Raw genomic sequence first — 121896 nt, forward strand, 5'->3', positions numbered from 1 at the left:
CTCCTACGTAAGACTTACTATCTCCTACGTAGGACTTAGTATGGCCTAGAATAACAATCTCCTACGTAGGACTTAGTATCTCCTACGTAGGACTTACTATCTCCTACGTAGGACTTACTATCTCCTACGTAGGACTTACTATCTCCTACGTAGGATTACGTAGAACTTACTATTTTACCTATCGTAGGAGATACTAAGTCCTACGTAGGAGATACTTAGACAATAAAAAAATCACCGTGGCCCTACTATGCTTCCGTGCTGTAGCGTTGACGACATAGGATTAGATGATATTCATAATCAAGACCCTAAAAGCGCCGTCTCAGGTAACGTACATAACTCCATAACTCCGAAATACCTGTTTCGGGACCAGCCCAATCGCCCTTGTCACAATCTGAAAAATCTAAACAGACAGTATTAATTACATACTAAAGCCGACCTTCAACGGAGATCAGTGATTGTTCAGCCCATCGGAGGACCATCCGCTCATCAACTAGAAACACGGGGTATAATTTTTTGTAAGAACCTATTCTAACTCTACACTCCAGTCATTACCACCTTGTTGTCACAGACTTCGTCCCTCTGTCATCAATAATTTGCCAATATGTTTTGTCGTAATATGTATGCATATGTTACCTTATTTATATGTCCTTCCCTTTTTATCACTTGCTGAATAACGGTTCTAGCAGCAGTTCCGAAACGTTGTATTGAAAGTTATGTGTCTACCCTGTCTTCATTGGCACAACATTTTCCAAATATCACTTAAAGATACCGGCTAGATTAGTCTGGACTCTTCAATCTCCTTGGGGTCAACATGGCGTATTGCCTAACCTCCTTAATACGTCGGACAGGAATAGACTGAGAGTTATTAGTATTTCATGATTTCACTGTATACGAATGCCGATCATCGTCTTATATACTCTAAAAATGTGGGGGATACTCGAGATCGGAAATAACTTAAAATTTCCAAAATTGTTAGAGATATAGAGAATCTCATCCGAGTGTCTTTTGATATCAAATATATCAACGACTGTTGGTATATTTGATATCAAAAGACCCGAGGGTGAGAACTTATTTATCATCCAACATCATTCTTCCATTTTTTTCAGTTTGTAGGCAGTAATAAGCACTGTCTTAAGTGTAAAAAGTACCGCTAACAGCTTCGTCGCGGTCGGGTAGCCTAGTGGTTAAAGCGTTCGCTCGTCACGCCGAACACCCGGGTTTGATTCCCAACGTGGGTACAATGTGTGAAGCCTATTTCTGGTGTCCCAGCCGTGATATTGCTGGAATATTTCTAAAAGCGGCCTAAAACCATATTCACTCACTCGCTAACAGCTTCAGTAGCAGAGCCATTAGTGATGTCATTTGATTGTGATGTGATGGTAACCAATGACGTCACAATGTTCTGTAAAGCATTGTGATGCAATTTCATCTACAATGTAGATATCGCTTGATCTCACATAAGTTATATCTCCTGAGGGAGCCAGTTTTGGATGATAAATTTATTTCTAGTTGTATGATAATAATGAACGAATCGGGAACACATTACAAACGGTTGTGAAGTTTGATAGTATATGTTGTGACCGCCAACGATCTTGAAGGACGCTAGGGGTAAGATTGGAAATTTCAAAGGGGACGGGTTTTTTTTATCAGTAGTGGGCAATACCGCCACGATTTGTCAAACATTCATTCACTCGACGAGACATACTGCGTGTACGTCCAAGGGTGATTTGAGGGAGTCTGTCTCACTCTTCTTGCAGCGCCAGAGTGCGTTTGTGTAATGTGATGTGCACGTCCACTAGTGACTCCTCCCAATGCTGCCCGAGATAACTTATATGTGAGTCAAGCTTCAAATGAACTAACTGTCCTTATCGCATTCACGTTGTCACAAATAGCTCACACAAAGAATCTTGAAGCTAGCTACGAATATTTATTGTATAGCAGTGACAAACTTCCTTCTTAAAAAAACCACTTCTTATATTACAAGTGCATCGATGCGTCGTGTTGTGTTGAAACAGTGTAAGTATGCTGGCATTCTCTGGTACATAAATAGCAGATAAGATTGTATAGAAGGACATAGTTTTAGAAACCTACTGCGCTTCTCCCATGTTGCTGATAGTGTAGGCACATGTTGGGATTGAAAGCGAAAATCAGTTGTATCGACTGAAGCAAAGTCACCCTAGAGCAAGGAACGACAAACCACTGATGTTTATGATTAAACACATAGAACATGCATAATCACCATACCCATGAGGATCCGGGTATAAATAGGTCTTCAGCAACCAATTCTTGTCCTAATAGGCGACATTGCTTGTCGTAAGAGGCGACTAACGGGATTAGGTGGTCAGGCTCGTTTTCTTGGTTGATACATGTCATCGTATCCCAAATGCCCAGATCGATGCTCATGATGTCAATCACTTGAGTGTCTGGTCGCTTATTTACAGACCTCCGTCGTATAGCTGGAATATTAGTGAGTGCGGCGTTAAACAACAACCAACCATCCTGCACAAAACAAGGAGTAAATGATCTAGACACTTGCACCACCCGATATACAAACAGGTACCGCCTCTCTGCCAACAGTACAACACATAGTTGCGCCCTGACTGACCCTGGGCCGACGTAATCTGACAACTGAACCCCCCGCAAATATAGGCGGTAACTGTGGCACTTCATTTATGCAACAATATACAAAAAGTATTAACACGCGTCTTCCATGTTAAATCAGCGAATTTTATTATGGATAACAACTTCTTTATTCTTTGTAACGACCTTTCAGGGCCACTTCTAGCCGCTCCATCAGGTGAATACTGAGTAAGTGTATTGAGTTATATATACATGCTGATGTTAACTTTACACAAGGTAGGGACGTCGATACAAAGAATAAAGAAGTTGTTATCCATCATAAAATTCGCTGATTTAACATGGAACAGCTCGGGGATTACATTTAATATGTTCTTGATCGGGCAGTCGATCTAGTATGTAGCTTTTGAATAGCCACAGTTAAAGCCAGGGTGATTGTAAGTAGCACTACCAGTCAGGCCGCAATGTGTGTTGCATACTGTTGGCATAGAGACCGCAACTGGCCGCATATTGGCTGCTTGCTCTTACTTCAACCGCCCCAAACAAGACGTCACGAGTATGAACAATTCCTGATTTGTCAGATTTTTTATGTTGCATCTTTTTTGTTTGGTCTCTCTTGTCTTTCTTGTATGACAAAGATAAGAGTATGACTGTCCCAAAAGCATTGTCCATATTTACCGACACTGTCAGGCAAGTGCCATTGTGACAACTGCAATACCAATGCTTTCTCTGGCTACACATTTACCATCCAACGTTGCCAGTGTCTGTGACTACCATACATTCCACTTGACCTGTGCCAAGCGGCATCGATAGTGGGCTAATGATGACATGGTGGTGACGTTGGAGGTACAATCGCGGGTGAAGTGTTTACTTCTCTCGTCACAACTAAAAACAAGGTTTCGATTCCAAACATGGAAACAATGCGTGAAAACCATTGCATATTTTCTCCGCCGTGGTTATATAGGAATATTAATCATGCTTAATAACCATACTTAATCAGTCAGTCCCTTAAACCGCGCAGTTCACTGGCAACATTATGGCTTTGGTGGTATCCTGACTTTTTGTCGCCTTTCTGTCCTTTCCTTAAGGTATGACTTAGGATTATGACAGTAATGAAGTGGCCAATATTGCCTGTACATGTAAAACCCTGAAGTCATAGTCTTTACTTCTTGTTTGTAATGATGATTGTATTGTGGAGACAAACCATTAATTATTGATTTCTACTTCATCTTACAAAACCCAATAATCATGTTGAAATATTGTCTCTATATATCAGACATTTATAACCCGAAAACTTTCATTGATTTTTCGATTTTAGTTGGAATTAATATTTTTACAATTATGATCATATGGTATGCATGAGAAACCCTTTCTGAAAACTTCTGGATCGTGATGACACTGTTTTAGAATTGAATCTGCACATACCAAGGTAATGAAAAATAAGCCAACATGTGGCCGTAACATGATGTTTGCCATGAGATACCGACAAACCATATATGGTACTGAGGGAACATGTCCACTGTTCTTCACGATATACCCTATGTTGCTTCTCGTTTCGTCGTGCAGATGCAAAAAATAGCAGGCCATTTGTAAACTCGAAATTGATTTTCACTTGAAATCTCAAATTGCATCTAACATCTCCTGATGTCTTAAAGTAGACTTGATTAAGAAAGTCGAGACATAGCCAGGAACATATTCATGTTACGTGATATATTCATAATGACCGTATTTGGCAGTTATAAATGTAAGTTATGTATAAGTATATACATTTCGCTTCATTTATAACACTTTCCTTAAAACCGAGATTACGTATCGATCATGTCTTATTTATTTGACATTAGTCATTTATAAATGCAACCTAAACGATGTGGTGAAAACCTATATAACATGCGGAGAATTCATTGACAAATAGGGGCGGTCGGGTAGTTGCTCTTCACGCCGAAGACCCGGGTACGATTCCCGACATGGGTACAATGTGTGAAGCCTATTTCTGGTGTCCCCCGCCGTGATATTGCTGGATTATTGTTAAAAGTGGAGTAAAATCTCACTTACTCACTCACTGATTGACAAATACCTTTGGAGTAATGTAAGACATGTACCTTAACACAGACGCTGTCATCTTACGAGGTGATCGATCTGCTCTGACTGCAATACCTATACTGTATGACTGTTCTCTTGCCAGGATAAACTGAGTGAGTTGGATTTAACGTCGCCTTAAACAGTATTATATGTCAGTTTAATGTGGGAGGAAAGCCCGAAGTGATGCAGGTCTCAGACGTGTATCACTTTGGTTAAACCCACGAGCACCGGTATGGTCCTCACCAAACTGGAAATATAATCGGGGCCAACAGGGATTCGAACCCACGACCATAGGTTTCTTGCGTGTCCAAGGGAAGAAACTCAGTAAAGCGAATTGCGGCGCCTTAGAAGCCTCAATTAACCCACATATTATGGGAAATAAACTATTTTCATCACCAATTCCAAGTTAAACTAGCATCTGTTGGTATAAAAATTGACAGACAGTGTGCCTTATGTAAGAAATATGTACAAATATGTGCCAACAATTAAACTGTGGAACACACAAGGCAGGGACAGTGTGGGGCACTCGCGCCAATCCTGTCAGACTTTGGTCCAGAGTGATGAGAAGATCATGAACTTTATATTTAGTGGAGAACAGAATTAACGCAGTCACTTGGACTTAAATTAAATAATTAAATACTTTATGTGGTATGCATTTGGCATGCCGAAAGACAGGCTTATTTTAAATTTGGGATTGAATAAAAAGATACGTTTGAATATTTTATACAACCACCAAGATCTGCAACGAGGTGCTTTCCTGGAACGTCGCTTATTAACCAGAATGTTTCACCAACAACCATACATTTAACAGTGGACACTTCGTCAAGATTCTTTATCTGAAATTAGGATGAAGTGAACATGACACTAAAGGCTGATCACAAAGGCTTAGTAACTTACTGTGGCATGTCGTATAATGGTATTATTACTGTACATTCGTGTTTTAATAGCGCCGATTCATGTTTCAGTGTCTGCGTCGTATGACACATATGGATGTGTTTTTAAAATGTATCCAACTAGTCGCAGACATTACCTTAACGTATCAGTACAGAAGATGGAGTATAATCAACGTCGATGTGAAAAGCGGAAATATTTTTGTCCAATCGATTTTTTGCCCATCGTCAATGACCACATATCGCGGAGCTCATTTTTACCAAACATCTTCCGCTTTGGGAAGTCATTACTTATCGCGTAGTGCAATGTATTGGTTTAACAATGTCCTTCAAACTCTATTATCACGGGGATTGGGATACAAAATAACATGGTTTGCAGGACGTAGACAGAAATGGAGGATGAGGGGGTCACAATGGGTTCTGAAAATAGTTATTGCTTGTCTAGGTATTCGCTAACATGAAATCCCAGCTGTGATCCAACTGATTAGTTGTCATAATCAATCAACATGTAACTTATTAAAACATGTGAAGTCGGGTTTAAGGTCACTTTGAACTGTAGTTTCCTTACCTGTATATCCCCGCATGTCAGCGTGTGTGAGAGTGACGGGGGATTAAACTTGTAGATATGAACTTTGATGAAATCCATTATTATCGGTATGGTGTGACAAACCAAGGAACATAATCGGGGCAAATACAGGACTGATCCTGCAACCAGCAGACCATCAACGCACCAATTGACATCGAATTAAAGCGCTGTATACCACTTTGTCACTCGTTCCCTCTATTTTTTAGTATATAACATCATTTCCTGGAATACACCCCCATTATCTCGAGCATCCTCATCTCAAATTTCTGTGAGTGTCAATAATCCAATATCGAAGAATATTGACAGACAGACAGACATGAGGCCAATAGTATAATGACATTTTGTTGTAGGAAAATTCGTCGTGGAGCAGCACTTTTATACTGATCAGATTATAGCTGAATAGATGTACACAGTTTCATAAATATTCAATGTATAATCCTTCTTTCAAATATCTTATAAACAAAAAAAACTGCAAGTCTGAGAAGAATGTGGCAATTTTTGCTGTTCATTAACTGTACAAATTTACTTTGTGATTGATACGTATGATAATAGTAAGGCACGTATTTTATTCTTATATCTTTATATACTGGACATATTAATAAAACATGGTATTCATCTTATTGGTAACATTTGCAGTAAGGACACATCGATGTTGAAACATCATTATCTTTGGAATGTCTACATAATTGTATACTGAGGGTATGTATACCACACCTGAACTTCGTTAAACATCTGCGTGAAGATAAAGATCGAATAGTTGTTAAATACATTTCTGTTATTATTTCCATCTTAAACATTGAATAGGCATGTAGCGATTTTGTGTGTCAATGATGTCCTGTATAAGATACTCCTAGCCATAATGTAAAAGTATTGTCAAGAATTTACTGAATAATAAGAAAAATATGTTTTTGCTTGTAAATACAAAAATAAGAAATTGTTTTAAAGCTTATATGTATGTATACTAGCCAAAAGAATTAACTGTGCTTCATATAAAGTTATGGAAATGTTATTTTATTGAAAATAAGAACATAGTATTTGGTCATTCGTCTGATCAATGGTTTTTTTTAAAAACAAAATTCATTGACAAACCCATACCTGGTAACAGGAGGCAGAACGACACGACGGATGGTGTAACAACTCTATTTACAATGTCAATATCGGGTGTGACCACATAATAGCGGCCTGAGTGTAAATAAAAAAAAATGTTGTTCCAAATGATCTAACTGAGCTAGCGTAAGAGGCTGGTTTTGGTCCTGACGTAGGCGTCGATCTATTCTCTTCCCAAATATGTTCTATGGGAAGAGGTCTTAAGAAACAGCCGGGAAAGGCAATACAGCAAAGTTATGCTCTCTCTAAAAGGTGCGTGCAATATCCTGGTGCAGCGTGTCGTTACGTCTCTATATCTGCACAAAGGGTAGGTCGATGGGTCCGCTGTAGCGTACGTCAAATTGCCATTAACAATGAGGAGTATTTTATGAGCTTTGATGCCACCACATACCCCAGATTGACGACGTTGATTAACGCAAGCGTCGCAAAAACGTTCCCGTTGAAGACCATCACTGCTGTCCAGTTAAAATCTCATCTCATCTGTGATCAGTATACTGTCCCAGTCTTGTCTTCTGAGCCTCAGATGCTGTGGCGGTGGCGGTGACGAGGAAGCAGCATTGGGCGTATCGCTGGACGTCACAGCCAGATGTTGTGCTCCCTCAACAGTATGCGTACGGCTCTGGCACTAACTGACCTAAACCCAGGAATTGTCCGAGTTGTTAAATGGTTAGTGTGATATCGATTCTTTAGATGCACCAACCGAATAGGGTTGTCTTGTTGACGTGGCGTCACACGCGGAAGGCCGGACTGTGGCAAGTCACAAGTGTAGATAATATTGTGTTTCGATAAACATTAAAATGTGAGTAAACTTTTGTTTGCACCATACCCACGGCGCGTAGATGTTGACTTCCAGCAAAATGTGGCATTGCGTAAGCATTATTTACGGTTAAACAAAAGTGTTTCTATGGGCTCCTGGTAGCTAAACAGTCATTTTTTGCTGTTCATATTCACATGCAAATTCTGATTCAAGACCTTAAAGAAGAAGGAACGTCTTCATGGATATGTACTGAAAGAGGCATTATTTCATTTCAGAATAAATTTCTTTGTATTGAACGTTACATAAAGCATAGATGCTTTTGTTCTGATAGTATACACAAATACACAATCCATCGTGATCTGGTGATATCAGACAAGAAATCAAAACGGCGATGTGAGAAAGGGCAAATGCGAAAATGAACATGCAGTCTTCAGATGATTGGTGCAGGGAAAGAGGTAGAAATCACACACACTGGGTTTCAACTGATGCTTCACCATCGATGAATTGGCGAATTGGCGATGAAACCTACGTTTGAAGCTCAAAGTATTTGCTTCTCATAGGTAGAGGTAGGTGAGGTAACGGTGTGAACATAATCTCTTCGGACTTACGGTTCATGTATGGCCAAAGGGTCTTTCCTCTCAAGGTACTGTAATATCATCATATACTTACTGTAGCAGTAGGTACACATACCTGACCATACCCTGTATAGATGGGGGCACGGGTGGCCCAGTCGTCTAAGGCGCCGCCATTCGCTGTGCAGAGTTGCGTCCCTTAGGCACGCCAAAAACATATGATTGTGGGTTCGATTCCCGGTTCGCCCCGATTATGTTTCTAGGTTTGTCAGCACCATACCCGTGCTCGTGTCTTTAATCAAAGTGGTAAACGTCTGAGACCTGCATCACTTCGGACTTTCCTTCCACATTAAGCTGACACGCCGCGATATAGCTGGAATACTGTGAAAAGCGGCGTTTAACCCAACTTACTCACTCACCTGTATAGATGTTCAATATATCGATGAATTCATCCGGATAAGCAAAGTCATTAGAAAACAATACTTGTAATAATGTTAGATGTTCTTATTAACATTATTTTTACTATCAGGATTCAACAGCCACTGCGTTATATGTTTGGAAACACCCCCAACAATTTTATAGAAAGATTATCACTAGATCAACAGTAAAATCATTAGAGAAGCATAATAGTATCGGAAAGTCCCGGAAACATTAATTTCACCATCAGCAATAAACATGTTTTCGAATTTGTTCGAATTTCCAAATCAGCATTCAACAAAGTATGTCAATAAATCTGATAGGTTTAAAAATGTGTATCCTTAATGGGTTTCTCAATGATACTTTTTTATGTTACTGAAATGCGGTAAACAAAAAAAGTATCGAAAACAACTTAAAAACAAATGTTATTGAGATTTTAGTATGTGTTAAGCTATCATGAAATGCCCAGAAAAATGGTCATTATACGCCAGGAAACCATTATAGTTTTAAACAATATAAGCCTTCTTTACGAATAATGCTTTGAGGATTGGTGGGCTGTCGGGTAGCCTAGTGGTTAAAGCGTTCGCTCGTCACGCCGAAGACCCGGGTTCGATTCCCGACATGGGTACAATGTGTGAAGCCCATTTGTGGTGTTCCTCGCAATGATATTGCTGGAATATTGCAGAAAGCGGCGTAAAACCATACTCACTCACTCAATTTGAGGATTGGTATGGCGCTCTCGTGTTAGTACAAGACCGGGGTTCGAATAAGCCCCAGTTTCCATCTCCTAACGATTGGTCCGCCTTGTGTGCAGAGAATAGGTTACTGGTAGTATGTTACGTCTGGGTTATGTAGGGAATTGCTTTATGTTTTTATGTCAGTAAGGGTTTTGTCGCTGTTATTTTCATGTCAAAAGGTTTCAATAGGTAATATTTGGAAGACTAGTACGAGTTATATGAAATATGTATGATACTATTAAGTTAACGTTTGGAGATAATATATCTGTTTTCTTTAGATGTGAAAAAGACATCCCTGAAAGCGAAAATTTGTCTATAATATTATTTTATTAACGGTCTTAAGTCTTATCTAGATACTGGCCTATGTTAGAGGGTGCATTTAGATATAAATTTAGGCCATGTAACATTGTTTATTTTGTTCTCATGTTCGGCGATGATGTTGTGTTACAAGCTGAAAGCAGTTACAGCATACAACCAAATGGTCTTCTGAAGTGGAAAGTTGAAATTAAAGTAAACAAAAGATCATATTTAGATCTGGAGTTGCCACACATAAAATCAGATCTGGTAAGACAATGATAGATATTGTTGATAATTATACTTATTTTAGTATCAATTTCCACAAAATTGATATTTCTATCATTGTATAACTATAAGAGTCATACTTCATGTAAATCAAGGTTTAAAGGTAATGTATTAGTCGTTAACTAAAGCAAGATAGTTGCACTTTCCAACTGACTGTTTATTCAAGGCCTTTGATCAAATGGTTGTTCCGAATAATGTTCTACAGATATGTGATTTGTGGGAGCGCAAATACTTGTATTTATTAAATTTATGTCTCAGCTATGTAAAGGCCCATCAGCGGTATCCTCTACGATAACTCTCTTTGGACATTAAGGTGAAGACATGGATACAATGTGTGAAGCCCATTTCTGGTGTCCCCCGCTGTGATATTGCTCGAATAGTGCTAAAAGCGGCGTAAAACCATACTCACTCACTCACTCACACATTAAGGTGAAGAAACAAGTCTTATATTATTGGTGTAAACTTGGAAAATCAAACTTGTTGTTCATAAAAAATGGTATGTAAATTCGTTGGTAATAGATGAAAATCACCTTGCCCAGTTTATGTTTAAAGTACTTTGGATGACTGTTGTTTGTCATTTATCTGGAATAAACAGATTATTCTTCATAAAAGCTGGTTGTCAGCGATATACCCGTGCTCGTGGGTTTCACCAAAGTGCAAAACGTCTTAGACGTTTGAAATACTGTAATACTGTTCAAAGCGGAGTCAAACCGTACTCACTCACTCACTCACTCACTCACACACTCACTCACACACTCACAACATGGTTTGAACAAACGTCAGTTGTTTGATTCAAATGATACTGATGACTTTATTTTCAAAGGGAATGATCTATAATTACATAAAGTCGATATCTGTGCCTGATGTGTATTTAAGAATTAGATGGCACATGCTGCCGATAGAAGTAGGCCTTTGGCATGAAGATTCACTCACTGAACGACTCTGCCCCATCTGTAAATGTGGAGCAGTTGGTGATGAATGTGTTGGTGTTTATCATTGGAAAGAATTATATTACAAGCATATAAATATTGTCACAGTCGTCCCAATTATTATAAGCTCAATAATATGTTTACAACCAGTAATAGTACGGTGTTAAGTCACCTGAACATTCAATAAATACGTATGTGATGAGTTATGATTATTACATTATGTTACGACCCTGGAAATAACCTTCATTCAGTATAAATACTTATTTACACATAATTATTAATGTTTTGATGTTTACGTTTAAAATGTTTTATAAGGGAAGTTACACTGATGCAACACACATTAATAGACACTGAAGTTAAACAGAATTACCCACAAAGTTGCATATCATAAATATATGCGACAAAACCATTTCCATAGCCAAAGAAAATCTCTGGTAAAAGCAAAATCCAGTGTGAGATTCCGACTTTGTCATACGAGGGGTGTTCATTAAAGATTTCCCCTTAACCACATAGGGTTATCATATTTGGTTGAAATTTTACATGTGTAATGATACATGTATCTATGGGTTATGTCTGAACTTGCAGCACCGAACTATTAATCTTACCACTTTTACAGGTTGTTATGATCGAGTAGGGTGTGACAATGGAGCCAGTAGAATACCGCGCAGTGATTAGGTTTTTATATTTGAAAGGTCGCACACCAAAAGAAACTTTCGATGAAATGAAAGCAACTTATGGGGAAGATGCCCCATCATATGACATTGTTAAACACTGGCATCGCCAGTTCAAGTGTGTTCGGACATCTGTGGAAACAGCTGCCATTCCTGGTCGCCCCCATTCAGCCATTGATGAGGACACTATCCATCAAGTGGAGACCGCCATTTTGACAGACCGACGTATAACTGTTCGCCAGTTAGCACAAGATGTCAAGATCAGTGTAGGGTCTGTGGAAAAATCATCCATGACAATTTGAACATGCATAAGGTGTCTGCACGATGGATTCCCAGGTTGCTCACACCTTTCCAAAAGCAGGAACGAGTCAATTGCTCAAAGGATCTTTTGGACATGTGCCAAAAAAAACAGGCAAACCTTTTTGACAGACTTGTCACATAGGATGAAACATGGGTCGATCACTATGATCCTGAGACTAAAGTTCAGTCGATGCAATGGAAGCATGTGGAGTCACCAACCCCAAAGAAGGCACGTGTCCAACCCTCTGCAGGCAAGGTCATACTCACGGTGTTTTGGGACTAGAACGGAGTAGTGATGATTGATTTCTTGGCAAAGGGTACCACAATTATAGGAGCTTATTATGCTTCACTGCTGCGGAAATTGCGGGACGCTATCAAGCTTAAGAGGCGTGGCATGCTGACCAAGGGTGTCCGTCTCCTGCAAGACAATGCTCCAGTTCACAACTCTCATGTTGCCCAGATAGAAGCGCGGTCCTGTGGCCATGAAATCCTTCCACATCCTCCTTACTCTCCTGACCTTGCACCATCTGACTTCCACCTCTTTTCAACCATGAAGTCATTTTTGAAGGGAAAACGTTTCACAGATGATAAAACACTGATTTCTGAAGTCAAGTCCTGGTTTGAGACGCAAAATGAGGGCTTTTACAAGCGAGGTCTCCATAGTTGCATAAAACGATGAGAGAAGTGTGTTACTCTTGGTGGTTCCTATGTGGAGAAAGACTAATACCTATGCCAAGTTTCATTCCACTAGGTCCATCGGAAGTGGGTCAGGGGAAATCTTTAATGAACACCCCTCGTATGTCCCTATCAAATAGCAATGATGCCAGGTGTTCGCGAAAAGGGGAGCGTATCCTGTACGACTGGTGGTACCCGTCACAAACACATGCAAACGCAAGTCAATTGTTCACCTAAACACACACAACAGCACATACCACATGTCATAAATGAATTGCATCGAACATCATTGCGTCAAATTAAGAAATTTCTTTGAAATCTTGGCAGAAAGAGTAAGTTCGATTGTACTTCAAAGATTGTGAAATGTAGACACCGAAGGCTGGAACTGCTGGAATATTGCTCAACACAAAGTTTGTTAACTTTGTTTGTTTGTTTGTTTGTTGTTTAACGCCGCACTCAACAATATTCCAGCTATATGACGGCGGTCTGTAAAATAATCGAGTCTGGACCAGACAATCCAGTGATATTGACATCATGAGCATCGATCCACGCAATTGGGATCGATGACATGCATCAACCAAGTCAGCAAGCCTAACCACCCGATCCCGTTGGTCGCCCTTTACGACAAGCATAATCACCTTTTACGGCAAGCATGGGTTGCTGAAGACCTATTCTACCCCAGAATCTTCACGGGTCTCTCGACACAAAGAGCAAGTAGACAATTGAAAAGTTGAGGTCCTCCATTTTGTCATACAGCCTTGTGGAATGTTGACACCTGTGTCGCCTAAATGAAGCTAGAATGTTATAATAATCAGGGATTTAATAACTTATGACACATCTTGAATTGCTGTACTGATAAGCGTTATTTAACATATTATACAAGGGGCATACAATGTAGGGCCGATAATGTTTTTGGGTGCAACTACAGGAAAATTAGGATGAGAATTTATGGATGTGAACTTCTTTATCATGAGGAGCACTTGTACTGAAGGCACGAAGAAGTGATATACACAAGGAAGCGAATTTGTGGATGTCAACAAGAAAAAACACCAATATCTGGCACAGAAAGTAACTGATTTATGTGGCAAGAACATTTCCGAAGAAATTAAGCTCTCACTCAGACGCTGTGACAGTCATAAAGAACGTGACCTCGGACACACGTACAAGGGGTGGTGTGCTAGATTTACCATTGTTACTCAGACTGCATTTGTATTCTTGTAACCAAACGCTCAAAAGCACTTTATTAAACACGTTTAATCATTAAGGAAGCATGATCATTGGTTATGCGACGTTTGCAACGTGTTGAACGCTTACGTGTAATAGGCATGTTGCAGGTAGGCATACGTCAGAATACCCTTTCAGAAAAGCTGCATGCTTTTAAATTTGTCATCAGCAGATTGTGGTCCTGATACTGACAAACACATAACGTCGATATACGACGCCGCTCTGGACGTCCAGGGGCAACAACTACAAGACAAATTAGAAATCGCCTGCACAGACGGCATTTTCGTGCACGACGTCCATGTGTCATCCCACAACATACTGCACGTCAAATCAGAGGCGTCAGTGGTGTAGGGAACATCTGCACGGGGATAATCGATGACGAATCGAGTTTCACTCTCGACTTCCATGATCGAAGGAATCGAGTTTGGAGACGTCCTAATGAACGTTTTATGAAAGTAAACATCATACAGCATGATCGTTTTAGGGGTGGGTCCATTATGGTATGGGGTGGAATTACAATGACTAGCCGAAGGTCAATAGTATGGGGACAGTTCTATCGGGACACCATCAATGCACCACTCGTGGTGCCATTTGCACAACGTGTTGGGCAACGTTTTATCTTTCAAAGAGATAATGCACGTATTCATCGTACCAGGATTGTGACCCAATTCCTCCAACAGCATAACATCCATTGCATGGCATGGCCAGCACTCAGTCCTGACCTTTCCCCCAATGAACACGTCTGGGACGTCAAAACGTCAAAATCCACCCACCACTCTGAATGAACTCGGTCTTGTACTCATTGATGAGTGGAACAACATGAATCAAGCTGACATTGGTCGACCAATCGGAAGCATGTCTCAACGAATTAGATTTGATAGCCTTGTCCATAGCAGATATGATCATATCATTTTCATTTAGAAATAGGGGGCACGGGTGGCCCTGTCGTCTAAGGCGCCGCCATTCGCCGTGCAGAGTTGCGTCCCTTAGGCACGCCAGAAACCTATGATTGTGGGTTCGAATCCCGGTTCGCCCCGATTATGTTTCTAGGTTTGTCAGCACTATAACCGTGCTCTTGGGTTTCACCGAAGTGGTAAACGTCTGAGACCTGCATTACTCCGGGCGTTCCTCCCCCATTAAGCTGACACGCCGTGATAATACTGTTAAAAGCGGCGTTAAACCCAACTCACTCATTTGCTAATACCATATAGATCAGATATATTGAAGATTCCAACTATTCCCTACTCTTTTGGCATGAAATTGTATACTTCGCCTTATGTGAGGTATACATGTATGTAACAATAGATATCCCTCGTAGTGAACAAAAGGGTTCTGATAACAGAAAATGTTTTATGAGAAATGAGTCGGATTTTCTTCCTTCAGTTTTTCATATCCGATTGATTTACTAAGATAACAAACATGACACCTGTTTACCACATGCTCAAGACGTTTATGTTGTTTCTAAAACAAAGTGAAAAGTCATTTCATGTGCTTAGTTTGGTTTCGCGGTACATAACACTGTAAAGTAATTTTCTCTTTCAATACACTTTCCTCAACGTATACCTATACTCGAAATCACTGATGTTTAAACAACAAAAACAGTTAAAATAAAATGTTCGTTTTGATCATTTTTACATAATATGATCTTCCTAGCATTAACTGTTAACAAGTATATATCTTTCTTATGAGGTGCCGCGGGATATTTTTCATTTAACAGATAAATATATTCAGTCAAGGACGCAGAGAAATTAAAACTACATGTAGTTTTCCACCAGCCTTGAGAGATAGCGTTGTGACCTTCACCTTACGTATTTGCACTCTTTATACCCTTTGTAATTATCGGTTTCCATGCAAACTTAAGATGCATTTCTGTAATCATTGACCAATTAGTTAAAGTGATTGATACATTTTTAACGAATGCGACGTGACGCCGAGAGGATGGATCTGTATAACGCCATGGCACAGACAGTGATCTGTGGCCAGGCGGTGTCAAACAGTAAGCGATACAGTCTGCGAGCATGACAATGACAACTTGTAAAATTACTTGTTCAGTTAATGCTGCAAGCTAGGCAACACACTGCGATCAATAAAGATACCACTCATGTCACAGCAGAGAGATACTTAAGCATTAAGTTTGCTGCGTTGGTAAACGTTTGATGATGATGCGATACCCATTGCCATCAATGTAATGGTTCAAAATGACATTTTAACTGTAGCCAAATTTGCGTTTATTAACTATCGGTATTACAGTCAAGGATTGTGCGTGTTCTAACAACCGCTACGTTCTATTGCTTCTTGTAATTGCGTATACATGGTGTTGTCATGTGACATTCGATAAATGTTAGCTTCACTGTATATAGCTGTTGCGGGTAAGCTCTACGCTGTCTTGCTGTTATTTAAGAAAAGTAAACTTGTTTGATTGGCATTTCTTAGAAGCTGACGGATGATAAAGAACGGTATAATAATGAACACGTCCATAAATTGTATCTACGTTATAGTAACGTATTATATTACCCGTAGGGACGCGGATATTGCTGAAAATATTATTAATTTTGCTTCATGCTCATAGGCTAGTTCGTTCCAATAACGCCGTCTATTGTTCATGGCGTCAATCATGATTTCGTGTGACGTCGTTCCAACAATAGATTAACTTAGCCACAGCCTTCACTTGAGATCAAGAACGTTTTCTGATATAAAATAAATACATTCGAAACTGATAGTCCGCTACTTTTCGTTTTGTATTTTCTGAATGGCACAGGCACGCTAATGTATTGAACATATCTAGAATCCATTTCAAACGGAACAGGTAAGTGTTTGAGTTCGGAGTTAACGTCTTGCCCACAGTGTTAGTCATATCGGTGTAGAAACTTGAAAATCGTTGAAATCCATGTACTGCATGGGCAGGTGTTAGACTAAGTAAAGATAAGAATGTTTGGATGAACAACTTCTTTATAACAATTAAGAGCGACGTTTCGGTGTAGATTCTAACACCGTTATAAAGCAAGTGAGTTGAGATTACCACGTCTCCATGAAGACGACTAGTAACTTCTTTGATAGGCATTTAGAAGTTGGAGTACAAAGTAAGGATAAGAATTTATGGATGAACAACTTCTTTATTACAATCAAGCCTAACCACCCAGGATCACCCAAACCCATATTGATGCATTTTCTATTTTAATCTGTATATAATAATAATACGTAAAGGTCCATTGGCTATGCGTGAGATTCTATTTACCAGGCGAATGCTCATATGGCTGGTTCATCATGACCTGTGTCTATCTCTCGGTGAACATAGGCATGTGTCGAACAAAGCATGCAACCCGTGCATACGCGTGAGGACTGACCGAAACCCCACAAACTCTCAGAAGTCAAGCTCTCAAACACGGTCACCCATCCATTTACATTTCGCCAGATTTGAGACCAATGTGCAATACACGGGACAACGCGACACCACATGGCGAATAAAGGATGTTTCATGACTAGAAAGCCACATGGGACGTCAATCAGTACATTATATCCTCTTAAGAGATTGCTAGTTCTACGATCACGTTACTTGCATAGTTTCTTTGAAAGTGAACCCAAAGAAAGATTTGTAACACACTATAAGCTCCGATATCTATTTCAATATAGCCGTCTACGAGATTAATCAAATGATATACTATCAGTGTTTTCCTTGTATGTTGTCTGTTTCCGTGATATTATACAAGTAACATAAGCTATGAGATTTGAATTGTGATATAATTAGTGTGTAGCAGTTACACGATTGAGGCCATCAAAGTAGGTCAGGTGTTTACCGGTTACTCAGGACATGCTTACCCTTTTCGCGAACACCTTGTGTCATTGTCATCAATGTTTTGCCTTTTGCGCCCTGTGGATTCTGTTTCGGAAGATAATCGAGACTGATTGTTGTCTGGCGTAGACGTTTGGAATCATACGCCAATCTTACGTCAGTACTTAAAACGCACCATGACATCAAAATCAAATCAAAATAAATCAAATACACTTATAAACACTACTTATATAGCGTCAGACAGATTACAGATGGATATGCTCATATGACATAGCATTATTACCCTGTCAGCGGATCAGCGTGCACTCCAATTGCTTTCTCAGCTCCCATGGAAGTATACAATCTGCTCGTTGCTTCCAGTTGTTTGTTATTGCTTTTAGAACTCGGTTCTTTTTGACCGTCGATTGATGGATTACTAAGAATCTTGGAATGACAATGTGCTTTTACTACCCCATTCTACTCAGCATCCTGTCTGGGACCTTTTTAAATGTTTCTATTACAGATGTTGACAATGCAAAAGAGTGACTGTTATCGTTAGATCGCGATATTTGGCTTACTGCTCTGTGGGATGATTACAGGCATCCGAATGGTAATAAAGTGCGTACCAATAGTTCGTTTAAAACAAAGTATCTGCTGAAAGCTATGTTAGTGTTATTCTTGATAAATGGCAACATAACATATTAGTAAGGTTCGATGAGGTACTTAAGCATTCGAAAGTAAATTGAGTACTCGGCCTTGAACGAATTTGACAATTCTGTAATTGTAATGTTGTCGAAGAGGAAATTCATTTTCTTACTTCTTGTACATTGTATTCAGATCTTCGATATGATTCGTGAAAACATGTAGCTTCCTCAGATCCCCCTCCCTCTTTCATTTAGTTAACACCAGTTGAACAGCTCGTATAAATAATGTCAAGTCCTGCTCAACTCCTCGCCGCACTTCTACCTCAAATGTGTAAGGGTGTAGGTCTCACCTACCATAGCAGGTATTTACAGTACATATGCACAAGATTGTCATAATAAGCACCCTCCGTGATGTACGTTTGTTTCTTGTGTGAGTTACCTTGTATGTGAGTGTGTAAATACTTGTTTCAGTCACTATATGTGATAGATTTTATAATGGCCTATGTGTCTAGTAGCCCTACGTTCCGCCGCATGTTGGTTTTTAGCAATCTCATGAGTATTGTTCGTCATACAACATATGACATACTAATAAATACAAAACTTCCTCGTCTTCTTCCTTCTTCTACAGTACTAAACATATATTCAGAGCAGCGAGAGAACAAATGGAGACTGTCGGATTAACGCTTGTTCAGTTACAAGCATCTTTCAATACGGCACAGTTTGAGTCTAAACGCATCATTCGGCCTACAACAGATATTGAGCGTCTGCAGAGACGGGGGTTATCGTCTTAGAAGTGTTCTGGCCGTCTTGTTGTCTCCCTGCGGTTACAATAGAATGAAATGGCTTCATTTAGCCCCAGTTATAGACGTTGTGACACAGCCTCTACAAGCAAACCAAGCAGTAGGTCACGGTTGTGGCGTATAAATAGAGTGAGTGAGTGAGTGAGTGAGTTGGGTTTTACGCCGCTTTTAACAGTATTCCAGTTATATCGCGGCGTGTCAGCTTAATGTGGGAGGACAGCCCGAAGTGATGCAGGTTTCAGACGTTTACCACTTTGATTAAACCCACGAGCACGGGTATGGTGCTGACAAACCTAGAAACATAATCGGGGCGAACCGGGATTCGAACCCACAATCATAGGTTTCTGGCGTGCCCAAGGGACGCAACTCTGCACAGCGAATCGCGGTGCCTTAGACGACTGGGCCCCCCGTGCCCCCCGTATAAATAGAGACATCAGTAATGTGGGATGATGAAGGTGAGCAAACTGAACCAGAGAGAGTTATTCAAGGATGAACCTGGTGTCGTTTGTTTTATTTATTTTATTGAGAACATGTTAAATTATCTTATATCACGACACCCCTGACGATCCGGGTTAGAATAGGTCTTCTGCAACCAATGCTTGCCGTAAAAGGCTACAAACGGGATCGGGTGGCCATGCTCACTGACTTTGTTGATGCATGTCACCGTATCCCGATTGCATAGATCGATGCTCATGATGCCAATCACTGTTCCAGACTCAATTATTTAGACCGTCATCTGATAACTGGAATATTGCCGAGTGCGGCGTTAAACAAACAAAAAAAGACAAAAATCTTTTATTTGCGAAATGCCCAAAGGGAAGCAACTAGCTGGACGTGTACCACTTGGGTAAAACCCATGAGTATGGATACGATGCCGACAAATCAAGCATCATAATCAGGGAGAATTTGGTTATTCAAACCCTTCGCTGGCACTCAGGCGTTTGGTCCACCCGTGCCCACATATCATTTTTAAAAAAACAATTAACAGATCAAACATTCCTATTTTAATCACATAGACCTATGTTTTATTAATGAATGTCAACAATATCAGTAATCATCGGCTTTGTTCAGCTAAACGATGGACAGATACATACCTTCGGGAATACTTGGTGTAATGGTGGCAATTTTATCGTGATTCATGAATGTTTGTCGCCTTCACTGGTTTTTTGTTTCTACAGATAAGTGCATCACATGAATATGACATTTACAGTTCTTTGTGTATAATTCACCAGATGTATTGTTTGAAAACTACATTTACAGATTTATCTCATCATAACAGAAACAGGAGGCACAATTGGCCGGGTCCTTTAAGGCCCAATTCGCTGCGCAGAGCAGCGACCCTTAGGCGTGCAGAAACATGTGATTGTCGGTTCGAATCCCGACACGTCCTGGTTATGTCACTAGGTTTGTCAGCACCATATCAGTGCTCGTCTGTTTCACCAAAATGGTAAACGTATAAAAACTGCGTCACTTTGCTTTCCTCTCACATCACGTTGACACGCCCGATAGAACTAAAATATTGTCCAAAGCGGCGTTAAACCAAACCTCATTTACTCATAAGAGAAACAGATGTGACAGTTATATCGTTCTTATTCGGGGCTAGGACATTTAGGCAAGAAGAAGGCATCCCCATTGGCACCAATTGTGCTACCCTTCTTGCGTATCTGTTTATTGTGCCCATGCATCGGAATTTCTGCTTGGAATGGCAAAGTTAAAACACGGTAATTTGGCCAAAAAGTTGAACTTCAGTTTCAGTCGTATCGACATCGTTCAAGTGAGACCGACTCATCTGTTTCATATTTAGGTCTATGCATATGGATTTAGAGTGACAAAACAACTTTCCAATCGTCAACCTTCCCTTCTTGTAGAGCAATATTCCAGCAGCTACAACCTAATTTGTCTACATTTTACAACTTTTGAAATACAATAGAGCATGCCCTTTCTACCAACATTTTAAAGCACGTCATGCGACTCTTGCTCAGAAGTTGTTTGATCAGGGTTAAGGCCTCAGTAACGCTTTCAATAAGATTTATGGTTGACATGTAGATGACATTTCCAAATTTGACACATCACTGACAAAAATGATGTCCGATGCAATTCCCTATTTTGACGTGTGCCATATGTTCCCGTGGTTTTTTCCAGGTTAACACTTGACTTGCCTTTGCATGTGTTTGTAACTGGTGCCAACGGTGGGGAAGGATACGCTCACCTTTTCGCGAACACCTGGTGTTATCACTATTTAAATTTGGTAGTGATTCATAAACACATGCTCATGATTCGTAATATCGATTCTGCTTTATGCAGAGATTGCTACCGGATATTGAAAGGGTTTTGTCGCTTTATTTATAAAAAAATATGCAATGTTTGTTCAGAATAGTGAGTTAACCAGCGGTTTATATGACCGACAGGGTTGGGGCTACTGTGGACTGTGAACTGGAAAACCACCCACTTTTGTGAACTATATATGTCAAAGGTATTTCCCTTTAATACAAGTACATCAATTACAGAGCGTAATAGTACTAGATGACTTATCATGTCAAGCACATTACGCATCTCTCTACTAGATGACGAGCCACCACTGGTCCAACATTGGAGATATATTCTTACAAGAATCGGCGTGAAGTTATCAAAGACTGCTTCACATGTATCATATCGTTTCGTAAGGTAGCTTGAGCATTTGGAGAATATCATAGACCGATCTCCAGCCGAAGATGCAAAGGGCTTGAACAAACGCCCTAAGGACTTCGCCCTCTTTGGTTTAGCATATAAATGACTGAGGAGAGAGAACGAGCGGAACGATAGCGTGTTATTCCAACGTCCTTGGTGTTCAAGAGCCGGAGAGGAAGCACTGATCGAAGTATGGTAAATGGCACATTCACTTGCCAATGTTTGATTGTGCTAGCGTTTGGTTATAAAGAACAACAATGGTTGCCCTGCTCCTATCTAAATTACCAGCATCGAGTGTTGACTTGACCTCGGTAGGGAGAAGCAGCTGAACGGTTACAGGACATGTTGGTATAGAAGTGTGTTTGCTAATCCCAGCAGGAACAAGCCGTGATCAGTGATTGTTGGTTCCGTCTTCAGCGAGAAGAGGATCAGGGGCAAAGGGTGGACTTTAATATGAATTGAATGTAGTCTAGGCTCAAAGTTTGATCGAATTAAATTGTGTATGATTATTATTATTTTTTAAAATTTACAGTGAAAACCTATTGTCATCAGTTAACCAAACTTAAATTCAACATCATGTGTTTGTGACGGGTGCCACCGTTGGATCAGGATGCGATTACCTTTTCGGGAACACCTGGTATCATAACTATTTCATAGATATTCATAAACACATTCCTTTGATATAGCCGGAATCGAACAATAAACTCTGCTTTTATGATTATGGGGGGCACGGGTTGCCCAGTCGTCTAAAGCGCCGCGATTCGCTGTGCAGAGTTGCGTCCCTTAGGCACGCCAGAAACCTATGATTGTGGGTTCGAGTCCCGGTTCGCCCCGATTATGTTTCTAGGTTTGTCAGCACCATACCCGTGCTCGTGGGTTTAATCAAAGTGGTAAACGTCTGAGACCTGCATCACTTCGGGCTTTCCTCCCACATTAAGCTGACACGCCGCGATATAACTGGAATAATGTTAAAAGCGGCGTTAAACTAAACTCACTCTTATGATTATGGAAATGTTTTTAATTACATATGATTATTTGATGTCGATTGTGAACAAATATATTTAAACTACTTAAAGTGCCGAAAAACAATTATGATATTAAACAAAATGTCTAAGTTATGAAAAAGGCATGTCGCTGACCGACAAACACAAACCATAAGGACACACCAATAAAAATGAGTGAATATTTGTTTACGCCGCATCATCAACAAATATAATAATATTTTTTTAAATTCTTCTTGATGCGTGTACATGTATAGTACGCATAGTATGCATACACGACGTGACTTGGAAGATAAAATACATATTAAATAAAAAAAAGTCAATATCTCGAACAGATAGAGTATGCTTTTTTAAGACTAGAATGTACGACTGAAGGCAATCCACGTGAAATATTCATCTTTAAGTTCGAATAAAAATGAAAATAATTACATTTATCATTTGACTGCATAAGAAATAAATGGCACATATATCTAAAATCAGATTATCAAGTCAAGTAAATATAATTATACAAAATCACAAAGTGTACACAGACATGGCATGGAACGTGTTACCAGTGATCTCCCTGTTATCAGACTGAACACGTACAATGTATGTTCAATCTAAACTATCTTTGTTTAACTCCCAGAAAACCAAATAAGCATAAAAGGACAGTTGTCGCAAATGCTGTGTCCAACATTTAACAAGTACCAAAATTAATTATCGTATTCTCAGCTGGTCTATTCTTGAGGTGAAGGGAAATGTGTTAAACGTTCTGGTGCTAGACAGGCTGCGGAGGTTCTTCCCTCTTGACATTTGTTGATACAACCACAGAAGTAAGACTTGACCGACTGTGGTATTGATGCTTTAGGGAGCTAAATTCGTTCCCAGCTGAAGCCAGATACAAGGGTACAGAGAACGTGATTAAATGGTGGAGAGAGAATTCATATTTCTGACTTAAACGCAGACATATTTTTTCTCTACGTATGTATGTCAAGAAAAGTGGTTGTGTTTACTGCCAATTTACATGTTTGGCATAGGACACTAAACACGTAGCTTAGTAAATATAACTCGGCTATGTCCGGGTTCTATTTATTGATGCTTTGGTTTAATTGTCTAATATTGTAATTATACTAACGCTTTAGATTTACGATCAAAGAAGAATGTCGATGGTTCGTTGAGATGAATATGATGAAATCAACATGCATAGTATGTGAAAGGTTTGCCCTTTACGCTGATTTAATCATATGCATTTTATAAATAGAGTTATACGTGGCTCTTCCAAATAAAAATTATGTATTCATTAGAACTTTAATAAGTGCGGATTTGTATGAAGTTATTCAAAAATCACCGGGTTAGGACGAAGGGAATGAATGATCAGTGACAAAGTGCGTGATTTTACAGTTCGTTAGTCATTTTCCACGGGATTGGATGTTTTAAGATCAGGTTTCATAATCGAGTGAATTTCGAACCAACTATTAGTGGTTCGTGATAAATCAAAAGTGGAATAATGAAGGTATTCGTACCACTATTCATGATAACAATGACAACACATTGCTAGCGAAGTTGTTGAGAATGTTCTGCACTCGCGGTAGCACCCACCTTCATGTGTGAAGTCACTGTCGTCGTTCAGTTGTGTAGTGGTCATAGAAAATCTTCACAGCAATCAATGTCAAAACTAGTTCCAGTCAAGGAGACTTCGATAACCAGCCATGGCATCCTCTGATGCGTGCCTATAGTTGATAGACAGCGATATCCTTCAGAAGTATGTGATCAAATGTTTCATATCTCACGTCGATTCTTCGATATCAAAATGTCAACGAGATTTTGGTCTATCTAACCAAGGAGAATGCTACCAAAGAATTACATTTCAAACTCGTTTATGAAGACACTTTGATCTTACGTTTGGCTATATGCGACCAAATTCACGTTTACATGGAATCCTTTTATGAGAATATTGCATATAATCTTTAACAAAGTCCACAGTTTAATCTTATTAGATTAACAAGGGTAAACAGGTTAATACAGCATCGACCGATCAAACATCCATCATTCGTATTAAACGGTCAATGATGAAACACATAATTCTGTGTCCCAACTTCATTCATTAAATCAATACTCTGAATAATGCATATGTATAATTCATAAGGATGGTATGTATAATCATTGCATTGCACATGGTAACCGAAAATGTAAACATTAATTGACATTGTCAACATTATGTGCTTGATACGGCCACAGAAAAGATAGTTTCTAACCTCGCTTGAAAATATGATATATATACGTCTACAAATATACGCGGTGTTGCTGACCACCATGACAAAGTGAAAATGAAAACTATACTGATGGTCAACATGGCTATTGATTCTGAACCTGAAAATCCTTAAAAATACATACAAGCGGTGAAAAGTTACATCATTATACATTCATTACTAGAGCAAGGACAAACATGCTTCAGTTCTTTTATACTTAACGCTATTCAACTTTCTCCAACAATGCCTCTTTTAAGTATAACATTTCTTTAAATTTTAGTGATACTTTTGTCGACTGCATTGTGAAAAACCTAACATATTCTGGATTCAATGCTTCACGATAATCAACTGGATTTTATCTGTTAAGTGACATTTCTCCAGCTGATAATCTGAAACACAGTTGCTAGCTGGCAGTCCGCCTTCATCAAGCAGGGTAGGGTGCCTGTGAAAGTATAAGCCTCGGTGGGTCATAACAGTTCATGTTCTCCCGTAACGATCTGTGAAAGGAGGGGGCCAATGCTGTTCTAGGTTTCATATTGCACTGACGCAAATCAGTCTTCCTTCGCCCACAAATGCTAGCCGATTATTTGATACGCATATTTTCTGAGAGAAATGCTGGAAACATTCTATCGTAATTTTCGATTGAAGCACTTAATCAGACTGGATGTTTTTCTTGGACCAGAGGCAACTGTTTGGAAGTAGAGAGGCTCAGCAATTCTGGATAAGTTTCCACCATGTCTTTAAACGAGGTAAGAGTGGCTTATTGTTCTATAGTAATTATGTTTGATTTATAAAGCAATTTGTACCTTTGATAATGTACCTGAAACATATTTGTTGTATTGAACCACTGGACAGTCATGCGTGTGAGAAGCTTGTATGAAACACGTCAATACATAAGGGTAATTCATTCATATTTATGTAGGTTTAGCCGTGTGATTACGGCTTTCACCTATCACGCCTTTACGTGGGTCTGTTATCAATATCTTTACAATGTTTCAAGGGTATTCTTCGTGTCGCATTATTGCTTAAAGCGGCGTAAACCAACATTTTTTAATCACAAAGCTGTCGTATTATGAGTTAATAGCATCAATATTGAAGCTGATGAATATGCACACACAATAATACACTAATTCAAATGATGACACCAAGTGCAGTAAAATGTCTTTCATTTCATAAGGTGTAACAACCATACTAAACCGCTTCTGAGATAACGCGGACAGACAGTAAACCCATGCCAATTTTAAGATGACCCCACCCTAGATCACCCAACTTAATCAGTCCTGTATTTCTACCGTTTAACAACGATACAAGATTTTCTCTTCAATTATGCGTGCCATAATCATTTGAACATCATGAATATACATGTTTTGCTCCCTAAGAATGGATAATTCTATAACGTCGGCGTTAAAAACTGTCTTTGGCGCAACAGAAATTCCTGACCACAGAGCAATCTCACACCGTAGAGCTTAAGACTGTTCGCTGTGAATTTATTTGCGACATTTTAGGAACAATATGGATAAATGAAGGGATAAGAAAACATACACTATTATAAGCATATTATTGATTATTATCAAAAGACAAACCTGCTGCCGATAACTACTGGGTTAGCGAAAAAAAGAATCCCGCGAGTCAGTCATTTATATTACCAATTTAAAAATATTTTTCAAATTTCCGCGTCATATGAATCATACTTTGTTATTCATTAAATAAAATGCTTACTAACTGTATTAAAGGGCCGAATTCAATGTGTACCTTGTTATGTTTGATGGTATTCTTGGTAGAAAATCGAAATTATTTATCCTCTCGCATCACTGTTTAATTTCAATGAAAAATAATCATGTCAAATAATCACACATAAGAAATGTGTGAAACTTGTGATATATATATTCGGCCTCAACTCTAGTTCTTAAGTTAAAACATCATTTATGGAATTGATGCTTTCACCTTTTCGCGACCACATGTACGACTACAACGTTATAGTGATTTATACTCATATACTTTTAGCAGATATTTCCTGTGAGTACCTAAAGGCCTTTGGCGCTATTATCTAGAGATTATTTCGCTGTTTCTTTGTGTTTAGTTGTATTGTGTTTCAAGAACCATTAGATGTTGTTATGCTACATGTGTTTGAAAATACATAGGCCTGCACTAAGCCGTACAAAACTGGCGCAGCACATGTGCAGCAATTAGCAAGTGCAAAGCGAGTTTATCCAGGATCCCTTGACGTCTTTTCTTATTCCAGTATGCTATTCAGATAAATCTTGTTGCGTCTTCGTGTGGCCTAATTAGAAAATATTAAATCCGTATGAAAGAATGGACGAATTAATTGTCCATGTGTCTAGCTCTATGTTGTATTCACTGTTGTGCATTTATGTGCTCTTGTGACTCCGTTACGTCTAGTGTTGTGGATGGACATGGAGGTCGTTGTATAACCATTGTATAACAAGAACGAGGTCACAGAACGATACTTTGGATACGTTGTTTAGGTTTCAACATTCATGGACATGTGGAGAACATTTCCAAATTTGACTCATCGATGACAAACATTATGTGCATTTAGACAGTTAGTGTATCTCTCTCTCTTTCGTCTCTTAGGCGGGACAGAAACCTAAGATCGTTGGTTCAGTTCCTGATTCGCAATGATCATGTTTCTAGATTTATCAGCTGCATAGCCATGCCCGGGTTTAAACTGGTAAATGGCCAAGACCTGCTTTCCTCCCACATGAGTGAGTGAGTGATTTGTGTTTAACGCCACTTTTAACAGTATTCCAGTTATATCGCGGCGTGTCAGCTTAATGTTGGAGGAAAGACCGAAGTGCTGCATGTCTGAGACGTTTACCACTTCGGTGAAACCCACGAGCACGGCTATGGTGCTGAAACATAACCGGGGGGAACCGGGTTTCGAAAGCACAATCATAGGTTTCTGGCGTGCCCAAGGGACGCAACTCTGCACAGCGAATCGCGGGGCCTTAGACGACTGGGCCAACCGTGCACGCCATGTAAGTGAAAACTGTTAAAACTGGGTTAAACCACTCCCTCCAACACTTGTTTCCACCACTGCATATACGTTACTGTTGAAACACGTCAAACGCAATACGTTAGACAGAATGCTTTACATGTATTTTATACCACCGACAAATCACAACGGAACTGATGAAATAACACTCAGTGAAGGTGATAATATGATAAATGTTTGTAAAATTAAATTCGGGCGTGTCGATCAATATCTGGTGTGTCCATCATGTTTGGCGATACACGCACGACACCATTATGGCATACTGCTGATTGCCTTTTGTGTTGCCCGCCATTCCCCCTGAAGAGCTACCCCAAGCTGGGCCACGTTGGTGGTCCTGGGTCTCTGGCGTACACTCTCCGCCCGAGAACATCCCACATATGCTCTTCTCGGGACATGTCAGAGACTTGGCGGGCCAGTCCAATGTCCATACCCAATAACCAAATCCGTTAGCCTGTCATGAATGACATTACCGCGGCATTCTCCATACGATCATGATCAAGAATTGTTGCCCTTGGTGGCGTAGTACAAAGTGATTTTAGTAGTAAGAAGATCGTAACTCCCATACCTTAACATAGACTTACGACAGTCGTAGCGCTAAGGTTGTTTTGTACAACAGCACACTGGCAAGCTTCTCGCCACTACGTCGCCAACACCGTTTTCTGTCATAATCGGAGGTACAACCTTGATTCGTATAAAAACATGTTCATGATGGCGTAACGCCATTTGTGCATATCCCATCCCAATTGTTGCCTGGCCCACACCAATCTTTATCGCCTATGGTAAGCCGTTAGTGTAACACCCTTTACAAGACGCCTTGCTTTCGGGGGGGGGGGGGGGGCTGCAGAGAGCCGGTTTTGAACGGTAGATGTTTAAAAGCAACTCCCTCTTATTCAAAAAAAATCTCTGTTGATAACAGTAGCATATCTGAATCTATTGCATAGTGCAGCTAATGTACTGATACGATCTTGTTTAAAGTGACGTTAAAGTGAAGTCACATAGCAACCCCACCTGTTTGACAGTACTTGTCCCACAGTCTGAAAAGTACACTTTGCGATTTGCCAAACTAGGGATATTGACGTCACCCCTCTATCGTACATGTACCAACACTTCGCCATTTTGTCTGTTCATTGATATCTTATTATGAAGTCATTTTTCAGCGTGTGCATAGCGAAATTTCATTGTGATTATATGTTGCGTTCAGATGCAACGCCGCAGTTTTGTAAATGTACACCTCAACGATAACCTACATTCGAATCATTAGATCCCTTAGTTTTTGTAACAATTACTCGACTTTTATATAATACTTTACCTTATGTTATCTTATCTATCAAACTTCACATTGTTTTGACAAGAAAAACATTATGTACTTTTAATGATATCAAATAGTTTAGATAACGATTTTCTCCCAAAGCCCTGCCTTGAACGTAACTCGCCTGATGTGTCTAGAAGTAAAAATACTTTAAATGAACAATGCATTTGGAACTAGCCTAAGGAAATCTAAGGAAAACGTGATTAATGCCGTAAGTTTATCTTTAGAAACAACCCAATCAATTAGAAAATGGATAAATATAGGTAAGGTAATTTACAGTATATAATGCCGACAGAAAAAATCCTTAGGTTCTATCATTTTCTGTTACAGAATACGCTCCGGGGAAAGGAAACGATTTGGAACCGATATGTTGGCCAAAAAGTCAATAATGTGCTGTCTAGTTATTAAAACTATCATCACAATTTAGACAAAATGACAGCGCTCACGTGAAATGGCTTTCGAGACATTGAAATTAACATGTAGTGTCAGTGTCGGAATATATCTGATGGGGTGAACCAGGTCCGTGAACATCCAAACAAATTGTCATCTGTTCGATCCACGTGATACATTGGTTAACAGTGGGTAATCTATATCTGCAGCCCAAATTGTCACCATCTCGACCTTAGGTCGAGGCCATTGTATCAGTGGCGATTACCAGTCCTGTTTGCTACACTCGCGTGTATTTGGGAAGAGGTCCCAAATGTACCTGCCAATCACTGTGTTCGCTATGCTCTTGACAGTTCAAATGAGCTTGTTCTGATTAGAAGCTGTGATATTGATTTGTATTTACGAACATGTTCCGATGTTAACTGGCCCCTGTTCCACTTAATGAATGTTATCTTCTCCTAACCCTGGCCTTCACTTCAAGAAGGAGTTTACTATTTTTCAGCGATGCAATATTTTTGCAGCAACAAGGAGGCATTTGTAGTTGATGCATTCCTTTAATGTTGATGTGGAGTACAATATATATCTGATCAATTGCGCATGGTTGTATGTCAAAAGGATATAAAAGCGCCTTGCCTGAGAAAGATGATAAATCATTTTGTCAACTAAGTGGTTGAAATCATAAATGTCATTGGGAGAGTTAGTTCTTGCGTGTAACAAGCATTTCTTGCCATACTGCAAACATAATGTTGTATAACAAAGGTAAACTTATATGTGATCGATGACTGTTGCCTAGCATGGCCTATAGTATTCACATTGGTCGGAAATCGTTATGAAATGACATCGGTCATGACAAGTTGAATGCTGGTCTAGAGTTGATCGCAATGATTGCCTGGAAATATCAGGAGCTATTTGCAAAAGGCGATCTTCTGCCTTTGACTACATTCATTGTGCACGTGGTATTTTGTTTCAAAAAGAGTATCTGTTCCTGGAAATGCTGGAATAAATACGTTTTTTCCTCACGTTTTACCAAAAAATGTTTCTAAAACTTAACTGGATATTCTGGAAGTTAAATATAATACGATAATGGGTATGACTACATATACCGCTAAATCAATCCACTGAAACATTTTAAAAATGCTGCATATTATTACCACGGTCAATGGATCAGTGTAAATCCAAATTTCATTCTCAACTCCTTGAGGCTTATACAGCGGTTACCCAAGCTGCCATTACGAGTTTAAGATGACAACAAAGTTTCTTCGTTTTGTCTTTCATGTACAGAACTAAGATGTGATGTGTACAGATGTGATGTGACGGTTTGCATGTATGAAGTACAATATATGTTCCATGCTTACGGGTTGTATTAGACCCAAATACATAATCAGGCAGAATATTTCTGCAGGCATCAAGGTGACTACATTAAGATATTCTCTGATGGTGGGCGCATGGTCTCAAAGATGATCCAAGATCAGGAAGACCTCCAACTGCCGCCACGAAGGAATTGTTGAGAAGATACAGGATATGATTTTGGTTATCGACGACTCACACGTTACATTGACAATACAGTAGGCATCTCCCATTAGAGAGTTACGAGGAAATCCTGAGGAAATAACTGGACATGAAAAATGTTTCAGAATGCTTGGTTCCAAGGCATCTGACTCCTGATCATGTCATTTCTCGTGAAGTTCTGATGCAGTCCCAGTTGATTTTGTTCAGCGATTGAGTCTTGTGTCTCAGCCAGAGACTAAACAACAACCGAAGCAGTGGAAACATCTAACGTCTCCTCGTCCAAAGCAGGCCATTGTCTTATCCACCAGCTGGTAATGTTGTGATAGCTTCGGTTTCCCGGGATTCCAAAGGAATCCTACTGGTTGGTTGGTTGGTTTAACGCTGCACCGCTATATGGCGGCGGTCTGTATATAATAGAGTCTGGACCAGTTAATCAAGTGATTAATATCATGAGCATCGATCCACACAATTGGGATCAATGACATTTATCAACCAAGTCAGCGAGCCTGAACACCCGATCGTCGCCTCTTACGACGAGCATAGTCACCTTTTACGGCAAGCATGGGTTGCTGAAGACCTATTCTACCCCGGATCTTCACCATTAATAGTCAATATTATGCTGAAATGTCTCTCACGCATTATACTTCTATATATACTTATATTTCTACTGTGGGGTATTTTTTACACTGCCAGGGGGTAACCTTTTACACCAGTGGGATCCAGAACTCCAGCATCGTTGGGAGTGAGGGGAGTATGTTGAATTATAATAAGCAACCAACTCTGAACAGAACTGTTGATTTCTGATATCTGATTTGTTTTTACTGAAACAAGAATGTCTCTAAGGAATACGTATGTGCCATTTAGTTTGAGGGGAATATCATCTTCAAATTAAATCCAAACTAAATGTGATAGTTTATTAAAGTTATGCAGATATAATGATCTGGAAATTCAGGACAAAACCTGAAGACAGATGCCAAACCAAGATATCTGATCGATAATCTTTCTAGAGCAAAGTAGGCCGTGTTAATTTGATGCACATAAATGTCCTGATACATTGTCTCCGCTCAATAAAAAAATAACTCACTGAGAGGAGATTAATCTCAAACTTATCTGGAGACACCAGAACTCAAATGAGGATTTATACAGCTCTCAATTTAGACAAATCTTAGGTTCCGTTACTGGTTATATTGTGATTCATATCATGTTCCATCGACACTGGGAAAATCAATGAAAAAGGGACGGCATCTAATATTCTGACTTGAGATAACGGTTTGTTTTAAACAGATTAACAGATTTGGAAGCTTCGATGTTAACAGTGTAACCGACTGCAATCATTAATGACTCAAAATGCAAGAAGATGCAAAGCAATCAGAGTGAGGGAGTTCAGTGGTTTTACGGCGCTTTTACCAATATTCCAGTGATATATCTCCTACAGAAATCAAGAATGGGCCAATAAAGGAAATAGAACCTGCGTCTTCGAAAGCTCCAACTACAAGGCTATCCATTGCTCCTTATACTGTCCCCTGGCATACCTAATGTTAGATAGATTATATATATAAACTTTTAGTTTTCATGAGAAGGAATATCTATTACATATTTTACTTTGGGATTCAAAAATTCCTCCATGAACATTGAATGCTTCTAAATGACTAAACATTTAACGATTTTTACATGGTTACGCTGAGGTGGCAGAATTATTGAAGGTGATAAGAAATTTATGCGAACTGCTCACGAATGCTTAGAGTTACTAACACTGCACAACTAAAGTTATGCTTTCTGTATTGTACGGTACATGTGCTCCACCTGGATACCGTGTACGTAGGACTGTATGGCGGGTATCATACGGTGTTTAAGACACGAGTGCCTAGATTCTGGTATTTCCCGAACGTAAAACCAATTTACTCACTGTACTGGTACATGTGGTACTTGTCAATGTTTAGGGCATCAACAGGATGCTTTAAGACGTCGGCGTTATAGTTTCTGCAACACTGTGGATAAGAACAAAATCTCACATTATTACTGCATGGCTTCTACGAGTTCTGGTGATGTTGGTGCGTGATTGCAATCTTTTTCTCTTTGATATCCATGGCTTTTGAGGAAATGTTTATTTTATGGCTTTGTCCAAAATAAAACTCATCCCTCCTGCATTCCCCATAAGCATTAGAAATATGTGTAGCTGATGGATGTGGAATTGCTCCATGATAAGTCTTCCAAAAACTATTCATTTTTTTCTCACCCGTCCCATGCGAAACGAACAGAGAGGTTTCACTGATCTGATCCGAGATATGAGATAACTCGTGTTAAAGGAAGACTGTATCTATAAATCAACAAGAAATCAACATTGTCTACAGGCACTCACGTTGGCAAACTGCCCAAATGAGCTTTGATTTATGTGGGAATCACCTTTGCACGAGGACCAATTGAGACTTTGTGGACATACTCACAGTAATGTAATTTCGGTCGTGTAATATCCCATTTCAGAAGATAAGTGTTCATCGATCATGTTTGCATCCTGCTTACTGGTGATAGTTTTTGTTTTTGTAATCTGTGAATATCTTTGTGCAGCTTGTGTGATTTGTGTGAGTTTTTATTAAGCATTGACTAGTGTGCATTGTTTGGTTTGTAGTGCACGAGTTACACATCAACCGCTACGCCAATGTGTTTGGTAGGAGAATTATCATTTAGATATCCAGTGTCTCATCATTTGTCGTCATCAACAAAATACCACTCTCTGAATGTGTACAGATGTAGGGTTTATTGGGCTGATTTCTGAATTACTTGAAAGAACAATTTCTTGACTTAGCGGTGGTTAAGTTCGTCTAGGGTTAGTGATTGAGTATATTTTTACGCCGTTTTTAGCAATATTCCAGCAACATCACGGCGGGGAACACCAGAGGTGGTCTTCATACAGTGTACCCTAGCAGTTAAATCGAACCCAGGGCTTCGGCATTACGAGCGAAGGCTTTAACCACAATGCTGCCGTTGTACAAAACGATCTCAGCGCTAAGATGATCGTAACAACGGCACCCAGGGTACCCCATCGTCCCTATCTGGGGTTAGTAGTAAATGACTTCGACATTCACCCATGACAGATGCTACTGGCAGGTCAGGAAATGCTCAGACATGTGCTGATATCTGCTGTAATTTTTATGTTTAACAATAATTCGTGACCATACCTTACATATTGTTGGGACTATCATTCTCCTCATGTGACAGATATATGAACCTAAATCCAACTGTGTATTGACGTTTTTATTTCGAAAGTTTCAAATGTTTGTCGTACACAAAGTGGGCGTACCTTTGCACAACATTTAGCCATGTGGATATTCTTCCATCATCTATATTCCCTTCCATCATATCCTTTGGATTTCATGTGAAGGTGTTTTCTTTTATAATGGATGAATTGCAACCTACATGATTTTATTACTAAACGAACAACATATGAATATAGTCATTTTGAGTCATAGTATGTTTGTATCACAACGAAAATGTGCGATGCTGTCTCATGCAATGATCGTGCTTTGGCCTTTACATGGCGTTCTCCCACACCCGTACTAAATTACTGTTTTAATTAAAAGTGGGTTAATGGCGGTGCTTACTGGTAAAGCAGGACATGCTTACCTTTTCGCGAAACATTCATAAAACATTCATCACTAATTTGCTTTTTACGCCCTATGGTATCTGCTTCAGCACATGTTTGACACTGATTATTGTTTTTTGTTGACGATTTGAATTTGGAACATATATATACATTTGTGCATCTGCTCAGGAACCATGAATAGAACTTCATGTTTCATATCATGAAACAATATAAAAACAGAAACCTAAACGTACATATATTAAATATAGCATACACATGATAGGGACTCTCACAAATACGAATGTCAGTGGGGGGTTCTCGGACTGGATTTTCAGCCCTATGCTTGTCGATCTGTCCACTCATGGTCGTGTTGTTTCATGCATCTTGCATCTTGATTTGATTTGTGTCCCGACGGCATGAACCGTTGTGTATTATGCAAACATTCAATTTCCTGGTTCAAACACTACTATAGACAGATTGCCGATATTTTGCTTAAACACAGCTGACTGCAGCGTAAAACAACAGTCACTCATTCACAAATACGAAGGTGATGTGCTTTGAGTCAGATTAACATTCTGTCAAAAGTTTTGGAAGTGATAGGCAGTGACGATTAACGTGATCTCGACTTGGGCTGAGCAGAATATACATCAACCTCTCAAACATATATCAAACGGACAACTATTTACACATGGGCATTATATGTCAGTTTGCATACACGAACATATTCGTGAAAAGATTGGCGCTGATGGAAACTAGATCTTTTTCTTGCCAAAAGTTGGCATAACTTCAGAACGTGGTTAAAACAGTTTTTGCAACGTTCACATACGCAAACTTGTGATTACTTTGCAAACTGTTTGTGTCCTTGCAAGGGCACGCCTGTTTTGTGAATACATGGTATCATCACTTTCTTATCATTGTGATTCATTAACACATACTTTTGATTCAGTCGGACACGTTCAATGGACTTCAGTTTTTACAGGTTTCATCGCTTATATTTACACACTACAGACACCATTGAAAAATGACATTCTAAAGTATCATTTTTGAAATTCTGCTCACCTTGCGGACTTCTAGAAGCGGTGTCCAATATTGAAGACACTACTAATCATATATCGAACCTCTCCGTTGGAAAAAAACTCATATGTGTTACTCAATTATGGGACATTTTGTTTTGAAAACTAACTTTTGCCTCTTCGACATGAACAATCTGACATGTCTGTCAATATGAATTAGTAAAAAATAAACGATTTATGTTTTTAGTAAATGTACTCGGAGAATATAGGTCGTTTGTTATATCGTGACTTAAGTAGGATACAGAGCGAGGGACACAACACGTACTTGTCCGTAGGTGTTCAATGGAAGTAACACGATTACACAGTATCCACATTGGGTTTCAAGGGATCTTAGGGTTTAAAGTAAAGAATCCCCTCTTCCTGTATTCAGAACATATTGGGGATACAAGAGCCAACTTGACACCTTACAGAAATATATTAGCAAGTGAGCAAACTCATAACGTTCATATTATATTTGATCTCAGTATATATTGAGGATTCTTCACTCGTGTGTTTTTTTAAAGAGGCAAATATCAACCGAGTCTTAGTTAATCGCAATGGGTTGATATTTCCTATTTTTCAAAAATACGAGTGATGAAATTTTCTTATCATTTTCGCATTATTGGTTCTCTTTTGAGAAATAAATGCACCAAACTTAACATCAGAAACTTGTAGAAATCTTACGAATATATTGTGCGTAAAATATGACAACCAATTAATTCCTTTTGGGCATATTCATTATATGAGCAAAATGTTCCTCGGATTATTTTTAAAATGTACTTGAACAGTAACGGTAACAAGAATGATTCTGTACCATTTGATTTTTGATTTGACATTTAGCTTTCGAAACAAACCGCGGTCTCACTTGAGGAATTTCTAACGGAGAAGAGGTCACAGTTATTGCATTAGTCGATCCCACTGTCACTTTCGATGACAATCCGGTGTCTTTTGACAGGAACCAGTCTTAGAGGTTTAACGAGATTAATCGTTATGTTTCCATCGTTATGTTTCCATAATCTTTATTATTTGAGAGTGATGACTCTGTTGTCTACTGTCGATTTTGACATTACGCGAGGGACCGCTCTGCTTGACGGGAGTTTCATCAACAAGCGGGGATGTCACAGTGTGGGAGGGAGTGTTTCCAGACATTATGGTGGATATTTGCTTGTGCTGGTCAGGATTGATATGGCAGTAATTGTTCACAGAATGGATGTTTATGTGACAAGTTATCTGCAGAATATTATTGTCATAAACTTTTCCACAAGGTGTTTACCTGCAGAGTGATAAGTGAGTCGTTTCAATGTTTGGAGACGATCGCACATGTTTTTCATGAGAGAGGAATGTTTGTTTTTCCCAATACGATATCGGATAAACCACAGATAGCCTGGTTTAGGCTTGCCTAAAGTGTGTGTGCTGATGTAAAAGATATCGTCATCGAGCGGTCGCGTGGAGGCATACAACTTTTACACCTGCACATGTCAGCGAGAGGAATCAGCAGCATTATACCACATTTTGGTCTTACATTACAACAATCACGAAGAGTCTCACCAGACCTAGGGCGCGTTGCAAGCCACGAATCGCTAAGAGAAAACAAATTCATCGCTCAACCCGTGGTCTGCAACAGTTCGAAGCGCTTGCACATCTTCCAAAATGGCGGCGCGTCTACCGCTTGGTTGCCTTGACGTTTGTTTGTTTGTTGTTTAACACCGCACTCAGCAATCTTCCAGCTATATGACGGCGGTTTGTAAATAATCGAGTATGGACCAGACAATCCAGTGATTGACATCATGAGCATCTATCTACGTAATTGGGATACGATGACATGCATCAACCATGTCAGCGAGCCTGACTATCCGCGTAATGAAGAACGTAATAGAAGAGGCTCGATGACGAGCTGATGAAATTTATGACTACTTTGAAGATGTGGAGAAGACTGAGGATGATGGGCTGTTAGCTACCTTTGCTCATTTTCTCGTTGATCCAGTCAAGAATTCCTTGTTCCGCTGTCAAAGTAAGCCGCCATTTTGGTTTGAGAACGAAGCGACCCCAGTCAGCGATTGTTTCGCTTGCAAGCGGCTGAAAGTTAGCGCACTGTTGTAAGGCGAATCGCTGTACATCGCTTACAAGCGATTGGCGCTTTGCAACGCACCCCTATTCTTTTCTTGTCTGATGGAAAGATCAAGATATTCTTGATCGTCTCCATCACCATGCAAGGTAATAATTGACACCCCTTAGCCCAAAATGGATTGTGTTGTAGAGCCATAGACAGTTAATATTTCTCATTGGATTATTAAACCAAGATCCGTGCTGCCACAGGGACTCGATCTCTTCACCACTAAATCGGATCAGCTATCCTTGATAAAATGTCACGCCCTTCTGAAGAATCAGATAAATTTTCCTCTCCTTTAATACCAACAACGCGTTGGTGTGACGTCGATTAATGTTATTTGCATACTTGTATATGTACTGTATTGATGTACGGTTCTCACAGGAAGTGGTTACATCAAGTCGATGGCTTGCGGTATGTACAAGTTTGCTTTATACAGGTAGATATACACCTACAGGAAGCACTATGTGCCAGGTCAGCACATAATGGTTGTGGTTGTTGTCTTAATGCTCTGGAGTACCTAGCCTAACCCTCGCTCGGCTAAGGGTAAGACCTTCTCTATGATCTTTATCTCTGCGCCAAGGCTAATATAGCCAAGGTCATCTGACATGGCTTAAGTCATAAATGTAAACAACAATCAGTGACATAGTTGCAGAGTTCGTTCGGGATAGCAGACAATCAATGTACAATACAATTGGGATTAACAATTAGGATTAGCCTCTACAAATAATGCCAATTAAGTGATTCAAGACAAAAACATGTCATAGCTACAGGGTAATTAGCCATTGGAATTGTTCATTCAGACAATGGTTGTCCCAAATCGATCATTATGACAAAACCTCCCGTAAATTGTTTGATAGGTATTACTTAGAAGCTGACGGATGACAAGGTAGACACAGTTTTATGGATAACAACTTCTTCAATACTGTAAAAAGCGACGTTTCGGTATAGATCCTTATACCACTGTCAATCAAGGATCTAAACCGGAATGTCGCTATTTACAGTATTAAAGAAGTTGTTATCCATAAAATTGTGTCTACCTTGTAATACCTCCCGTGATCTTGAAAATTCTAGGTATGACCTAGGTACGGCCATACCATCTTTGTTTTAGTGATCGCTTGATGCTGATCTGCAACCCCGTGAGACTGTTTTGTCCACATTTGTCTCCATTTGTTTTTCGAACACTTGCATATAAGTGTGTCCAGTTCATTTGGGGGTATTTCGTTCATTTGGCAAAATTTTAATTTAGACTTTTAGAAAGTTATCAAACGGTTTCAAATCATTCAAAGTTGCCTCGACTGTGTTTCTGTTTTGTCTAACATCACTCCGTCGATCCTGCGATCGGAGACCAATCTACCTTGGGCATCTTTTGGCTTTGTGTTCGTCGTCTGCTTCGCCGTATCCTCAACCTGTAAACTGACAGTGTAATATCCATTTTGCAACAATGAGATCATTGCAGCATTGTTTGTAAACACCTGCTCACGTTCCACTTCCGGTTATCTAATTTGCATATCTAGTTTGCAGACGTATGTCATTGGGATGAGACATACATGTTTTCTATAGCATACATTTATGTCATGTTTTAGGTAAATGTTAAATACTGACCACAACTGAGTCGGGGAGAGGACATGGTACATTCACTATCATGTCTTTTTTCTCAATCGCAAAGAATTGATGACTTACATAAGCAAAATACTGAGAATAATTAATACTTCAAAATAGAGGCTCAAGACGTCTAACCTATGCTCAAGAGTGAATGATTGAGTCTAAAGGGCCTCTAAAGTCGCGTTGACAATTTTCAATCAAACAATTGTAATATCAGATCTGAGTTAAATACTAATATTAAAATCGAAGCAAAACGTTCAAGGTATGAGGGAGATTTCTTCAAGTCACGTCGCCCTCAGAAATATTCCAACTATACGACAGCGGTCTGTAAATAATCGAGTCAGTCCAGACAATCAAGTGATTGACACCATGAGCATCGATCCACGTTATTGGGATACAATGACATGCATCAACGAAGTCCGTGAGCCTGACCTCTCGATCCCGTGAGTCGCCTCTTACAAGCATTGGTTGACTTTTTCTCTACCCAGACCTTCACAAGTCTTGTTATATGCATCGATGGCGAGGTTGTCAATAGATCGATGTATTTAGAACCCAAGTGATTTTTTATCCTTCCTGACTTACGCGTGCTTTTATTGTCAATGGTGACATTTCTTCAAAGCTCTTCCTCACTGAAATATTGAAAATGGAATTATTATCCCAACTCATTCATTCATCCAAGCGATTTATATTTCAACCGATACAACCCCAGATTTGGTAGATACGTGGTGTATCACTTCTTGGAGACTTGAAAAGGTGTGTATCTAGGGAATTCCACTATCAAATCTATTCCCCAGGTACTTAACGCGTATATATTTGGAAATGTTCAGAATATAAACACAATTTTAAACATTTCATGAACCAATACAGGTCTTATGGCTTACAACGCGTAGGTACGTTGGGGATGATGTAGGTGTGTAGTGAAATCCTAGCCTCGTTCATGTATTTAGATACAAAACGTGTTCAGATGACACGCAATCACAAGGAAAAATAAATGCAGCTGAAACATACGATTCATTTCGTTGAAGACGAAGACGTGTATTACATATCTATCGATTTTCTCTGCAACCTTTCGTTTTAAACATCGTGAACGTCGACGTGTCTGTCATTGTACATACATACATACATGTAGCTACACAACTACTGCGCATTAAGATACAGATATTCATTTTATTTTGTCACGACTTTGATATTTACCTAGACAAAATTCACCTACTCGTTTAGCTCGAATATACAAAGGTATAAGAAAACATTGAACCTATAAGTTAATTTATAAATAACTGTCTGAAATGTAAAAATCGTTAAGAAATAATTTAGAAAACAACAGAATATTTGCAAGTTAAGATCTATCTTAGGACAAACCAGTTCATGGTTACAATTATCCAATCAAAAATGATCTCTAGAGCTCTAAGAGCTTTATTTTCGGGTAGGAAGCGTGTGATACACTCCAGTGACTTGATTAATATTGATTTAGAACAAAGTTTTGCATGTTGTGATATTGCGGACACGTATTTGTGTATTCAAACTCTGACCAAGGGTGTACATGTGTGTAACCCTCGCGTATGCTGTACCAGAGTGACTGTGGTTTTAATCTCTCCGGTTTTATCCATATTCTAGCATTATCACGGCGTTGACACCAGAAATGGGCTTCACCAGTTATAACCATGTAGGGAATCGAAAGCGGGACTTCGGCGTGACGAACGAAAGAACGCTATAACCACAAGGCTACCTCAACCCATTCACACAAGTTGAACAATCGGATCTCACTCTTTGTAGTTTGTAGACGGTCAAGCAACGTTGACCCAGGTTGTCCAAAACTCTGGCTAAATTGTCGAGGAACCAAGACACTTCTTAGTCTCTGAATGTGGTTTCTTTTTGCGCACACCTTGATCGAGTCCTTCCAAAGAACGTTATTTAGTGAAGAAATCAAGAATTCTGGTTGGTCATGACATATTGATCGTAGGAGGTCAAGTTACTGTGTAGCTGTTGCCTGGCCTTTGATGATGGAACATCGCGTAGCTTCCACCATAAGACCTCAAGAGCATAGGTTTTGTGCAACAGTTAAAATAAATTCCCCACCACACTAAGACATCGCCTTCAAAACGATCAACGAGTTCGCAGTGTAACGCCCAATCCTGCGCCTATAGATTCCAGCACGTTCATATCATCCTTTCTCCGCACAACGTGACTCATCGAAGTCCTCTAACGTGTCTGAGACCACACTCGACAGAAATATGGTCGAGGTTTCCATAATCAAATCTCCTATGATATGTAACGAAAACTATGAAAGCGACAGTCCGAAATGCACAGCAACTACCGCTCATGAATCAATGTAAAAATCACAGTGACGACACCTAGTGTTTGAGCATATTTTTCTGAAACCGAAACATCCATTGAAAACTCCAGAAACTACTACAGGAAAGAACCCGTTGCCATGCTAACCGTCAGTACGGTGGCATTGCGCTGATCCCCCAAACCCCTTCACACCATAGACATAACACGGTAGAATATGTTTCAATACTTTACGCTTGCCAGTTAAGCCGATTGTGTATGTCACCCGACACAGACCGCATGTGTACTTGTTTATGTTGTCCTTCGTCGTCCAGAACGGATGAGTTAGAGGTCGTGAATTAAATGGAAAATAACTGACTGAGGCTTGAAACAACATTCTGTCACTCACAGTTAAGCAGTGTCCGTCTGGTCCTGATCCTGACCCTGCTTCACACGTGACCAGGGTCATCACAAGGTGTCCACAGATGACCGCTGCTCACTCTGGACGCAACCTTCGAAGCCCCTCGGAAATTCCCGACTTTTTCTTCTGAGCGACCGACCATTTGATATTCGGGGTTGGGAGGGTAGTAGGGTTAATGGATGAGAATAATTTGTCTTCACGTTTTTCCCCAAAATATATTGTTCGCTGGGGATTCTGGGTGTCCTGACAAAAATGTGTTGTAACAAAAACAGTGTCCGAGATCGGCTTCTGCTTTCAGACACGAATGTATGTGTTTTGAAGAAGTGGCAGAAAAGGTATACTATCTCTTACAAAAATCCCAATACTGCTTACTGTAGCGTTAAAAACGAGCGGACAGAAGAAACGCCACCAACCAAATAATGGTCGTCAGTTTTCAACAAATTTGCCAAACAGCACGGAAACACATATCTGGAATGCAACTTACCCATTCCCTGCGCACGTGCTTCACGACATTTGCGAAAAAAGTTAATTTAAACAATAAATAAATGTAAAATGTGCACAAAGTTACCCGTACGAAAATCTAGTATAAACATGAGCAGGATTGTGCGCTCTCATCACATGAAACCGTTTAAAACAACGAGCATGCCTCGATTAACCGCAGAGCAGAGGGAGAGAGCCACGGGCATGTTGCAAATGGGAGCGACGCAGGAGCATGTTGCCAGGATCATGGGCTGCTTCAAGTGCACCATCGCCAGACTTGTCACACGTCACAGGCAAACTGGCAGTACTGCAGACAGGCCGAGGAGTGGAAGACCCAAGGTCACGACCCCACAGGAAGACCGGTATTTAGGGTGCTGCACCTAAAGTCCAGATTTCTAACTGTGACGTCATCATCCGCAAACAGCCTTGGACATCCAGTCAGTAGAAGGGTCGTTGCTAGACACCGACGACACAGACTGAAATGGCCAGGACTGTACAGCAGTGGCAGCAGGGAAATTGGCGAAGAGTGTTCTTCAGTGACGAGAGTAGGTGGAAGCTCTTCAAGTCTGATGGACGGGTTCGAATCTACCAACGACGTGGTGAACGGACGGCACGTTCTTGCGTCCAAGAAGTGGAGCCTTATAGAGGTTTTAATGTCATGGTCTGGGTGGCATCTGTGGGGACAGATATTGTCATCATCGACGAAAATCTCACTGCACATCGTTACATTGATGAGGTTTTGTGGCCTGTGGTACTGCCTACGGACGCTGTTTCAGCAGGTCAACGAATATTGCTGAGTGCGATGTTAAACAACAAACAAAAAAATCACAGAATATCAAAAATAAAATAGCATGCCTGTCTGAATTTCACATAGCTTAATTTAAAGTAAATATCTTTCTGATCAGGTGTTCGCTTGTCACGCCGAAGACCCGGGTTCGAATCCCGATATGGGTACAATTTGTAAAGCCCATGTTTGGTGTCCACCGCCGTGATATTGCTGGAATATTGCTAAAATCGGTGTAAAATCAAAACTCACCCACTTTCTGATCAATCCTAAACACAACATGTTTTATTTAGTTACTCAGATGGACGCTTTGGTATTGGGTCGATTGACAGGAACGGAGTTGCTCCCCAAGGTTTGTAAGGGTCATTAGCGGTTCAGTCGTGGCTGTATATATCCGTCCAGATAAAAAATAGACACAGGAACCTGTATGTGGTTTGCAGTGAACCACAAAATGCCATCTTGTAGGAAGACGTATGTTAAATGAGGCGTCATGACAAGGTGAGGCCTAGGAATTTCCCAACCAGTTAAGCCGGCAGGGGAAGAATTTGAAATGAACATTCTGTTCGTGATAACTACATGGATCATATTGGATCATTTAGTTCAGATAGAATACACGAACAGATAACGATTTTCCAAAGTTGCATGCGTAAGGTTTAGGTCTTATATCTGCGCAAATTTCAAAACATTCATTTGTCAAAAAAAACATTCTACCGAGACAAGTGTTTGGGTGACTGTTGTGTTATGCCGTAGTCAACAGTATTCCGGCTATATCACAGCGGCCTGAAAATGAATTGACGCCGGACCAGGCAAACCAGTAACGGAATGAATCGGCAAGAACCCACACCTCATAAGAGTATATTGACAGGCAAGAAACCAAATCACTGAATCTGACCATCTGATCCACATCTTAGTAGGATGAGGGACTGGGACCTATTCGGACCCGAAATACACAGGGGTGAAAAAAAGAAAAGAAAACTGAATTCATTACACATCCAGAATATCCCCATTGATTTAGTTGACGTCCACTAGAACAGCACACTGCATTTATATAGTGTTCTTTGTCCTTAAAGTAAGACGATTCGGTGTCCATTTTCGGTCTACGTCTAGTCGTTGTACAAACTGAGACTGTCTGTGCGTAGTTTTTTGTTGTTGTTAAACACTACACAGCAATATTCCAGGTATATGACGACGGTCTGCAAATACTCGAATCTGGACCAGATACTCCAGCGATTGACGTGAGACGATTCGGTGTCCATTTTCGGTCTACGTCTAGTCGTTGTACAAACTGAGACTGTCTGTGCGTAGTTTTTTGTTGTTGTTAAACACTACACAGCAATATTCCAGGTATATGACGACGGTCTGCAAATACTCGAATCTGGACCAGATACTCCAGCGATTGACGTGATAAGCATCGATCTACGCAATTTGGATACACAGTGAGCGATTCAGACCACCCTATCCCGTTAGTCGCATCTTACGACAAGCATGGGCTGCTGAAAAGTTTCGCGGGTGTCGATGTATCTACATGAATTTCCATGTTTGAGATGTTTAAAGCACTGATATTACTAAACAGATCCTAACGAAACATTCCGAATTCATTTGGCAAATTGATTTATGTGTTGGTCTTGATTAAAAGCTGTTCAAGTGACGTCATATATAATGAATCTTACTCGAATCCTTCAGTTTGATTCTATTCGATTCAATTCCTTTCAACTAAATGCAAATATACCTTTTGCGCTCGCACGAATACAGAAAATGTCAATTTTCGATTCAATAGTGGCCCAAACCGTAACGTTATAAAGATCACGACCGCTGAATGATGGCGCCGATTGCAGTATAACCACAGTTGAACGTCGATCAGGCCATCGCGACAACTTCAGCAAACTATACAGCTATTTAACCCCTATAATGTTAAAACGAAAGTGGGAAACAGAAAGGTCCATCCTCCCGCAGTGCTTTTTCATGTCATCCAAAATCGAAATATTCTGTTCAAACTACGAATCTAAATGTTATTTACAAAATCAACAAGATTTTCCACCTTGTATTAGCAGATCATATGATAAGGAATATATTCATAAGTGCTGGGAGTCTACACAGGGGAGATTGGTTAGGTGTGAAAGATGACGGCAGTGCCAGCCAATGAGTAGGGCTCCACACTGGAGTCAAGTCCATTGATCGCGAGCGAGAAGAATGAAGCACGCATCTGCCTATGTTGTCGGTTTGTGTAGATGTTGTGCCGATCATCTCACTTCGACAGACGCAGCTAACGTGCTGTGGGATATAGGAGCTTTCTCAGAGGATACAGAATCCTGTAAGTGTTTCAGTCTTCTTGTTATTTCTTTTAACATTGGAACAATGGATTAAGCTCAGTTGATTTTCCACTTCATCTTTTACAATACTTCTTTGTAATTAAGTTTCTAAAATGTTGGAAGAATTTCTGTGGATGTTTTAATTTGTGAGTCATAATTTTTATTTCTGTGTGACTTACAGATGCGTGTTGTACATACATGTGAAACACACACAAATAATGTTCGACGATTTCATGGCGCTGCTAACCTTAATGATGATTGGGTGCAGCTTGCGAATTTCTAGAAGTATGCTTATATATTATGCATGTTTCCTTTGAATGAAAAAAGTGTTCAGCATACTTGTACAACAATCTGGTTATGCGTTTTTTTGTCAGTGACACCTTCTATTACATATCTACAATGTTTTTCGTCCTGACACCATCATCAGGGGTTAGGAGGTACGTGTACATTGTTATAAGCATTACGTTACACTATCATGAAGTCGTCATCCATGAAGATTTACATGCCCAATACGTCATTTCTGTATCGCCCTTCGATACCATCAGCATGATGGACAGCGCGTCCTTTTCCCCCGTAATGCCCTTGTGTGACAGTCTGACAAGAATTGAGGTGATATAAATTGTATTAGTTCTTGCCCCAAAATTGATCGGCTCCATCATAATTCTTAATGTCACTGATGTGATGGAAATGTTTATCCTGTACGTTATCACAAGCGTCTGTTCATATGTGATGTCATGGAACTTATTTTATTTCTGTTCGAAAGATTATTTGGTTCCTACTACATCATTTGTCCTGGAAATGAGTAATCAACACAATTGATATGCTGCAAAAAGTTACTTACTACCTAGCTGACGTTAATTTCAACGAGGAAACGACTTACGTTGCAATTAGTTCAGGCTGAACGTACATGTTCGGATGAGTAAAATCTTCAAGTCTTCTTGGATGATCGTCCATACGCTGAGACACGCATGGCTGTTTCTGGGATTTTATTTTATTTTACCATTTCATAAAGATGAATACGTGTTGATGCATAGAATGCTTGTTATGTAACTTGGCGTAACATAATGATATGTATCAGGTCACGCTAATACGTATCATATATGTCACTATATTCAAAGAAACTTTGCCTTATCAATCACTCCTTTAATAACAATGGTAATGAGTAAAGTAAAACATCTCTCGTACCTAACGTTGCAACGTTGCAAATTCCACAATTTAAAGTTTGATGTCACTGTTCCCGTTTCTTCACACATCTTTTTTGTGCAATGCTAAGTTAGCACTGTAGAACTTTGCACTCTTGTAAAAAAGACTGTAATCGTTATGGCAATTGTAAACTTACAAATAACCTTTTTCCATGTGATTGTTCTCTGATAGTGGAGGTTGGTAGCCAAGTGGTTAAAGCGTACGCTCGTCATGACAATCTACTCCCTAACATTGGTACAAGTGTGAGGCCCATTTCTCATGTCCTTCGTCGTGTTATTGCTGGAATATTTGCTTAAATCGACGTAAAAGCCAAGTCAATCACTCATTCTCTAAAGAGTCGTCGAGGATCCGCTGGCTGCGTGTTCAAATAACAGATTCACTGCGATTAAGTTGTCACCTTCACTAGGTGGTTAATATACTACCCTACCGCGCATTGCTCACCTGGGTACATAATATATGCGCTTGTTTGTAGCATAGACAGATTATATATCCTAGTTTATACAGAGTTTCTAAATAATAAGTGTAATGAAGACAAGAAGGCATGGAAACGTGCATAATTACAATTTGAATGTGCAATAAATATTGTCATTCCATAATCTAAGTGTTTCTTTTTGAGTGAGTAAAAAGTAATAAAATGCTTTTATGTTTTTCTCTTAAACCTGTAAAGCATAGATTTTGTTACTATAATTACTGCATTGAGTGAATTGTTATTCTTCCATAACATTCAAACAGTATGTGTTCATTACTAAAGTTTACTCTGCCTTCTGTGTAGTTTCCAAGCCAATGTGAAAGTATCTTCCATATGCCATCACAGTGACAATTACATAATATATGAGTAATTGTTTCAGATGGTTCATTTCATAATGAACAACTTTTAAATAAATAACATTTAGTAGTTAAAATAGTATGCATAACATAAAGTGTGTGTGTGTGTGTGTGTGTGTGTGTGTGTGTGTGTGTGTGTGTGTGTGTGTGTGTGTTGATATTGTAGTGCTAGCCCACTGAGACACAATGTCGCAGCTCAACATTAATACCCCACTGGTCATAATGATGCCGAGCCGACCATAGCGTATTTTAGTATGACGCGACCGGGCATAGAAACCCGACCTTTAGCTCTCCGGGCAGACAGGTAGATACATAGATAGATACATACATAGATAGATACTCAGTTAGATATTTAAACTGTGAGTTTATTCATTATATTAATCATTTTACTGTTGAGCTCTTTCAGCTCCAATGGGCGTCTTTAGGCTATGCATAACGATGAAGTAACAGTATATTTCATTGTTTCGTATGGTGAAGTAACAGCACAAAGTGGCAAGGATGGTTCAGTCACCTGAGGCGCTGCAATTCGCCGCTCCGAGCTACGTATCGTGGCCGTGCCAGAATCCAATCATCGTGGGCTCCATTCGCCCTGAATATGATTCTAGCTTTTCAACACCTAGCCCGTGCTCATAGGTTTTACCAATGAAGCACCCAAGGTCTGTGACACTTCACCTCTGGCTTACCCCATATGAAGCTGACATACGCTTATATAACTACAATCTCAACACACCATCAGCAGCTTTGTAAATGATTCCTTCATCCTGTGACATAAAACCAAAACCAAAACAAGTAATATGTGAAAATATATGTATTAGCGTTATTCGCTATCACGACAAACCCGGTGGAAATTATCAAAGTGCTGTCATGGCAAGTCTGTCTTATCCTATCCTGATAAGGATTTTCATTTTGCGTGAGCTTTTCCCTGTGGACCTATATATTACTTCATCGTATGTTTTGCATTAGACGCATTGTTCGTTTCAGTCTTCAGGAGAGGAGACACTGTTCGTGCAATTTGTTCGAAGCCGATATACACAAACAAACTATTCTGGTATATGTGTAAACCCATCTCCTTGCCGCCTTGCCATACCGAAGCACTCGAGACACGTGAGGGACCAGAGATCATACGATAGCACTGTTATCATCACAACAAAGGACTAACCTGACTCTGTTTCGCTAGTTACAAGAGATTATGAGGTCGAACTTGTCGGACTCATGCAAAATATTGATGTTTAAGTCACGCAACGAGCTGCATCTTTCACGTCACACGTCATTCCCAGATAAATCACATGGATCATCTTATCTAGGGGTAGCATATCTTGCAAATAAACGATATATTACGAAAAGGATGACTAATGGCGGTTGGTACGTTATCAAAGCTTTTAATGCATTTTTACTCATTAAAGGACGACACGAACTAAATGTTTATAGAAAGCTGTTACAGGTTGTTGATTTCTTTTAAAAGGAGGAGATAGCTGGGGTTTTATCCTACTTTAAAACACTCCGAGGGGATTCATCTTTCCCTTGTTGCGGTTGTTCCTGGAGCAGATCGATGGCACAGGATTTCAAATGTTCTCACAGCAGGTATCTCTCCCTCTTTTTTGACAACGGGGAGACTCAGAAAAGAAATATATCGCTGTGTCATTTCCTGTTCCTCCTGGTTCGCACACTCGGTCCTGATCGTGCTCCTGGTGGTCTGTCATCGACAGACAATTCGAAACAAGCGATCTCAGTTGGAATAATAGGCTACTTCGTGGACGCATTTACTCACAGTGGGTGGATGTGGTTTAAGTGGAATTTGGGCTATATTTGACGTCATGCGCTCAGGTTATTTTTTTAGGTTTTGTTATTTATTAAAACCATCATGAGGTTCAGCTAGGACTTCTGTAAGTGCATTAACGTGCCCCCATAGACTCTTCACAACTATAAATTATTCAAGGAGTGTTACCACAGTTCCACAACAACGTATTGGGCATGTAGTCTGTAATTCTGATCCAAATGTAGTTACTGTCTAGAGTCTATGACCACTTTTTTTTGGTCAAACTTAACAATAAAAAAGTCATGGCGTCCGACTGTGGTGCATGTGTTGTCCCGTTGTTATAGCGTAAAACTGATAGACAGTTTTGAACATGTACATGTATATGCCACACATTCTGTTAACCTTCACATTCCTGTAATATAGATATGAATTGAATGTTACAGTTTCGTAAGCAAAAAGTATCTGTTATGATTACCCTAGAAGTGTTTCTGTGTGAATTAATAGGTGTACAACAGCTGTAGTTGGGTTTGTATTACGTCCATACACTCTTTACTCTTTTGAGGTTGAGCTAATTCGTTATTTGCTTAGAAGCGGTAGGTAACTCCAACCGAGCTCGGATGCTTTTGCTAACATCTGGCATTACTTATATATACCTGGTGCTACTATTTCATGATGTGTTCTGCATTCTTGTTGGCTTTGTGTATGATGTATACGAGTGCTTAAACTCTTCTTGTTTATGTCAAAAAATATATGTACTTATTATTCAAATTCCTTTTTGTAAGTACAAATAATTCCAATATGGGAACTTTTTATCCTATCACTTGCGACCCAGGCATAATTTTTATTCTTAGCTCTAGAATATACAGATGACGCAATAGAAATTGAGATATGAACCATCCTTCATCGGGAGAATTTCAGTATATTTTCAAAACGTGATGCATTCGATACCGTTTAGGTTGTGAAATACAGATTGTGTTTTATGTGTACAGGCGACGTTCACGTCGACGTCGGGCAGCGTTGTCGTTAACAAATAATTGTTATTAAATAGAGCGCAGTTTTCTTTGAGAGGCATTTAGATGTTGGACTACTAAGTAAGAATAAGATATACGGATGAACAAGTTCTTTATCACAATAAGGAGCGACGTTTCCGTGTAGGTTCTAACACCGTTATCAAGCTAGTGATCTCATCCTTTCAAAGCGCACTCTGTTGTCCTATTGTTGTTAACAAAGATCTTATATAGATTATTTTATATACCTTTACTACTATGGTAGGGGGCACAGGTGGTCCAGTGGTCTTAGGCGCCGCAATTCGATGCACAGAGTTGCGTCCCTTAGGAACGCTGAAACCTATGATCGTGGATTCGCATCACAGATTATGTGTATGTTTGTCAGAAACATACACCTGCTAGTTGGTTTCACCAAAAAGATACACGTTTACAATGTGCACTTCGTGTTTTCCTCCAGCATCAAGCTGACACTGAAATTATGCCCCAAATCGGAATTAACCCAAACTCACTCCTTCACTTACTACTGTCATTGTTTTGGTCGGCATCTGGTGGTCAGGATCGCTGACTTGGTTGATGCATTATCATCGCATCCCATCTGGGTGGATCTACGCTCATGATGTCAATCACTGGATTGTCTGGGCCAGACTCGATTATTTACACACCGCCGTCATATAGGTGGAGTATTACAAACAAACATGGTTTTGGGACACAAGTTCGAAAAAGGTTAACCGTAGGTGGCTGGTGGACTAACATCTAGTCTCCGAAATGAATATATTTTACAGATAAAACAGTTGTTTAATTAAAGTTATGAAAGATAATAAAAAGAACCCCAGAGACTATCTTTATTTAATCGAGACTCGCCAAATATTACAGACTTATATAGGCTGATATATTTGTTCCTGGGTCAGTATGACAGACAAGAGGCTTGGTAGCCTTTGCAACTATCAATTCCAATCTAAAAATGCAACCACTTTCACACAAATTCATTGTAGTTATTTCCTTTGATACGACATGATCATATGGCAGCGGATTATATTTGATTAATAAACGCATATCTATCTTACCCGTAGCGCTAACCATACATATTAATATTTCTTGTGATCAAACGAAAATATTTGTTCTTTGCGAACACCTGGTATCATCACTTTTTGAGAATGATTCATAAACGCATGCTATATGATAAAGTCGGAATAGTACAAAGGACATCGCCTTTTGCTGAGATTCTATAGATTATGGAAATGTTTATTTTTCGTTTTTATTTCAATTATTCCAACGACCCTTGGATGTAACGTAATGTAACGTCATCTTGTCAATGTCAATGACATTGTATTAGAAGGATAAATAACTATAACGATGTATAATTGTCCTAACGAAATGCATGTACACTTACATGGAGTAATATGTTACTGCCTCTTAAAAATACTTGTAAAAGAAATAGGCTATTTGCAATTGAACATGCCAAACAGTTAAGTAAACGTTACGCCAACAACTAACAACAGCGAGCACGCCATGAACGAAATGTATGTCAGTGTTTCCCCCTCATGATGGTTTGGGGGCATCCATTATAATTTCATTACTGGGAAATAACGAAGTTGATTACATGTAAGTTGTGTCTAAATAGCATGTCGTTCCATTTAAGTATGGGAAACCAGCTCATGTGTTAGTAGTTACTTGGTAAGCCCCGTGGGTACACCGTGTTAGCGTTAGACCCCAACATTTTTTGCTTGTTGGACGAAGGGACTCATTAAACCAAGTGGTCAGGCTTGGTGACTTGGTTGATAACGTGTTTACGTACTCGATAGTGCGGATTGTTGCTCATTGCATCAATCCTTGGTTTGCCTTGTCCATACTGTTTTTTTACAGGCCGCCGTCATATACTGGAATATTAAGGAGTGTGGCATTAAACAACGAAGAAACATGATAAATTTTAATATCAAAAATGAAATAATAGGCAAGGCCAGAATAGATACAGTATGCATTTATGATTTAAACCATACAATTATGATAAGATAATGTCACATTTCACAGTCTTTACTTATATAATTATCTACTATAACGTTCAGCAGAAAAGGGCTTATGAATACATATCCTGAAGTTTACTTAATAATATCCCTTTACACACAAAATACGTCCAAGAAATAATGTGTTATTTCAAATGACTTGTCCTTCCTATTACTGTAAGATAATAATATGTTTTACGTAAAGATCGCCTATGACCATATCCCACTTACGCTCCAGACAAGTCCATGGAAACGCCGAAGCGTCCGTACAGTAGCTTTCCTTGCAAAGAAAAAATATGGATATCTCTATTGGTGATTTGAACAATGAGCAAAATTAGATTTAATGAGCGTAACGCAACCTTTCTCAGTTCGTGTGAGGGATTGACAATTTCTTATGCTAGTGTATGTGTGTGTACCTGTGGGGGCTTTCGCTTTACTCCCAAAAATTGACTGTTCGCGGGACATGCACAGTGACCTAATGTTTTGACGGAGTGTCCTAAAAATACCCTGCCTCTAACAACACCCACCGACCTGTGCATCTATGAGGGCCCTCTCATTAGGCATATTCATATAGAGCTTTGCTTCAAGGCAAGGTTTGCAGGTTTTTTTATAGTCGCTGTCGGCAAATTATGTACTAAGCTCGTCTAGATTAAGACATAAGCCAAATGTGTGCTACAATTAGTCACGTCACTTGTAGTTAACGTTCTCGTAATGCCATGGCGTTCTTAACGTAAACTATTACCTATATAGCTACATGATAGCTAACATCTGCGGGCAAATGTTGGGAGGGTTTAAGGGTTATGCTACATATATGTATTATATATCCATCTGCGTGTCGATTCAAAGTGTATTTCGGTGTGATTGGAAGAACGGTGTTACGCCATAGTCAGCAATATAATCGAGTCTGGGCAAAGCAAACATGCAGTTATTGCACGAGACGATCAGCGCCATCGGAACCGAAAGCATACCTGTTCTTCCCGGCATTCCGACGACGTTTCGTTTCAGATTTCAAACGTTTGTTTAACCAGGCAAATACATACTCTAACTCTGGTTCTCAACGAATTTCTGTATGTCAAGTCGTAGATTTTCGAACCTCAAATTGTGCACAAGTATGAGTTTGGATAAATAGTACACAATATTGCGATGAATTTTAATTTTAAATTTTAGTAAGGAGCTTTTTTGGTGCCATCATAATTTGATAGCGATTCATAAACATGCTTATGATATAGTCAGAATCGTACAATGGACACCGTTTTAAAAGAGATTTCTTATGATGATGGAAATGCTTTTTGTCGCTTTTATTGTTGTTGATAAGTACTGTATAATAAGTAGTGTAGAGAACAGAGTGTTCAGCCCAACTTTTTGTTGTTGCTTCTTTCTGATAAGAATGGATTCCTCAGATACCATGGTGAAAGTGTTGCTCGTTAGCTGTCAAGTGCGCTTCAACAGTGGCCATACTATTATTCTGGACTGTTACCTGCATGTCAAACATAGTCACAATTGCCGTTATAATCTATAAAGGAACACATCTAGATCTATCTCAATAGATCTCATCGGCATGTCCACACAGCGAGGGTGGATCTCCTGGAGGCATGAACGTCATTTGTTCTAGAGACATAACAAAAGTTCGTCCTGAGATCAGTCTATATCGTGCAATACCTTCAGATTAGGCACTGGTTTCGTCTAAGGCTTGCCAGGATCCAATAAGCATTTGTTCGAATCACAGCTTCGCCCTGATTATGATCTGTTGTTTGCCATCTCTTTCGCCAAATTGGGTTGGGTAGCCTTGTGGTTAAAGCATTCGGTCGTCACGCCGAAGGCCCGGGTTCGCTTTCCCACATGAGTACAATGTGTGAAGTAAATTTCTGGTGTCCTCCGCCGTGACATTGCTGGAATATTGCTAAAAGTGGAGTAAAACCATACTCACTCACTTTACCGAATTTGTGGGATTCACTTAAGTGGTACATGTACATGTAAACGCATAATTTAGATATGTACCCTACTGGGTTTTTTCGTCCACAGTAGACTACAGGATGGGATCTATACCTGTCCAGAATACTGTTCAAAGCAGCTTTTCACCCAACTCCCTCGCTCACACTTAGGTAACTGACGCCTCGGCTATTCTTTTAACGAGATAAGATGCTGGAAATAAAGGTCCATGACCTTTGTCAAGTGTCTCCACTACATGTTCCATTCCGTTTGACTGTTTGACAAGTAGTTTTGCTTTAGCAGAGATTTCTTATGATTGAGGAAAGGTTTTGTCGCTTATATTATTATTTCAGTTATTTTCTGATTTTCAAGGAACTTGTCTTTTTTATGTTTCCTTAAGAAATTACAATACACATCAGTACTTCACAAAGGATGCAAATGGATAAAGTAGTGACATATCAAATTAGAGTAAATCCGTTCCAACATGGACACAAAAACAGAGTTTCCTTGTCAAAGGTGGTCCGAACTTAAATGAGTTTACAGTGTGCACATTGCTTAGTGCAAAGAGTCACCAGCAGAAGAAGTAACAGCGCGAGCAGTAAAATTGATACCTAGTGTTCATTTTCACAGAATTATTTTGCTGTTGATATGTAACGTGTAAATGCAATGTTGTTGAAAGAAATATTAGTTGAAACATTATGTCAAGATGTGTAATTTCACTTGTACGGAAAATGGACTCCGGACAATAAAAAAACGTGCGTCATGTGTAGAATTCGCAAAGTTGGTTTCACGTGGAATTTCAATGTAATTACAAAATGACACGTAGGTGCTAATTTTGGCCTTCACAAATCCTTCGAACACCTTTTACCAAAGGAACGCCGGAGAAAAAACAATCACCTTAAATGAAGAACTTCCTGATCTTGTTTAGACCAGTAATTAGATGTGGTACCCTTCAGTCTCAGAACATAGTGCTCGGACAGGATCAAGTCGATAAAGTTCTCCTGATTTCAATTGAAGATGAAAGAATGAATGAGCGACTTCTTTGTGGCATGGCCAATTACACGTGAATTCGACCCTGGAGAGTGACAAAATGAACGTGTTATTGACTTATGGTGGAAATTCGATTTTAAAATATACCCCGGTGTTTCTCGTGATTCATTAGCGAGTCTACTCTCCCCGATTCTCACGAAGGGGTCAGACAGGGGTGGATATTCATTTTATCGATACAATAACAACATATAAATCAAGTTCTGCAACTCTTCTTGGAATATCTACATTGATGTGAATGTCTGTAGATGTGAATATATTTACATTGATGTGAATATCTACATTGATGTGAATGTCTGTAGATGTGAATATATTTACATTGATGTGAATATCTACGTGGATGTGAATATCTACATTGATGTGAATATCTACATTGATGTGAATGTCTGTAGATGTGAATACATTTACATTGATGTGAATATCTTCATGGATGTTGATATCAAGGCAGATGTGAATATTTACATTGGTGTGAATATCTACATGGATGTAGTGTCAAAGTTGATGTGAAACTCTTCATTAAAGTGGATATCATCGTGGATGCAAATATCTACATTACAGAGACGTGAAATGCTATATTTAAATGAAATCCTTGCAATAACAGTGGCATTGCCTATAATAATGTTCCCCGACGGTTTTACGTAATGATTTCTCTACACTGGTAAACGTCTACAACCAGGGTGACTCCGCCCAGAGGTCTGGTCTTACTACCTTTCAAAATCAGAGTGATAGCTGCGTTTTGGTGTTGACTATAAATCACGAATATAATTTAGTGGAAACTGTGCCGTACTCTCGAAATGTCAGTGTGAAAAATGGGAAATTGTCCATTTAAAAGTCATTAAGGTTGCGTAGCGAAGGAGACCATGAAAGGCAATTAGTTTTATATATTTCTTTGTGAAAAGGTTATAGCAATACCAACAACATATCACAATATTTACGGTCCTTTTCGTAAAAAGTATGAACGTGATACCGACAGCTTTGCAAATACGGTGTCTATTATGAATGCGATTCAAATAGGAAGAATTGGGTTAATTAAGTGGCATCCTATATACTGCTAATACTTCAGCAACTCTGAATTCTTCATCTGACATGTAAACGACTGAACAATTGACCCTCCTTCGGCGAAAGGAGTATAAAACAGTATTTGATTACGGGCTTTTTACCAGATCAAGAGAAATCGGTATGTGCCAATAAGTCAGCATCAGAATAAATCTCGCAACTTAACGACCATAAAGAGACACGTGCCAGTACGCCAGAATTTGGTACAGATGATTTGAATAGGTTGATGCAAGACTATTTATCATGTTGTAAAGGAACTGGGCAGACATTACTATGTTGTTGTATATAGGGATCTACATGTATGTGGCTGGATGGTGTTGGAGATGCTTGGGAGATGCTTTACAACCAGACACCAAGAAGAACTTATTTCTATTAAGCCTTCCCGTCGCTTTTCGTTCTGAAGCATGGTACTTAACCATCATTATTGCAGTACTCGGGGAACGCACAGCTTCAGTTTACGCCCTGTAGGGTACCGCTACTGTCGAGAACTTGCATTTGTTCTTAAGGCTACATGTGCTGCGCGTTTGTAGTCATTACACAGTGATCGGAATGTATGTTTCCACAACAACCGCGTGTGGTTGTCTGTTTTACCATGGTCATTAAGACCTCAAATGAGATGGACAGAAATACACTGAAGAGAGAGCAGACTTTGTTAGTAATCAAGTATTTCGGAACAATGTTTGTCTTGTTCGGCAAGGCTAATTAGCACGACAGTAGTACATTACTATGGAAACGCTTAATGCTTATGTATAACTTCGTGATTAAACGTTTGAATTTCAAATATCGGCAGAAATCTGTGCGGATGGAAGACTTATATTAATTAATGGGTCGACTGCACTTAGAAGTATTATACAGTGAAATTATTTATGAACAACTCCGTGGTGATTTCGGGTAAGTCCCAAGCAACCTATGCTTGTCGCAGTAAGCGACTTAATGGATCAGGTAGTAGTTGGTTGGATTAAATGGACAAAAACATTTCTATTATCATATGAGGTCCGCTGTACGATTCTGACTGTATAATAAGCATGTGCTGATGACTCACTATCAATCACTGTCATGTTATCCCAGTGTCGCAGATCGATGTTCATTATGTTTATTACGGTCGGCGTCAAGAGAAAACAACAAACAAATATATTCATAAAACCAATATATACTCATAAATGAAATAAGGGAATGGTTTTGCATCCTAATAAAGAAACAAAATCAAACATTAAACAAATAAAATAAGTTACTTGCCAAGATAGTGAACAACACATATACCTCTATTACATACACTGACGTGTTGATATGAATCAATTCATCAGTTACGTGAACACCACAATGAACATAATTCTGCAGTATTCCTGTATTTACCCATGGGTGGGGTGCCTCATTGTTTTGTAATATCTGGGCCAAAATAATCTTTTTCAGTATTTTAAAGAATTTATTTTTAATCCCTGGTTCTGCAAGTATATCGAATGGCCGGTCCCTAAATGCCCTTTTGTTTTTAGCATTTTAGGTGCACCCGTTTAAGTTGGTTTAGTTGTGCCAGTGACGTCTACTGTTATCTACATGTACAATGTCATTTGGCTGTTTGTTCAAGAGGTTGCTCGACGCTTCCAAACACAGAGAATAAGAGACCCCAATCTGGTATTGCTGGACAATTGCGTGCCACACTCACTCATCGAGTTGAACTTGCCCTTGCCAAATCTGTTCTTGGACCATATTTTATGTGTACACATGCGTTAGCTTTCGTGTGGACTTGATTTTACTCATATTTAGTGATATTGAGAAATGACATAATCTCCATCACCCAACGATCTTTAGAAACGAAACGTTATAGCATGACTACGTCAAGTCTTCGTTCTTTGTGTTGTCTTAACTGAGATTATATTTTACGAGGGCTGGTCAAAAAGTTCTAAGCGTAACAAACAAAACCAACACTTGTGAAACAGTATTTAATTTTATTTTTTAACATAATCTCCCTGCTTTTCAATAAACTTCTCATATCGATAGTGAAGCTTTTCAATATCAGTCAGGAAGTTTTCTGAAGCGACTCTGAAAAACCCATTCACGGCAGCTTTGAGGTCCTCGTTGTCGTTATAGCGCTTTCCACGAATATGTACTTCCAGTTTAGGAAACTGGTAGAAATCACTTAGTGCCAGGTCTGGCGAGTATGGAGGGTTAGTAAGTTCTTCGAACCCACTTCGTCGCACAGAAGAATTTGCATGTCGAGAGGTGTGAGAAAAGGCATTATCATGAAGGTGTAGAACTCCAGCAGTCAGCATTTTTCGCCGCTTTTCTTCAAAAACGTGATGACTGCTCGGTACTCGTTCGTTTTCATTACCGTGCCCATTTGGACTAGCTGTCACTAATATACAAATGGCCCCAACAGACCAAATACACTTGCAATGGACAACTCAAACACTGTACGACATTGCCGAGTTAAATTTGTTATGGCCCATAGATGAAAGTTAGTCAGACTTAGAACTTTTTGATCAGCCCTCGTATCAGCAATATCGAAACGTGGCAAAGAAATACAACTCGTGTTTCGGAGGAACTAATGACCACCAGTAACTTATGATCGAAACTCTGTCATATTGTGTTCGTAGACGTACGTCTCTGTTAGAGTTGAATATGGGAATAAAGAGCACTAGTTCATTACCCACAGGGTACCCCCTGTTAGAAATGTAAGGCAGTTTTCATACAATCTTAATTTATTCATAGTGCTTTAAAAGTGCATATCCTTTCGATATTCTGAACATTAAATTTGACCATGATTGATAAAGTAACCAGTGTTTCATTATCTCCACTGAATTCAAACGTATTTGTTAATTTCAAAATTGATACTGCTTTCCTGTTTGTCAAATACATCTAGCACACTTTCAGAGTTTAATACGGTTGGCATTTTGTGAATTCAAACCTTTTGTCTGAAAATAGATATGTCGTATGTATATCGGGATTGCAGTGACGCTGAACATAACTGAAACAGCCGATGCCTACGTTTTGCCTAAATATCGTATCCCCAAATTTCAGATTTTTCTTACATCATTATGTAGCCAGTGTGATGTACAATACGAAGAAAAAGGTCTGAAAACGTAAAGTTAGCGCTATTGCGCTTAATTAAAAGTACGTATTTGAGGTCTGTAATTGTCACAACCCAAATGAACCCGAATAGCCTAAGCAAGGAATAGTGGCTTAACAAGCATGGCCGGCTTCACCTACAAGCTGATGGGACATCCGCTCAAGCCGGGTATAGAATATACGCGATGGTTTTATCAGTTGTTGGGAGACACACCATGTTGTATATATAATGCTTGTATAATATTCAAGTATGTCATAAGTATGGCTAGTGGGGGCGTGTCAAGACATGATTTAAAGTGAATAAAATAATTTTATCATCGTGATATGTTTCTCTTTTCAAATTAAAGGGAGCGGGTTCCACAAACACCCACACCTTCCTTATCCTTATAAAGATAGACATCGATTGATCTTTGTAGCCAAGTAAGTGATAATTAACCAGAACGGTATTTTGTCTCACCTTTAGTCACTCATCATACAAAACAAATAGCTGAAGTAGATTATTGCATAATGTATGCAAGCAGTCAGTCTAGGAATCATAAAACACTCAGCCATGATTACAGAGTAATGTAACACGTTAGCAAGTGACACGGATTCACAGAGTCTGTGACATGTCGCTTCATCTTTATAGTGTTATTTCAAGACTATCTGGACATTGTGATTTGGAGAAAATATAATGAACAATCGAACCAATCTGTGTTCTGCAATCACTTGTAATCCTTGCGTCAAAAACGGGGTTCGTCCTGGTTGTTTTCGTCACTATTGTCGGTCACAGGTAGGGTTCGTTTGTACTTCTTCCGAAATCACCGATTCATCTGTCAGAGTCGAACATATCGGCAAGTTGTGACCATTATTCCGCAAAAAGAAACACAGACGTCTCAGAACAGGAATACTGTCAAAAGCGGCGTTAAACCCAACTCACACACTCACTCATTCACTGACTCTCACAGAACAAATAAACCAAAACGCGAACAATAAACGCAATTGAATAAATGGTATTGTAATCTTACCGAAGTTGTGATGTAAATGGTCTTTGTCACATTTCCATTGTTGAAAGAAAGAGAAGTATATTTCAATTCTTTTATCCAACTCATACCCATGCCTGATGCAGTGCGTTTGTTCTGCGATCAAGCGTACAATTTCGGAGGTAGTTTGTGCGATCAAGCGTGTAATTTTGGAGGTAATTTCCACCAACAAGATCCAATTTGGAGCCTCTGTATATAAAGGCTCCATCTCCGCTGTATTTTTGATACTTTGAAACTGATAGACAGGACGAAAGTGAAAAGAAACCTTATAATTATACGCGCTGCTTTCGACGTTTTGAATACAGCATTAATGATGTTATGTTCTATCCAAATCTGCAAAGTTGTACATTCTCATGAGACTTGCACTTAAAATGTGAAGGCCTAGGAAATATTGTAAAAGAGGGACTACAGAAACGTCTTTGTGCAATATATCCATTATCTTGAATTACTTTGCATTGACCAAGGAGTGAAACTGATGAGTTAGATTATCTTGTTTCTTGGTTTAACACAATTTTGACATTAAATGTTACGACAGATCATGTGAAAAGGCTTCCATGATTTGTTGGCTTCCATTTTGACGGATGACCGAGAAATGCGTCACAAGAATATCACTCAAACGTCAGTATTTCAGGTATGTGTTAATCAACTGTGGATCGCTTTTAGTTTTGCTGCAATGATGTGTTTGTTTTGTTTGTTGTTTAACGGCGCACTCAGCAATATTCCAGCTATATGACGGCGGTCTGTAAATAATCGAGTCTGGACCAGACAACCCAGTGATTGACATCATGAGCATCGATCCACGCAATTGGGATACGATGACATGCATCAACCAAGTCAGCGAGCCTGAACACCTGATCCCGTTAGTCGCTTCTTACGTCAAGCATGGGTTGCTGAAGACCTATTCTACCCCGGATCTTCACGGGTCGTGCTTCAATGAAATTATTAACAATGAAGTCCCTCCCTGTGATAAAACATTATGATGTGTGCTCGATATACTCTTATATATAACAAATACCGTGCAGCTTGAAGCAGAAATGAATTGCCTGATTCCCACCCACAGTGCTTTACCTAAACCGATTCAATATCCGTTCGGCTGAAGTAACAACAGTGTGACATGAAGAATATTTTTATATAATAAATATATTTTTATACATGAAATAGGACAAGCAGCCTTTTAAAAGAGGGATAACAAAATCGAGTTTGCCTCCATCGATGTTTGTTGTTCGTTGTATTTGGACTCCAGGAGGTGAGAATTGTGTTAATTAGGCCTTAGTCAAGTTTAAGCAGAAGCTGTGTACATCGGGAAAGTAAAGTTAACTTTCAAGAAACTTCCTGCAATTTATAGATACCCATTGACGTAAAAGAGAAAATTAAATTTTTGATTCCGAAATAGAAAGAAATGCTTTTTCTGACCACAGTGCAATATACACTGACGTATGTGTAATGAAAGGTATGATTGATCACAAAGAGTTTGAAATTGCAATTTCTATATTCAAGCATGTCTATTACAAGTTAAATGAGTGTTAGTATTTATAGCATGCCCCATTTCAACACTTCCGTAATTCGGTTGAACATTAATAACGGCGCATGCACTCAAAGTTTCTTTATTATGCATCAATCCAACATGAAAGACTCGTAAACTAGCTCACCTTCCTACCTCACAAACCACGGATAATGTCGTCACATCAACCAAGGAAAAACGTGTTTTTTTAAACATCTAGGGTGATATATGTACGCCAACTGGCCCCAAACGAGAATGTGGGCGTGATTGACTTCCTGTTCGTATCATTTGAGGTATCTTGGGATTACTTCAGACGTGTTGGCTGACACACGTTGCAATTCGTAGTTTTGGGAATCTGGAATAAGTCATGTAATGGATATCAATGCAGCCTATTCATGATTTCCATCTTGAAGAAAGGTCTGTCAGGGCTTTTGGGGTAATTCTTGACTTGATAGACGACTGCGTTTATTAAACGAGTCATTACTGCATGTATTCTTAACTGTAAAAGACTATTTGTTGTCACGATTAATGCGTTTTGAATAGCATGTTACTGAGAAAACGATTGGTAGATTCTTCTTTATTAGCAAACGTTGGCTTCAGCTAGGAATGTAATGAATCTGATTAGTTAGTATACATGAATGTTTTTTTTTAGTTACATTGGCCTATGTATATTTCTCTAAATCTAGCGTCTGCCTGGGGGTCGTAAGGAAGGTCCCCAGCCGCGTCATGCCATTGTACTTGTTGTTAACCTGCCTGGTGCTCGGTATTGGGGGGATAAAGCAAGGACTGGACGACTGGCAGTCAGTATACTGTGTCTGGGTTGGTTATCCATGTTAAACTGTGGTATGGTGTCTCAGTGGGCTAGCACAATAAAACTGGCATTAGTCTGGACTAGTACAAGCAGCCGCACACGCACCAACACACACACACGTGCATGCATGTTGCTATGAAAGTGCGGTAATCATCAACGCAACCCAATTCACCTCATCTCACCTTACATTAATCTTCATCTTATCTGGAAATGACGGGAAACGTCATTGCGGTGTACATGTCATTATGCTAGATTTCTCCCCAAATTAAAATAATGGCTTTTGCTTAAGTTTAATATTTTCTACTTCGTCTGTTAGGTCAACATAGAATGAACATACAATGGAATATTAAGTGTTGTGTTGTATTGCATTCATTCGAAATATCGTTGAGGATGGCTTTGGGGCAAGGGCAGAATTGTCATAATAGTCTAGTAAACATGACTATGACTGTGTATGACAATGCGGAAATAAAACATGTTGCTTCTCCACTGAACATGTTTTCGAGGATCACCTCTTTTCGAGCCCACAAACAATTCGTAACCATGCGTCTAATGCCCTAATCAAGATGGACGCTTCAAAGCTCACTGAAGACATCAAAGTGTTCGCCTCTTGTCGCTAAAGTAATGTTACGAATTAAGCTGCACGAGGTAAGATCAGAACAATCGTATGTACCGATGTAACGGCTGCTGTTTGTGAACTTCCTGTCTGTAATGTCATGTGACTGACCATGATGTGCATCTATTTTTAACTTAACTGCTGGGGATAGGAATAATGTGACGGTAACCCGATGGCGCCTGATTGATTCGTCTCGCTTGGCGAAGCATTATCACGATTAAACTGACAAGATGTGGTCATTTAACTTTCCAATTGTAAACAGGAATAAACGTTCTCAGAGGTAATACTTTATTGTATTGGGATTGCAATTGCTACGTGAAATGAGAAATACTTCTCAGGGGCTCGAAAACAGAGTACGCAAGGATACACACGATGTACCCAAGCTAGGCCTTTCGCAATCTCCTGGTATGAACGTGGTAATATTACAAGTACTGTATTCGACGTAATAAGCTCCCCTCTCTAATAAGCGCCCACGGTGATATTTGCTAATATATTGGCTAATGAACAATCCCAATTAGCACCTCTTCCGATTGATCAATGTACACAAAACTTATTTATTCGTGTATAATACGCACTCGTGTGTTATATGTACCCTTAATTATGAGCAATCATATTCTGGAAAAATATATCTGTCGTGTATAATACGCACAGACTTATTTGTATCATTTCAGCTACATCAACCTACTAGAAATTTACGCTCTTTCAACTCTGTTTTTTCTCTCACCAAATTATATTCTAATAAGAGCCCAAATTTCTAATTTTGAGAGCGCCCTGGGCGCTTATTACGTTGAATACGGTATTCGTGGTTGGACATTATGTGACATTCATTTTATAAGGATCAGTTAGAGTGATGGTATGGTTTTAACCCGCGTTTAGCCATAATCTAGCAACATGACAGCGAGGGTCATCAGAAATGTGTTTCTGTCAGTGCACCCATGTGGGAGTATTGAACCGGGGGCTCCAATGTGACGAGCTAACGCTTTAACCACTTGGCTACACTCCCAACCCCATTTTGGTTTGACTCATAGAACAGATATGTATGCATGAACATAAATATATCTACGACTGTGATGTTTTAACGTTTACTGATAATATACACCACACTACGTTAAAAAAGAACACGCTTATACCGAACTGACGGATATAACGAACTATTCCTTTTTGTCCCGGCCATTTGCTGTACATTTTATCATATAAAATTGATGGATATGACGAACACGCTTTTAACGAAATAACATACTGTAAATCGTGAAATGTTGGTGTGAAATAAAGACGAGTATTGAAAATTGAGTCGGCGTATATATATATATATATATATATATATATATGTCCTTACCGTTTCAGTTCTTAAATTTACTACGTGATTCGAATTCGACTGCAGATTCGTTACTTTAATATTGCATATGGTTGGTCACGTGTAATAATATCCTGTTCAGAACGACATTCCGTAACAAAAAAGTCAAACTGATACTATCACCATTGCGAGCAATTTTCAGAGATCTTCGTGGCTTATCTAGCTCTCTATTGCTGATGCATACAAATGCTATCTTAACAAGCCTTGAAGATAACCGTGATTGCGCGAGACCCAGCGGATATAAAAGATACCTTGGTCTGTTGCTTCAGCTTTGGGTTCTATTTGTCAATCTTGAGAGCATACTGAGCCCTGCGAAATCCTAGCCCCCGAGCTCTGCTTAAATCCCCGGATTACGTGTTAATTGGATTGCTATACCGTTTACGTAATCAGTAGGCGATGAGTTATGGACAGCATCAATTCTAGTCGTAATGGAGGCAGGAAAATGAATAATTCTTTCATTTGTTTGTGTAATTTAAATAACAAGAATCATAGGTATGCTTCTAGTTATTGATCGCAATATAATTCGACATACATGTACTAACATACGCATATTTCACATGAAATGAATAAAATAGTATTCAATTTTTTTCATATACGAAAGTATTCCATGATAAGGAACCCACCATATGATATTGGGGGAGTGCTGAAATTTTTGTTAGAGAAAAGATATTGTTTTGGGCCACTGCAGTGATTATTGTTTTCAACATGGTTAAAAGAACAATTTATTTTTGAAAATGGTGGTTTGTTACGGAATCCAAGATAAAACTGATTATACCAAAGGCAATGTACCCACAACATACTGACACCTTACTAAATGCTGTTTAAAGTGATTAAATATTCCACTGCATTGTCTCTCAGTGGTGATCTCAATATGAAATTGGAAGTCCTCGACGTATTCCAGACCACAATATACGTACATAAGAAGTCCCGTTGATTAAACTCTGTTTCGAATATGATTTATCATTGTAATTGTATCTTTATTTCTATCAAGACGGAACATTGCTATTATTACAAGATATTAATACCATCCTTGATAAGTTCCGGTGGTTCTGAGTCTCAGCCAGCATTTCTGCGCCCTAAGATTAGCGCTAAGATGATCGTAGTTTAACTCCCATAGTTTACATAGGCTTCCGGTAGTCGTAACTTTGTAGAACGGGCCCCAGGTTAGTAAAAGGAACTGAGGATGGGTGGACAGTGAACGTGTACCGTGAAACCTCTTTAGCCCAGACGCCGTTAATCCGAAAATGTTTCTTTCCGTGGACAAACATTTACAGGAACATTAATTAGGCAATCATTTTATTAATCATTTGAACCCATGGTTCGTTTATGAAGAAAATTATCAATGCAGACGTTCAAGAGAACACAACCGGACTACCAGGGTTTCATGCTATGTATGTGGTATATGGCACAAGCGATATCTATCACCAATTTAAGTACCAACATTAGTACAAGAAACTCAAGATCGATAAACCAACCTTTCAATAAACGTCTTTAGCGGTCCATCTGAAAGGCCACCCGTTGCTTTGGAGGTAAACAAATTTAATTTAAAGAATTTTTTTTTGCTTTCGGAAACCATAGTTTATACACAGGGGATTGTTCGAGGTTAACAAAGTCTGATTAAAGCAGACTTATTTACAGTAGGTCGTACTAGACGGTTCTATGAGAAAGTTACCAAATCTCCAGATACTTGGGAATCAATTTGTTTTCAGAAGTGCGTGTGACTTGAAACCAAGATGTTGCAATCCGCAAATAATACCACTGAATGATAATCGCTTGGTGGGAACATACCACATATACCCCCTCCACTGTACTGAAACGGGTGATGTGAACAGGGTGAATGGAATACATTACCATTTACTTCGAAAATTTTAAATTCAGTCGTCTTTGTAAACAGCCGACCTCAAGTACTAACACACATGTTTTAAACACACACTTCATAATCTGATCATCGTTCAACAATGCGGTGTCTGCAACATGACGAACGGCTTACGGATATAGGTCTGCTTCAGGGTGGTACGAGTCAGGCTCTATAGCCAATACCCTCAATGTGTGGGGGCGATCGGGTAGCCTAGTGGTTAAAGCGTTCGCTCGTCACGCCAAAGACCCGGATTCGATTCCCGACATGGGTACAATGTGTGAAGCCCATTCCTGGTGTCCCCCGCCGTGATATTGCTGGAATATTGCTAAAAGCGGCGTAAAACCATACTCACTCACTCACTCAATGTGTGAGATGCATGCGTTGTCAGTTCCCACACAAAACGTTGGCGATATGAATCGAGAACAAACAACCAGATAGTCAACCACCAACCCAGTTCTACAAGTATTAAAGGTCCCAGGAGGACCATTCGCAATCGACTTCATGTGGCTCATCCGAGCTCTCTACTGCTAGGTGTAATTTCACGTTTGACTGATCACCAACCCTACGCCAATGGTGCAGGCACCGTAGGCATTGGGAGAATGAACGATGGTCACGTGTAATGTTCTCTGACGAATACAGACTTACCCTAGACATCCTTGATACGCGTGTAAGTAAACGTGCTAATAAACATAACACCAACGTCAATGTCCGCCAGTATTACAGGCATGGCAGCGGTACAGTGATGGTGTCTGTTTGTTTGCTTTCCGCACTCAGCTGTATGACAGCGGTTGTAAATAATCGAGTCTGGACCTGACTATCCAGCGATTAACATCATGAGCATCGATCGACGCAATTGGTATACGATGCCATGGATCAACCAAGTCAGCGACCCTGGCCACCCGATCCCGTTACGAAAACCATGGTTGCCTCGACAAGCATGGGGTGCTGAACACCACATCTAATCCGGATCTTCACAGGTGAGGGAGGGTATGGGTGGGATCACCGTAACGGACAGTACGCCATTACAGACAGTACTCCCGGGACAAGCATAGCGGCCTTTTCCGTGCTAACCTTTCGCAAGCAACTTTGGTCGACGTTGCTCACCTTAGTCAAATTTCACTTCGTTGTTGCAGCACTAGGACATCACCCTATTTCCATGGACTGCAGTGAACCCGATAGTTCCTCTATTTAGCACGGAAGAGGTTTACGTAGCACTCAACACGCTAGATGAACGAGACCTTGCCGCAACATGAAAAGTCGGATTTCCGTTATCCGGAAGCCTTCCGGAAACCTTCCCATCAAAAATGTTGTCGTGCATTTTCTGTGAAACACTTTCAAAAACATCTGAAAATTACCATGAATTTGAAGGTTGCTTAAGGTATTCGAAAGGTTTCCGGAAAACGGAAAACTGCCTTTTCATGCTGTGTGCTCTTCAAGAAGAGTGGACAAGGAAATCTTTAATTGCCTGTGAACATTTTGATCAGGAGCATACGACGTCCAATCAATGAATGCTAGTTGAATCGTGGCGGGTTTACCTATTACTAATGGACTCGTATGTAAAGTGCAGTTTCACAATTCACCTTTTGTGACGTTCACGAACTGTTTTACCTTCAGTTCCACCCTCCACCCACTCTATCGAACGTAAGGTCGTGATAATAATGCTTTCTCAAATCTTCATTGTTTGTTCTGATCCCCTCACTCATCACCAGCACTAAACATCATGATCAATTTGCCAAATCATTTCTACAGAAATGCCGTAAATGAATATAATTTCAGTATATTCTGTCCATTATCCTTGATACAAGGCTAACTCACACATACATGACAACAAATCCGTCTTGCTCTCTCCAAAGAAGAACCCCCTATCATCTCCATGTTTCGTATTTGTGCAAGCTGCATGTATAATGCGTGATTAAAATCTAAAAAACCCCACAGCTTTTCTCATCACAGATGGTATCTATTATCTCCACAGTAGCAGCAATAACGCCATCCGACAGATGCTTGATTTACGCTGACAAAACCATGACGCAAATCTGTCAGATCCAATTTCCTTCGCACCAAAAACAGTACTGAATTGAGAATATACAAGACAGTGTTTACTCGACAATGATAAATAATCTCCCATGAGATGCAGTACGGCTAAATTTATACCATTCAATAAAGAAACGTTAATCTGAGCGTGCTTTGGAGAAATAATGTGATGAAAAAACGCTTAATGGCCATTGAATAGACTGAAAAAGGTAAGTTAATTTGACGGATCATTGCGAAAGCATTCTCCCAAAGGGAAGATAGACAAATTTGAAGAAATCTGGGCATATGTATTGATTTTCTGTTACTTTGGATGATAAATTGAATATGACGTGCTGCTGCAGCGAACTACATCATAATCTAAGAACAATGAACTCATAACAGGGAACCTCATTCCCTAAAGTCTAGGGTGTGATTATGTCGCTTAAGAATCACTTGAGACTATATCATGCAGCTGGCATTTACTGTGGATTGTTTTGCATTCGATGGAGCATTTACGTCAGTGCAAGTTGATGCCTCAATGGAACGTATAGAGCTTCTCTGGTTGCATATTAAATGTGATAAGTTTTATTTATGTAAGACTACTTTCAGCTAGAAATAGTATGTGTAACGTTAGTAAGTAGCTGAGATTCAGGTTTTAGATGAAAAACTTGAATTACCAAAGACGTCACAACATTTCATGGTGATCAACAGAGAGAGAGAGAGAGAGAGAGAGAGAGAGAGAGAGAGAGAGAGAGAGGGGGGGGGGGGGAGAGACTAGTCAAAGGCCAATTACTTTTTTAGGAGGGTCCTGATGGGTTTTAATGCTTAACGTAAAACACCCTTCAAACACTATCGTAAACGTTAAATTCATCTTTTTTATCGTAAAGACTTATTGTAAAATACAAAAAAATAACTGCTTAACGTAAATAAATAATTTACTGCTTATCGTAAAATGATTAAAATGGTCAAAAACAGTCTGTCTTCAACAACCAAATGCTTCGCCACAGAAAGCAGGCTGTGCAACTGACGCAGGGGACCAGTCAAGAATGTTTAGCGATTTGAGATTTTACCAGGTATTAAAAAAATGAATTGTCAGGATGAAACGAAAGCAGAATTAAAAGTCCCATGTCCCTCCATGGCTGATTTAGGAATTTTTCGCGACGATTTTATTGAAAAAGAATAAAAATTACTGCTTAATGAAAAAGTACCCTAAATTTTACTGCTTACTGCTTATGAGACCCACCCATCAGGACCCTCTTTTAGGGCTTGATGGACCAGGTAAATCAAAGGGGACACAACACAATACAGCGTAAACATACACATTTTGGTGCAAATTCGTTAACAAAGGGTCTTGATGGTGGTATCTGTTTCCCCATACGGCACATCATGCTGCATATGATGTTCAAATGGCGCTGCAGGTTCTAGATTCGAGTTGTATTATTCCACAAGATTCAAATGCAGCAAAAAAATTAAAATGTCTTGACGAGAATGCTTCGGTCTCATCAGTTCCCATTCTCCTCAAATGTTTGTGTTGGGTCCGTTCATCGGGAAATATATGGTTACATTTGAAATAGTTATGGTTTGGCTCTATCGAAGTATCTAAACATTCTTGAGTCAAAGTAAGGATTTGTCAACTTCACAGTAATAATCGTTGTGATTTTGATGGTGAAATACACTCGATTTAATAATCTGGTATGATAGTATGGAAGTCATAATTTCCTCAACCTTCTCTATGGAGTCTTAGAAGCACACACCATAAAGGTCCATATCCTTTGCAATGAATGTGTCAGAGGCAAATTAAAATGGTTCCTGTTCGAATGATTTCTGGTATGTTTACTACTAGCAGTGCTTCCCTCTAGGGTATCACTTTAATTTGGTCTAGAAGCGAGCGATGAACCGTAATAATCGTCACTTGTTGCAGCCTTTGCACAGTAAACACCGACTCGACCTTAGATCATCAATGTTGCTGGATCGTGAGTAATGGAGCTGATTGCCAGTACGTTAACACTATAGATCAAACCCAAGAGTAATCGTATGTGACAGGGGCACAGATATTTCTGAGGCTTTGCCATTTCCTATGCATATAGGTAGACATTTTTTTTCCTGCCGTGTTACATTGCTATCATTGCGTAACCTATCACCTCAATGTTCAGCACATTAAACATAAAGTCAGGTAGTGGAAGAACTCTGAGTCAGCGACATGAATTTTGATCTAATCACCATGGAGACTGACATCTTCGTAATAAAATGTTTGTATCGTATACAAGGAATAATGCCAGTTTTTTTATCCTTATCTGGAAATATACTGGACTCCGTTTTACGTACACTGATCATGCTAGCTCCTGGTGTTTAAAAGTGGATATTAGTTTCATGATCTTATGCTTCTCTCACCATAATGTAGTAGTTGGGTTTAACGCCGCTTTTAACAGTATTCCAGTTAAATCACAGCGTGGCAGCTTCATTTTGGAGGATCGCCCGAAGTGATGATGGTCTTAGACGTTTACCACTTTGGTGAAACCAACAAGAACGGGCCTGTTGCTGAAAAACCAAGAAACACCGGTTCGCCCTGTTCATGTTTCTAGCTTTGTCGCCACCATGCACGTGTATGTAGGTTTTACCAAAGTGGTTTATGTCTTAGATCTGCATCACTTTGGACTTTCCACTCACATCAAGCTGGCACACTTTGATATGACTGGAGGACTGTTCAAAGTTCCGTTTAACCAAACATACTCACTCGTCATATATAGAACTCTCATGAATGTATGCCACCCATCAAGTTCCTGAAGGGTTCAGACACGTATATCCGTCCATTCCCACACACCATGCACACACTAAGTCTGGTAGTATATATGAAATACTTCTCACATGGTAGGTTAAGCTCACATAGTCGGCGCTCATTAGAAACATTTACACGTTGGTATAAGTGTCTGGAGTGTGACTGAAAGTAATTAGTTATTGCTTGATTGATCTAGGTAAGAACACATGGGTTTGAATGACAGGATTTGAACTTTCAATGACAGAGCATCACCAGAACGTAGATCAACTTCGAAATGTAGGAAGCTAGAGATTTCGTACTTTTATGGTTTATCCACCTATCTGTAATGGTCTGGTGTAAGTGGCGCGCTCATCTAAACGAGTGTGACTCTGTGCTCCTTATTATTCGTATATCTAGTAATTTTATGGTTTATCCACCTATCTGTAATGGTCTGGTCTAAGTGGCGCGCTCATCTAAACGAATGTGACTCTGTACTCCTTATTATCCGTATGTCTAGTAATATATTTTTAAAGCATAATAAATCATATCGCAGTATGTCCATAACATCCTTCAGAGCTTTTTACGACTTCATCAATGACCGCAACGTCAAGCTGGTAGTCTAGTTTACCGCTGACAACAAATATCTCATTCCCTGCTCATGCTTGTCAGCGACTTCGCCCTTATCATTCGCGTTAGGTCTACGATACCATACAAAGTAAGCTTAGCGTCATATGACCTCAGTTCTTGATATACGCTGGATTCAATTTCGATCAAATTCTAATGAGATTGCAATGACCATTTCCCCCTGAAGACCCACTACATTGCTGACAAAGCGTTCATTTTGTTGTTTTTTAATCCTCTCTCTCATCATGATAAGAGTCAAAGCAGATCTGACGCAATGAAGGCTCTCGTTAAAAACGCCTGTCGCTTTATTCTGATCGATTACATCTTTTCTTGCTTGGGGCCTTTGTAGGGAGATAGTTGATTTAACCTTCTTGTTTGTGTCTCTGTATGACAAGTCTCAAGAGCAACATTTTCTACATAATGTTTATCATGGCTCGTAGACGGTACTAGGGAGTTGACCGTAGGGATGCAACACGCATATCACAATCGACTGCGCCTCTGAAAAAAAACAATGCCATCATCTTTGAACTCAAGGGACTTGGATCTCAAAAGAGATAAAACGCTAATGGTGTCTTTTTGAATTCCCTTCAAGTAACGAGTGGTTAAAATTAGCTTGCTATACACAGCGCTTGTCCGAGTAAACGGAGCAGATATATGTTATTGCGTGAATGGAATGAAATGGCATTTGCAAACTTAATTATTAGATTAATAAACTATTGTTTCTATCTGGTTGACTGGTACGGTTTAGAACATGTTATCTTTTTATGTCAATAAATGGCACTCTGTGAAGCATATTTTTCGTGACGGTGTGGACGTTGCAACGAATATGTGTTGACGGTCATTTCATTTCGAAATATTTAATTAGTTAAGTTAAGTTGGTTAGTTAAATTTTAACGTCGCCTCGTCATTATTTCAGCCGTAGAGCGAGAAATATTTTATTAGATAATGAATACATGACACATTTTATGGATAGCAACTTCTGTTATTCTCTGTCACGACGGTTCAGAGCTACTTCCTGCTCCTTCGTCAGGTGACGAAAGATCTAGAGCCAGAAGTAGTTCTGAAACGTCGTGAGAAAGAATAAAAGAAATTGCTATCCATAAAAAGTGCAATGTAGTCATGTTCTTCCGACTTCTAAATACCTAACAAAGACTCTATCGTGTAATGGCCTGTAAAATGAGTATTTGTCAGAATAACAGATTTTCGTGTTCAAAATGCGTGCTTTTAATGGTAGCTGTTATAGCCGTTTAGATTTCTTTTCTATGTTTTATTATTCGTATATGTTCAATGTGTTACATTTACTTTACTGTTTTACCGTCAACACTGACATCATTTTTTATTGACGTAAAGGTCGTCGTCACTATGTGGCTAATGCGTCACCTGCGAAGTGAAACTCCAAATCCTCATGGAAAGCAACGACGGTGTTCTCTCATAAAGGATAACATATACGACTTCATACGTGGAAATACGTAATCCATACCATAACCCACAGTACACACGTTATGCAAAGATATTATTACAAAATTAGCATCTAATTTCGGTTTAAAGTGACAATGTGGTTGTGTTGCATTTGTATATATACAGCGGCAGTCTGCACCATTAATTGTTCTCACATATCTAGTGTCAAAATCTCATACTTCATAATTATTCAGTCTGTTATGACTGTAATAGCTATATAGTAAATAAGAATATACTGTGTGCATTTGCCAAGGAAGTAATAAATTTTGCATTAGAAAATATTTAAAAGTTTATATGTTCATATTTATTCATTTCTTATTATACCAAGCTTGTAAATGCTATATACCACTATATGTGGTTATATTCTAACCTGCACCTGTCGACACGAATTTAATCCAAATAAATGTACGAACGACATGAGGTAAATTAATTTCAGGTAAGTTACACCTGATCACAGATGTCGCGCGGATGGTCAAATGAATGAGATGTATTCCAACAGTACGTGGTAAGAAGAAATTTGGGATTGGATTCAAGGAAACATCGCCCAAGATAAATAAGGCTTTGTCAAAATATCAGAAATCACTATTTATCTCGTGGCCATGGTCTTACTGCGATATGCGGTAATTATAAAACAAGCTGATCCTATTTCCACGTCCTTCGCCTTTGGCAGAAATGATCATGAGGCCAAACTGTTTATTTATGGCTATGTTCATTACTCACCTGAAATGTAATGATCGCATTTTGCAGAATGTATTGTTGATGTTAACAACTGAAGGCAACATGAAGACATCCATATGGGTACCTCATTTGTTCGGAGAGGCGTCATGTTACAATATCCGTAGTTGAGATCACATTGTGAATACAGGGCGTCACATAGAGGAGTGTATACTAATGTCGAAGGCCTTACGCCCGTGTCGTATACTCGTAAATGACAGTTAATTTTATACTCATCAAACACTCGCGATCTTAATTCCATCGGTACGTCACAATAAGACATATGTCTGGTTATTTACCAGAAACGTATACGTTGGCGAAAGGAAGGATACGTCAGCAGGTCTGGTATAATTAACAGTGTCATCTTTCATGTGATTTGTATGTTACAAGGACTCCTTTCATTGTATACAGATATACACCTGGTTGTTATAAATACGCTTAGTTAACGGCGTTTGCATGTATGTAAAGCTATTATTATTATTTTGCTTTGAAGTGTGACAAACAAAACTCCTTAATATTTCATTCAGTATGATTCGTCAATGGAATATTCTATTTTGATTTGTTTTTATTTTATTGGTCATCAGAATGCTTTGCTTTTTCAGGCAAGGATGGCGTAGGAACACCAGCTTTTCCCAAGTGAAATTGTGATTGTTGGGTCCAAGACATCTCTATATTCGTGCCAGAGTATTCCAGAGGTAGTCATGGAGATTACTACAACGGTATTCATTGATGACATTACAACATCAAGTACAACACAAAATGTTCTTTATTCAAACGTCACCTCCAGCTACAACTACAACTACAACAACACTGTTGAAGTGGCTTACGACGCAGATTCTTTTGACGCGTTTGACTACCCTGGAGGGTTTAAACACGTGCCTAGCTGGGAGATAGCACTTAAGACTCTCACGTATATCCCTGTCATCGCTTTCGCCATTGTTGGTAACGTCCTTATCATTCTTGTCGTCGCACGCAACAAGCGCATGCAAACGACAACGAACTATTACATCGTCAATCTGGCCGCTGCAGACCTTTTAGTAGCCGTGTCATGTTCATGGGTGCATCTCGTTGATGACCTTACGGATGGATGGGTCTTAGGGTCATTCTTCTGTAAATTCAACACGTTTGCACAAGGTAAGTCTATCTAATACTTAATTCATTTCATGATACCAGTAATTTATAATAAGATGGAACACTGATATGAATTCATGATCTATATTAAGACGCTGATTTCATTGAAAAATATTTATTCATGAAAATATTTTCGTCAATGGAAGTATGGATATCATGAAATAGATTAATGATATCATCAATTGGTTTATTTGATATCAATAGTTCCTTTCACCTTATCAAAGTTGTCATGATACGCTCACGGTTTCGCGAACACCCTGTATCATCTTTATTTGATAGTGATTCATAAACACTTGCTCATGATGTAGTCGGACTACTACAGTCCAGTCTGCTTTAAGCAAATAAATCTTATGAATATGGAAAGGGCTTCTATTTATTTTTTTACCTGTATAACTCACTCACTCATCTCATTTCCATCAGCACGTTTACACCGTTTGTAGACGAATGATGACATGCTCAGTTTAGAATTTTAAACAAAATATTGATTAATGAACACGAGCGTTGTTCATCGGTTTCAGTGGTTTTTCGTTGAACTCGATATGAACAAAGAGTTGCAATGCAAATTTCAAATACTTTTATGAAAAAATATGTTTCATAAATATATTTTTTCATAAAAGTATTTGAAATTTACTTTTGATATCAATAGTTCCTATCAATGTTTATTTAGTGATACATTAATCTTTTAAATTAATTTTACTCCTCTACATAACGCTAAATATATTGTTTTCATGTATCACAGTTTCTTAAGGGAATCACACATGCATAGATGCCCCAAAATGATATACCATCCAAAAGCACACTTAATTTCATCCATGTGATGATTCGAGGGTCGATGAGTAAAGAAACGAGAACTTAGATTGCTGTTAGTGTTTTCTACAGTGTATCAATTAGATTAAATTTAATTCCCTCCGACCATAACTTAAGTACAGTGCAACCACAATTGGAAAACTTTACTGACTCGTGCATGAAAATAGCTTCATTAGACCTTCTGCTTATTTGATCAGAGTCAAATGTGATTGATTGTCCAAGACACTAGAATTTACGTGCGCGTTCGTGTCAAATGCAGACGAAACACCTCGCAATTTGGTGATTTTTCAGCGGAATTCATATCCAGGTCCCGCTATTTTAATGACAGGCTTGTGGAGCCCTTACTCGAACAGGAAATTACTGAAGTGCCCAGAATTAAATCATTATTCATTGATGCTAATGTTCCGTCAATAGAAATACTTGTACTTGATCGGTTCACGAATCAATCAAAGGACTTCATCAATGATGTCTTTGTTCTTCGAGGACACTAAAGAACAACAAAGGGATTGACATGTATTTATCATACATCCTTGAAGATTTTATGCACGAAAATTGCTACTCATGTTAGATGACAAGATGCTTTGGTCCAAGTAGGGACATAAAATGAACCCGATAGTCTTTCATATCAATTCTTTAGCAGTACAAATTTACATTACGTTTCAGCATGAAACACTTGAGTTCCGTGTCAGGGTCTTCGGTTAATTAGGGTGCCGTATTTACCGAAGGTTGTTAATGTGGGCTTGACCCCCAAGCAGCATTAATTGGTGACATATGTTATTGGGAATGAAACGCGTGCCAGGTGGTACAAGGCGGCTTGCTTCGCTGTGCTGCATTTCGTTGGCGTGCAGTGATCTTGAGTAAGAATCCCAGAATCGCTCTGATTGTTTCTTTTTGATGAAACACATACCGTGCTTGTGTATATCACCAAAGTGGTTAACATCTACGACATGCATCACTTTCCGACTCCTTTCCACATGCTGTTATATAACTGAAATTCTGTTTCAAGCGACCTAAAACCCAGTTCACTCACTCTCCTGCGTTGCTAGAACCATGTTAATTGTAGGACGAAAACACGTTCATCAATATCTAATCGCAAAATGCAATCATCAGGTTCTGTTTAAGTAAAGTACACAATGTTTATTGTCTACAACTTTGAGTGAGTGTGTGAGGGAGGGACGGAGTTTAGTTTGTTGCCTCTTTGAATAATATTTCGGTTATATCACGGCGTGTCATACTGAAGTGGTCCTGAAGTGATGCAGGTCTTTAGACGTTTACCACATTGATGAAATCCACCACCACGGGCATAATGCTGACAAACCTGGTAATGTCTGGGCGAATTTGTCTTCAACTATGAATTGAAAAAGGAAATTGATGATAATTTGCTGTTCAGGTGGACAATAGGTAATACTATTCTAAACTTTCGATCGCGACAAGGGTACGTTGGTTTGGGGCAAATAGACGTGCGTTAAGGCGAGGAATTCTAATAAGATCCCTCGGAGAGATGATATTATTATGTTCATATTGACATATGGCATTGATTTGAAAGACATCGAACAGTGCTATGCGCTATCTCATCTTGTGCACAGGGAACTAAAAGTTCGAGTAGGAAAGTGATTCCAACTTATGCATATCAATAGACAACCATGTCATTGGGAAGTTATTATCTATTATATTATGAATTTGAAGTCGAGATCGGCTCATGCAGGATAATGTCTTTATCAGGTAAATGCTACAAAACCATTTTGATATCACAAACGTTAGTGTTCATGTAAATGACCATGCAATCCGGATAAATTTGAATGTCCCTTGATGTTCGTCATATGCGGAGTAGACTACAAATGATAATACACTGGTATTGGGGATTGTCACATGGGGATTCCAAGGGTACGATTTAGTTACAACAGTTTGCCCTAGGATCTATGTATGCATGTGCACATTGGAGGTCCAATTGACTGTTTGACCTCGAAATGGCTGCGTTAGTAGGAAAAACACCCTTTCATATTTATGCCCGATTTACTTGTATCAGTTAATACTGATAATTATCATAGTTATAATGGATGGTTTTATTGGTGCAATAAACCAATCCGATAAACATTGTATCACCATCCGATAAATATGCAAGTAAGGTACTCAAGCAGGAACTATTTTTTATAAACTTCAAGCATCAAGCATCTACTTGCTCAATGAACTAATGCCTTACTACATACTATATCTATATGATTTTAAATAGTGTTTCTGGATGTTTGGATGTTTCTGTTCACACACATGGCTTCAAACTTAATTGGTACTATATCATAATTTGGGCTGATTAGCTTTGTGATCATTTCATGATATTAATGACACATTGCTGATAGATACTTATATCATGAAATAAAATACGGATATCAACTTCGATGCGTGGAAATATTACGTTCACCCCCTGTCATTTGTGGATGATATTCGAAAGATACTTCGAATTAACTTGCTACTTCAAGATTCAATCACATTGTGAGCTTAGACGAATATCATCGATAATGATGCTCTCTCACAATGCCTTCCCTGGATGCATACATGGTTGTTCGTCTCGAATATTTAATTTGTGTAAAAGATCACCTAGCTGTGTCATCGATATGGCATCAACAAATCCCAGTTACATTAACGCAGCTTGAACAGTATTTTAGATATATAACGGCCTTTTAGCTTGTAAGAGAAGGCCCAACGTAACGCAGGTCTTTGAAGTGTACCACAATGATGCAACTTATGCCATCTGAGTTCTCAACAATAAAGCACACGACCTCCGTACCTTGTCCGTCGCATGAGGATGGTGTGAAGCCATGAAAAAATAATTTCACGATTTTTGCTCAATTAATTTTGCTCACGCGAACTTTCGTTCAAGACAAAATATACCTGAAAATCACTTGTCAACATCTCACAGCATGGTTTTGCATTTGCAACTGGCTTTCTCGGTCCAAAAATAGAACAGGTTTATTGTTATACATCCCAGGCCTCGTTGTCCCCTATTTGAAGTTGCAATAATCCTTCCTCGACGACATATTTAATTGGACAAACCTTTAAGAATGACAGATTTGTGTATAAGACATAAACTAAAAGCGCTCAAAATAACCATTTCAAAATGACAGGACAGGATCAGATACCAGGAAAGATAATTCAAGCCTGAAAGTCTCTACAATCTGAAAACATCATTGGTCATCGGCCTAATTTAAAAACATAATTCAAGAAGATAGTTTGCTGTCAGTGAGATGACAACATCATCTGTCTTGTTAAGAAATTGTTGGGTTCGGTTGTAAGGCAAAGCATGGTAGTCACACTGTCTGCTTCCCTGATTGATATTAGCTTTTACCACCCACGACCCCATCTCCGAAGTACAATGGTATGATTTTCATATACGTCTACGACTGTCTGAATTGAACAACCATTTTGCCTGCATCAAAGGTTTGCATCGATTTTGAAATGCTTAAAACGTGTAATATATAGATATATACTCTGCAAATCGTAAATATCTGACGTAGTGTTGCTGATTCCCATACACAATTAATACCAAATTCGTCATTGCTTTGTGTGGAAAAAATAAGGTACTGCAGTAATTTGGTGAAAATCACTGGTTCGCAGGGGAAGCCAAACTCAATTAACGTAATATGAACTTACCTTGCTATCAACTAAACGTAAAATCACCTTTCAATCAACGAAACGTGAAATCCACTTGTAATCAACTAAACGTGAAATCGCAAAAACACAACCAACATGACATGTACGTGCAAATATCTCTTGTTGGGCTATTAAAACGTTGGGTTTTCCTTTACATGCCATCACAACCTTTACAAGTGAACAGCCTAAACATACCACGACTGACGAAAGCCCAACGCCACAACGTCATCGGTCCGCTGTATACAGGCGAATCCTCTTCGGTCGTAGCCAGGATTTTCCACGTACCGGTAGCACCAAGCACGATTACAACACTGTGGAACCGTTATCAGACACGCGGGACAACACGCGACTTTCCCTGGATCAGGTCGACCACGTCTCACTACAAGAGCACAGAGCGCATTCATACGGCTACGTCATTACGTGAAAGAACCCCCACGGCCACCTCTACAACCACGCCAATACCAGGATTGCGTACGATATCAGCGATGAACCGTTTACGCACTTAAGGTATTCCCTCCAGACGACCAGTTCTAGGGGTCTTTTTGACGGACCTGAATTTTCAGCTGCGACGTCAGTGGTGTCAAGGTCACAGAGTATGGCCACAGCTGAGAAGGAGACACACTTTTTAATGACGAGCTGGAACTTGTTGCAAGTTCAACGGAATTTAACGGCTCAACGATACAAGGCTTATATTCTTCGGCCACACGTTATTTAAAAAGCGAATGTCATTTTCCAACACAATGTCCGGCCTCACACGGCAAGACAGGCAACAGCCTTTTTGAGGAATCACAACAGCTAGGTCCTGCCAAGGCCCTCCAGGTCTCCAAACGAACCTTTATGGGATGCACTGGTTCAACGACTGCGAGAACGTCAGCAACATTCCCCAGGCCATACTAAAGGAAAAGTAACTGTGGTTCATATAAAGTTCAATCAAAATAATTTATTCTGAAATAATGCTACTAATGCATCTTCTAATAGATATTCATAAAGACGGCGCACCATTTGGATGTTTGCGTGTTTGCATGGATGCTCACACACGTGTTCTTTGAAAGTTAACAGCACACAGTGATTGTTTAGCCAGCATGTGCTCATAAAACCACTTTTGTTAAAATGTAAATAACGCTTACGCAATGCCATGGCTTGCTGAAATCTCCTACGCGCTGTGTGGTGCGGAAAAACAGCAATGGCGCAAAACGAAATAGACAGACATTTTAATGTTCATCAACACATAATATCATCTCTTTGGAGACGTTATCTACAGCAGGGCAACACTCATGACTTGCGTGTGACGTCATGTCAAGAAGACAGTCATATTCGGTTGGTGCCTCTATGACCATTTTGTGGCAGAACCTTACATTAGAGTCGATTGTACACCATCTTTCTTTTAGAGTGAAGCGAACATGGGCCTTCGGCGACACAAGAGAACACTTTAACTAATAGGCTAACCCACCGACTTTTCTCATACTATACGAGATGAATCTGGCAAGACTATAGTATACTGCTATTATATTGTATGAAAGTGTTTCTTTTACGAGAGTTACATGGATTTCGAGACAACCCTGTGCCTATATTCGACTCTAAAGAATGAGAAAACATTACAACACACGAGAGTGACTATGGTTTGAAAACCCTGTTAGCAATATTCCAGCAAAATCACAGCAGTGGACACCATGCAGGTACTTCTCACATTGTATCCATGTGCGGAATCACATCCACGCTTTCGAAATTGGTGTGACGAGCGCACGCTTTAACACCTAGCCTAGACTAGTTGAACGGTACATACCACACATAACGTTAATATATAAACAGTTTAAATACTGAACCCAGGTCACTCACTGTTAAGTTGAACGTTTTATCGATGTGTGGTTGACACATGTAACGCATTTGAAATAGTTCATTCATTTCATGATGCTGTTCCACAAAGCTGCCAACACCTCAAGTGTGAATTTGTGAATGCACAATGACCAACTTTGTTTCTTTGGACAGTTTGAATACATCATTTAATTATTTGAAATACTTATCTTAGAAAAAAATGATATTCTTAATGTAGGGAGTCGTAGCGAAGAAACAGATCCCTTGTTTCATACACGCTTATGGAACACTAACAGACTTACTTACAGTTTAAATGGCCGGAATTATATCAACCAAACTATGTGCAAAACATGTATCTCCGATATAAATACTAGTGCATGGTGTATACAAGATCATCATTTGGATACAAATCACTCACTGTTCAATACTTACTGTCCCTGTTACAAAACTCAGTGCATATTTTTTGGATATTTATTTAAAATCGACACAATGAACATGTTTGCATTAAAATCAGTTAAATTATCCTGCGAGCATAATACTTTTGTTGTAAATACAAAACCTGGTTGTTTAATTAAATATGTAGTGTGACTTTAGAATAAATGGTCTTTAAGAACAAGCTATAGCATTGTTGCATAAACATAGATGCATACACATGGACACGCAAGCACACAAGCGCGCGCGCACACACACAAACACACACACAAACGCAAACACACACACACACACACACATACATACATACATACATACATACATACATACATACATACATACATACATACATACATACATGACGTGTTAAATGAAACCTTCTCTCAACGATATTCTGAGATAGCAAACCTCACGTGACCTATGCCAATAGCACTGTTACCCTCAGTGTGATAATTATAGATAGGGTCAATATCATGGATCCGCTATTTCATATTCATTTTCTTATTTCGCTTCACAATGTTTTTCTTCCACCTTTTAGCTTTTAATCAGCGTTATAACATCACTGGAATTGATATAAAATGATGCATCTCTAATCCTGTATGCGAAAATTCTTCGGGAGATAGATGTGCGATCGAGGCATGAAGAACATAATACTAATGCTATAATCTAACGTAGAGTTACCGAACGTTCTTTATTCTTCTTCAATCAATTCTTTCATTTGCTTTATTCTAGGAAACCTTTTACTGACATTATTCCGGCCTTGAACATTAAACGACAATGATTAAAAATCATTACATAAATGTAGTCTTCCAAAAGAATAACATCATCCCTGAAAGGGTTCTTGATGAATCAGCATTATGCTTCAATGCATCCATTGATTATTAACAAACATGTCTTTGTATATTCTTACGATGATGCACCGTGATGACTGGACTAAAAGATTTATCTACGTTCGCCAGACATTTAATTTTTTAATGATGTTTTTGCGTGTTAAAGTCCGTCCTCTTGAATCCTATTCGTTCGTCACCGTCGGGGACACCGATGGCCCAGTGGTCTAAGGCACCGTAAATTGTTGTGCAGAGCTGATCGTGGGTTCGAGTTCCAGATTCGTATCAATTATGATCCTTGGTTTGACATCCCCATGATGCGTGCTCTCGTGAGTTTGTATGATCACGAAGTTGGTAAACGTCACATTGGTCTGCAATGCTGTGATATTACGGAAAGACATTTTAAAATTGCATTTAACCAACTCACTCACATTGATTTTGTGTCTTTAACTTATCCTTTGTGTTTAACCTGATTTGTTTTACACATCAACCGCTTTTTCTTGATTTTAATACTTTACAAAAACGCTTGATTACTGAAAAAAGAAACTTACTTTAGACTGTGTGAGTGAATGAGTTGGAATTTACGCCGCTTTGAAAAGTATTCCTGATATTTCAAGTCGTTTTAGCTTACACGTGAAGAAAGCCTGAAGTTGTTCATGCCTTAAACGTTTACCTCTTTGATGAATCCGCGAACACGGGTATGGTGCTGATAAACCTAGAAACATAATCGGTACGAACCGGGATTTGAACGCACAGCCATCGGTTTCTCCCGTACCCAAGGGACACAACTCTACACAGCGAATTGCGACGCCTGAGACGACTGGTCCACACGTACCGCTTCTTAATAAGAAAATAGATGCACGTACATGGATATTTGCTTCGTTTGCTTTACAATGCCTGTCCATTTAGCTATGTTGATATTTGACTTAAATAAGATACTTGGTTCAGACTTCTTTTAATAGGGGCACGGGTGGTAAACGTCTGAGACCTGCATCACTTCGGGCTTTCCTACCCTATTAAGCTGGCACGCCGTGATACAACTGGAATTCTGTTAAAAGCGACTGTTAAACCCAACTCACTCACTTGTTTTATCGTATATTTGAGCATAAAGAAACAAATAATTTCCATATATATATATATATACAAACCTACCTTTCATTTTGCAGCGTTCAAAAAAGGGCCGCTGAAATATTCAGATTCAGCTACCATTTTTCTGATAACTTTTCTGAAAACTTTTGGAAAACGATACACTGAAATGCTATTATATGTAAAATCCCACCACTAACTCGCTTTTTCCTTTTTATTACAGTGCTCTCCCTTGTCGCCAGCATATTCACCTTGACCTTCATATCATGTGACCGGTTTTTTGGGATTGTGTTCGCTATGAAAGCTCATTTCATAGAACGGCGAGCCCGATATACCATCGTGGCCTTATGGGTGTGCTCTTTGGCAATTGCTGTGCCCATGCTTATATACAGAGTTCAAGAAGAGAGGGCATGGCGAAACCACGTGGAAAAATGGTGTGACGATGACTGGCCAGTGGTGGAGTGGAAAGATCCAGTTTCAAACTCAACAATGAGCGACATTCCAGCCAGGAAGATATACTACACCATCGTCTGTGTTGTGTTGTTTTTCTTGCCATGTATATTGATGTCGGCTGCATATGCCGTCATAATTTGGACGCTTTGGTCCGCAAAGGTCCCCGGCGAGAGGATTAGCAAGGACATCAGGCTTCAGACGCAGCTTAAGAAAAGGGTAAGTGGGATCCAACTCCTCTCTGAATAAACCTTTCATTATATGATACCGCACAGAACGATGGACGCTGTCTTTATACGTGTTAAGTGCAGGATTTGGGCAGCTTGTTGTATCATCGTTGTTTTATAATTAACACTGCTGTGTCACAACGAATATGTTCAATCATCGTGTATCTATTACAAATAGATCCATGTTTTTCAGCCTGTCACGTAAAAGCACTACGCATAAACTATCTTCACGGATAAGCATTGGATCGAAAGCCAGTTTAAACAATATTTTCTCTATTTATCCCCAATAGGTGTTTTGTATTCCAAGGTGAATTAGCTCCACAGAGTTGTCACTTTGGCAGCACGAGGTAGGATAAGAGCATCTTTGGACTGCTAGAGATGTCAAATTGATAGTTTGTGGAATTTAAATCATTCAAATATTTGTATTAAAATTTTCAGATATGTTCAACTAACATCTTTTTCTTTCTCACGCTTGCACGTTTTTAACAAGGTTTCGAGACAATGAGTGAAAAAGGCCAAAGGTTTTAACTTGAAGAGACAATCTTGCTTTTAAGCAATTCTTTGACTGAACAAGAATGGTGTAATATATGTTTGTTCCGTATTTACCTACGTCTTCTCGGAAATTCTGCTGATGTCAAAGACTTGTTCATGTTCAAAAAATTAGAAAAAAAACTTTAATTCAAATCTTGATATCAACCTTTTGACGCGTTCCATCTATACCTATACATTTAGGGAGGTACTAAGTCCAAAACAAGCATTTGTTGAAATTTACATGTACAAAGGCTAATTCGCATTGATAATTATGAAAATATCTGATTAAGTCCATAACAATTTATAAATGTGTTTTTTTAATAATTTCTTTAATCATGCAGATCATGTAGACCGATAGATACCATATTATTCCTTTAATTATTACCACGTAATACACGTGTTACAGTATACGCGGGTACAATGTTTGGAGCCCATTTCTGGTTTTCCCGCCGTGATATTGCTTGAATATTGCTAAAAGCGACGTAAAACCATACTCACTCTCTACAGTTTACGCTATGGGTTCGTATAACTTTTTCAGTTTTCTGTCCTCAAGGTTAAGAGATGGACATTTAGAAATTCCATATTCCAGCTGTTTTGTTCTTGTTTTGAAAGATCAAAAACTCAAAATTATTCCTCTAATTCAGCTGTCCACAATTGATTTTGTGAAATTGAAACCTCAAAACCTCCTTGGGACTTCAGTTTTCTGTTTTCTTAAGTCGGAGTATTGAATTCAGAATCACGGAAGCCATTTTCAAAATGATGTAGATTTTGAGGTCTTTTGTTGTCAGATGACAGATGCCATCACAGCTTTCATGTTGTGCCACAAACATGAATGAATGTCGTTAAAGTAGATATACATATTTACAAAGGCGCTGCTGTCTTGAAATGGCTCAACTAATCGTGAATTTCAAATTATTACATGAACAGAATGTTCGGTTTTGAGCTTTTAATCTTTCAAAATCCGAAACCCGAATTACGAGAATAAAATTTACACAATAAATGCTGTTCTTTCGAGAGCGATATTGACTTTTTGAGCTTTCCATCTTTTATATGCATAAGTGATTAAGATTGAAAACTGAAAGATGTCCACAAGCACACTGAGATATTCAATGCTTGTAATTGGCATATGGAAAATCCATCATGAAATGAAAGCGAGCACTGCACATTTTTAATTATCAAACATGACACTGGGAATTTTATGACAGAGAACCGAGTATGCATTCCCAATTGGCCTTTTAATTTTGTGAGCATGTTTACTGGTAGTTGCGTCGCATGTCATTGGGAATGTCAATCACAGAGACACTTTTTAGGTTTATCAGAAAAATACCTTTTCAGGCGTCATAATAAATCGCGGATGATATTCGCTCACGGGAACTTCATAATTTATTGAGCAAGTTTGATGTAGATAAAGACAGTACAAACATATGGCACCAAGTCATCTTGGATCATAGCCTTGCCAATTGTTAGATTTTCTATGAAATTTTTCTTTTCACTGAGTTAAACCATATAGAATTACCCTGTCAATATCCCTCAACTTGCAAGTGTAACAAACAAAAAAGTCTATAGCCCTCGCCACTGAAACAGATTATTAATCAACGATGATGCATGTGTTCTAATACTTAAAGTGAAAACAAGCCATTCCGGCGATAAGGATTATTACTTAGAATAAAATATTACGGATAAAAATTACAAAGGGCGCTTTTAAAAAAAATAACCTTTTTGTTGGCGATAAATATCATCAACGGTAGAAAGAAAAGTAATTACGTGTTTGTTTGTTGCCTGATGCCACACAGCAGTACTCCTGTCATATGTCAAATGAACGAGGCAACACAAACGACCATTTACAACCTGTACGATCAATTACAAATGACACCGGGTGATCTTGGTTTGTGGTTCTTGCTTGACTTGTTGACCTGAAGGTGTGGCAGCCGTTTCAAGTCATATGAGGGCAGGTCAAAAAGTTCTAAGCCTTACTAACTTTCAAACATAACAAATTGAACTGGTCCATGTAGTACATTCTTTGAGTAGTGCTATGCAAGCGTATTTGGTTTGTTGAGGCCGTTTGTATATTAGTGACAGCATTTGAACGTGAGATGAATCCAAATGGACACAGAAATGGAAAAGAACGAGTACCAAGCAGGCATCAAGTTTTTGACTTCAGAGAAAAGTACTCCTCAGAAAATTGATGACCCAAGTGACAGGTGTATGAGTATAAGTGCCCGAGCTATTTCACTGTTAAACGTTGGGCAGCTATGTTTAAGCGTGGGGGAACAACACCTTGATGATGCCCCTAGGTCTGGACGTCCCTCAACGTCCATCAAATGAAGATTCAGTCAAGGAGATAGAAAAACTTATACTGTCAGATAGACGTATTACCACTGCTGAACTTGAGGAAGATACAGGTCTAATCAGTGGATCCATGTAAACTATTATCTATGAACATTTACAGTAGATTAAGTTATCTACTCATTGGGTGACAAAGTTTCTAATTTCTGATCTTTAGGAAAAAAGAAATGACATTGAGATTCTTTAGAGCTAATTGAGGAGAATTTCGTCAAATTCAAAAAGAGATTAGTAACGGGTGATGAAACATGGGTCTTCCACTATGACGCAGAGTCAAAACGTCAATCCATACAATGGCACAATTCCGCTTCCTCGTCACCAAAGACACTCAAGTCTTCAAGATCAGTGAAGAAGGTTATGGCCACTGTATTCTGGGATGCAAAGAGTGTGATCCTTGTTGATTACTCTTAAAGTCAAACGACGATTACCGGAGCCTACTATGCGAATTGCTTCATCGCCTGAGAGATTCTATCCTAAAAAAGCGGCGAGGGAGGATAACTGCTTGAGTTCCACTACTTCATGACAATACCTTTTCTCACACCTCTCGACTTGCAAAGGCTACCGTGGTACAATGTTGGTTCGAAGAGCTTTCTCACCCTCTATACTCGCCATATCTGGCACCAAGTGATTTCCACATGTTTTCTAAACTAAAAGGACACTTTCGTGGAAGCACTATAACAACAACCATGACCACAAAGCTGCCGTGAATGGGTTTTCAGGGTGGCTTCAGAAAATCTCTTCCTGACTTGAATTGAAAAGCTTCACTATCGATGTGAGAAGTGTATTGAAAAGATTATATTGAAAAACATATATTGAAAAATAAAATTAAAAACAATTTCACAATTGTAGGTTTTGTTTGTAAGGTTTAGAACGTTTTAACCAGCCCTTGTACATAACGCAATCTCTGCTAAACGCACTCTCATTGTACGACTATATCATGAGCTTATAAATCGCTATCAAGTAGTGATGATTCCAGGTGTTCGCGAAAAGGTGAGCGTAATACAATCCTGTCCCACTGGTTGCACCTGTCACGAACACATGCAAAGGCAAGACAGTTGTTTACCTGGAATATATGGTACAAAGAGAAAAAGGGAAATTGCCTCAGACATAAGTTTTATCATCGATACGTCAAATTTGGAAATGTCAAACAACTTTGAATAGATCCTATTTAATAATTAATCATGGATTAAATATTATTTTTACGACCAACCAAGATCTTTTACGAGTGTTATCACACACTTTACCTCCAATGCCCGTTCACCTATTTCTTTATAATTAGGTTATGCCACCAAAAGATTCTTCAGGGTGACATTTATTTCATTTTGTTAGTCTTTGGGCGAGTTTAATGATATTATGAGACGGCATTAACAACATGTATTGATAGCAGACCAAAATAATGTTAGTTTTGATACCGAATCTTAATATGAAATCCACCAGGAAAAGAAGGGTCAACGTGCAAATGTCAGTAAAGTGTTCGGATCAGTCGATGTAATTGGAGCCTCAACGATTTCCCGATCGTTATGCTGTTTAATATAATCTCTTCAGGGATCAATTGTAACATTAGCAAGTGCACTTTATGACTGATTATTTCACTGGACATCAATTTGTATGGAAACTAATTATCAATCGATATGCAGGCATGTGCATGAGGTACAATTTAAAGTCACATCGGCAGTATTACATGCATATGGTGACTATGATATGTGAGCAATCTTACTTTGCTTGGCCTACTTTGGATGTATTTTGCATAGATGTTGTGTAAACTATATATAATATGCCATTTGCAAAAAATAAGATTTTTTTTTCATTAAAAGGCCAACTATCATACGTTTGTTTGCGGCTTGGTTGAAGTATATCATTTCCTACTGCTACTGTGTATGTGTCAGTGAGTGTGATCGTTTTACGCCGCTTTAATAGAATTCCAGTTTTTGACGGCGTGTCAGCTTCGTGAGGGAGGTAGGGGACGCAGGTCTCAGATGTTTACCACTTTGGTGAAACCCAAGAGCAGGGGAATGGTGCTGACAAGCCTAGAAACATAATCAGGGAGAACCGGGATTCGAACCCACTGTCACAGGTTTCTGGTGTGTCCAAGAGACGCAACTCTGCATAGCGAATGACAACGCCTTAAAAGACTGGGCCACCTGCTCCTCCTACATTGTGTGTGAGATAGTGACTAGATTGATATGTGTTCATATGTGTTTACAACGGCCTGTAAATACCTAAGCGTGGGCAATACAAACCAGTGATTGATAAAATGAGCAACGATGATTACGACGTAACATGATGCAACCATCCAATCTTCACTTTAGTCGTCCAAACAACAGGCACAGGAGAAAAAAGGATCTATATATATGATTATCCAGCACCGGAATCACAAAGATGGCCTGCATCGTGTGCTTAAATCCATTAGCATCCCAGATGTTTTAACTTTACTTAATTAACCTCCACCATCAACGCAAACATAAACACATCGTATTCGTTGTAGTTATCATGTTTGCAGACCATCTGTCGAATGACACCAGCATTACTATTGAATTTTCCAAAAACATTTGCAATTCCGTCGCTAATAGAACTGCAAGAGGCTGTTTGTCAGCTCAATGTTGCTTTATGAAAGACAAACATTGTCGAAAAATCCATTTGCAGTGACAGAAAAGTGATATGTTTTTGGCATGTACTTTCATTCCAAGAAGTCGTGTTATGTATTGGTCTGGAAAGATTGTCTAATGACTAAACGAAAAAAGAAGAAAACTGTAAACGACTTGTCGAAGCAACATATTGCTTTATATATTTCTTATAAATATCCAATATATTTTTCTTTGGCTCATGCACTGATATGCTAACGTGCCAACGTCATTGAAGTTAAGCTTTCTGTAATGACACTGTCAAATTGGCAGGTGGAGCTTGGATTATTTTTTCATTTCAGGCTTAGGTCAAATAAACGATGTCTTTATGGAATTGGTTTTTTCAGATTGTATTCTTTAGGGACGTGCCAACCATAAACCGAAGGAGAGTGGGATAAAAAGACATCTTGTTTCTGTAACCGCAAACAAATCATAACTTTCATCATATGCAATTGTGTGTACAACAAAGTGTATGGGGACATTGCATGTGAACCTTTTATTCACGTGCATATAATAAATAACAGCCAGTATGGAAATGTCAATAAAATAAACTATTGTTTTTAACTTACACGTATACAGCCATATGTTAAATGTTGCATGTGGCAGTTCCAATAGTCTTGTTCTTGTTCTAGGCTGTGCCAAGACAGGCTGTATCACTTGCATGTCTTTTTTTGTGGCAACCCATCTTTTTGCTAAAGAGGGATATGAAAGGTTTTTAAAAACAGTCTACAATTCTTTAATCTAACAACGGCTATTAAATACTCTCCACAAACGTAGGGGATATTACAAAATAACAGCCGATTTCATAAATACATAGAAGGACAAGGTGTAACATGACAATCAACAGAAAATGTTGGTCGTGTATTGTAAGGATGCAGACAGAGAAGAAAGACGAAGGGGGTGTGTTGTCAAACATTCAGTCATACGGCGTGGCATTGTCCGAATCAATCTCACAATGACAATTTGAGGGAGTCTTGTCCTCTCCTCTCACGTTGCAAGTAGCCTTTGTCGTCCGCGTATACGTCTCCCGATCATGTTCAAGACGTGTTCTATGGGGGATAGGTCAGGACTCACGGATGATCATTGCATTCTGGTGATGTGTTACTACTATTGGATGTAGTCAGTAACGATACGTGTTCGGTGGACACGAGCGTTACCGTCTTGAAAGACAAAACGTGGACCAGCATGGCGCTCAAACGGCACAACTGTTGGCGCTGATATGCTGTCTCGGTAGTATTGTCCACTGACCCTTCCATATTCAATATGAAGTACCGTTCTGGCAGTCTGTGATCCCACTCCACGTTTATATATTCGCTGTACATTGGATACGTTCCTCGGTATTTATCAATGGCTTGGTTGGAATTATATTTTGTGGATGAGATATAAACAGAAAAGGGGCGGTGGGGTATCCTAGTGGTTGAAAGTGTTCGCTCATAAAACCGTAAAACCGGGTTAGTTCCTCACATTGATACAGTTTATGATGTTCATTAATATGTGTATCGTCCACAGTGATTTTACTGAACCATAGTTAATAGCGATGTAACCCTAACGTACTCGTAAAATTTGAGCACATGTTAAGCACGAACATTCATTTTCATCAACCTGTCAGGCTTCCAAGGGCATGGGTTCCTCTGCTCCTTGTTCTGGAACGTCTGAATCCTTACACACTGTACAATATGGCTTCACGTATTATTTGGCAAGTTGCTATTTTGTGCATGCTCCACATAGGGGTAAGGTGAAATAGGGTTAACACACATTTTTTTCACAATTTTTGCGCTTATCTAGCGAGGTGCAAACACATGTTTGTATATGAGGTTGCTTGTACTTATCCAGGCTACTGGCGGTTCTAAGGAGCACTGAGGTACATTGTACCATACCGCAGTTTACCACATATACCCCACTCAGACGTTATTTTGACTCCCGACCGACCTGACCATGTTTTATTCTTTTAATGACGCACATGTTTATTGGTATGACGAGGTCAGGGTTATCGAACCACCGACCCCCAGCTCTACGGGAAGTCCATCTATCCACAACGACATCTATCCACCATAGCTGTGATAGTACTAAGATGATACACTTCTACAAACCGTGCGGATGATTGCTAAAACCCTCCATGCTACAGGGCAGTGTGAGGGGGCGATCTCGGAAACTTGGAAGGACATGTGGAATTGATCGACTACAAGACAGGCATTGAAATAGCTTCAATTCATTTCCTACTTCTAAGATATGGGTCGTCCTTTCGGTAGTTAATCATTTCACATTACGTGACTAGATTAAATATTGCATATTTATATTCAAATATAATGAGAATATTGCATCAAGCTGATAATGCATTACCTCACACAGCTGACTGCATTAAGGTGCAATATAAATATCTACTTCATATGGGAAAATGTATCAACAAGGACGTTTTAATTCTACCCTGTACATTCAGATGACGCGTTGAATAGGACGGCGCCAAGATGCTCGTGAGCTTAAATAGATCTGAACATTTCGCGACGAGAACCCACGTCACGCAACGCATTTCCTGCCGGTAACTGGTATGAAAAAATGCCTGTTGTCTGGATCAATGGGGATGTGTGTTTAGCTAATATTTCACAACCAAAGCAGTACTTTACGTTCGTATAAGTCCCTTTAGCAGGCTGAGTGCATAAACCACATATACTGCTATCAGAAAATGCACAGTGCATAGACTATATATGTAGAAACACAAATGCTATGTCAAGTCAACGCTTAAACCCAAGATCACCCTCTCGAAAGTGTGCATGCTCCTTCACTTCATTCTTTGAATGAAGTGTTTGAATTAAATTGTCATTGGTAGATTGATAGTGGGTAATTGGTACACGGATCGGGTGGTAGCGGTGTTGGTGGTAGTGGTGGTAATAGTTGTGGTGAGAGGCTGGGATGGGGGATATCATTTATTTAATGTTTAGTAATGGATAAAGCCTTTTATAACAACTGGCACGTTAGACTTTCAAACAGTTGTACTTCTGAAGTATTACTTAACGTGTTAAATAAAAGAGACCAGTAAACCGCAACATCTGATTCATATTTAGACCACTGCATACAAATCCAGATTGACACAAAACTGTCCACAGGACTGTATGACAAGAGGGATGACTTTACCTTTAGAAAATAGTTAACTCTTACTTTATGTCGAGCAATATTCCAGCAGCTCCAGTTTTTGGTTTCTACACTTCATACTGTTGGGGTATAATCAAGTATGCTCTTTCTACGAAGATGTCAAGCGTTCAAGGGCTAAGTAAAGCTTTGAAGAGATTCTTTATCATAGATATTTGGAGGATATTTCCAAATTTGACGTATCAGGGACCAAAATGATGTCCGATGCAATTCTCAAATTTTGGCTTGTATTATATGTTCGTGTGTTTGTTCAGGTGAACCATTGATTTGCCTTTGCGTGTGTTTGTGACAGTGCCACCGGTAGGGCAGTACATGCCCACCTTTTACACCTGGTATCCTCACTATTTGACAACGATTCATTAACGTATGATATGGTCGGAATCGTACTGCTTTTAACAGAGATTTCTAATGATTATGGCAAGCGTTCTTTTGCTTTTATTTCACATTTACTGGATTCCGATGTATATGACTTGAAACGGCCATCACACTTTCAGGGCCACGCGTGGATCAAGAACAACTAATCCAGAATATCTGATGTTGTTTGGTGTTGTCACTGTTTGATAGTGATGCATAAATCCAGGCTTATGATATAGTCTGAATTGTGTAAGGAATAAATATGATTATGGAAAGGATTTTGTAGGTTTTATTTGTGTATTAAAAGCTTCCTTTTGTACTTTTAAGATCATCTTGATGCTGGTGCTGCTGCTTGTGACATTCATCATCTGCTGGGGACCACTTGTGGGCATCCTGATGTATTCTGAGTACAGAGAAGACAAACTATCCACGGTAATTACCTTATCTGTAATGAACATCTTCGCGATACAACTTCTCACCCACTCATAGCGGAGATTTACATAATTGAATGGCGGCGTCTCGGATTCAGTAGTCTCTTCTGGTGCCTAACCACGATCCGATTGTGTTACGAGTCTTTGATTATAGTTCTTCGTTTCCATTTAAACAGATAACTCTAAAGGTATACATCGTTACTGGCGCGTGTGACACCTTATATACTCAAACGCAAAAGAAACGCAAGTCGAGTATGCAGTATACATGTTATTTAATTTCAACAGTAAAGACAAGAAATACTAATAGGACAAGATTGACAAAAAATTGACTGAAGACAGTTTAATGAATTAAAAGGCAGATGACATAATTGTTGTTTTTCTCAAATGTTAAGTGCTTACACAGTTTCGGGTCAATACCCAAAATGTCAGTCAATACCTGGTGTGACAACCATTAGCATTGATCACTGCCACACATCTCCTGTACGTTTAGTGGATCAGACGATTTGTGAAGGCCCTAGGGATCCTCCTGCACACATCCAGAGCAGCTGTGCGTAGTTCATCGGCAGTTGTAGGGACTGGACGCACATTGTGCAGACGCTGTGAACCTCATCCCATTAGTGTTCGATGGGGTTCAGATCAGGGCTGAGGGCTGGTCACGGTAGAACACGGATGTTGTGTTGTTGCAGAAAGGCCATAGTAGCTCTGGCAACATGGGGACGAGCGTTGTCCTGCTGGAAAATGTGTTGTTGATGTTGTGCAAAAAAATGGAACAACGTGGGCTCTGATCACTTGGTCGACAGGAAAAAAGTGGTTTTAAGTAAATTGGTAACAAACACGGAACCATAAATTGATACGAGTTTTAGCATGTAGTGAAGCCTCATGGTGTTATCAATATCTTTGGTTGCATTTTGGAAGCCCCGAGTAAAATTGCAACATAAAAAAACGGATCGCCAAAACGCACCATTTCAATGAATATGTGGGTATCATGCACCCATTTCTCGCGAAATCGAAAATGCACGAACTGTCACGAACTGTAGTGGGTATAAAACTGTGGCCGATTCATGGACCTACCACTCCTTGGTCAACAATGCCACGCCTAACTCAATTCAGAGAAACCAGGCTATCGGACGTTTGGAAGCTGGAGAGTCTGTCCAAGATTTTGCCCGTCATTTCAACGCTAACATAACCACAATTTACCGTCTCCCGCATCGATACAATGCTACACAGACAACAGATGACCTTCCCCGGAGCGGTCGTCCTAGGGTCACCACACCTCGATCGACAGATTACCCGCCAACACTAGCGACATCCGTTCCTAACTGCAAGTGAAAGTGCTCGACAGACAGGAACACATAATCGACACATTAGCCGGGACACTGTGATCCGACGTCTCCGTTCCAACAACCTCAGATGTCGCCGACCAGCACGTCGTTCAGTTCTCCAACCACGGCATCGACAAGCACGACTTCAGTGGGCACAGGGTCATCACAATTGGCGTCATCGTGAGTGGAGTCGTGTCATCTTCTCTGATAAAAGTCGCTTTTGTGTCTCCCATGCAGACGGAAGAGTCAGAATTTGGCGGCGTCGAGGTGATCGTTTCGCTGACAGAAACGTTGTGGAAAGGAATCCATGGGATGGACCTAGCGTAATGATATGGGCAGGGATTTGACTTAATGCGAGACTTGGACCCATGTGCTTTCTGAATGTTGGTCAAGGTCGGGGACACGGCGTCGCTGCTCTGCGGTATATCGCCCTAGTGATCAGACCCCACGTTGTTCCATTTTTTGCACAACATCAACAACACATTTTCCAGCAGGACAACGCTCGTCCCCATGTCCCCATGCTACTATGGCCTTTCTGCAACAACACAACATCCGTGTTCTACCGTGGTCAGCCCTCAGCCCTGATCTGAACCCCAACGAACACTTATGGGATGAGGTTCAAAGGCGTCCGCACAATGTGCGCCCTGTCCCTACAACTGCCGAACTACGCACAGCTGCCCGGATGTGTGCAGGAGGATCCCTATAGCTAGGGCCTTCACAAATCGTCTGATCCACTCAATGTACAGGAGATGTGTGGCAGTGATCAATGATCATGGTGGTCACACCAGGTATTGATCATGAGTGACATTTTGGGTATTGACCCGAAACTGTGTAAGCACTTAACATTTGACAAAAAAAACAATTATGGCATCTGCCTTTTAATCCATTAAACTGTCTTCAGTCAATTTTTTGTCAATCTAGCACTGTTAGTATTTCTTGTCTTTACTGTTGAAAATAAATAACATGTATACTGCACACTCGACTGGCGTTTCTTTTTCGTGTAAGTATATATATATATATATATAGATATACATATATATATATATGTGTGTGTGTGTGTGTGTGTGTGTGTGTGTGTGTGTGTGTGTGTGTCCACCTCCGTCATAGTATCGTGTGCATATGCTGTGCTGTCTGACCGTTAATAAACAAACATTTGTCTCAGAAATAAAGTTATCTTATTTAAAAATATACATCTACAAACTAAAATATTAAAATCAAAACGGAGCCTAGAACACGTTAGTCCCGGATTTAAACATATATGTCTACAAAATAAACATAATAAAATCCAAAAGGAGCTTAGAACAATTCTAATTTAAAGTGGAGGCCATTTAGACTTGCACAATCATTCTAAAATTGAGCTGCACTCCATTTTTAATAAAATTCTCTAAGGTCTCGGACTAAATCGTTAACTGTATTCCCATTTATCAAAAGGACAGGAAAAATCTTTACTTATCTGACTAACCCTATACCTATCTCTTAGTAAGTTCATCATCAGCTCGACTACGAGTACATGTATATTCAGCGATACCCCCCATCACTCAGAGCTCTGTCAGTCGGGAAACCCCGTCAACTGGATACATACAGCATGGAAGTCATGCGTTTGGGGACATTACGTAATCCCGATAGGTAAATATTAACACCTTCACTGCATCAATCGGATTAACAGGGTTTCACCGCACATCCCTTGAATCCGGAAGCTCAACTTTTCGGACGATAACTGACTGGAGAGTCCACATGTTTTTGTTCATCCAGAATTTTCACTCAGAACAAATTTGTCCGGTTTAACACTGTTTAGCATACCATATTTTGTTGTTTAACGCCGCAATGAGCAATATTCCAGGTATATGACGCCGGTCTGTAAGTCATAAAAATCTGAACCAGACAACCCAGTGATCGATATTGTGAGCAACGATCTACGCCGTCGGGGTACGAGAACAAGCTGACAACCAAGTCACTTAGAGTGACCAACCGATCCATTTAATCGCCTCTTACGACCAGCATCGGTAGACCTGTGGACCTATTCTAACACGGAATTTCTACGGGGGCCGTGTTTTGTGTATCTGGAGTGAGTGAGTGAGCGAGTGAGCAGTGTTTAACGCCACTGTAAACAGTATATCGCAGTTAATAATATCACTGTGAGTCAGATTAATGTGTCGGGGCAGGACGAGGTGACACGGGCCTCAGACGATTACCACTTTGATGAATCATACGGACACGGGTATAAACTTAGGAACATAAACAGAATCTTGGATTGGATCTTATGATCACAGGTTCTGACACGTCTGAGGGACTCAACTCAACACAGCGAAATGTGGCGCCACAGACAACTGGCCCACCAGTGCCACCTTATGCATATGTGGCGTGACTTACCATGGCAATAGGGATTGTGCAGCAAGCTCCGCAGTCACTTTCAGTGGCGAAGAAAAACACAAAACACACCGGCATGGCATTTTTGTCGGCACGAGCCGCATTCCTAGCGATCTTCAGTCGAGTAAACAGTTATCTCCGACAAGCAATCATAATGATTATGTTGTTGAAAAACTTGGGCAAAGGTAACTGACAGTTGCTTTTGTTTCTCAGTTGTGATCTCTATTTTAGTAAAGTAGTCAATGTATGTTCAAAACCGAGACTTGGGGACTGTGATTTTGTGGTGAAAGGCTGTCTAGAGTTGTGAACAGCTTTCTGGATCTGAAGGCCGTGGATACGCTCCGGCCCGCCAGTGGGTTTTACCATTACCTGCTGTCATACCGCGACGTAACAGAAACACTGTTAAAAGCACTTTTAACCAAAATTCGCTCCCCTAAAAAAGATGTAAAGGTTTAAGACGCACCAGCCTTTAAATCATGGTTGTATTGCGCGAAGGGTGTAAACCGCGTGCCTTATTTCAAAGATAAAATTAACCTTGTAGTTTACAAACGGTTATGCACGTACGGTTCTCATATGGTAAAAGCCATCTGATTGTCTTACCCGAACCCCAGCCGAATCAAATAATGAACACCAGGAGACACTTGTGCCAACCTCGCTCTTCGTGTAATTTCCCCAGTCACAAGTACCGAGGCTCTGAGTTACTGTACATGACGCTGAAAGGAAAGACATTGTAATGAATGTGGACGGTCTTCTTGTTGAAGATGTATTCGTCCAATCTGAAAAGTTGAATCATGAGACATACATACTATTCTACAAACTACCGTTTCGTTGTAAACCACATTGACATTGATTGCAATTATTAAAATAATACATTCTTTGTATACTTCTGTTTAAATGGCGGTGAGAGAGTCAGGTGGTAAAAGCGTTCGCTCGCCTCACCTAAGGTCCGGGTTCGAGTTCCCTTATGGGTGCAATGTGTGAAGCCCATTTCTGGTGTCCCCTGCCATGATATATGCTGGAATAATGTTAAAAGCGGCGTAAAACAATATTCACTCTATTTAAACATTCCGGCCGGTAGCCCATTGATTTAACGGTCCCACCAATACAAGATACCAGAACTGCCAGTTACATCGATACATGTCGGATTGTCCTCCTTTGCCATCAAGGACTTGATGCGGTTTAGTGGTTGTCTTCGTGGTGACACGTGGTCGTGTGGACAACACACAGGTCACAAGTGAGTGAGGTTTTACGCCACTTTTAGCAATATTCCAGCAATATCACGGCGGGGGACACCACAAATGGGCTTCACACAATGTACACCCGGGTCTTCGGCGTGACGAGCGAACGCTTTAACCGCTAGGCTACCCGACCACCCTCACATGTCAGGCGAAGTTAAACAACGTTCGTCGCGTACAGTACATGCAGTTAAATAGTTGACGTGTTAGGCAGCTTCACTCCTGAGTTTCTTGGGCTTCTGTCGTATCCCATACTGAAACACATACCACACGTTGTGGCTCCTTTGGCAAGTGACTTTGTTCGAAATATACCTCTAAATGGTTTCCGGTAGGATCAGATTATAAATGTTACTGTTAACTTACGGGCAGCTTTGGTTGTATACTCCACAAGGAACTGATCATGAGAATGATATATGACTGCACAATGATCCATTGACTGGGGTAATAATGTAGCGCTTTGAGCACGCTTTTGGATGTGGATTTGGTGCATTATAAATATGCACATTATTATTATTTATTAGTTGGAGTCTCCTGTTGGACCATTATCTCCTGGTTCATCCAGATTATGTTTCTAGGTTTATCAGCACCATACCCGTGCTCTTGGTTTTCACAAAAGTGGCAAACGTCTAAAACATGCTTCACTTCAGGCTTTCCTCCCTCATTAAGTTGACGCTGTATACACAGTGGAACACTGTTCAAAGCGGCGTTAAAACACAACTCACTCACTCGCTCTCAGGTCCAGGTGACGTCATTCCCTTTATCGGGCATAAGTACCTTGTTTGCCTAATCGTTTGAGTGAGTGAGTGTGCCAGTTCGCTTTGAGCATTGTTTCAATTATTTCACGGCCTTGTCTGCTTAAGTTGGATGCTCAAAGTGAAGCAGCTCGTTGACGTTTACCACTTTTTTGAAACCCACAAGCACGGCTATGGTACTGAAAAACCAAGGATAATCAGAACGAATAAGGGACTCAAATACATCCTCTTACGACTAATTATAAAGGACTCAATCTAAATCACGCAAACCTAATCTAAACTCTTGATGGGGCGTAAATAATGCGTAAGATTCTCAAAACAAGAAGTATCGGATTTACCCATTGTTCACAAAGTTTTTACTTTCAAATTTGTACGTGGGCTGAACTAATCTTCTTGTGTTTTGCGATAGGTTGATTTAGGCCCGGCATATCCTAAGCATTTGGAATAAAATAGTACATATACTCCACTTTTAGGTCAAACAGATAAAATGACAGATTACAATGTGTGATGGGTTCAAACTCATTTTTCAGTTGGTCTTTCTAGTTTAGAAACAATGTGTTTGTGTTTCGAAAAATACCCGAAAAACAATACTTAGCCCCGAACATTGGTGAAAAGTTGTTATTTTTTAAACATGAGACAGACACGTAAATGTTTGTCTGGCGTCTGTAAAATATTACGTTGTGCAACAAACATACATGAATTTGGTTAAAAATGTACGCTTGTCATTTTATTCTTGATCTCTGTCATTGTGATGTTTCTTTCAGCTCGGGCCATGGTATCCTAAACTTGAGTACTTTTCCCGCTACCTGGCTCATGTTAACAGCGCTATCAACCCCATGATTTACGCTGGCTTCAACGACAACTTTAAGAAGGGTAGGTATTTGCATCGCCGCGGCGCAATAGCTGCACATTGTTGTAGTCTACACATCATCGTCCCCAGTCTTGTTATGCAGCTGCACTCACAGATTCGGTGCTGCAACGCCATCGTCAATACTTCACGTGTTTGTATAAGCCGTGCATTACCCGTGCACACATACAGCAGATATACGATGTACTTGTGACGCTTTTCTTTTGTCAGTCAGGTGATGAAATGAGGCCGTGTACAGCCCACGAAAATCAAATGAGCTCAACCCCGTGCATAAATTACCTGCAACCCCTACCGCTGCCTGACATTGGAGCAATGTGTAGAGTAGATTGCCGCAAGGCTGTGGCTCATATTGCAAGAGAAATATTGCCGTTTGTGAGATGTTATCAGAGCGCTCATTGGTCGGAGCAGTTGCTTTTTTCCCTCTTATTGGAACCAGGCCGTAACTTGATTCGTTGGTTAAAAATAGCGACCACCCCGCAGAGCGGTCGTATGGAATCACTGGAGAATGAGGAAAGTATGTACATAAAAACCTGTGAAATATTGACGACGATGTAATGCCCTTGCAGCCAAAACTGGTCAGGTTACCTGTGTGTCTGTTTGTTCAAGAACGGTTAGACGCGTTGACCCAGTGCGCTGTACACAAAGCGACTGACAGAACACTTCTTCCATTTTGAAAAAATGGGAAAATATACAATCCACGACTAACCTTTTTTTAAATACCTGCCTTCTCCTGATAGATGCTGACGTGCATATACATTTATGTGTTCCATCATGTGCGATGCGTTCGTAAAGTAGAGGATTGAAAGGATGGTATAAATCTAATCGTGGCTGCTTAATTTCACACTAGAGAGCAAAAGCCCATTATTGACAGAGTGCAAGGGTGAAACAGAAGATGAAATTATGATACTGATAAAGAAATGGAACATGCATGGATGAAGCGCATGCAAGATAACAACTGTGTTGGGCACGTTATGCATTGCAAGCTAACATGGCATTCTGTTATTGCATTCCGCGTTCATGCATGGCTGCTGTGTCACATGTACCTCACATTTCTCTATGGTTTAGCTTGTGCATATCTGTCTAAACTACTGCTACTTTTACCTAAAAATATATTTGAAAATATTATATGTATATTGCACCAGCTGTTGATGGTCGCTGGGTTAACATTGCTTTATTTGTTTTCTTTATTATTCACTGGCGTAATTATTATTTATGATACATTATATGATATATATATTACCAAAACATGATACTGACTATTTCAATTTCTGGGGGTGGTATTTTGTTGGCAGTGACAGGAATATTTCGGTCAGATACGAATTCTTTCTCTGAAATGGAGGAGATTTGTATCACATTTTGTTTTCAAAAGCTACGGAATAGGCAAAATTAATTTTACCTATTCAAATCGTGAAGTTCTCGGAAACAATTATCAATCACATATTATGTTTCGTTGATGAATAGAATTGAGCGTTTACTCCACAGTGAGTAAATACTTGAAGTGAAATGACGTTAAGATATTTTCTTTTGAAGTATGGTGCAAAGGAGGAGAGAAAAAGAAGACAGATTTTATTAGGTAAATCAAGGCGTCTTCTAAACCTGTCTAGTATTTATACTGATATTATAGTCGCCAGAGTGCCCATCTGTTTCTCGGTTGAATAATAACTTGGTACACACACTTTATAGAAATCGTTCCTAAGCTGTATTTCATGTACTAGTATGTATATTACACACCTGGTATAATTATCGCCACTTTCGAAGCCAATTGGTAAAATGGACATTGCGTCTATCCCAGCATAGCACCACATTAAAACGACAAAAAAACATCATCGATCCTGCAACAGCGAAACCAAATCAATGCAGATTGCTTTACTACTTATCAGTTAAACACCTGGGCAAAACAATATACCAGCAAGCGCTCATGAATATAATAATGTATTTGCAACGAAAGGCCATGCGTTACATGTGCACGTTTATCTTAGTGCAATATGACATGTTTGTGGCCCAGGTGTTTTAAAATGAAAATTGTGTAGCACGGTTCTTTTTATCGTGACAATATTTCCGGATAATTGTTTGTCATAAACAGTTAATAGCAGCATGTTGGATCCTTAATGTGTTTGCATGTTTTCAAAAAAGGTTTTCAATTCAATTTGACCATGTCAGAAGCTTTGTCCTTTCTTTCATTTCCTGTTTCGAACGGCCATTGTTACATTCATGTTCGTTGTGTTGGAGTTTTATTTTCACTAATACTCGCACCACATCTACAAAATGTACACTTCATTAAGCTGTGTAATATGATGTATCACACTACCTTGAGTAAATTCAACCGAGAAGCATTTCATTATTCAAAATTAGAAGTTGCAGTTTTGGTAGGGGGTGCATGCTTTCACATTTTTATTATCATGGCTTGCTGTTATGTTTTGTCCGTTTGTGTCTGTGGATCATAATCACCTTTAAAACATAACAACAACAACAACAATAACTATTACTACTACTACTGGGGCGGTCGGGTAGCCTAGTGGTTAAAGTGTTCGCTCGTCACGCCGTAAAGCCGGGTTCGATTCCCGGGTACAATGTATGAAGCCCATTTCTGGTGTTCCCCGCCGTGATATTGCTTGAAAATTGCTAAAAGCGGCGTAAAACCATACTCATTCACTCACTCACTCACTACTACTACTACTACTACTACTATTACTAGAAATACAACTACTACTACTAATAATTATAATTTGGATTTATACAGCACTCCATGTGTAATAATTATAACCCCGGTCAATGGGCCAGCTCCCTGGTACACAATCCAAGTTGCCTTAAGAGGCGCTAGAAGGTTTACCGTCATCATGTCATCCTACCCAGTACCCAATCACTGATAGGCGGACAGAGGCATATTTCGAACAAGCCTCTTGCTTATGGAGACGCCCCATGTAACAAGTGTTTCATGACCGAAGCCCCAGAAACTGTAGGGAGTCAAACTGTCAACACTACATGCGTCATACGTTGCTTAACGTGGCATACTAGTGTGAAGTGCACATGACCGCGTGTCATCCGCGTGGCAAAGAATACACTATGTAACTGATAGCTACAAACGAAATGAATTAGTGTAAATCCGGATGTTGAAATACATGTAATTAATAACAACCCGATTTCCTCGTTAATTGTCAAGAAGATTCAAATATATTATAAAAACGTCAACGTCGGAAAAATAACAAAGTGGGAACAGATTTAATGCCTCAGCCCAAACATTTCTTTGGTAGTTCACTCAGCATAATTAACAAATGCTGCTGACAGGTCATGGTAGCGTTTTTGACAGTTGCTGGTGTAGGTATTTACGCATGCTGATGTGTAGGCTTCCGTTGCCAATAACATAATGTAGTGAAGTACATTACCATACAGATAGGCCATACACGTCAAGCTTACTCTTCCCGTCTGGACGGTGCGTACCTGTCTGGTCCAGCTGTTCCCATGCATAACAGGCATAACACGTGAAACGAGATAAATATACTAAGTGTCACATATACTTTGATAGGGGTTTTCTGAGTGTCCAGGTGAGGGGATACATCTGACTAGTCGTTGGGATAAGATGCGATGTGAGCATGACATGCTTCATTTCAAGCAATGATATACCAAAGTAAACATTTTTGTACCTTCTCGTCTTGGAATTTCGCAAGCATGCGAGCTAACACAGTATCCGTATCAGGAGTTAAGAAGAATATATACACTGCCATGGTCACGACCACGACGTCATGGTCTTCTTATGTTTGACGACGTTATTCGTTTATACTGTTTTGCTTTACTTGTGTGACCATGTTGTGTTCCTCTGCATGCATATATATTTCCTACTTAAAGAGGGACAATGCTCCACAGTTTGGTCACTATTCAAATCCTTGATTAAAAATGACATCTTTAAAGCATTTATCAATGTAAATGGGACAGTCATACAACATACACACAGTCAGATAGTTTTATTCAGAATTAAAGGCACGGGTCCAAAATGGATACTTTTAATCATTGTTTAAAAGGTGAAAATGGAATGTATTCACGTAGAGACAACTTCACGTGGAAGTTTAAAACACTGCATGAAGAATTGAATTAATCATCAAAATCTTGGGAGCCAAGTATCTCTTTAATGGGTTTTTTTTCCGAAAGGCGTTTGACGTTCTGCATGTCTAAAACGTCATGGAGTAGTATTTCGTTGTGTTCGAGTATATCAACATGTGTCTAGTTGCATCTAGTTGCATGCATGTGTATTTTTTTGTTGCAGTTATTGAAATACATGCATATATGTAAAACAAATTATTATTAGATTGTTTCGAATTCAGGTAAAGATCAGTTTGAACAACTATTTCAGGGTATTGAAAAAAGAAAGAGCCATGAGTGGCGCGATGTATAAGATATAAATGATCAAAGTATAGTCGTCACAATTACAGGGATTTTCCACAATCATCTAATCAAATTTCATTATAAAAAAAACTATGCATTCTGTTTGGAAATAAAAACACATTTAAATTTCTTGATTTGGCTGAAATAATGCGATATGTGCTTATATAATACTCAGTCGAAAGCCAAGCATATGGAAAGGAAATATCCTAATTAGGTTGACAAAAGCCCCTAGTGAGTCCCTCGTGGTCAGATAATGCATCTGTTTTCATCGTTGGCATAAACATGACGTAACATAATACAAATGAAAGGCGACTTGTACATTTTCACTGAAGATAGTTCTTAGATGTGGATCAACGCGAAATCCGTACAGTTTCAATATAGTTTTCTGAGTTCTCTTGTGAGGTTTGGGGATAGAGACTATATTGTTACATTTAATGGCATCTGATTCCATAAGAAATATATAGTTAAATGCAGGATTGATATCGTATTGATCGTGTCCTACACTTCATGAATGAAGCTGATCCTGTGACAATTACCTGATTTTATGGAGGCAGTTGACGCCGTAGTTTCAATGTCTTGTTAATGTGAGTTTTAATTAGACTTGAATATACGTTCTACGAAACTGAACTGACCGGTTGGAGATATGTACACTGTAAATTAAGGTCAACATGAGTCTAGACCGCATTGACCAACGGGCAAGGGTGTGAATAAAAATTTGATAAAAGCAAATCTGGCCAAGGGTCAAGTGTTAGCTGGTAACGCGAGAGGACAGTGCCCTGGAGACTACAAACAGTCGTCAAATACCTCAGTGGTTTACACAGATTCGATGTGTCTATTCTTTTGGCAGGAAGGCAAATCATCTTACAGGTCCTACGGTGGTAGGAATGGCCGGTCGTGAGAGGATTAAGAGTATCATTCAATCTTGTGAACTTATGTTAATGCCAAATCGAATCCAAAATCGAAGCAAATGTTGACAAGTGCGTTAAAAGTAACTCAATCGTTTCACTCAGTATCTACATAAATAATCCTTTTGCTGTGATTGTGTACTGAGACAGAGGTTGGTGTTGGGAGGTGTGACCTCACCACCGTGAGTTAATTAAGAAAATGTTTTTCAAAGGTATCGAGTGTCATCATTAAGTGTGCCCATTTATGAAGTGCTGTTCAAAGTTGTGTAAAACCCCATTACTCACGAGTCCACAAGAAATGCACTGATTATTGGCTACGGAATCTCCCCAAACATGAAGTTGCAATATATACTAACGGAAAAAAGTAACTGTGTTTCATATTAAGTGCACGAAGAAAAAAACATTCTGAACTTAAATAATATATCTTTCGATACATATTCATGAATATTCATCGACCAAAAGATCTTTATTCACAGAGGGCACTGATGGCCCAGTCGTCAAAGGCACCGCCATTCGCTGTGCAGAGTTGCGTCCCTTGGGCACGCCAGAAACGCACTATGTTTCTAGGTTTGTCAACACCATACCCGTGCTCGTGGGTTTCACGGAAGTAGTAAACGTCTGAGGCCTGCATCACTTCGGACTTTCCTCCCACATTAAGCTGACACGCCGCGATATACCTGGAGTACTGTTAAAAGCGGTGTTAAACCCAACACACTCATTCACTCACTTTATTCAAATTTTTGGAAGCATGATATTCACACATGTGATGTTTTAATGTGATTTTTGGTTCAGCCGTCAGTTCATCACAAAACACTTTTGTTTAACAGTAAATAACGCTAACGCAATGCCACGGCTTGCGGAAAATCAGCGTCTATGCGCTGCAAGCAAGAATGGCGCAAAACGAAGTTACAAGACATTTCAGTGTTTATCGAAACACAATATTATCTCTTTGCATATCTTTGAATCTACAGCAAGGTAACACTCATGACTTACCACAGGCCGGTCGCCCACGTGTGACGTCACGTCAACAAGACAACCATATTCGACACCAAACTGTCACATGAACAGCTCGGACAATTCCTGGCTTGAAACCAGTCATTGGTAGAACCGTACGCAACAGTTTAAGGGAGCACAACATCAAGCCCCGCGATACGCCCAAGTTTGCTTCCACGTCATCGTTACGCAGTGTAAACAGCATCTAGCTTCAGAAGACAAGTCTGTGCCAGTATACTGTTCACAGAAGAGGAGTTATTTTGACAGCTCTGATGGTAGTGAAAGGGTCTACAGGTTTCCATGAGAACGTTTTAGCGACGCTTGCGTTACTCAGTGTCGTCAGTTTGGGGGTGGAAGTGTAATGGCATGGGATGGCATCACAACTCATGTTAGAACAAATGCCTTCATGTTAATTGCAATTTTTGAATGACGTACGATACCGGGACGAGATCATTCGAGAACATATTCAACTCTTTGTGCAAATGCAATGACGGAACGTGACGTTGCAGAAGGATAATACCCGCCCAAACGACTTTTTGAGTCAGCATAACATTGCTGTACTGCCATTGCCGGCTGTTTCTCCAGGCCTCATGGAACATATCTGGGATATCATAGAACGGCGCCTACGCTAGAACCAGAGCCAGTCGGTAATGCCAGCTCAGTTGAGCCAATCTTTGGCTGGCATTTGGAACCATAACCTCATGGTGATTTCAATAATCTTGTGTCTTCAATGGACCTCAGCTGCCTCGCCAATATCAATGCAAATGATGGTCACACCGATATTGACATAGTTAATTGAGTTGTTACACCACTCTTTTAGGGCGTGTCGCTGTCTCCCGTACCAGCTACAGGGTACCGGTTTTGTCAATGAATGTGTTTTGATAAAGCATTGATCAGACGAATGACCAATATTATAATGTTAATTTTACTCACATTACATCTAAACTACTTTATATAAAGCACAGTTACTTTTTCCGCTAGTTTAAGAAGCAATGTCCAAGTTGTCAATTTCGGCAAACTGTTCTTGCAGGTATACAATTGCAATATTTCAATCAAGCTATACTGTCCATGGTCAATTTACAACCTCTTTTCTTTCTCAAACCTGCAAAACCGAAATGAAACATCTTGAACTTCGCACATCACATATTTGATTTCAATTTCGATTTTCATGGATATAATGCAAGGATTCGAGGGTAGGTGATATCCACACACGCAAACAGTCGAACATCCGAGAATCCCCTGTGCTATCACGCGCTCAAACGTCAATAAAGTCAGTCAATCACATGCCTTGGAATGGTTTTAACCACTTGAGATAGAAAACTGTCGACAGCTTGGAGAAGGAACACTGCGTGTTTTGAGAAAATTAACTACGCTATTTCCCTCACACATAATCGGTTAGAGCATGATGACCCCGTTGTTTGAGTGAAAACATTACCAGCCCACAGTGGAAGAAATAGTTCTATATCTAAATATTTCCATGTTCTTCCCAAGTTTGGAAATATTGCTTTTTCTTCCAGTGCTACATGAGACTGTGTTCATGCTTACAAAACTTCACGATCACAAACTTTATTATTTTTATGAAAGAAAAGAATAGTTGGAGAACTTTTTTTAATCAGGTTTTATCCTGTCATGTCCATTACAAGTGCGTCATCATGTGAGCACACTTTCAAGCGTTCAGTTTACACGCTGAGCGCTGGGAAAGATTGAATTACACAAAAATTGTACATCGGATATCTACAATTTGTTTTTACAAGACTGGCGAAGGTATAGCTCTCCTGTACTTATGGTTTGATGTCTTATACAATACGGTATTGTCGTTTACTCTGAGTTTGATTATGTGATAAAAATGTATAATATCACATTGCATGGTACATGTCCTTTCCAGCATATTTATTAAATGTGAAAGCTTTGATGCAGTATGTAATGTCTGTGGATATGATTCTAATTTGAATCGTCATATAACGAAAACAAAAAAGAAATTGACACTGCAATCTACACATCCCCTATTAAATCAGTTATGTGAAACATCTAACCTTTGGTAGGAAGTATATTAATGTAAGCATTCCCACATGATCCGAGCGTGGTACAACAACACACGATCGGGTAACGGCTGGGATTTGGTCTTGCCATCTTGAGTGGCTTTGGGTGGTGAAAACGTTCGCTCGTCAAGCCAAAAGGCCCGGGTTCGACTCCCCACATTGGTACAATGTGCGAAGCCCTTTCCTGATATCCTTCGCCTTGATACTGTTGGAATAATTCTAGAAGCGGCGTACGCGTAAAACCCAACTGACTCGATAACTCTTCCCGCTTTGACAGGTCACTCATCCAAGTTATTCGTACTCAGTAGGCATTGCAATCACAAGCTCGGTGCTCCAGCAGGCTCTGGGACTTGAATGTCTGGGATCCAAACACTGGAAGCTGCCCAACCTAAAATTCCATTCTGTTCTTTTTCCAATTTGTTTACTGGGCGTTCCAGTTCTGCACATTCGTCCGAATTTGGCGTGATGACATTATGGTAATCGTGCCTGTTACAAAACGCATACCAGCAAATTCTGTCGTCAAGGAAAACCTTCACAGTATCAACAAACGTCATTAATATGTGTATGTTGTAGTGTGTAAACGATGAATGTATGTACATCCGACATTTACAATGTTAAATAGATATAGCCCTTTGTCTCGCCAAGATGTCTCGACAAAAATATCCACACACATCGATTTATTAACCATTGACAACGTACGCGTCGGACATGTCATGGATATGGAGTCATGAAAAGGTTAATATTTACGTAATTGCATAGGTCGGTGAGGGTATTGTGACCCTAGTTTGTGTATACAGTTAGTAGCACGTCGTTACATGTATAATTTATAAAGACATATGGATATTACCAATGTGAATAAGAAATTGGAAATATCTTTTGCTTTACCTTGATAAATTGTTTTCATGAAACTATTTTGTGAATGTCCATGTTTTGATGTTAAATAGACGGTACTATGTTTGTTTTATTTAAATTCTATTTAAGTTTAAACGTAATGGTAAGAGGAACCCTGCATACATTCACGTCAAACATCATTCAACTGTTTTTACACGTGCATTGTCTGTTACAAACTAGAAGACCTAGGGTCATCCTAAATACATCACGTTAATCTTGTCGGTATAAGCCTACCATGGCGTGATTCAGCAGGGATGATTACATGGATTATCGAATTAATTTAGTTTCAAAGCTTTGTCATGTACCACTGGCATATGGCGTCAAATATATCTATTTCACTACATATCTTAATAATCATATAATTTCATTACAGGATTTCAACTTCTTTTCCGAAGCATCGAGCGGAAGAATCGTTACAACACAATGGTATCTCGGGTTGACTCCTTCCAAAGCTCCACAAACATCACTAAAGTGTAGTGCGTTCAACTCCAGGTTGGGATCCGTCTGCAGCCATACAGTGGAGGTCGTTGGACACACTTGCTTGTGTTGCAACGAAAGGTTGCTCAGTTGTCTACCCAATCAAGGCAATCTACTTCAAGACAGACACCAAGACGGCTTATCAATGTTATCAGCAACTATCTCGACTCATGTTAAAGTAGATTTGAACGGGTTCTCATATTATACCACGACAGGAGTAACACAGTCGTAACACAGTCGTCCGCGAGTCGTGATGTACGCCATAGACTGTTGCAGACCTTCCTTTAATCATATGCCTCTTTGGTGGATCCACTTGCTTTAAATTATCAACCCTCACGAAAGACTGACACTGAAATAGATCAAGTATATTTCAACTGGAGAAAACGAATCACGTTATTCAGAGATAAACATGAAATGACCTATGGATCTGAAGATCTATTCAATATACAGAATGGCTTCATACAAAGCTGGTAGTCCTAAATTTAGATTTTATGAAGGCGACGGCAACGTTGTTGTTTGTTGTGATCTGAATATCACAAGGTATCCTTTAACCGAATCGTTGCCCTGTGTGATTTAATTATCGAAAAACATTCACCGTGCGATGACAGACTCTCTGATTTACATCAACTGTCTTTCTGCTGTGTAGTGAAGTGGTTGATGACTAAGTAGGAAGTGAGAAGCGCTGTATCTGCACACCAATGCCATCTGTCCATATCAAGAGGCCAATGAGACTATAATGTACACTTTGTACCAATTATTCCTACCAGCATGGCAGTAATGGTCGGACTGCTAGGATCATCTGAAGATCAGCTGTCGGCGGACGCTCCGCAGGCACACAACAACATATCATAGGGTTTAACTCTACACACCTGTTCTATAGCCATATATAACATTGAATATATCATGTCACATTGTTTTAAATCTATTCAAAATTGCGTTGTTTTTTAGAAATTTGTAATATTGAATAGTTATATTTTCTGATCTTCAGACAAAATGGAGAGTATACTATTTGGATGTCCATTATATAAAATGCTTGTATCAGTACCAACTTACATGTGTATAAGAACGTGATCCTGGTATCGTATGACTTGTATGTTTAGCCTAGCACAACTGTGTAGTTAAAAGATACACTACATCGTCTGTCATCTGAGCACACTGTGTTGTGTTTTGTGGGATGACGGAAAATATGGTTTAGTGGCTGAATTTCTTTTTATTGTTGTGCATACTAGAACAGCATTGAGGATATCATCTGTCCATTGTACAGTTTGTGCAAGAACCAATTTGGTCAGGTGATTTTACCACGAACTACCTGATCGTGATATATTTGTACGTCACATAAACTGCATCCTGTACATAAAACCAACATGATGATGCAGAGGTTTTCGGTATAAATACCCCACTACGATCCATTACTGCTGCAATGCATTTGCCCACTCATTGAAAGTTCCTGAACTCCCGGATATTGTGGCAAATGAAACGCAAGAAATGGGTCTGGTGCGAAGGATAATGGGCATGCGAGTGCCGCGATGATTGTCTCAGTAAGCCTCGAAGACTCTAAATTGTTATAAATCTCATCAGATCAGGAAGCTGTGATGCTAAAGTTGCCACCAGTGGAGTTGGAAAGTGTACAATATCTCACGATTTGTGATTCTGGATAGATTGTTGTGCGAAAGGAAGAACGGAAAGAACTCTTGATAGAACAGTATTCCCAAAGTGTTGAGATCGACATGAATCATGTGATCAGGGACGTTTAATCCTGAATGTCTTTGCAGACGATGTAAACTGAATATTGACATTAACAGGATATTGATCAGTTGTCAAATGTTTAGGTTCAACTTATGCTTTGATCATTAACGAATGTTGTGAGATATATTTTTATGTCCCATGCACCACGCACTCTGCAACACTGTAACCGTGGTGTTCACCATGACTTGTACTTGTGTGGAAAATGTTCATCCTGTATCCTCAGTATTGTTGGGAACTAATGACCAATCGCTTTGATATCGTATAAGCAAATTAGCCTGGTGTAGTAGTGCATTGTCTGTGCAGATATTGCTTAGACAGACCATCTATAATATTTTTCGATAGTCGAGTTTCTCGGAGAACGTTTCTTGTGCTAATTGTACTTCTGATACAGAGTGGCCTCTTGTTATAATATCTCATACATTTTCATGAGAATAGGTAATTGGAATATTTCATCTGTGATTGCTTGATTATCGGGTCTTACTGAACACAATTGCAAGTCAAGTGAAAGCTGACTGATCATTGCCTATACACGCCGTTTATACCAAACCATGGGAGAAACAAGTAAATGTGAATTTGACAGACTCGAAACATGACAATTCAAAATAGATTAAGGCTATTGAATCTGTTAAATTGTATTATGTATCGAACTGAGAATCCGGGTTGAAATTTAAAATACTGAATAAAATATTGTAGGTCCAAAGCATTTTACAACTTGATTACTTGCTCTGTTAGGGCTGGTAAGTTTGACAGCATGGCCCTAATCGACCTGTGTAATGAATCATAACGTTTCTGGGATCATTATTCTGTTGTAAAGACCATTATCTAAATGCATCAATGTAGTAATATAAATGTATTTTGAATAATGCTGATTTTCAATTTATAATTGATATTTATCTTGACAGTTTAACTGAAACGATTCTTCAAAATGTATGTGTTAATACGGAAATTTAGAGCATGTAGAAGCAGTACATACCGTTTGAATCGAAACTAAAAGAAACCTACACCAATGTTTTAGGATGATGTGAAGTTATCGCGGAACACACTCTAATCATGAATGTAGTTCGATAACATAATGGCCAGATTTCATCGTCTCTGAAGAATACCCAGTATGGGACAACTGATTACACGAAAGAAAACGAACTTTCAAGTTGCAAATGTTGTTACGATTGTGGTTAAATGTCAATGAATAATATGCCTGTTTAAAAACCAGTATAGTTGTGTCTTTCTGTTACTGCCTTTGATAGCGAATCACATCGCAGCCCTGAAGTAAATTCCATTTCCCCTCTGAAAGTAAACTCTGTTTCACCCCTTAGGGTGATGGGATCAAGGCGAATATTTGCCTGTTGTCGTTCACTGGTGGGGTAATGGCATTATGGCCTATGTCGGCAACTAACGCTATGAATCGAGGGCGAAGAGCACAGTATTGACAACTTTGTAAGGTGGTTGTGACTGCTATTGACTTAGAGAAGTTGGTCCGTGAGCTATTTGTCCAATGTCGCAGCTGTCGACGAAACTAATGGGTAGCTCTCGACCCCTTTACCTCACGTCATAACTACTGATTTAATATAGTAACGCTGACTGAGACGCGCTGTTCTGATAAAGGTATGGTTACGTCCGGTATGAATGCAAAGCGCGTAGTTTGCGCAAAGTTTTCATTGACTTGCGTGAAGGACATAGTTAGAATTATCGATAAAATAATTTCACAATATTTAAACTGAAGCAGCGCTTTTTAGTTTTATTTATTTATTTATTTTGTTTTTTTAACTATGTTTGTTAAATGTATTGCAAGAATGTTAGCTCGGACGCCCTTGATACATTGCTGTTTTGTTGCTAAACGCCGCACAAAGCAATAGGACGGTGGCTTGCAATAATGATTGATATTATGAGGAACGACAAATGCCATCGGTGTCCGATTATACACAATCAACCAAGTCGACGTGTCTGCCTACCCGATCCATGCAGTCGCCTCTTACGACAAGCATGGGTTCCTCAGGCATCCCAACGGGGCCCATGGTGTAATGAGAAGCGATATCTGCATTATATACTAAATACCATTCAACCAGAGCGTGAGTCCTCCGAGACACATGCAGAAGACAAGCAGACAATGGACACATTTTGATAAACTGATATTTGGAAGGGCTAGCCGACAGTTAATTGGTAAATATCGTGCATGTGTTTCGAAGATATCTCTCAGGGAATTGTATGTTCCAACGAAAATATCACACACGCTATCATAAATTAAATATGTATATATAGTTTATAAAGGTATGTATTTCTTTGAGTACTGATTGTCACGATATGTACTTTATATACTTTGTGTACTGATGGCAGGACTTCTATTAGTTCCAACTAATGCCGATAAGTTTTAAACACCTTTGAACCAGATTAATATGTAAAATGTAAACTGTTCCTTAATTTATTTTCCTTTTATTTATTTGCAATGAATTATGAAGAAGGGGGTTTCAGGTTACACTATATGTATAATTATTAGAACACAAATGTTTCAGTTGATTCTATTTCGCTTATTTCTTCATTCTAGTTCTGCTATTAATCAAAGTGAAATGACCCACTTGAATAGGAGTTTCCTAACATATAGCGTATAATCTAAATATACCATCATAACAAAGGAAACACTACTATTATTTCTATGCAAGTTTACTATTGTAGTCAGTAAGTGAAGGTCAAGTTCAAATATATAGAGGATATATTTCATGTGTCGAGTGAAATAAGTTTCTCTCACCGAGTGACGGGGAAATGGAGATATTTTCAGTGGCGTAGCCACGAGTAAAAGCATCTTCTTTCCCCCGTCGCGAGAGGAGAGAAACATGATATTTCAAGAGGGACATGGAAGATCCAATTCTATTATATATTTTTTTGTGTAGTGTAGTTTTCATTACAAATGTAAAACTTTGAAACGTAGGTTCTCCCTACCTAACACGTTTCACCACCCCTTGTAATTGCGACTTAAAAAGTAGTTCCGATTTTGCAAAATCTTAAAAAATATAAGCAAAAGTAATGAAAAATAGTTAAGGTCACTAAAATGCGTTTTGATACACATGATTATATAAAAAATCAACTTCAACAAAAAAATATTCTTGAAAGCTGCGAGACCGCAATTGGAAGCGAAGGGATACACGTTTGTCATGTAACACAAATGGCGCTTTGCGTAAAGAACAGTCTCGATTGACGAAGTAAATGAGAGATTTACAGTTTATAACGAAACATTTTCAAGAGAATAACAAACGTCAAGAAGCGATATTAACTCCATAAATGACCATCTGTCGTTATTTTGCCTTGTCAATGTGAAACTAACGTAAGTCAACAGTTACACGGGTGTATACGGGCCAGACATTTATGACAAATGGAGACAATTTGCAGGGAGGTAACTCTTGCATGTCAGTAGATCAGTCAAAGTGTTATATTCACTGCAGTGAAAAACAAGTATTATGATCACTGCAATGAAAATATAATCTTTCTCAACTTTAGAAGAACTCACTCGTTCACACTGAAGTATGTAATAAACCCTCGTCCCTGGAAACCCCATATGAGCATGCGCTAATTTTCACACAGTTTGCAACAACGACATATGTTGTATATCAAACATGTAATGGATTTCTTGATATTTCAATACATTTATTTTCCCGGCAATATCTTTATACTACGCAATAGAAACACTTTCTATGGTAATGCGACCTAACATACTCTCCGGAATGAAGGGCCCCGTGGTCCTCCAGATGCCCAGACAGGTCGTCTGTCCTGACAGTTCTGATACCAAACATGCGACGAATCATCTTTAAAAGGCCAATTAGTTGTATGAATTGGTGAAAATCAACACAGTCAGACGAAAGAAGATAAGTTAAAATCCTCACGTCCTTGTGAGCCGGAACCATGCTGGAAACCCGATTGCTTAGCAGAAAGAAAAGACTTAAGTCTGGCGTCTTACAGATATAGGACCATTATGGAAATGATTCCCACAAGAAGTACCATTACCTACCGCCTGTCTGAAACAACGTATCAAAGGATCACTCAGCTTTGGGACCTAACGGAGGAGGTTTCAGCCTTAACAGCAGGAGGGGGATACACAAATCTGTCTGATGGCTGATCTCCAGATGTTAAGTAATATATGAGCTGAACGTGAAGTCTGTGAAGATGTTTACCACAACAAATAATCTTCAATAAAGAGCACCTGGTGTACTTATAGAGGGGGGATCATGCTTCCCAGACATTTCCTTCACACTTCTGGTTCTGGTAGAAGACATATTATGGACCTGTCAACGATTAACGGTTTGCCTTCTGACATTAAAAATTGTGTTTCTTTTGAAAGGGCATTTTATGGAAAGGTATTAAACTGTAAAATACAGACAAGGAACATCATTGTGTGTTTACACTTTGAAAGCACATGCTTATGGGATACGGAAATATTTATTATTGGTAATATAAACTCTCTTTAGTTAGCCCTGTACCTGGAATACTGACATATTCATGAGCAACATGTCGGCGAGTGAGTGAGTAACCACTTCAAGCAATGTTTCTAGCAATAATATGAATTACATAGTGGGGCAAGAAGAATGGAGTTGACATATTGTAGCCACGGGGGAATTCGAATTGTTCGGCCCGATGAGTCTTATAATACCAGACCTAGGTGTAACACATTCCTACGTTAGTGTAAAATTTACAACAGTTTGACAATATATTTAATCAAAGCGTGTAACATTAAGTAAAATCACAATGTATGACTTCGATGTAAAAGAAAGGATATCAATAACCATAACGTTTACCCTCAACGAAATCCAAAGACACATGGTTCCTATATATATCAAAATGTTCGAGCAGATCGATTGGAATCGATCCTGGTGTACGTGTTGGTGAATGTCCGATGTAAAGCACCAAGCAAGCGTTTCCAGGTAATTCACGGGTCAGAAACACTGATCATATATTCTCTCACTTATATTCTAGTTGGCCGAGGTTCGATACAGTGACATTTGTGGGATCCTGCCGAATGTTGTCAATTGTATCAGACCAAGGGAATAACAAAATATGCAGTCATATCTATATATTCAGAGCATATCTTTCATAATAAGAAAACAAAATGACATTCATGCGATCTTATGAATCAATTGGAATTAAATGTGTTTAACTGGTAATGTTATCTCGACAGATTAAGTCTGAGATGACATGTCCTATTCCTCTGGAAGAGTTGCAGCAGTACCCGCATTGCACCTACCCACTGAGGACCGCATCCGTGATCTAGTGGTAGAGCGTCCGCCCGGAGAGCGGAATGTCTGGGGTTCGATCACCGGCCTCGTCATACCGAACGACATTAAAAATGGTACTTGTTGGTACCCTGTCTGGCGCTCGGCATTACGGGGCTAAAACAAGGACTGGTCGGCTCGGAGTCAGTATACTGTGTCTGAGTGGTGTATTCATGTAAACCTGCGGCTTGGTATCTCAGTGAGTTAAGGCTATAAATCGGCATCAGTCCTGACTAGAACAAGCAGCCACACACACACACACACGTGCATGCACGTCGCTACATAAGTGCAACAATCTTGGACGCTACGTTAAACCCCATCTCACCTCACCTCACCTACCCACTGACCATCCTTACTAGTGGACAGTTAAGAACACATGTATGCTACTAGGGTGACTTGCGTCTATTGTTTTGTATGCACATTGATATCATGGACGGACTTTCAGTCTGTGTCTCATTGTGCATCGGCCACAGAGTATATATCTGCTGATAAGCGGGAGGCTAAGTTTATTAACCTGACCTCTGTTACCTCAGTAACATGCTATATGTTTCCTAAAATAGTTCCCTATCCTTTAATTGGAACCCGAATACAGCATGGCATGTTGTTTTTGATTCCGAGCTCGCTACCATTTCGGGCACTAAATTAATGCTTTGGCAATATCAAAAATTAATACAGTCAAAAAGATAGGGGATACTAGGAAATAACTCAAATTTTCCAAAATTGTAAGAGATATCAGTTTCTAATGATGGTTATATGATAATAATGAACTAATTGGGAACACATCACACCCGGTGAAGTACGACAGTAGATGTTATGACCGCCAACGATCATGAAAGACAAGGGTAAGATGGTAAATTTCAAAGTTGACGGTTTTTTCATCAGTAGTGCATAATACCGCCACCACTTGTCAGACATTCATTCACTCGACGAGGCATACCGTGTATGAGTCTTCCAGTGGCGATTTGAGGGAATCTGTCCTACTCCTCTTACAGCGCCAACGTGGTCGACGGCCTTTGAAGTTGACGCACACGTCTTCTTATTGTCCCTGACGTGTTCAATGGGACCGACACGCCTTGCAAACGGGACAACAAAGGGTGTAAGTATGTTGTCCCGATTGTACTGTTGAGTGAATATTCCTTATCTAGTGGGGTCCGGTCAATAGCGATGCAACTCCACACCATAACCAAACAGCCAAATCTGTCATGAGATCTCTGGTTGACGTTAACGTTCATTTCGACGTCGCCAGACTCGACAACGACTATCAAGTGAATCGGAACTCATCCGAAAACGTGACACATGACCAACGACAATTACTTCAGTTTCGACGTTGTGTACACCATTGAGGTCTATTGGAATTATGGCGATTTGTAAGGGTCGTCACAACACGTGAAGATGAGCTGCATGTAGACGATTTCTAATCGTCTGATCGTAACTCATACTCCAGTAGCCTGATGAAAGTTTGCAGCAGTTTGATTCGCCGTTGAACTCCATTTCGTGGAGTCTGGTTTCGGATCAATCGATCCAGTACTCTTGTCGTTGACCTGGGACGCCCTGAACGGGGGTCGATCGTGAACAGTTTGGTTTTGTTGGTACATGTATCTATTCCATAGTCTGCTTGTCACAGACTGTGATACATTGGACGTAAAGGCCACTGGACACTGACTTCTGCCAGTTTCCAGCTTGCCGACAGCCAGCACAAGCTCCGCGCGTTGCAGGCGGCGCACGGCTAGTTCATACGCCAACAAGGAATGAAATCAAGCACATAACTGTATGATAAGAAAAATCAAAAGGATTGACCAAAATAAGATCAATAAGATCATTGAAAGTGTCAAAATTGATACTGAAACCCTACGCACGTGTGTGGCGCTACAGGCAGAAATGTTCTTGCATGGGATGTTTGTCGTCAACACTTATCTTTGTTCTATTACTTAGTATTGACATTTATATTTTATTATCCCCTACTTTTTGCGAGTATATTTCGAATATGTAATGAAAGTTGTTGTTTTTTTTGTTCTTGTAAACTGACCATAAACTGAAAGGTGCAATCGCATGTTAATTATTTCATAAAAATACTAATTGCCTTCTATTGTAATTGACGATAGGGCTACGTTGTCTTTTTTCTAATTTTCTCATTAGAAGCATATGTTTGCACGTGCGAAATTGAGTAGGAGCCGATTGCGTCCATTCCTATATAATAAACTAGCCAATATTTGTTTATTTATGTAATATATCTTCTCAATTTATTTTGCCATATGTGTTTTTTCACGATGTCTTATCTAGATAAAGCACTCCTCCTGTGTTATACTTGGGGGTGTAAAAACCCCGAGTCTTACGTTGCAAAGCATAACTTTGGAGTCTTGCTTTATCCCACGCATCAATGTTCTTGAGAATCGAAAAACATCGTCGAAACAGATTAGCACGAGTCATGCACGCACACATTGTATGATATCAAGAATGACTTAAAGATCCTACCAGCACGATGCAGCAACATCTGTGGTTCGAACCTCCAAAAATATACTATATTTCACATCTTTAATGCATAGCTTTTTATGAGCGGGTCTTGTGTTAATTATTAGAAAAAAATTGTTTGATATTCAGACTTTTTTTTCTTTCATAAAGACATTATTTATAATCAATGCTACTGAGAAAGGGCTTTGAACGATAGCAAATAGGGGAGATTACAGAACTCGATATGAGTATGTTAGATTGTTCTGAATATCGCTCAAACTGTAACATGTAAATCATTTAACAAAATTGATGGCGAGTGTTTTACGCAGTCGATAGAGACGATGGAAATTCGAAATACAACAATTCATTTTCGATTTCCACTATCGGCCAAACATTTGCAGTGATATATGTGTTCGTCATAATATAACACGTTGAACATCATTGTGAACGTTTGTCATGACCAATTCCGAATGACAAACAGGATGTTAAAGAGATTGATGGATACATCAATGTGACGAGCAGATAAACCTTAGTCTGAAAAAGTGCCTACCATTCAGTTGCTCCAATATTTTGTTTTTGATCTACTTAGAATATAGAAAACAGAAGGCCGAACATCATGGTTTTAACCTCAAGGACCTTGTTGTGATACGAAACCTCAAGGAAAGCGTTGCAAATAAATTCAAAAGCAACGATAGATCTAGATATCTTTGAGAAAACACAGAATGCTGAAACGCTTACGTATTACAACTTAAACCTTGAAATAGCATCTCCCAGATGCCAGAGTATTTACAGTTCATTAGATAAAAAAATGAACCATAGATTTCTATTGAACCATGGGTATGGATGGAAAAGCTTTTACGTAGGTTATGGAACACTAATTAACTGGCATTTGAACTGTACACTACTTGGAGATCAAAGTCAGATATACAGGTAGCCAATGTGTACCTGCCGTAGTGCGTGATGAGAGGTGTTGTGATACGTTTGTGTTTGACCTCCATGCCAGTAATTTTGGAAAAGATTGTTCAAAACAAAAAAGGAAGTGAATAGCAGGTATTGTTAATGAAGCAAGAGCTAAACAACATCCACGGAAAACCAGCACACCTGTAGATATGTACACATAGAGTATAGGATATATACTTGACCAAACGCATTGACATAAAGTTGAGAAGGGAACGTGGTACATGTCACTGGTGTGGTGTTTGACGAGAATCTTGAGCATGGAACAGCGTCCCACAAGATGATAATACGCCGAATGTGGCATGGCGATTGCACTGCTGGAGATTGTTTGCACACTCAACAATGAAACGAAACCAGGACCATGGTTGCAATTTCAAAGTAGACTGAATGGGGAAAGACTCAAGATGACAGACAATGGACCTCAAACAAGTACCGTATTTACTCAACCAAACATTTGACACAGGACTTCAATGTATCCAAACAAAGTTCCCTCAAGGTGGTTGGTATAAATACCAAATATGCTCACAAGAGACACAACAGGCTTGAGTGTCAAACATATTCACCAACAGAAGATGCATGAACCTCTCAACATATTCCACAGGGTCCAAGTTCAGACCATTGAAACCCAAGACTGATTTTGCGGGACTCTTGGTCAGGTGGAACAATTATGCCAGAGACACAACAAGTATGAGATGCATTTACTGACGTTCCAGGCCCCGGATTATATATTCGTAGTTGAAAGGTAAACCTGATCTCCTTTCTGGGGAGGAGATGTCAGATG

At 39.4% G+C, this 121896-nt stretch overlaps 1 protein-coding gene across 3 annotated transcripts; it reads left to right on the forward strand.

The window, feature by feature from the left end:
• Positions 1-25895: 25895 nt before the first annotated feature.
• On the forward strand, positions 25896-113645 carry LOC139469319 (neuropeptide FF receptor 2-like). Of its 3 annotated transcripts, none has more exons than XM_071251457.1 (7): positions 25896-25961; positions 75248-75779; positions 84609-85054; positions 94383-94487; positions 100927-101035; positions 102561-102603; positions 110609-113645. In XM_071251457.1, exons 2-7 carry the CDS (start codon positions 75347-75349, stop codon positions 110673-110675), a joined length of 1203 nt encoding a protein of 400 aa, XP_071107558.1. In that variant the 5' UTR covers positions 25896-25961; positions 75248-75346; the 3' UTR covers positions 110676-113645. The 3 variants fall into 3 exon arrangements, with proteins under 3 accessions (XP_071107558.1, XP_071107556.1, XP_071107559.1); XM_071251455.1 differs by lacking the exon at positions 25896-25961 and adding an exon at positions 45934-46041; XM_071251458.1 differs by lacking the exons at positions 25896-25961; positions 102561-102603 and adding an exon at positions 45934-46041.
• Positions 113646-121896: the final 8251 nt, after the last annotated feature.

This window comes from Haliotis cracherodii, unplaced genomic scaffold, assembly GCF_022045235.1.
Source record: "Haliotis cracherodii isolate W230 unplaced genomic scaffold, xgHalCrac1.p SCAF_2, whole genome shotgun sequence".
Taxonomy (NCBI): Eukaryota; Metazoa; Mollusca; class Gastropoda; order Lepetellida; family Haliotidae; genus Haliotis; species Haliotis cracherodii.

Coding starts and splice junctions, on each gene's coding strand:
- LOC139469319 (XM_071251457.1), top strand. CDS start 75,347: ATGGAGATTACTACAACGGTATTCATTGATGACATTACAACATCAAGT. Junction 75,780..84,608: donor ATTCAACACGTTTGCACAAG/GTAAGTCTATCT, acceptor TTTTTATTACAG/TGCTCTCCCTTGTCGCCAGC. Junction 102,604..110,608: donor AAGAAGACAGATTTTATTAG/GTAAATCAAGGC, acceptor ATTTCATTACAG/GATTTCAACTTCTTTTCCGA.